The sequence below is a fragment of the Lasioglossum baleicum genome, chromosome 9 (genome assembly GCF_051020765.1).
Source record: "Lasioglossum baleicum chromosome 9, iyLasBale1, whole genome shotgun sequence".
NCBI lineage: Eukaryota > Metazoa > Arthropoda > Insecta > Hymenoptera > Halictidae > Lasioglossum > Lasioglossum baleicum.
Genome location: NC_134937.1, coordinates 870,376 through 1,014,554, shown reverse-complemented (window position 1 = coordinate 1,014,554; position 144,179 = coordinate 870,376). Strand labels below are relative to the sequence as shown.

Here is a 144,179-nt window from a genome sequence, read left to right as displayed (position 1 = left end):
TTTAGCGGGGTTGCCTCAAACTTTTTCTATAATAACTCTATTTCTCTCGATATTGAATAAAATGTATGTCTCTTGACAGTAGCAGCATCATCGCGCAGCCCAATGACGTTCGTCGAAATGTTCGTCGAAATGCGCGGTTCGCAGGAAGGTTCAGGCGCTGTTCGCGGCGCGGTTCGTCGAAATGTTCTAGTCTGTACGAAGCATTAGAGTCGCGTGTTATTAGACCCGCTTCCAGACGTAGAGTGACGAATTTGCTTCGCGCATCGACCTCCTTCGATCTGTATCGAGTGGGGATCGGTGCGCGCGCATCCTAATTAGCGGGGATGATCTGTGATCCTTTAATTCGACAAAGATAACAGATCCTGTCGCGACTCGCCGTGGTAGGGATTCGCGTAGATCTCTGTCTCTCTCACCCTACAGTTACATAAGAGAACAGAAAAATTTGAATTTTGTCCACCTAGAATCGAGGAATCGATCACTGTATATATGTATGTACAACGAGGGTTTGCTCGTTGGAGCAAAGCCAATGCAACACGTCGGTACGACGTTACAAAGATATATTAAGTGGTGTGATCAGGGCGCCTCGAAGAAGAGAAGCAATTTTCTTAGTGAGAAGTACTATCTCTAAATACTGTACTGTCTACCTTTAAGTATTCGTCCTAATTACAATTCTTGGTAAACTGCATTAATTTTTTCATTTTCGAGGTTGATTGATATTTAGGAAGCAATACAAATTTGTTAGAAATCGATATGAGAAAGTTGACTTTTTACTACTTTTTAGCTAAATGACACCAACTTCTTCGATCAGGACCACTGTGCGGCGCTGTCATGTCGCCGGGACGCGGAGTTTGTTCAACCGTAACCGTTGAAATGTTCTGTTCGACTTTGACGACGTAACGCCAGTAGATCGGGTAGGCGATATTCATGTAATCCTGTAGGCCGTCGATGTAAGGCTCTCAGTTGTCACTATCCACTGGCTACAGACTTTCTGTGACTCTTGATTCGTATTCTTTGTATCGCCCGTGTCTCTCACCAGACGATGGGCGTGAAATGTTAATGCGCCGATGAAAATCGAAACGAAAAAGTTCGGTAAGTTTCCGAGGTTGTTTCAATCCGCTGAATTGGCTACGACTCTCCGGCACGAAATGATAGTATGTACTCTTTGTTTCGGGATAACCCTGTCGAAACAGAATACATACGTAAATGCACCGCTATAACCAGAACCTGCTATCGTCTTCAAACAGTTTAAAACAGCAGTGAATGCAGCCATATATTGTCCTCGTTGTTTAGATTTAGATTAATACTTAAACAAAAGACAATCGTCGAACTCACGTGCTTTTTCAGTGTTCGCCAGTATTTTCAAAACAATAAGATAAATCATTATACATTTTTTCGGATTGGACAGCAGAATAGGAAAACCAAAGACCCAGATAGCACACTACGTCTTAAAGACGCCCATTTACGTCTATTTCAGGTCTGAAAGTCTTACGTCCCAAAAAGACGTCTTTAAGACCATAAACAGTGTGGTTTTTATATTGTAGCACTGTTTCAGGATTAAAAAATGGGATTAGAGAGGCGTGGTCTGAAATTAAATTAGAAACGTTACAAAAATTAATTGCATCACTTCCACGCAGAATATTTGAAGTTGTAAAACACAAAGGAGTTAGTACTTAGTTCAACGAAGTACTGAATTATTATTTAAAAAATTTTTTTATGTAAGAATACACAGTGAATCTATGTTTATTTCACAACTAAATTTCAAGTGTTGTAATAGATAATTTGTAATTGACATTAATTAACATTGTGTTATTCAATTGAGCTGTGTATTTTGTTAATTATATTAGAATCAATAAATAATAATAAGTAAAATCAAAAATACTGCATTAAACACAACATTATGCCAACAAAGGAGGGATTTTTTATCGATCGCAATTTTTGTTTGAAACAAACTTGGAATAGTAATATTTTTTGGCGCAACGGTTCGATCAAATTCTACACTAAATATAACTATGTTGTAGGGCATAAAACGTTTCGATTCGGATAAGGGGGCCGGCGCGGCCGTGCAAGAGTGTGTGGGCACACGCACACATCGCTAAATTCGCATATACATATATGCAATTACAAGGTTTACGACTTTTCGAAATTACGCTTCAGCATTGCAAGGAGTAGTTCAGAATTGGTCAATTATGATTCCTAAAAGTCAGATACAGGTCGGTACAGTGCCCAAAATGCATATTTTTACGTTATAGAGGAATAATTTGTAATATTCGGCGGAGACAAATAACAATTCGGCCTGTCACAAACGACAATACAGCACCTCGAGGTTCCGAAATTTTGCACTAGTAGCATGAAAATCTGGTTCCGAAATTTGACGGCTGGACGTTACAAATGTTCCAATAGAATACGGTTGATAATGCAGGTCGATATTATATTGTCCATCGATAATACAGTGTCCATCGTCCATGCAAACACTAAATTTATTGAACAAAAACACTGGTACGCGAAGCGGCTATCTTCTGACGTCTTGCTTACTTCGGTTGCCTCGTGATAGGTCAATACCAGTGGTGTTGCAGCCATATTCTATTGGAACATTTGTAACGTCCAGCCGTCAAATTTCGGAACCAGATTGTCGTGCTACTAGTGCAAAATTTCGGAACCTCGAGGTGCTGTATTGTCGTTTGTGACAGGCCGTATTGTTATTTGTCTCCGCCGAATATTACAAATTATTCCTCTATAACGTAAAAATATGCATTTTGGGCACCGTACCGACCTGTATCTGACTTTTAGGAATCATAATTGACAAATTCTGAACTACTCCTTGCAATGCTGAAGCGTAATTTCGAAAAGTCGTAAACCTTGTAATTGCATATACGTATATGCGAATTTAGCGATGTGTGCGTGTGCCCACACACTCTTGCACGGCCGCGCCGGCCCCCTTAACGTTTTTCGATTCGGATTTGAATCAGTCAAATGCCAAGTGCTATTCTATTGGAGGAAAACAAAGGTGGTTATTATGCCAACAAATTGAAATGAACCTATCATTATTTCGGCCAGTGTTAGTACTAAGACGTTAGTGTTTATTGCTGAGAGCTGACAAGAAGATCCCTGGCAGGAATGTGGTGACGTAGGCAAGAATGCGCGCCCGATTGGTTGGCTTGGAGGGGGGCGCCTAGGCTCACACGCAGCTTCGACTAGAGCGTTTTATTGGCCGACGCAGTCACCCCCACTACTCGAGTCGTGTGATGAAGAGAGGGAATCAGACGTACCCTAGGGTACTCAGTGAGGGTACTCAACGGCGTAGGCACAAAATTCAGAATACTGCTGAAAAATTGTCATGACGTAAAACTTTCTTATTTTCCTATTCTTATTATAAAATGTTCAAATCAGTATTGACATTAACATTCTACAGCACATATTAATAATCGTATATATATTATAATCCTATCTGTAATAAACACCATAAATTAATATCTTTCTATTATATTTATACATATTTTTCTATAATATTATATAAAATAGTTTTTGAGAGAGAGAGCGGGAGAGAGAGAGAGCGGGATAGAGAGAGAGCGGGAGAGAGAGAGAGAGAGAGCGGGAGAGACTTTTCGTAAGTTTATTCCAGAATTCATAATTCTCTCTCTCTCTCTCTCTCTCTCCCGCTCTCTCGCTCTCTGTCTCTAATGTAAAAAGCTAAAAAAAAAATATAAAAAAAGTTACTACGACGGGACTCGAACCCGAGCCCACGGCATAGCAGTTCAGCTCGCTGCCGCTACGCCACACTATTACTTAGTAAAAGAGTGAACTATGTAAACTGACATGTTGCGTCCACAAAACTTTAATTTGCAAATATCTCGAAAATTACTGAATAGTTGCCCCTATAATGGAGTATATTCGTAATCAGGGGAACGAGATCTGTAACTCTGTAAAGTCTCAACTAAATCTGTGACGCGAAGGCTTTGCATTCTCCTTGTGTAAATTGTCACTTTTCATGACTGCAATAGGATCCTGAATATTGTCCAGCTGCATCGATTGATGTATTAAAAAATACCTCATTCCATTAAAAACCGTAGGAGCAGAGATTTCGTTGCCTGGCCCAAGTGGTTTATGACACCCCCACTTAAGAAAAAGGGACCAAAGGTTTTTCCAGGGACGAACCAGTCAGTCGTCGCTCTTATACAGTACAGTACACATCACAGCATCTTTTACGCTACAGCATTAGCTGTACCTTGTTTCAATACAGTTTATGTCTTTTTTCCATTCACACTACGATCACTGTTTAATCCACTGTGTAACTTTATTTGCATTGAATAAATAAAGTCATCTTATTTAATCAAATAAAGTTTTCCAACAGGTTATGGGCCCAGACCCTAGTGTGAAGTACTAAAGTTAAAGTTACAGTTCAACAAAGACATATAAAGTAAAGTGAAATAAGGACACGTAAAGTTAAAGTGAAATAAGGACACGTAAAGTTAAAGTGCAAAAGGACACGTTAAGTTAAAGTGTAACAAGGACACATAAAGTAAAGTGCAATAAGGACACGTGAAAGACAGTGCTGATAGTGTTAAGTAAAAATGGCAGATTTCTTGCGACTAACCGTTCAGAAGTTGAATGGTGAAAACTATTCAACATGGTGTCAAAAGGTTGAATTACTGCTAATATGGGAAGAGCTGTGGGATGTGGTAAAGACACCAGGGCCAGCAACTGTGGACGCAGCGTGGTTAAGGAAAGACGACCGAGCTCGTGCTACCATTGGTCTTCTGATTGAAGACAACCAGTTGGTGCACATTCAGGGTACAAGAAGTGCACGAGAAGCTTGGGAGAAACTAAAGAATCACCACCAAAAGGCAACGCTATCAAGCGTGATATTCTTATACAAAAGAATATTTAAATTGCGTTTGCCGGAAGGTGGGAATATGGAGGACCACGTGTCGGAAATGTTGACACTCATGAATAAGTTGGCGGCATTCGGTGAGGAGCTAAAGGATAAGTTAAAGGCCTCGCTACTTCTAAGTCGTATTCCAGACTCATACAATTCATTGATTATAAGTCTGGAGAGCAGAAGCGAAGCAGATTTTACTCTGGATTTCGTCAAAGGAAGATTAATAGACGAATATAAAAGGCGTAAGGAAAACCAATGTACAGTGAACGACCATCAATCGGCTTTAAAGAAAATCAAGAAACAGGAAAGAAAATGTGTTTTTTCTGCAAAAAGTCAGGCCATTTCAAAAAGAACTGTTTCAAATATAAGAATTGGAAAGCGAAACAGGAAACAGCTAATAAAGTAGCAGAACAACCCAAGGCTGTGAACGAAGTATGTTTCGCAGCAAAGCAATTTGAAGGGTCCAAGACATCTGGAAACGCACTTGAGAAAGCGTATTTAAGCAATATGTCAGAACAGAATAAAGCAAATACCTGGTTCGTCGACTCAGGCGCTACGAGCCATATGACCGCGGCGAGGGATTCTTCACGGCGTTCAACCCTAGTGAACAAGGCTACGTCCAACTAGCCGAAAGGAACAAAAGAAGTGAAGTGTGCGGGAGAGGTTCTGGGGTCATAAATTGTGTCGTCGATGATCAGGTAAATGCAGTGAAAGTGGAAAATGTTCTTTACATTTCGTCTTTCGGTTCAAATTTATTGTCCGTAAAGAAACTGGCTAAGGATGGGTACAGAGTAAATTTTCGGGACAAATTTTGTGAAATTGTGAAAGACAATACAGTTCAAGCCATCGCGCGGATTGGAAGTGATGTTCGGGATTTATACAAATTAGACATAAGTGGAGAAAAGGCTTGTGCGGTAATGAACATTGATCACAGTGACAATTGTCAACATGTATGGCACAGGCGCTTCGGCCATCGAGACCCGAACGCAATACAGGACCTGGTCAGAAAGGGATTAGCTACAGGTATAGTCATAAAGGATTGCGACAGGCGTGAGGTGTGCGAGTGCTGCATAAAGGGGAAAATGGCAAGGCAACCTTTTCCAAAGAAATCGCTAAACAGGATGCATGCAACCCTAGATTTAATATATACAGATGTTTGCGGCCCAATGCAAACTGTTACACCAGCAAAAAAGAGGTATGTTATGACCATCATAGATGATTTCTCGCGATATACAACTGTCTATCTCATGGAAATCAAGGATCAAGCTACAGTTTTCATAAAGCAATATATAGAAATGGCGAAAACACAATTCAAGAAAACTCCAAAATGCATAAGATCGGATCGAGGAAGGGAGTATGTGAATGCGGAATTGCAAAATTATCTAAAGAATCAAGGGATTAGGATACAATATACAGCCGCATACTCACCGCAGCAAAATGGAGTTGCCGAGCGGAAAAACAAATCATTATTACAGATGGCACGATGCATGCTATTGGATGCCAATATGGATAAAATATACTGGGGAGAAGCTGTAAATACAGCAAATTTCCTGCAAAACAGATTACCTACCAGGACAACCGGAAAGACACCTTACAAATTATGGTTCTCAAGAAAACCGGACGTCAGTAATTTGCATGTTTTCGGGTGCGACGCTTACGTGCAGATTCCGAAGGAACTACGTAGGAAGCTGGACGATAAAGCGGAAAAACTAACTTTCGTAGGTTACTCAGAAGAGTCGAAGACTTTTCGACTAATAGATAAAGGTTCGAATCGATTGAAGGTTAGTCGAGATGTCATTTTTCTTGATAAGAAACAGTCGGGAGAGGTTCTGATTGATATGGCGCATGACGAAACAATTCAAATCCAGGAGATAAATAATGAAGAAAGGCAAGACATTAACAGCGAAGAGGTAACATCTGAAGAATCAAGTACAGAAGAAAGCGGTCCAATTAACGAAACAAGTACTACAGAAGACGAATCGTTTTATGAAGCGGATGGTAATGATAACAATGAAGTACAGAATGAATCAGAACCCAGAAGATCTGAACGATTAAATAAAGGAGTACCGCCCGATAGATATATGGCAATTTCAGGACTAGCAACAGCTTCACAGGAAGATCCAAGGACCAGGAAGGAAGCATTATCAGGAGACAACAAGGAAGATTGGATAACAGCGATGAACGATGAAATAGATTCCCTAACAAAGAATAATACATGGGACATCGTACCAGCGCCAAAAGGGAGAGAGATAGTTACCTGCAAATGGGTCTTTAAAACCAAGAAAAGTGCGCAAGGAAAGGTCGACAGGTACAAGGCGAGACTAGTAGCCCGAGGATTCTCGCAGAAATTTGGAGTCGACTATAACGAGGTCTTCGCACCTGTGATCAGGCAAGCAACCTTTAAAATGCTCCTAACAATTGCAGGTCAGCAGGGTCTCATTGTCAAACATTTTGACGTAAATACAGCGTTCTTAAACGGTGATTTAAAGGAAACCATTTACATGATGCAGCCGGAAGGATACGAGACACCAGAAACAAAAGGTATGGTTTGCAAATTAAGGAAAGGATTATACGGATTAAGACAAGCTGTGTGGCAACGTGTGTGGCCCTATCATCGACGGAAGTCGAGTATATTGCATTGGCAGAAGCATGCCAGGAGGGTTTATGGCTACGTCGTTTAGTTGAAGATTTTACGTGCAAAATACCAGAAGTCACGGTCATCTTTGAAGATAATCAAAGCTGCCTAAAGATGATCACCAATAAGAAATTTAGTTATCGGACAAAGCACATAGACACCAAATTTCATTTTGTAAAAGATTTAAAGGAGAAAGGAGTGATGGATTTCAAGTACTGTCCAACGGAACACATGCTTGCGGATATGATGACAAAACCATTGCACGGAGTGAGGTTGAAGACAATTGCACAGAATTGCGGTTTAATAGCACAATAGGGAATATTATCGTTGAGGAAGGGTGTTGGAATCCAACGATAATATTATACAGGCAGGCTATGGTGCGACTTCGACCGTAGGAGCAGAGATTTCGTTCCCTGGCCCAAGTGGTTTATGACACCCCCACTTAAGAAAAAGGGACCAAAGGTTTTTCCAGGGACGAACCAGTCAGTCGTCGCTCTTATACAGTACAGTACACATCACAGCATCTTTTACGCTACAGCATTAGCTTTACCTTGTTTCAATACAGTTTATGTCTTTTTTCCATTCACACTACGATCACTGTTTAATCCACTGTGTAACTTTATTTGCATTGAATAAATAAAGTCATCTTATTTAAACAAATAAAGTTTTCCAACAATACCTCTACAAAAAATTACATAAAAACAAAAATTTTTTGGTATCATATAAGCCCCGTTTTACCATTCAACTTTGTCCTTCAGACATTTGACGTATCTTTAAAAACAACAAAGATATTTGAGCTGGCAAAATGTAGCGCCCTACCCTGTATACAGGGTGTTCCAAAATTCGTGTACTTCCTTGAAATGGGAGGTTCCTGAGACCATTCTAAGAGACATTTTCCTTTGCACCAATGTCAACTGCGGCTTTGTTTAGGAGTTATTAACGAAAAACACGGACCAATCAGAGCGCGCCCTGGGCCGCCGCGCCGCACAGTGGGCCAGAATGGCTCGGTAGCTGTTCACGCCTATTTCACCATTATTTCAAAACTTAAAGACCACATTAAATAGGTCGTTGAATTCGTCTTGACGTCAGCTATAATGTTATCAAATAAAAAATATATAGTTATAAATAAATATTGAAAGTGACCACAATTTTTTATTTAAAAAAAGAAATTATTCAAATTTTTTGTATTGAGATTTGTTGGATTATTGGCAATAATAAGACAACTGCCAAAAGAACAAAAATGAATTTCGTTGTTCATGAGAAACACTGCAGTTTCTCTATCTTAGAATAACAGACCAGATGTCATCGGACCCATAGGCCTGGTATTTGCCGTACCCGAGGGCCAGGGCAATAAACGATGCAGCCTTGGGTTTTTCTTTATTTCAAGTGGACGAAAGATTTTCTCTTTCGCTCCTGCTACATTCTTTTCCTCACTTCGAGTCCGCTAGTCGAACTGTCTAGATCGTCCTTCCGCGCTGTTGAATAAAACAGTTTTGAAAAGAATTCTCTAGCTTATTCAATCATTTAGATACCAATTCCTAACAAGATTTGTAGAAGACTGAGTACTGATTACTTTTTGTACGAAACATTTTTTTGTCATACCACCGGAAATGTCTGAAAACTCGTGTGAATAATGAATAATATTTGAGAACTGGCTGTTCACCATTACAGTAAATGCTTGTTCGTTGCGAAGAATCTACTATGCGCTAGTTGCGACGTGCCTACCCACTCCACTGCCTGTCAATGCCGAGTCGGCCGAGTCGCTCCGCACGGCGACGACGACTGTCCGCGCGTCTCTTTCTTTCCTATACGCTCTTTTTCGTTGCGTTCGAAACTTTCATCGTCGATTAAACCACTAAATATTGGCCAAATTATATCGTGTTTGATATCATTTTAAACAGAAAAATGCCAGAAATGAGTTAGTGAAAGTCCCATAAAAGCCTAATGGAAAATGAACAATTCCATCATTGCCATTACATACATTGTAAGAACTCGTGGGCCTTTAAATTGTGCCGGCGACGGCGACACGCTTCGGTCACGCGATCCGTATTTCGCTCTGTCCTTCTCTATGTTCGGCTCTCTATTGAAGTCTCACTCGGCGCGGTCGGCGTGTATCTAGACGCAGTCATAAATCAAAAAGGCTTCCCTATTCGCTCGTTGCGAACTCAAACCCCAGGCAGTTTCGCAACGGACGAGCATTTACTGTATTTCAAAACGTAAAGACCACATTAAATATATCGTTGGATTAGTCTTGGCGTCAGCTATAATATTATTGAATAAAAAATATATAGTTATAAATAAATAATCAAGGTGAACACAATTTTTTATTAAAAAAATTTTGTTTTTAAATTTTTTGTACTGAGATTTGTAAAAGAGGGTGTACTGATTACTTTTTGTAGGAAACATTTGTTTGTCACAGCACCGGAAATGTCTGAAAAATCGTGTGAATAATAAATAATAATTGGAAACTGGCAATTCAGGCATTCAAACAAGAGTAATCCATAATTTTTGAATGAATGAAGTTTATTACATTTAATGAAATAACAAAAATGTGTTATTACTGTCTTATATTTAAAGAACTACAAAAATTCAAACAAAATTAAGTATTATATTTTACAAAGTCACTGACTATATTCAATTGATCATACGAATTTTCCGTTTATAACTCTATTTATCTATGAATAAACAAAAATCTATACTATAATTCCTCTTAACAAAGGTAAAATACAGATCTTCAATATGAAAAAACTGCTGTGATGCTATACTACGATGCTGTTACTATAGTCTATCAAATACAAATGCTTCAACTAAGCTAGCAACAAGTTCGAATGTTTATCAATGGCCGCATAATAAAAAAAATTCATAAGATAGGTCTGGGTTAGGTCTTTAGACTTGTAAGAGACGCTGAGTGGTCGTCAGTGGACGTCAATGCGTCTCGTGCAACGCGACTCGCCGCGGAATTGCGTGTCACGCGACGCTTTAAACCATCATAATTTTTACGGTGGTCTGAGGGGGGCCGCGAACTTTGCAGGATCATTTAGAGGAGATGTTGCTGAAAATGTTCCACGTTGTTAGAGCCATCACTTTTGATCACTTTTTAACTTATTCCTTGTCAAAGGTGAAAAACTTTGACGATTTTCCTTAGTCGACTCAGTATTTTTTTTATAACAAATTATGAACAATAATGTTTAGTTCCTGGTGCGTTCTCAACATAGATCTACATTCTTCGTATAAAAAAAATATTGGGCACTTAATCTTCAGTAGGTTTTTCAGAACACCGTTATGAAGAAAAGGAATTTTTCGGCGATAAATCGTATCTGAAAAAGTTTGATCTTTGAACGCTTATTGTAACAAGAGTTATTAATAACTTTAATTAATATTATCGTTTTCGAATGTAATGGACATATAAGAATCACTGTGCATTGGTTAAAAATCGATATGAGGACTTTGATTTTTTGGCCCATGAACAGCTAGCGCGTCGATCTGGCCCACTGTGCGCCGCGCCGCGCCGGCAAGCGAGTGTCGGTGGTACGCCGTGACATCGCAACGAACAAGTTTCTCGATTATGTGAATGCTCTCCGATTTCAATGAGCTTTGGATATGTGGTCAAGACCATTATTCTGAACAACATTTCTCTTTAGACTATTTGGCGGTTGGCTTTGGTTTACGAGATAATCGTAAAAAAAGAGAAGAAGCAGGAACTGATTGTATTAAAAACTCACGTATTCAGCCGTAAATCCATTTGCTGCTTCGAAATGTGTGTCTTGAAATTTCTCCACACTCACAATCACTGTTCACATTTGTCAACACATAGTTATGCACTAATAATAATTGCTATATCCCTTGTACTGCTGCACAAATCACAACAATCAGGTAATGCAATCACTAGACTGCGGATTTCATGCATTTGTAGCAAACATGAGTAGGTGCATTTTAAGACAGTAGAGAGATTAAAATAATTTCAAAACACCAATGTATTATTTTCAACTTCTTAAAATGATCACAGTGAGAATCAAATATCTGTCTGGCTCCTGTCCCTTGTAATAGCGGCAGCCAACTTTCATTTTACATAAAGATCCGCAGTCTAGTGATTAGTTTAAATATCACTATCAAAAACACAGCTAATAGCAACCGTCGGCTTTGAATTGACAAGTCTTTGGAGATGTTCTCTCTACCGCGGCTCGAACGACACTGATTTTCCGCAAGATTTTTCTAAAGAATTTAGGAAGGGCATTTAGAGTGTCGAAATTCGAAATGCACGCTGTAGCACGTTTACGAAAACGACGGGACGGTTAGACGAAAAACAGAACGCGAGAAGGATCGCTGTAAGATTTACGGCAAACACATGTTTAGTTTTTCCTGCAGATTGGTACGCAGAGTCGATGGGTAACCGCGCGTTCGAAAACGTCATCCGTCCTTTTACCCAGCAAGGGGTAAAAATGTCAGGTCAGCGTACCATCCCTATTGTCCTATACCTTCCTTAATAAACTTTCTAAAAGAAGGACAGACGACGTTTTCGAACGGTTACCCATCGACTCTGCGTACCAATCTGCAGGAAAAACTGAACATGTGATTGCCATAAATCTTTAAGCGGTCCTTCTCGTATCCTATTTTTCGTCTAACCGTCCCTTCGTTTTCGTAAACGTGCTACAGCGTGCATTTCGAATTTCGACACTCTAAATGCCCTTCCTAAATTCTTTAGAAAAATCTTGCGGAAAATCATTGTCGTTCGAGCCGCGGTAGAGAGAACATCTCCAAAGACTTGTCAATTCAAAGCTAACGGTTGGTATTAGCTGTGTTTTTGATATTGATATTTAAACTAATCAGTAGACTGCGGATCTTTATGCAAAATTAATGTTGGCTGCCGCTATTACAAGGGACAGGAGCCAGACAGATATTTATTGATTCTCACTGTGATCATTTTAAGAAGTTGAAAATAATACTATGGTGTTTTGAAATTATTTTAATCTCTCTACTGTATTAAAATGCACCTACTCATGTTTGCTACAAATGCATGAAATCCGCAGTCTAGTGATTGCATTACCTGATTGTTGTGATTTGTGCAGCAGTACAAGGGATATGGCAATTATTATTAGTGCATAACTATGTGTTGACAAATGTGAACAGTGATTGTGAGTGTGGAGAAATTTCAAGGCATCTGTGTGAAATAAACATACGAATTATTTATCGATTCGAAAGTGAAAGTTAAATTCTGGATCGTCGACTTGACCGCGCATCCCTTAGGCCTTCTACCACCGGCAGTGTAGTTCGTCGACCTGGCCGTACGTCCCTTGGCTTTCGGTACTGCCGTATACCTGAAGACATCTGTGCAGTTCGTCACCGAGTGACCCAGTGACACACATTTCGAAGCAGCAAATGGTTTTACGGCTGAATACGTGAGTTTTTAATACAATCAGTTTCTGCTTCGTCTCTTTTTTTACGATTATCTCGTAAACCAAAGCCAACCGCCAAATAGTCTAAAGAGAAATGTTGTTCAAAATAATGGTCTTGACCACATATCCAAAGCTCATTGAAATCGGAGAGCATTCACATAATCGAGAAACTCTTGTTCGTTGCGATGTCACGGCGTACCACCGACACTCGCTTGCCGGCGCGGCACGGCGCGGCGCGGCGGCCCAGGGCGCGCTCTGATTGGTCCGTGTTTTTCGTTAATAACTCTTAAAAAAGCCGCAGTTGACATTGGTGCAAAGGAAAATGTCTCTTAGAATGGTCTCAGGAACCTCCCATTTCAAGGAAGTACACGAATTTTGGGACACCCTGTATGTATGGTCAGAGGAGACCGTGTTTTCTCTCTCATCTCCGCAGCGTGTTTACAAGCAAAACGTAAACACACGCCGCGCCGGGACAGGCTTACGTTGCTGCAGGGCGTGCAGGAATACGAAAAATTCAATACAGTATTAGCGATAGTTTTTTGCGAATATCTCGAAAACTAAAATCGAGCGGGGGTAACATGTATAGGAAAAAGTTGTTCAGAATGATGACCTTGACAACATATTTCAAGATGATGAAAATCTGAGATGAGACTCTCTTTCTAAACAATTACCAATATTTCTATTTGAACAATCTAAACCTCGAAACTAGAGGGTTATTGTTGCTCGCTCGCTTCGCTCGCTCGCGAGTAGGGTTGCTTTTGCTCGCTCGCTTTGCGAGCTCGCGGATAGGACTGCTCTTGCGAAAGGGTTAGTGGTACGCATGGCTAGTAGTACCTGTAGCTATTAATGTCTTTTTTTTATTTGGTGTGTGACTCTCCACGAGCCACACAAAGAACTTCCCGATTCGTTAGTTGCAGTATATTATTATCATTATTAAGTGTACGTTTTAAGAAGATTATACGTTTTCAGGGAAATTCAATAGTTTTCTACTTATCAAAATGTTTGCTATATGGCGTCGCATTAAACCAACATCGTATGCTCGTTGCTCGCTTGGTTCCTTGTTATAGCATACTAATGTTGCAAAATAAATTGTCTTAATTAGTTTTTCGCAAACGATACAACTCCTCATTATCCGGGTTTGCAGTATTGATCTTGGTTTTCTTCGATACTGTTAATTTAAATTGTCCCAAAATATATAAACCGCGCTCAATTTTGAAACTCTGCTCAGTGCTACATACAACATTTGTAAAGTTCGCCTTTCTGATTTTTTAAAATCCAAACATACTTTCTCGTATGTTTGTCCCTGACTTTTATGAATTGTAATCGCTTCAGCAGGAACCACTGGAAATTGACTACGTGTGATTTGATATTTTTCCTCACTCGACATATTTACTTGATTCGATATTTTTATTATTGGTGTAAAATTTTGACAATATTTGCATTTTTCATATAATCACGATAACGAGTTCTTACTTTCACTCCTACTCTGGCCAATTGAAAATCTAACCACAATATAGACGGAATTTTAGTATTTTCTTGAAAAGTAATAAATTTTAATATTCCGCATGTGTGCTCCATTAACCAATCCGTTTTCAACATCAATGTTATTAATAATTATCATATAGTTTATATTAATTTTCAATTTAATCTCAGTTAATAATTCGTTTTGAACTGATTGTTTTTTCAAAGATAGTAATATACATTTTTTTTTGTACTTTCATCGATATTCTTTGAAACTGTATTCTCGGGAGTAGAGATGATTAACTCACTCTTGCATTAGGATAATTTTCGATTATTGTAAGCGGAAACATTAGCGTAAGGTACAAGAAAAAAATTTTTTTTTTTAATTAAAAAAATTTTTTTAAATTTAAAAAAAATGAAAAAAAATTTTTTTGTGTAATTACGTTTGTTTCTTCGATGGAAACTTTCCGTTCTCTCGTATAAACTGCATTGTAGAATCAACTCCTTTCGAAAAAAACTAAAAATCTAAAAAACTACTTGACCAATATGGACCAAAATCTAATCAGCTGTAAGGTACGACGGGGCACATCGATTGCATCATTCATCATTCTGATCGCGTTGTTACTTTTTTAGAAAACGTTAACGAAAAATTTGATACCATAGAAAAAGACATACGCGCGCACACACACACACACACACACACACACACACACACACAGACACACACATGAACGAACATTTTGATAAAAATAGTCTAAAATGACTCCAATGACGGGAAGTTAAAAAAGTTATTTATAAAAATCTATTATTATTATTTATTAAAATCTGCAATTTTTACCATCTTTAAACGTAGCTCATTGCAACGTCAACCGATTTTGACGAAATTTTCAGAATATGTTTAATTCACACAGATCTACAAAACGTATTTTTAAAATTTTCAATATAAGCCCACATAAAAAAGTTGTACCATGAAATGCAACTTTTAGTATTTTTTCTACAATTCCGATCAATTGCAATTTTTTAAAAAATTTCTTTTCACATCCTGTAGTAAACTAATTGCTCTAGCTTCCCCAAAAAGTTCGAATCGTATAGTACTATATTAAAAAAGTTATCGTCTTTTATCCGAATATTAATTCGAGTAACTGTATGTACTTTAATTTCTAAAATTTATTAATCAGAAAATGGCTACAGTGAATATACATATCTACACACAGTTTTCGCACATTACAAAATTAATGAATTGGTAATTACTTTTAAATAAGTATTCAATGTACATTTTTGCAATAAACAAAATTTTGAATTAACAATTAATTTACATTTGATTTGATTTTTTTTTACAAAAACTTACTTAAAAATACTTTATTTGTACATGTTTGAGTTTGATTTGCAAAAGGGTGAAATTAATTTGCAGAAGGGTGAAATTGATTTGCAAAAGGGCGAAATTGATTTACAGAAAGGTGAAATTTACTTGCAGAAGGGTGAATTTGGAGTGCAAAACCTGTATATGTATCTGGAATTAATCGAAGTGCAGTGTGATTCCGTATTGAAACAGAAATGTATGTCGACCGATTTCCCGATGTTATGTGCAATTAGACGTATTTCAGTCATGTCACTATCCTCAACGTTAAAAAATAATAAAACTGTGGGAAGGTCAAAATGAGCAGACCAGCGTGTGTACAATCAATTTCAAAAATAATTACAGTTCAACAAATTCAACCAAATTTTGAAAATTTCGTTACTGAAAAACATTCCCAAGTTTCTTCGAAACAAAAATGAAATAGTTTTATTCAAATAAAGTAAACTTTAAAAAACACAACTTTTCTGTACGTATGTAATTTTGTATGTGTAATAGTCCAGTCGCCAGGTACTTTTAATAGGAAAGTATTCCGAACTTAATGAAATTTTGACACGTCATTTAGGGGTACTCTGGGGTGTCGAATCTCAGTTTTCGACCTCGAGGACCCAGTGCTAACTTGGGGAGGGGGAAAACCACGATTTTTATTACCTCGTTTTGGTTTTTCGCCTATTACTCAAAAACTGTGGGTCCTATGAACTTTTGTTTTCCATTTTTGGAAAGAGCGTTGAATTTCCTTCAAATTTCACTATTCAAACGTATTTTTTGATGCAATAGGTACCGAGAAACAGGCGTTCAAAATTAGGAAATGTTTCTCAAAATGTCATTTTGAGCCACACCTTGTGACATTTAGCAGGAAATTGCAGGTTTTTGGCTCACAAATTTAGTTTTTCAACATATCTACATATAGTCTACATACTGTGTATACCCCTTACATTTTCACACCCCCCTTCGGACACCCCCCCTCCCACCCCCGGAAGACGAATTTGAGAAATACGTAAAAAAAGTCTGTCTTTCTCCAAACACGCTAACATTGTACTCTTATCAATCTGACTTCACATGGTTTAGAAGGGGGGGGGGGTGTCCGCTGACAAGTGCCTAATGTTATAATTGCAGTTTATTCCCTATTTAGGTACCTGGTCATCACTTTATGACTTTATATTTTCTCATTAATCCGTAATCTCAAAGAGTAGTAAATGTAGATTGGGTAGGTGAAGAGTAAGAATCCATGTCTGATGCTTACAAAATAGAAAATAAAATAAAATGGATTTTTCTTTTTATTTCGAAAAAAACGTTGACGTTGGAAAGTTGAAAGAGTGGTTTCTCAAGATAAACGTCTTCTCTATCGCGTGGTGCAATTCGATTTTCCGCTGGACCCTTAGACCCTTATTTTCTTTTTTTAAATTGAAAAATATCCTCAAAAATGTGTACAAAAGTGATGCCTCTCCGTCTTTAATGATTGTTTAAACATGTTTAAACAATCATAATGTATTACTATTGCACATCACTGGATTCGGGAAAGTTTAGAGAATCTTTTGCTGTAAAGAATAATACAATATCTTTTATAATAACATCATAATATCTGTTCAAAGTCGAAAAACGTGTTTTTTTTTCAAACTCAAATTTCTCAAAAACTGTGCGTGTAGGAGAAAAATTAAGGCCAGATTCGGAATCAGCGCTAAAAACTGTATAAGATACACCCAACAGTTATATGGAAACATTTTTGTTGTTGGACAGTGTAATTTTCTCTGTCTTTCCCTATATTCGTCAGTTGCCACTTAATTTCCTAATTTTGAACGCCTGTCTCTCGGTGCCTATTTGGTCAAAAAAAAAGATTGACCAGTGAAATTTGAAGGAAATTTAATGCTCTTTCCAAAAATGGAAGACAAAAGTTCATAGGACCCACAGTTTTTGAGTAATAGGTGAAAAACCAAAACAAGGTAATAAAAATCGTGGTTTTTCCCCCTCCCCAAGTTAGCACAGGGTCCTCGAGGTCGAAAACTGAGATTCGACACCCCAGAGTACCCCTAAATGACGTGTCAAAATTTCATTAAGTTCGGAATACTTTCCGAATAGACGCCTTTTTTCGACCTGCCGACTGGACTATAACAGCAACGTTAAGAAAAAAAATGTGTTTCCTTTTTATTTCGATCTGCTTTTTTCTATTACGGCCTTCGAATTAATTTATAATACTTAACGAGGCCCTTGGTGGTAAAAGAGTTTGACATAACTGTCCTAAGTGATCGAAATGTAACAGTGTGCGTACACAGTCCAGTCAATGAATGTTCGTAAGGGGGGTGTAGAGAGAAATGGAAGGAACACGATTTTTTACTTTGAGACTTTGTTTGAACTAGTTAGGAAGTAAACATACTAAACGTCCCTACTCCTAGGAGGTGAGCGGGGTGTAGGCGGCACGTAGAAGGTCCCCTTTTTCGGTTTTCCGCTTATATCTCGGAAACTATGTGTCCTAGCGATAAGACGATTCTATACAAAATTAAAGCTGACGAAATGTGCCATAAGATTGACTCCATTCAGTTTTTCGCTATCTCGTCTAGTTTCCAAGATATCCGCGCTCAAAGTTCACTAATTGTGAAAAAGAAATTTTTGGCTTACGCGTTTTTTTGCCTTATTTGACTAGCTAACTCTTCAGCACAATTAGTGAACTTGGAGCCCGGATATCTCGGAAACTATGCGAGATAGCGAAAAACTAAATCGAATCAATCTTGTGGCACATTTTATCAGCTTTAATTTTGTGTAGAATGGTCTTATCGCTAGTACGCATAATTTCCGAGATATAAGCGGAAAACCGAAAAAGGGGACCTTCTACGTGCCCCCCTGCACTCCGCTCACCTCCTAGGAGTGGGGACTTTTAATATGTTTACCTCCTAACTAGTCCAAACAAAGACCCAAGGTTAAAAATTGTGTTCCTTCCATTCCCCTCTACAACTTTTGGTTGACTGGACTAAGATGGGAATGCGCCGTTTCCTAGCAAACCTCGAGGACGCACTGTGATCTAAAAGTCAGTTCTAGCGCGAATAAATTAAAAATACCAATTAACGTAAATCTGATAAAATTTATACTTGTATGATATTTTGATATGCATACTACAATAACAAAAGCAAAATTACTAAATCACATCACCGTATTATTGTTGGTACGACTGTCAACATTCCAGTAACCACATTTCGTTTTTCTGCGTTAGTCAATTGCTACAAATTATAACCCCAAAATGTCGAGTTCTTTCTTGAAGTGTGCATAAATTGTGTTAGTATCTTGTTATATATGATATTATCGGTATGGCTGTAACTGGAAATGGTAGGTTTACCTTTCCCTTCACACGCTTTATGATATATTTTATGAACTGATACTGTTTAAGAAAAATTATTAGAATGTCGTAAGTTTTACAAAATTTGCACGCGTTGCGAAGTATTTCATTTGAAAGCTTACTTCATCCCCATAAACGGCAAAGAAAAAACGCGATCCCCCGCAGTCCCATTATCATTTTATTTTAATATTTTAGTAAACGTATCTACGATCACCCGCTTAGAGTTGTTCGAAGAATGGTTCAAATTGAAGAATTTGAAACGAAAGGATTGCGTTAGTGGGTTACTAGAGGCGATTTTTACGGGAAGGAATGTGAGCGGACACAATATTGAAGGAATTTTAGAGAACTTTATGAAAAATATTGAGAAACGTTGGAAAATAGGCAATAATTATAAAGATCGATTTCTGTCAAAAAATAAGACTTAGTTAGAATCGACCATAGTATTCCCCTTTAATGAGATTGACATTCACGAACGTGAACCCGCAAGAGTTGGGAGGCCATTAAAAAATTTTAATGAATCTAGTATCAGATTAATAATTATTATATTAATAAACAAGTAGTCAGTATTGTAAATTATGTTTTATTTACTTTACTCGAATATTTAAAAGTAATATTTACAGAAAATGTCAATTTTTTCCTTGCACAATAATTAATTCGCACTAGAACTGACTTCTAGACCACTGTGGGGCGTGGGCAAAGTGAGGCGTGGGTACATTTGCTGAAACGTACCTTGTTGACAGCCGACCACAAGAAAACAGCAGAAAAGAACCAGACAGGATAGGATCGCTCTGTCGGACCCGCTGTAAGTCCCTTTGCGCCTCGACATTTTCCTTACGGCACTGTCCGAAGCCAGCACGCGCGCACTATCGGTGAAACGACACTTCTTGCAAACGACGAGATCTCTCGAGGCAGTTCGCCCGGGCTGTCAGAACAACATTGTCATCGTTCACCGTCGTTGATTTTCGGCGGGTACTTTTTATGTCCCGACTTGATATCACCGTGTCTTCGCGTCGATGGCTATTGATGAACGACGCGCGGAAACATCGTCGCCGCAGAAGAAACAAAACGAAACGAAACTAAACGAACAGAATGGAAAGGATGCGAAACGCTAGCGAGGACGGCGCGTTTGTCACTGGCCACAGCTAGAAAGCAAAATCCCACTTTCACTTGGTGGAGCGCTCCTCGCCGAGGCAGAGCTGGCACGTCGAGGCCATCGAGATCTTTCCCTTCCCCCACCCCCCTCTCTCTCTGTCTCTCTTTCCCTCTCTTTCCTGCGGCCCCAACGTTACCTCTCGCCAACTAGATACATACGTACTCACACATGCTACGTTCATATGTCTCTTTGCGACACTCAAATTTGAGGGACTTGAAATGTTCGGAAAACCTCCAAGGTCCGGGGTCGCCGATGATTTTACGTCAGCGCGCCCCACAGCGTTTCGCGTGGGGGAAAGGCGGCTAGCCCTGAACAGTTAAATAAAATATAACAAAAATGTAGATTCCATTAAACCCGGGCCATATCATTTTATTTATAGTTAAAGTGATTGTGTGAAATAATGTCTTTATTCAGAAAAATGTCACAGAAGAAATAAGAAAATTTACGTTTTTTGTACGGCTACATTTGTTTGAATGCTTAAATATTGATTACTAGACTGCGGATTTTATGCATTTATAACAAAAATGGGCACGTGCAATTTAAAATTTAAAGCAGTGGTTGAAATACGAAGATTTAAGGACATCAGTGTATTAATTTTAGCTTAATAAAAAGACAATTAAAAGAAAAAAGAATTTTCTATTCGGCTCCTGTGTCTTGCAATCAATGCAAACATTTTTTATTTTGCATATAGATCCGCAGTCTATTGATTACAAACGAATCAAATTTTATTTCATTTAAAAAGAAAGGATTTTATGCATATACGACAAAAACAGGTACGTACAATTTCAAGCAGTGATCATATTAAAAAGATTTAAGGACGTCACTGTATTAGTTTCAACTGTATAAGGTAATTAGAAGAAGAAAAAATGTTCTAGGTAGCCCCTGTTTTTTGCAATTGATGTAGAATTTTTCTGTTACGTTTACATCCTTTTCTTCAGGATTTAAACACAGAAACTTCGTGATTGGTTATACATTATCTATCATTAGACAGCGGATCTTTATGCGAAATAAAAGTTTTCTAACCAAATACCAACAACCTGCAGTGAAATAGTACATTATGTACATTATACCATTATAATGACGTAATTTAATTTGATTTTCAATATTTAACTATGTTCCACCAATCGGACCATCTTGAAACATTTTTATATGTTAGATGAGCAACAGAAAATTGTTTTTGAATTTTTTGGAAGTGGTCACTCGAAGGGTTGCTTGCAATGCCCACCCCTAAAAAATTAAATGATTCTTTTCTACCCTTAATAATTTGATCACAATGGTGAAAAAAATGTATGATATGAAGGAGGTAAGTTCGAGTATTTTCGTTTTTTTTAATCCGAATATCTTAATTAACAAACGAGAAAAAAAAATGATACAGTTAAGGGTACTTACCATCATATCATCCTTAAAAAATAAAAAAGAATAAAATACTGCAGCCACTGTTTTCTTCTACACAAAAACAAGCATGTAGTCTTGGACAGAATTTTATTTAGTTCTTTACCTTACAAATATCACGATATTAGCGTATAAACATAAAGGATCAATGTCTGAACATATTGTTTGTGTGCCTAATTTTTGCATTTATTGCAATTTAAATTCAATTCTCTTCGAAGGTTTCTCCACAAAGAATGCATTTGGTTTCTTGATCGAACAGATTCATTATTTTTTTGTTTACCTTGGACTATTTATTTTTAGCTGCACTTTTTACAAGTTCTTTCTCCGACTTGTCCGTGAAAGAGATGGAATGCATTTTTTAGAAACGTCGGGCAATAGTGATAGAAAAGAAAATTGGAATCATCGTTTTAACTCAAATATAAACTAATGAAGAAATACAATAATAAATTGTACTTACTGTAGTACACTGTTTCAAAACATAAAGTTAATAAAAGTACCCGGGAATTTAACAAATTTCACAAAGGACGTTCATTTTCTTTTTAAATTCGTGAATTATATTGAATTGTTGATACTGAAATGATGAAAGTATAAATAATTATTTAAATAAAAATAAATTTTTTTAAAATACCACGTTTTTAAAACGGACTAAAAAGTATAAAATAATTTTTTCTAGCCCCATACAGATTCCTAAGCCCGTACAGATAGTCCTGAAAATTTGTGATTGTGAATTTTGAGTAGCTATGAAAATACTTGTAAGATTTAAAACGGAAAACGTGGGGCGCATGCAATAGATCAGGCGTGGGCAATTTTGCCTCAATTGAGGCAAAACTGTCCCCACCGTAGCGCCCACTGTCCCCCGCCAAGACCCGTCGTTACTATGTAAGAAGGACGCGTTTCGCTTGTCGCAAGCAGTGCGCAGGCCTCGTGCATCGGAGCCACGAGGAGCGCCTCCGAAAGAAAGCTTGGTGAGGGAAGCAGGCGTTTGAGGGGCTCCACCCGTGCCCATGTCTGCAATAGATAATTGATGCATGAACCCCTAAATCACTAACAATTTTATTGCACTGCAATTATATGAACTGTTGTGCGAGTTTTCTCAACGGCAGCTACTCTCTACATTGCTTACTATGTATGTATTATCTTGCGCCCCACGTTTTCCGTTTTAAATCTTACAAGTATTTTCATAGCCATTCAAAAGACAATCACAAATTTTGAGGACTATCTGTACGGGGTTAGGAATCTGTATGGGGCCAGGATAAATTATTTTGTACATTTTAGTCCGTTTTTTAAACGTGGTGTTTTTTAAAAATTTATTTTATACTTTTTAGTCCGTTTTAAAAACGTGGTATATTTTTAAAAAATTTATTTTTATTTAAATAATTATTTTCTGCTTTTTAGTCTTGTATGTGTGAAATTTTACAATCGATTTTGAACATTCTGATGAGATTATAACAGAGATATGTAGTAAATTTCAGACGGTATTGCGACGCGTCATATCGAAAACAAACGCCGCGGTAAAATGTCAAAAATAAAGGTTTGACGGAGAATCTCAGTGTAACAGTTCTTTCGCTTGATAAACAAACATTATAGTATAATAATACGTAGTAACTTTGCAAACACCGCACGGAACTCGAACGCATACTGAACTCCTTCGGTGCGAACCGGGTCAGTGGAGTGGGGATGAGTCAGAGTGGGAACACGTAGTAGAGTGGGGACGCTGAACGCGATGACGTACTACGTCACGCGGCGGGCTAGGGGGGTATAACGGTTAAAATTATTAATAATTTATATCTCCTAAACGCATAGGCTTTTAAAAATTTTTTTTTAAATATTGCATTGTCATCCAGTTCTGAGCTATGTTTAAAATTTCAAGTCTCTAGCTCATCGGGAAGTTAGTTTAAAATCAATTGCAAAATTTGTATCGAACAAACAAATAAACAAACAAACAGACAGACAGGAAAGCTAGCTAATAAAAACGTGGTAAAATGGACCGTATAAAGTAGAGTTTGCACAGTCCCGCAATCCCGCAGAATCCCGAGGCAATTTTTGGTCCCGCATTTCTTAAATAGAGTAACTGTACCAATTACTGCGGTATCATGCTTCGATCGTACTGTATTTTTACATTATTCCTAATTTATCATGAAATAATAATATGTGTAAACATTTTATGGAAGAATGTGTTCTCTGAATACAAAAAAAATTGGTGGCCTCCAAAATTTAATACACCATAAGAAAATATTAAAAAATGAAATCGATAACATTTTGTACGTATTACTGCGGACAACAAAGAGCCATGTACCAATTACTGCGTACCCATTACTGCGGATTAGAATTCGAAATACAGGGTGGTCCTTTTAAGGAAGGCCTCCTAAATATCTCTGCAGGTTATTGTGATGCCAAAAATATTTGTTACATGTGCATCGTGTCAATGGTTCAAATATCTGGCAAGAATAGTTTTTTCCGAAGGTCATTTTTTCGGAGTTATCAAGGACATCGGTGTTACATATCTACATTTTTTTTATTGCATCGTGTAACTGATCTAAAAATACATATTTATATATGTATAATAACATGACCTTGAAATGACCTTGATTTTCGAAAATTAAAGTTTAAATTAACCTTAAACAATGATCAGCTTTACCGTAAATGAATACCATGCCAATTTTCTCTTGCATTGAGTAATTCACTTCAAACAGTATGTCGATAAACTGATAGATAAATTAAATTAAAACTGATCGGGATTTCAAACCGTTAGGTATCATTAGTTTTGCGATAGTAAACATGTTTATTTACATTCACGCTCTTCAAAGCCTACGATTTCGATAGACATCAGTTTTAGGCAGGTACCAAAAATAACAGTTATTCTTGTTAAGGAAGGTAACTGCTAAAATTTGTAAACACTTTGTAAACACTTACCTCATGTTTCACTAGTCAGTAGCAATTTAGTACGCATTGAGACGAGGTCATAACAGTCCGAAAGCAATACGATTTATACAAGTGATTTATTCAATAAATAGTTATAAAGTAAAGATGATTAAAAATAAACAAAGTAAAAGTAAAAACAAAAACAATAAGTGAAACGAGAAGATTGAACGGATTCCGTACGAAGTAAAAAACGTGGTTTCAGATACAGAACAAAATGACCGTAAGACAGTTTGAAGAACTGATCCAAATTGAAAAACTCATAGACGAGACAAACTTTCAAATATGGAAGTTTCAAGCAACTATAATTCTCAAATCCATGGAGGTCTATGAGGTGGTGACAGAAGAAATGAAAATTTCAGAAAAGACAACGGACAAAGACCGAACAGAATGGACGTTAAAGGACGCAAAGGCGCAAAAACTGATAATCACATCCGTGGACAAAAAGCCGCTTTCACATCTACTAATATGTAAGTCCTCAAAAGAAATGTTCGATAAATTAGTCGCAATATATGAAAGAGATACTGAACAACAGAAATGCTCTCTATTACAACAATTTTTCAATTATACTTTCAAAAAGGAAACTGATGTAGCTACTCACATTAGTAAATTAGAAAATCTTGCATACTAACTAAATGTACTAAATCAGCCAGTAAATGATACAATGTTAATCACTAAAATTATAGCCACGTTACCTGCACAGTACAAACATTTTGTAAGTGCGTAGGAATCGACGTCAAATGAACAAAAGACGTTAACCAATTTAACAGCAAGACTCTTAACAGAAGAATCTAGGTTAAATGTACAGGATGTTCAAGAAGACCAAGTCGCTTTCAAATCGGTAGTAAAAAAATGCTACAAATGCAACGGAACAACTCATATCACAAGGAACTGCAGAACTGGATCGACGGAGCAACGCTGTTTCAACTGTGGACGTAAGGGCCCCATATCTCAAGAAATTGTAAAAATCTCTCACAAAGAGACATGCAAAAATGTGGCATCTGTAAGAAAACGAATCACGCAGAAGAAGACTGTTCCTTCAGAAAAACCCGAAACACCGTAAGTGATAGAAATAGGACAGACAAGGTATGTTTCTTTACAAGTACTACAGGTTCCAACGGTGAATGGGTTATTGATTCGGGCGCCTCAAATCACATGGTAAACGATATTAGTTTCCTAAGTGAAGTAAAACCAATAAATGTTGAAATAGGAACAGCGAAGAAATACGAAACAATGGAAAGCGAAGCACTTGGAGAGGTTGAAATGGAAAACTGTACACTGAAAGAGGTTATGTTAGTTCCAAAATTAACAAGAAATCTTTTATCAGTAAGCGCCATCACACGAAACAATGGCGAAGTAAAATTTACTAAAAACAAGGTTGAAATATTGAAGAACGAGAAGAAGATTCTGGAAGGTACGCAGAACGATCAAGGACTGTACGTAATACAAACAAACAAAACAAACGAGAAGGAAGCGCTCCTAACCTGCAATCAAGAAGCAAAAGAATGGCATCGAAAGCTAGGACATTTAGGATTCACAAATATGAAGAAATTAATCAGTCTGAGTAAAGGTATGAACTTATCAGCTAAAAACCTTAATATTTCAGAAATCTGCGAAGTTTGCGTAAAAGCGAAACAAACGCGAAAACCGTTAATGGGAAAACGAACAAAAGCAACACGTCCATTACAAATAATTCACACGGACGTGTGTGGTCCAATAGAACCAAATACATGGGATGAAATGAAGTACTTCATAACCTTTCTCGATGATTACACACATTTTGCAGCAGTCTTTCCAATAAAAGCCAAACACGAAGTACCAGAAACAGTAAAAATGTACATAAAGCAGTGTGAAACAATGTGGAACTTGAAAGTATCTAAATTAAGATGCGACAATAGAAGAGAGTACGCAAACAAAGAGCTACAGAACTGGTGTCAGGAAAAAGGAATTGTCTTGGATTTCACAATTCCCTATACTCCTCAATTAAATGGAAAGGCGGAAAGACTAAATCGAACAATTTTAGATAAATCAAGAGCACTATTAATAGATTCCGGTCTAAATAAAAATATGTGGGGTGAAGCAGTACGCGCTGCAGTGTATTGCTGAGAGCTGACAAGAAGATCCCTGGCAGAAATGCGGTGATGTAGGCAAGAATGCGCGCCCGATTGGTTGGCTTGGAGGGGGGGCGCCTAGGCTCACACGCAGTTTCGACTAGAGCGTGTTACGGGGAAAACGTACTCACGTACGAACTCAACACCTAACGATCGCGAACCGTAGAACGAGATCGGGTAGGTATTTGAAAGAACTGCGACGAGCGTTACAGTAGACGTACAATCAGGAACTGAACTTTATTGTTAATTTTGTACAGGCTTATATAGCGTTCCTTATTGACCTGGGAAGGTCCCAGGTCCGCTGGGCTTGGCGGAGAGGAGATTACAGTCATCGGGCAAAGGTTTCCAAAGTTGACCCTTAGACGGGAATCGGTGACTAACTGATACATATCGTCTTATCGATATACTGATAGTATTAATACACAGCATCCTACGATACAATGGCAATCAGCCCGTTACACATCCCCCTTCTTAGAGTTGACTTGGTCCTCCAAGTCTTAGGCGTTTTTTAAATATCAACGGACTTGACGGTGTGATGTTAGGGATGTTTACTTCTCGTATGGCTGGTATCTGTATGGGCCTGGTTGTCAATTCCATACCTTCCTCCTGGAATTCTGATGGGTTGCTTCGGGATAACGACATTGACGACGGCTCTCTTGTTGTTGTCGATTGGTTAGTTGTTTGGCAAAATAAGTTAATACATACATTGCTGGGTAAAAGTCTACCGATTCCTGCCTTTTTTAAGAGCCAGAATCCAATGATTGCTATTGCTACGTATCCGATGTACTGAGTGGTCGTTGTGGTTATTTCCTTCCAGGTTTTCGCACGCCTGGAGTTTACAATCTGATCTAATTGTTCGTTCATGTTGTTTAATTGAGTGTTATATTCTTTTATAATCTTGTGATCGATTCGCAATGGTAGTTCCGGTATGACATGTCTAAGTTCATTAAAGTCGTGTGTAAAGTTAGTGTATTCGATATTTTTGTAAATTGATTCGTAAGTTAAATTCTTAGAGTTCCCGACGATTCTGAATAATGTTCTATGTGTAAGGAAAGTGCAGTCGTCGGCGCTTGATACGAGACTTGGTTCGGTGAATTTAATCGTTTTGATATCTTTGCATACGACTTGTACATCAAGTGGGCTTTGTGGGATGACTATATATCTATTACTGGCCGAGACATGTACGAACGTCAATTCGTCAATGTTTACAGGAGTTACTGTACATTTATTCGGATGTGCGTTCGTTTTTCGCAGCAACTGTATTTCGCAATCGATTTTTGATCCTATACTATTGATCGGTAGTGTTTGCTTACAAATGAGTTCGTCGTGAACTTCCTTACATTGCTTGTCTAGATATGTCGAATCTACTGCGATGTAATCCATCTCTGCTCTAATATAGTAATAATGTGGTATGATAACTACTGTATAGCTTTTGGTCTTTTCGTTATAGCGCGGGATTGGATATAATCTAATCAAGTGCCACGTTTTATTGCTTAAAATCGGAGTTTTTATGTAGTAAATGAGCTTGCCATTTTGAGTAAGGATTTTTACGGTGCTTATACTAATAAGTGTTTGAAAATTTTCTTCAATCAGAGCAATGGGAGATTTTTGCAATCCCTGTCGTTCTAAGTCTTTCAAGTGCTGTATGAAGTCACCCGGTTTCAATAAGTGGGAGTGAATTATTCCAGTCTTACCAATATGTACCGCGGTTGTTAACGTGTCTAGATCTATTTCTAACTCGTCCATCAGTGAATTTATTGTGAGAAGATGAGTTTGCAAAGTGATTATACCATTGCTCCGATTATACAGGTCAAGGTTTTCCGCATGTATACGCTGTAATATTTCTATATTTTGGTCGTTCACTACATTTCTAATAATTTTAGTTTGGTTGGCTATGATCGTACTCATTTCGTTTTGAGTTTTGAACAATGTATCGAGGTTTTCATTTATTAGTTTTAAATCGTCTTCATCTAGCGTGCCGAACAGGGATTTCGAAATGCTACCAATTATATTAGCTAGTCCCCTTTTTATTCTAGTTCCTAATATTATGCGCAAATTATCTTTAGATAGTCTTATGTTATTCAAACGCTTACGAAGAATGGAAATTTCATAATTTTTATCGCAAGTGTTTGCACAATGCTGTAGGGTAATGTCGAAAAGGTTCGCTATATCGGTGTATCTTTTCCCGATAAAATCTGTGTTAATATTTATGATTAGCCCCCATTCTTGACTATATAGTTGGACATCCTTTTCTGTTTCCGCAAATACATCTAGCTGTCCCAAACTGACTCTATCTAGTGCTAACGTCGTTTGTAGTGTCATTAATAGTATTATTAGAAGAATCATCTGAAAAACGAAAGATACAGGGTTTTAATCTATTCCCGTGTACTCTAGCTGTATGAATATCATTCATTTTGATTGTGTAAGTCGGAGGAGACGTATTTAGGATGGGATACGGTCCAAGCCACTCCGGTTCTAGCTTATTCTTCCTAACGTTATCATTGTGCAAGAAAACATAATCTCCGATGTTGAAAACCGGTGCGTTCGGATAATATTCTGATTAGTTCGTTGTTGCGTTCTCTCTTTTGTTTTCTCTAAATTGTAGCGAGCTCTATTTATGTAAGTGTTATGTCGATGCTTCCAATTTCTGAATAGTTCTTCTTGTGATAATAACGGTGTACATGCTATAGTTGAAGGAAGATTTGCCTTGTGACCGAAGGTTAATTCAAAAGGGGTATATCCTGTCGATTCGTGTATCGCGGTGTTAAAACCCATACAAACAAGTTGTAAATTTTCATCCCATTCATTATTTTTATCGCGCATGCAAGTTCTGATAAGGTTTAGTATTGTACTGTGCGTCCTTTCTAGACTGCCATTAGATTGTGGGTGAAATGCGGTTGTTTTAATGTGTCTGATCTGAAACTGTGACTCGAATTCTTGCATTAGTTTGCTAACAAAATTTGATCCCTGATCTGTCAGTATGTGCTTCGGTGCCGAAAATATGTAAATGTAGTGTCGTAGGAGTTCGTCGATAATTGTCGTTGTGTTGATTGTCTTTAAAGGAATTAACAATAAATACTTAGTCAGAACGTCTTGTATGGATAGAATATATTTGTTATTTCTATTCGTAGGAGTTAGCGGTCCGAGTATGTCCATCGCTATTTTGTCATTCGGTGCGCATGGCGTCTCAGGTATAACCGCAAGTTCTTTACTACGAATCCTAATTAGTTTTTCCCTTTGACAGGCTTCGCAGCTCTTTACAAAATCTACTACGTCTTTTTCCATATTGACCCAGGTAGCCTTTTCTTGTACCCGTTTTAAAGTTTTATTCTCCCCGAAGTGCTGTGCTGCATTGCTGTTATGACATTCCTTAATTAATTCTGAACGCTCTTCTCTACTTAGTTCCGAGGAGTTTTCCGAAAAGATAATTTCGATCTGATCTGAATATCTGTAACCTAGATAGCTGAGAATTTGTCGTAACTCTAAAAGCTCCGTTAATCCGATTGGTTCGGGTAAGTATACCTTCAGAACAGTGTGACGTTGTTCTATAGTAATCTGTACAATTCTGTCTAACCTTATTAACCATTCTAGAGGGCTATATGGACCTAGCATGTCTTTGTGGAGTGGTTTCCAAACTTTACCGACAGGATTGGGTCGAGTGGGCAGAATATATGTAGGATCGGGGTTTTGTTTCCAGTTTTTATATTCTGTGAAAAGTTGCGTCTGCTCTAATTCGTCTGGGTTAACTTCTACTTCATCGGTTTCTGTTTCTAGCGGGGACAGAGGATACATACGGGATAGGCCATCTGCTGCGGTATTTTCCTTGCCTTTAGTGTACTCGATTTCATAATCGTATTCTTCTAAACGCAACCGCCAACGTAATAATCTAGATGACGGATCTTTTACGCTAAACAACCATTTTAGAGCCTGATGGTCCGTCAGGATTTTAAATTTCTTACCTAGGAGGTATTGCCGCAAACGTTTGACGGCCCAAACGATAGCTAACAATTCTTTTTCAGTAGTAGTATAATTGATTTCTGCTTTGTTCAGAGTTCTGCTAATATAACAACAGGGATGGCCTTCTTGGGATAGGATTGCACCAAGTCCGGTATTCGATGCGTCGGTTATTAAAGTGAAAGGTTTGTCGAAGTCGGGGTACGCGAGTATGGGAGATTCGCAGAGTTTTTGTTTTAATATATCGAAGGATTTCTGTTGCGCGTCTGTCCAATGAAATGGTATGTCTTTTTGAGTCAATTCTGTCAAGGGTTTCGCGAGCTTAGCGAAGTTTCGAATAAACTTCCTGTAATAGCCAGCGATACCTAGAAAGGATTTTACGTGTGTTGCGGATTTCGGTGCGGGAAAATCTCTAATTGCCGCGATTTTGCTCGGATTTGGTTTTACTCCGTCCGCGGTTATAACGTGACCCAGATATTCGAGTTCAGGTCTGAGAAACTCGCACTTTTCGGCCTGAAGCTTGAGTCCTAATTCTCTAAGCCGTTGAAGAACAATTGCGAGATTTTTATTGTGTTCTTCTATAGTCGAGCCGAATACAATAATATCGTCCAGATACACAAAACAGAGTTTACCAACGAGTCCTCGTAAGGCGTTGTCCATCATTCTCTGAAAAGTGGCTGGAGCGTTTTTTAGCCCAAATGGCATCCTGCAATACTGGAAGTGACCTTGATGGGTACTGAACGCGGTGTACTTCTTGGAATTTTCGTCCATGGGTATTTGGTGGAACCCTGAATTAAGATCTAACGCGGAGAAAAATTTCGCTTTGCCTAGATGGTCTAGAATTTCGTCTATCGGTGGTAACGGGTAAGCATCCTGGTCCGTTTCTTGATTTAATCGTCTAAAATCGATAACTAGTCTCCACTTACGGTTCCCTAGTTTGTCAGGCTTCTTGGGCACAATCCAAATTGGCGAGTTGTAAGGTGAATCGGACTCTTCAATAATTCCTCGATCTAACATTTCTTTAACCTGTCGATCTACTTCGGCTTTGTGAACCTCGGGCGGTCTATAAGATTTTACATTGATAGGTCGACGCGTTTTCAATTCAATTACATGCTTAGTCAAATTTGTAGAGGGCAAATCTTCATTTTCGAAAGAGAACACATCGTTATATGAAACTAATATCTTTTCTAAACTCGGTTTTAGCACTGAATCTACATGTTGCAAGCTAATTTTATTCTTTAAATTTTCTATTCGGTCTGGCAAAGCAGGGTTAAGGCTATTAAGAGGGTACATAAGCACTTGATCCGTAGGATTGTAAAGGTGTACTACCTGGATGCGCTCGTTTATAGGGATCTCGGTCGTAAACGTTTCATTGGGCGGGATAAGGATTTCTGTCCTGTGTCTCACAGTATGTCCATCTAAAGTCAGCTCGTCGTTGGTGAGTTTATATTTGTATTGTTCTAAGAATGGTAATCCTATTATACCGTCTTCTAATAACGGAAAATCATCCGGTACTATATAGAAAAAGTGAGTTTTACCAAAGAGATTAAGAGTGATTTTTCTGTTGCTAACGTGCCTATCATTACCCATGAGAAATGTCCGTTCTTCGTTCACAATTTTGCGATTATTACAATGTTTTTCTTTGATTAAATTTAATCCTGCTCCGGTGTCCAAGAGAAATCGTCCGAAATTTCCGTTTTCAAAGCGCGTTCGCACGAATCGTAATCTTCCTGCTCGTTCTCTGACATTCGTGACTCTTGGCTGCAGACGACATTGATTCGCGGAGGTTCGCGTTGAGGCGGAATGTAAAAATTTTGACATTGCTTCGCGTAGTGCCCTACTTTTCCGCAGCGATTACATTTTACCAGGACATTCCGCTTGAAAGAGCTGGTTCCTACTGAGTTTTCGAAATGATTCGTTACCGGTTTTGTGAACTGTCTCGAATTTGTTGGCCGTTCTGAGCGTCCGGTTGAACCCTTATTGGCTACAGAACTGTGGTTCGCGTACTGCTCTGCACGTTCGGTCCAACCCCTATCGGTGGTAGGTCTATAATTCGCGCGCCGTTCTACGCGATCATTCCAAGGTACCGACCTATTAATTGCACGATTGTTTCTACAGTCTCTCTCCCATGTTTCGGCTTCTAAGGCATATCTTTGTGCCTCTGCAATATTGCTTGGTTTGTGTGGGTGTACAACTACGGCGAGTTCATAACGCAAACTCTTAATATACGTCTTAACAACTTCCTTATCTAAAACATCAAGAGCTATTCGCCTCATACTAGGCACCGTATATTCGTTCTGCATCGCGTACCGATATTCATTGAGTCGGTGTTTAAAACGAAGGGTATAATTCGCAACGCTTTCCATTCTCCCTTGAATCACACTAGCTAATCGGTTTCTCGCGACGTCGGGTGAGACAGATGGGAACACGTATGTTCTTAGCGCCTCATACAGATCTTCATAACTATTTATCTCTAAAAACCGTATACTTTTTTTTGCTTGATCGGTAATTTTAGTGGTACGAATTATATCGAGTAGAACATCCGGCTCAAAACAACGATCTTTAGCGCGCTTGACTGAACGTATAAAGTCTTCGATTCCAGAGTCGTCGCGTCCATTAAGACAATCTATCGTGTCTATCAAGTCTTTGGCCTTCCTCAATCTAACTTCCTCGTACCTGAACTCCGTGTTGTAACGTCGGGATGTACTCAGCGGAGGTTGTTGAAAATAGTCTTCGTCCCCGTCACCTGCTTCTTTGTCGTCGGCAGAATACACGGCAGCGTCGCCGTTTGTAGCTGTAGTCCCATCGTCCGTAAGTATTGGTCTCAACATTTTGTGTAAATTTAATGTTTCCTGTTTCCGTTTTTCGTTCTCGCCTATTAGTGTCGCTACACTTTCCGCTATTTTTTCTTGTTGCGCGGTTAGGGCTCGCATCGAATCGGTAAGTTCTCGGAGGGTTTCCTCAAGTTGAGTGGACATCTTGGTAGTAAGTTTGAGAGGGAGTTCTTCGTTGTCGCGTCAGTTACGGGAGGAGAGTCTCGGTAGTCTTTAAAACCAGTGTCTCAGCTTACCCTGATTCCTTCTTGGTCTCCGACTGGTAATGGCAACCTTCAGGACTTGTCCTCAGCTTCCAGCAGGCTCCTTAGATCTGGTGGTCTCTGAGTATTTTATTCGTCCTCTCGTGCAAATCTCTGGTCCGTTGATTCCAACGTGTTGCTTCGGAAGGGTTCTCGTAGTCCGTCTTCGTCGTCAATCGACCGTAGTTTTTGACGTTGAAGATTTTCTTCCAGCACACGAAAAGGAATCCTGGCAGGATCGCCAAAATGTTACGGGGAAAACGTACTCACGTACGAACTCAACACCTAACGATCGCGAACCGTAGAACGAGATCGGGTAGGTATTTGAAAGAACTGCGACGAGCGTTACAGTAGACGTACAATCAGGAACTGAACTTTATTGTTAATTTTGTACAGGCTTATATAGCGTTCCTTATTGACCTGGGAAGGTCCCAGGTCCGCTGGGCTTGGCGGAGAGGAGATTACAGTCATCGGGCAAAGGTTTCCAAAGTTGACCCTTAGACGGGAATCGGTGACTAACTGATACATATCGTCTTATCGATATACTGATAGTATTAATACACAGCATCCTACGATACAATGGCAATCAGCCCGTTACAAGCGTTCTATTGGCCGACGCAGTCACCCCCACTACTCGAGTCGCGTGATGAAGAGAGGGAATCAGACGTACCCCAGTGATGTGATCAGACCCACCGTAACTCGCGCATGCGCGGCCAAGACAGTAGCGTATCTACAATGACGCAGCCGAGCGGCCAGGGCCCTGACGCCTTGAGGCAGTTATTCTGGCGGGAATGTACCAGTGTTATTGGCGGGACGACTGATGGACGAGAGACGATTATGTATTCTTTTGCGTAGTTATTGCAGTGCTCTTTCCCTATCCCATCCTCAAAGTAAAGAATAAGTTTCAATTATAAAAGTCTGCGGGGTCCTCAAGCTACACGATTTCATCGAAATAGTTACGCTACTGAGGCTGAAATTGCCGCGCATGCGGTGAGTTACGGTGGGTCTGATCACATCACTGGACGTACCCTAGGGTACTCAGTGAGGGTACTCAACGGCGTAGGCACAAAATTCAGAATACTGCTGAAAAATTGTCATGACGTAAAACTTTCTTATTTTCCTATTCTTATTATAAAATGTTCAAATCAGTATTGACATTAACATTTTACAGCACATATTAATAATCGTATATATATTATAATCCTATCTGTAATAAACACCATAAATTAATATCTTTCTATTATATTTATACACATTTTTCTATAATATTATATAAAATAGTTTTTGAGAGAGAGAGCGGGATAGAGAGAGAGCGGGAGAGAGAGAGAGAGAGCGGGAGAGACTTTTCGTAAGTTTATTCCAGAATTCATAATTCTCTCTCTCTCTCTCTCTCTCTCTCCCGCTCTCTCGCTCTCTGTGTCTAATGTAAAAAGCTATAAAGAAATATAAAAAAAGTTACTACGACGGGACTCGAACCCGAGCCCACGGCATAGCAGTTCAGCTCGCTGCCGCTACGCCACACCATTACTTAGTAAAAGAGTGAACTATGTAAACTGACATGTTGCGTCCACAAAACTTTAATTTGCAAATATCTCGAAAATTACTGAATAGTTGCCCCTATAATGGAGTATATTCGTAATCATGGGAACGAGATCTGTAACTCTGTAAAGTCTCAACTAAATCTGTGACGCGAAGGCTTTGCATTCTCCTTGTGTAAATTGTCACTTTTCATGACTGCAATAGGATCCTCGTATTCACGGCATTGAATATTGGCTGTAAGTCGTGAAACATCGTAGCCCTCCGTAAATACGGGAATCCTGCTACTATGCGTCGTGTGACGTAGCAGCTGAAAAGGCGTGGTCACGCGGCGAGTACGGGACCGTCAGAGGTGGGGGTAGGCGGCGAGTACGGACCGTCAGAGGTGGGGGTAGGCGGCGCTAGCTGGAGAACCCTCTTGCCTCTGTGCCCCCCGGGGATCTTCTTGTCAGCTCTCAGCAATGCTTACTAAACAGAAGCCCTACTGAAACAAGTAACAAAACCCCAGCAGAAAATTGGTTGAAAAAAATACCAGATCTTACAAATCTGCAAGTGTTCGGATGTGATGCTTATGCAAAGGAACTAAAACAAACGAAGAAATTAGATGAAAGAAGCAAAAAGTACACATTCGTTGGCTATTCAACCTGTGGCTATCGGCTGTGGGACAAACAAAGAAGGAAAATAATAAATGCCAGAGATGTAATATTTGGCAATATAAAGAAAAACGGAAATGAAGAGATAAATGTGGTGAAACTGCCAATCATATCAATTGAAGAAAATGAAGAACAAAATACAGAAGAAACAAAAGAGTTGGAAAACAGAGAAGAAACAAAAGACTTGAAAAATAAAAAAGAAACAAAAGAATTACAAGAAACAGAGGAAGGCATACAAAAGAGTACTGAAAAAACTCCAAGAAGAAGTACACGAAGCATAAAAATTCCAAATAAATACGGAAACTACTATATATGTTCATTTAACATATAAAGAAGCTCTCAGTGGAGAAGATTTACAAAAATGGAATGAAGCAATACAAGAAGAAAAGGATTCATTAGAAGAAAATGAAACATGGATCTTAAAAGACGAAATTGAAGCAAGAAACAAAAAAATCCTAAGTACAAGATGGGCCTTTAGGATAAAAGATGACGGAAGATACAAAGCTCGCCTAGTCGTCAGAGGATGCGAACAAGAAAAAGGAGTAGATTACGAAGAAACCTATATTTTCTTTATATTTTGTGTAGATTATCTTAAATTTCAGTAAAAATCAGCTTTTTAATGATTTTTATCGTAGAAAATTTTAGAATTGATGAATTATTGGAAGCGTTTTAGGTTTTACTTTGTAACTATTTATTGAATAAATCACTTGTATAAATCGTATTGCTTTCGGACTGTTATGACCTTGTCTCAATGCGTACTAAATTGCTACATGAGGTAAGTGTTTACAAAGGTCTAACTGTACAGATATTATCGTTTACATGACACAGATGTCGTTGTTTACCATTTTAGCAGTTACCTTCCTTAACACTTCCTCTTAACTGTTAAAATTATTTAACAAGTTACTTCTTAGTTGTTTGAATTTTTCAGCACATAGAGGTTTGGTTAGTATATCTGCTATTTGTTGATCTGACGGACAATATTCTATTTCTAGCAAACCTTTTGTATATTTTTCACTTATAAAATGAAACCTAACGTCTATATGCTTACTTCTACGATGTACTATTCCATTTTTAATTAAACTCATCGCGCTTTGGTTATCTATTAACAGTTTTGCCTTCGTTTTCTTATTTGTTAGACATTCTAGAATATTCTTCAAATACAATAATTCTTTGCAACATTCCGCTGCTGCTATGTATTCGGCTTCAGTTGTAGAGAGTGAAACTATGGGTTGTTTACGTGAACACCAGCTGATCGGTCCTCCACCATACATTATTGTATAGCCGGTGACCATATACCAGAGAAATTTTTATGAATGTTAATGAAGTGTGCTTTCCAATAGAACTCTTGAAAACGGCGTGCTCCTGTACAAACGCTCCGTTTATAGTGTGTGCTAGATGCCGGAAAAATTATTGTTTCCCATGCTTTTACGATGAGTATCATTCTGGGTCGTGTCATACTAACACGTAATTTTTTTTATTAATAAAGAATGAGCAATAATAAAGTAAATATAACACTGTATTATTTTTATGTTCGATTTTTTTCAATACCCACAAATAAAAAACATGCATTTTCTATTTAAAAAATAATTGTTTAATGGCAGATTTCATAAATTTTAGGATTAAAACTGAAAAAAGATTTTAAAAAAAAATGTCGGCAGCAAGACTCGAACCAGCGACCTACTGATTACCAGTCTTTCTCACAGCGCCCTCGGCCACTGCGCTTCATGTTCATAGCTTAACGCGAACTCCTTATGAACGCGTAAACCGAATTTTCAAATGCCATTTTCTCGGGAAATCTTGAGAAGCGCGCGCTACTGCTTTGCTAAATTAAACTTGGATATGTCATCTTCAAATACTGCAAGGTTCAGGAAAATCCGGATTCCGACTACCCTGGACGCCCCTTGTTAGCGTAACGGCGCGATACTCGCGGCACTGACGAGGTACTATTAAGGGGGCCGGCGCGGCCGTGCAAGAGTGTGTGGGCACACGCACACATCGCTAAATTCGCATATACGTATATGCAATTATAAGGTTTACGACTTTTCGTTTTCACGCTTCAGCGTTGCAAGGAGTAGTTCAGAATTGGTCAATTATGATTCCTAAAAGTCGTGGTACGGTGGGTACGGAGCCCAAAATGCATATTTTTACGTTATAGAGGAATAATTTGTAATATTCGGCGGAGACGAACAACAATTCGGCCTGTCACAAACGACAATACAGCACCTCGAGGTTCCGAAATTTTGCACTAGTAGCATGACAATCTGGTTCCGAAAAGTTTGACGGTTGGACGTTACAAATGTTCCAATAGAATACGGTTGATAATGCAGGTCGATATTATATTGTCCATCGATAATACAGTGTCCATCGTCCATGCAAATACTAAATTTATTGAACAAAAACACTGGTACGCGAAGCGGCTATCTTCTGACGTCTTGCTTACTTCGGTTGCCTCGTGACAGGCCAATACCAGTGGTGTTGGACAGGCAATATCTGCCGAATATTATAAATTACTCTAATAACGGTATAACGGTATAACGTACGACCTGCATTATCAGCCATATTTTATTGGAACATTTGTAACGTCCAACCGTCAAACTTTTCGGAACCAGATTGTCATGCTACTAGTGCAAAATTTCGGAACCTCGAGGTGCTGTATTGTCGTTTGTGACAGGCCGAATTGTTGTTCGTCTCCGCCGAATATTACAAATTATTCCTCTATAACGTAAAAATATGCATTTTGGGCTCCGTACCCACCGTACCACGACTTTTAGGAATCATAATTGACCAATTCTGAACTACTCCTTGCAACGCTGAAGCGTGAAAACGAAAAGTCGTAAACCTTATAATTGCATATACGTATATGCGAATTTAGCGATGTGTGCGTGTGCCCACACACTCTTGCACGGCCGCGCCGGCCCCCTTAAAGACTGCCAGCCCCCAGTGTTGTGAACTGGTACGGGAAAACTCGCGCATGCGCGACGATTCTAGCGTCACTGAAGTACAAATATGACGTTTAACATGCGTATGTTATATTAAAATTTGATGAGTATATGTACATGTAATATATAAATATATTCTAATTGAGATCTAAAATTGAGATATATGTGCGTCGTGCGTCATCCGGTTTCCCGGCAGTAACAGTTCGCCCCAACTTCCCCCACAAGCTACGGACTGTAGAACGCAGATACGTTCCTGGATTCGTCGCGCATGCGCGAGTTTTCCCGTACCAGTTCACAACACTGTCCACTGTTCACAACAGTTCAGGCCCTGTCACCGACGAGATACTATTAAAGACTGCCAGCCCCTGTGTTATTTAGCGGGACCAGTAAGTGGGCGCGGGGATAACGTGAAAGTTACAGTGATCTGATAGACCACATCGTTAAAAGTTCTAAATAGTGCCAAAATAGTGCCAAAACATCGTCTGAAATATGGCGGAGAATGTAACATTTAATAATAATCGATATGGTTTCGTGATAATTCGCATTCTCACCGATACATCGCGACGAGAATCTCCTCAATGGTCTTCTTTACCGACAAAATGCCGTCGATGGCCTTCTGTTTCTATGGATGGAGCCAGAATATATCCAGGAGGGCGTAAGAAACACCGAAATATTCGGGCTCGCCAACTCCCATAAGGCTGGCAGTCTTTAACAGTATCTCGTCGGTACTGCCAGCCTTATGGGAGTTGGCGAGCCTCGAATTTTTCGGTGTTCTCTTACGCCCTCTAGGATATATTCTGACTGGAGTGAGAAACAGGAGGCCACCGACGGCATTTCGTCGATGCAGAAGACACAGCACTGTATGTATCGTGTTAGCAACGCGCCCGCGCGCTACACTCACCAGCGTACTTTTACTATATCCGTGTGCGCTGCTTGTGCGCTTGTGCCAGCCACAATCTATTTTTAGAACTTGCCATGTTGCTATGTTGTATTGCTTTACGGAAACGAATCTGAAATTCGACTGTCGAGCCGTCGAGCGTATGAATCTCAATCTGGAGCTAGCCTTCGTGTCCCCGTGCAGCGAGGATTTTTTTTTTATTTTTATTTTTCATTACTTTTTTAATTACATTTTTTAACCTTCCAAAAAATTAAAAATGTTAGAACTATGTTCAAAATATGTATTCATTTTAAATAGAAACGTTTTGTTACTGTCATAATTGCATTAATAAAAATTGGTATATGAGAACACGTTGATGGTATTTATTTGGACTGATTGGAGAATACGAAAATGCAGGAAGTATTTTTTAGTTTATGAAACAATTTGTAGATTTATTAGTTGTCAAACAAATAATAAAATAAATTGTATAATATATATAAATTGATATTATACACACAATTTGATCTTCTGTCTTCCTATAATAAAAAAATACAGTCATAACTATAATTGTAATAGAATTTCATAAAATATTGAGGTTATTGCAAACTCATCTTTTTTCGCGATGAGAGATGCTCTAATTTTATTGCTTCTCTCGAATGTCCATTTCCTTCCGAGACAGTGGCGTTTCTAGGTGTAAATAAAAAATGTTGATATAAAATGTATCATAATTAAACTACAATTATTCTAATAACGTAGAATGTAGTACATATTAAGTTTTAATTACCAGGATTTTCTTCTTCGACGTCAAGCACCCTTTACTGCTTCTCGTAATTTACGTATATGTACAGGGTGTCATGAAATTATATGTCGTGGACACCATAGCGCGATTCTACACCCCCGATTTAGAAGAAAATGACGTAAGAAATCCCCTGCAAAATTGACCTTAAACGTGAAAAACAAGGTAAAAAGCCAACATTTTTTTAAAGGATTAAGATTTTTTAAATCTTTATACCAAAATTTTCTTTTAAGATTTAAGATTTTAGATTTTAAAAGAAAATTTTTGTATAAAAATTTAAAAAATCTTAATCCTTAAAAAAAATGTTGGCTTTTTTACCTTGTTTTTCACGTTTAAGGTCAATTTTGCGGGGGATTTCTTACGTCATTTTCTACTAAATCGGGGGTGTAGAATCGCGCTATGGTGTCCACGACATATAATCTTCTGACACCCTGTACATTAGGGTGGACCTTATTTTTCGACCATGAAATTTTTTTGGTCCCGTAAACCAGAATTGTAACAAATGTTGAGAAAATTATCTGGAGAAATTTTGGAGCCGATTGGATCATGGGAAAATGAGGCGCACAAATTTGAAAATTTTGAATTTTTTAAATCTTGACATAAATAGACGTTATGATATACAGTATTTTCTCGTTCGTTGCGAAACTGCCGGGGGTTTGAGTTCGCAACGAGCGAATACTGAACTGTTTTGTGATTTATGACTGCGTCCAGATACACGCCGAGCGCGCCGAGCGAGACTTCAATAGGGAGCCGAACATAGAGAAGGACAGAATGAAATACGGATCGGGTGACCGAAGCGTGTCGCCGTCGCCGGCAAAATTTAAAGGCCCGTGAGTTCTTACAATGTATGTAATGGCTGTGATGGAATTGTTAATTTTCCATTAGGCTTTTATGGGACTTTCACTAACTCATTTCTGGCATTTTTCTGATTAAAATGATACCAAACACGATATAATTTGGCCAATATTTAGTGGTTTAATCGACGATGAAAGTTTCGAACGCAACGAAGAAGAGCGTATAGGAAAGAAAGAGACGCGCGGACAGTCGTTGCCGCCGTACGGAGCGACTCGGCCGACTCGGCGTTGACAGGCAGTGGAGTGGGTAGGCACGTCGCAACGAGCGAATACTACATTATTCGCAACGAACGAGAAAATACTGTATAGCTATTTTCATAGCTACATGCTGCCAAATAATGCAAATTACGCCTCGTAAACGAAAAAATAGGACTTTTGAGACAGATAGCGCCCTAGATCGATGTTTTATCTAGCGTTTTTGACTAGTGAAAAACCCCGTGTTTGTATTATCGAGAAATGAGTAAATGAATATCTTGCAATCCTGGAAGTCTCTCTACTTCCTTATATATATATATATATATATATATATATATATATATATATATATAAATTCATTAATACGCTCCAATCTACAATAGAAAAACAGTTATAATATCGGAAAAAGAAGTTATTATGAATAATAAGTAGTCTGACTGAAACATAGACTGAAGGTGGTCAATGATACCGCTGAACGGGGCGTTAAACTAATGGAGGATCATAATAAAATTTTATATAGAAACAAAGAGGAGAAATAATATATACTATACAAACTGTGATGGAATATCGACAGCAGTATCCTGATGCCACAAAACAGATTTGTCAAAGGATTTTTAAATATTTTTTAATATAGAGAGAAACACCTGATCAATCCCTACATGCGATTAATTGCATTTTTAAAAGGCATTGTAGACAGCTTATTAACTGAGAGTTATTAAATTTTTCATTTTCCTCAGAGTCAGTATGTTCTTTATTTTTCTCGGAGTCATTAAGTTTTTCCTTTTTCTTGGAGACATTGAATTATTGCCATACTTCACCATATTGTAACCTTCTAGGTGTATACAGGGTGTCTCAAAATTAGGTCCGGAGCCGAAAATGGGAGGTTCCTGAGATCATTTCAAGCGACATTTTCCTTTGAAAAAATGTCGTCCGCGGCTTCGTTAACGAGTTATTAACGAAAAACACGGACCAATCAGAGCGCGAGCTAGACGCGTGCAGCCCGGCTGAGCCCGGCGCGCCGGCAGCCGAGTGTCGGTGGCACGCCGCGATGTCGCAACGAGCAAAAGTTTTGTGGAAATGAGAGGGTGAAGGGGTCACGAATGTGGAGTGACTGGATCTTCCACCGTCTCTTCGCACGCGGTGTACCGATTATTAACTCAGGGTCACCAGTGTAGGTAACTTGTCCGTGAGCCTACACTCTCACGAAGTATGACACGGTCAACGAGGGAGTTCGTCGAGGAAAATAAATGTTCCAAGATATCACCGTTTACCACGATTTATTTCGCGGTAAAGTCCACACAAGACAGAAATACAGAAACCAGACTGTTTGCACAATGTCGAACGAAACCACAACGTGGTGAGCAAGAAAGTGTTTTAATGTATTGCAGGAGCGCAGATCTACACGTGTTCTCTCCAAGAGATCGAGAAACGAACAGATCGAGCCAACGGCTCACGAGAGCGTTTCGCTCTCTAGACGCTTGTGCGCAGGCGCGGAGCCTCGTGATTGGACGAGTGCAGCGCCGAGCCCACAGTTTCTCGATGATGTGAATCCTCGCCAATTTCGATAAGCTTTGGATATGTTGTCAATACCATGATTCTGAACAACATTTCCCTTTACAGTTTCTGTCGATCGGCTTTAGTTTACGATATTATTGTAAAAATTTGTAATTGTAAATCGATCGATGTACTATTTCCCATCCGATTTCGATAAGCTTTGGATATGTTGTCAATATCATGATTCTGAACAACATTTCCCTTTACAGTTTCTGTCGATCGGCTTTAGTTTACGATATTATTATAAAAATTTGTAATTGTAAATCGATCGATGTACTATCTCTTCGCCAATCGCGATAAGCTTTGGATATGTTGCCAAGACCATGATTCTGAACAATATTTCCCTTTACGGTTTCTGTCGATCGCTTTAGTTTACGATATTATTGTAAAAATTTGTAATTGTAAATCGATCGATGTACATACTATCTCCTCGCCGATTTCGATGAGCTTTATTTCAAAGGAAAAAGATATTTAAAACATCGAATTTATAACATATTTCAAAGTCATCGAAATCGGTGAGGAGTCACATCATCGGCAACTTTACCCGAACGATAGAAGAAGCACAAACTTATTGAATTAAAAACTCACTTATTCAGCCGTAAATCCATTTGACTACCACATACAACCACCACACTTTCACATAATTGTTGAACTCGTAGCACACTTTTATAACTCGTATCGATATCGAACGAAATTACTTACTCCGACGCGGAAAGAGATCGATGCTCTTCGCGATGCCGCGCGAAACTGTGTTCTCCCAGCGTACAATATATTCGATGAAGGCGTCGTTTAAAACAAATGAAATCGTTCCCAAGGAGATATTGATTTTTCGAGAATCATATGATTCTGGAAAACACCGATTCTTGACGAACGAACGATGCCATGGACGAGATATCTCGTGTATCCTTATTACACAGCATCGTTTCTTCGACATCGCGGAAACGAGATATCTCGTCGATTGTAGTTCCTGTGCGGCCGTGAAAAGGACTGATTAAAAATTTTATAAAAAAAAATTAAACCAGCTTCGAAAAAATTAGAAAGTATGAAATAATTTCCATTTAATTTATGTGAATACACACGAACTTAAATACAATACAATCTTTTCGGAGGCGGCGCAAAATTGAAAATTTTCCAAATGACAGATGTTGCTGATTATGAATTCATTGGAATATGGTGGACTTGGAAATCAGTGGGTGGGAAGAGAAGATACATTAATATGTAAAAGCATGTAGAAGAATTTAAGGGAGTCGTCTAGTCCAGTAGGAAACGTATGAGTGCACACGCTGCTAGACACATATACGTGTACGCGAGGATTGCAAGGGTCCGGGATTAGTCATCTGATTTCTCGATAATGCAAAGACAGGTTTTTTTAATAGTCAAAATCGCTAGATGAAAGATCAATCTAGGGTGTGATCATTCAATGGTTTTGCAATATTCGGCTGCATGTTGTCCGTCGAAGAGGCTTGAACGCTGTACAGTGGGACCTTTCGTCCAAATCGGAGACAAAATCAAAGAACTTTCGATAGAAATGAGGTAGAGCGATGAAATTTTTTAAAAATTAAAGCTGAAACTTTGCAGAACACGGGAAAAATAGGAAGATTATGGTACGAACGTTTTTTAACCTTGAGAAAATTCATTAAGCATGTAGAATTTCAAGAAATCAATTTTGCAATATCCTGAGGTCTCGTAGGAAAATTTTGATACCAGATTTGAAATCAGCGTGAAAAAATCTACGGGAAATGAGGTACACCATGTTCAGAAAAAATTTTTTCCGCGCGTGGTAGTGGAAAAACCACAATTTTCTCGAAATTGTGCAAGTTTAACGCCTCCGAAAAGATTGTATTGTATTTAAGTTCGTGTGTATTCACATAAATTAAATGGAAATTATTTCATACTTTCTAATTTTTTCGAAGCTGGTTTAATTTTTTTTATAAAATTTTTAATCAGTCCTTTTCACGGTCGCACAGGAACTACAATCGACGAGATATCTCGTTTTCGCGATGTCGAAGAAACGATGCTGTGTAATAAGGATACACGAGATTTCTCGTCCATGGCATCGTTCGTTCGTCAAGAATCGGTGTTTTCCAGAATCATATGATTCTCGAAAAATCAATATCTCCTTGGGAACGATTTCATTTGTTTTAAACGACGCCTTCATCGAATACATTGTACGCTGGGAGAGCACAGTTTCGCGCGGCATCGCGAAGAGCATCGATCTCTTTCCGCGTCGGAGTAAGTAATTTCGTTCGATATCGATACGAGTTATAAAAGTGTGCTACGAGTTCAACAATTATGTGAAAGTGTGGTGGTTGTATGTGGCAGTCAAATGGATTTACGGCTGAATAAGTGAGTTTTTAATTCAATAAGTTTGTGCTTCTTCTATCGTTCGGGTAAAGTTACCGATGATGTGACTCCTCACCGATTTCGATGACTTTGAAATATGTTATAAATTCGATGTTTTAAATATCTTTTTCCTTTGAAATAAAGCTCATCGAAATCGGCGAGGAGATAGTATGTACATCGATCGATTTACAATTACAAATTTTTACAATAATATCGTAAACTAAAGCCGATCGACAGAAACTGTAAAGGGAAATGTTGTTCAGAATCATGGTCTTGACAACATATCCAAAGCTTATCTCGATTGGCGAAGAGATAGTACATCGATCGATTTACAATTACAAATTTTTATAATAATATCGTAAACTAAAGCCGGTCGACAGAAACTGTAAAGGGAAATGTTGTTCAGAATCATGGTATTGACAACATATCCAAAGCTTATCGAAATCGGATAGGAAATAGTACATCGATCGAATTACAATTACAAATTTTTACAATAATATCGTAAACTAAAGCCGATCGACAGAAACTGCAAAGGGAAATGTTGTTCAGAATCATGGTATTGACAACATATCCAACGCTTACCGAAATCGGATAGGAAATAGTACATCGATCGATTTACAATTACAAATTTTTACAATAATATCGCAAACTAAAGCCGATCGACAGAAACTGTAAAGGGAAATGTTGTTCAGAATCATGGTATTGACAACATATCCAAGGCTTATCGAAATTGGCGAAGATTTACATCATCGAGAAACTTTTGTTCGTTGCGACATCGCGGCGTGCCACCGACACTCGGCTGCCGGCGCGCCGGGCTGCACGCGTCTAGCTCGCGCTCTGATTGGTCCGTGTTTTTCGTTAATAACTTGTTAACGAAGCCGCGGACGACATTTTTTCAAAGGAAAATGTCGCTTGAAATGATCTCAGGAACCTCCCATTTTCGGCTCCGGACCTAATTTTGAGACACCCTGTATTACTTCCGTAAGGATATTTTAATGATATACAGGGTGTCCCAAAATTCGTGAAAATCCCGAAAGGGGGTGGTTCCTGAGACCATTTCCAGCGACATTTTCCTTTGCGAAAATGTTATCTGCGGCTTTGTTTAGAAGTTATTAACTAAAAACACGGACCAATCAGAGCGCGACCTAGACGCGAGTTGCCACAGTCGGTCAGGCGCGCTAAATGTCTATTGGCCGATTGTGGTAACTCCCGTCTAGGTCGCGCACTGATTGGTCCGTGTTTTTCGTTAATAACTCCTAAACAAAGCCGCGGATAACATTTTTGCAAAGGAAAATGTCGCTTGAAATGCTCTCAGGAAACACCCCCTTTCGGGATTTACACGAATTTTGGGACACCCTGTATGATCGATACATAGCTAACAAGGAGACCCCGCGTATCGAGACACCCAGATTTGAACGAAATTTTGTGTGAACATAGCTTAGACATCCTCATGAACTATCCCATTGGCTTTCTCTTGAATGGGCACCCGTTTCCGAGATAATCGATATTGAAATGCGACATGTATGTTATATTCAATGAGTGAAAGCCTCTTGTCACAGCGGTCTGTGGCCGAGTGGGTTGAGCGAATGTCTACCACGAGGTTGGTCGGGGTTCGCGTCCCGTGTCGGCATTTTTTTAAAAGTATTTTTTTCACTTTTTTTAAATTTTTCTACGTTCTACACATTATTTTTAATATAATAAATAACAAGTAATCTAGTTTTACGATAGACAAGATACATGTTTGATAAAAATCTAACATATTCGTTGTGGTAAGTATTATAACGCAAATTATATTTGCTGTGTTGAGGTCTTTAGCCAAAATACGAAGACTCTAGTAAATTATCATAAAACAGTATCTTTTCAACTTCAGTATTTTTAAGTAATCGCCCTGTAGCGGCCATCGGCACGCACAATAAAACATTTGGCGTGCAAATGGTCGGGACGGTTTGCGAGGCAAGCAGCAATAAAGCTATTTTTGAGCCGTTTTTAATGCGTACAATTTATTGTTAGATGTTGTAGACCAGACCTGGGCGACAATGGCTCGAAAAACACATGTTGCTCTACTACTTTGGGACTGTCTTACCGAGCAAGAGAAGGAGAGAAACAGCAACATGTGTTTTTCAGGCCACCGACGGCCAGGTGAAGGGATAAAAGAAAGGAAAAGAAATGAAAAAAATATAAAAGATAAAAAAAAATATTATAATTATATAATATTATATTTATTTACGCCAACGTGAACGAGGTAGCGTTTCCGGAAGATTTAAAAAAAGAAAAGTGCAACTGCAACGAAAGTGCAACAGTATTTGTACGGTGTTCGTGGTGCAGAATATACTTATGTTTCGGGTGCTTTTTCGACGCCTATCACCCCACTACGTGCTGGCGGGAAGTGGTGTTAATATATTTAATTTCTTGCTTATTTGTTGTAAACTTATTTTACATTATCGAAAAAACTTCGAGAAAGAAACAAAAAAATTTCCCCGCGCGGAAACATACAGGGTGTCCCAAAACCCCTTCGACTCCGGGAAATGGGAGGTTCCTTAGGTCATTTGAAGCAACATTTTCCTTTGCACCAATGTCAGCCGGGGCTTTGTTTAGGAGTTATTAACGAAAAACACGGACCAATCAGAGCGCGACCTAGATGCGCGATGGCACGTTCAGCCAGGCGCTCCGGGAGACGAGCGTGGTGTAACGCCGCGATGCCGCAACGAACAAGAGTTTCTCGAGATTATGTGAATCTTCCCCGATTTGGATGAGCTTTGGATATGTTGTCAAGACCATGATTCTGAACAACATTACCTTTTACAGTTTTTGTCGGTCGGAAGAACTTCACTTGTCAATTCATATGGGTGGATCTCTTTACCCGACTTACGGCAACGTTACCCGAACGAGGGAAGAAGCAGAAACTGATTGTATTAAAAACTCTCTTATTCAGCCGTAAATCCATTTGCTGCTTCGAAATGTGTGTCGCTGGGTCACTCGGTGACGAACTGCACAGATGTCTTCAGGTATACGACAGTACCGAAAGCTAAGGGACGTACGGCCAGGTCGACGAACTGCACAGCCGGTGGTAGAAGGCCTAAGGCCTAAGGCAGCGATGCACAGCTCTTTGCTCTTAGAGCAGCTCCCGTGCTCCCAAGTTGCTCCCCGTATGCTCTCAGAGCAGATCGGACGTATGGAAGGGGAACCCACTAAGCGTGACTTGTAAACAAAGCACGAGAGAAGACGAGTGGGAGGGGCGTGGGGAAGTGGAGAGCGCGCCGGAGTTGTCAGACTACAACAACGTAGACGCCGCCCCAACTCTCATACGCTCTTCTTCTCGTCTTCTCTCGTGCTCCGTTTACAATTGGTGGGTTCCCCTTCCATACGTCCGAGCAAGGTCACTGCTCCGACCCTGCTCAGGAGCAGGATCGATTGCTCCTGCTCCCAAATCGTCCACCTGTGCATGCCTGGCCTAAGGGATGCGCGGTCAAGTCGACGATCCAGAATTTCACTTTCACTTTCGAATCGATAAATAATTCGTATGTTTATTTCACACAGATGCCTTGAAATTTTTCCACACTCACAATCACTGTTCACATTTGTCAACACATAGTTATGCACTAATAATAATTGCCATATCCCTTGTCCTGCTGCACAAATCACAACAATCAGGTAATGCAATCACTAGACTGCGGATTTCATGCATTTGTAGCAAACATGAGTAGGTGCATTTTAAGACACTAGAGACATTAAAATAATTTCAAAACACCAATGTATTATTTTCAACTTCTTAAAATGATCACAGTAAGAATCAAATATCTGTCTGGCTCCTGTCCCTTGTAATAGCGGCAGCCAACTTTCATTTTACATAAAGATCCGCAGTCTAGTGATTAGATTAAATAATCGTTTAATTAGTTTAAGCAATTATTATTAGTGCATAACTATGTGTTGACAAATGTGAACAGTGATTGTGAGTGTGGAAAAATTTCAAGGCATCTGTGTGAAATAAACATACGAATGATTTATCGATTCGAAAATGAAAGTGAAATTCTGGATCGTCGACTTGACCGCGCATCCCTTAGGCCTTCTACCACCGGCTGTGCAGTTCGTCGACCTGGCCGTACGTCCCTTAGCTTGCGGTACTGTCGTATACCTGAAGACATCTGTGCAGTTCGTCACCGAGTGACCCAGCGACACACATTTCGAAGCAGCAAATGGATTTACGGCTGAATAAGAGAGTTTTTAATACAATCAGTTTCTGCTTCTTCCCTCGTTCGGGTAACGTTGCCGTAAGTCGGGTAAAGAGATCCACCCATATGAATTGACAAGTGAAGTTCTTCCGACCGACAAAAACTGTAAAAGGTAATGTTATTCAGAATCATGGTCTTGACAACATATCCAAAGCTCATCCAAATCGGGGAGGATTCACATAATCTCGAGAAACTCTTATTCGTTACGGCATCGCGGCGTTACACCACGCTCGTCTCCCGGCGCGCCGGGCTGAACGTGCCGTGGCGCGTCTAGGTCGCGCTCTGATTGGTCCGTGTTTTTCGTTAATAACTCCTAAACAAAGCCCCGGCTAACATTGGTGCAAAGGAAAATGTTGCTTCAAATGACCTAAGGAACCTCCCATTTCCCGGAGTCGAAGGGGTTTTGGGACACCCTCTATAACTCAGTGTAAGCATTTTATTAGCTTCCACCAAAATATCTCGGAAAGTATGAATGATACTAAAAAATGTTTCAAATAAAAATTTTACGATTTGAAGGAACACATTTGACGATGGTATGCGTTTGACTTATTAGTGACCTTGAAACGTCCTGCGAAGGTCACGGGTCAATTTTTGAAAAAAATGTTATTTTTTTCATATATTCTTATAGCTGACATTCAGACAATTTCAAAACAATATAATAACATTATTTTGCGTTAATTTGTTACCGAGATATAAACGTTTTAATAAGAGAGCTAGAGAGGAAGCGACCTTTAAGGGACAGACAGGTCTAAGTAAATTAATTTATAGAAGTAATTAATTAACTTTTTAATTAATTCTTAGACAAAATGTTTCAAATATTGATTTCTATTATTTACTTTCAGGGTCTCGTGATAGCGAAATCCGATTGACGAGAAAACAGATTTTTCAAATAATTAAGTGTTATTTGAATAGTGATATTACTATAATTTCTGAACACCTTCAGAATCAGATATGCGAACAGCACGGGAAATTAATTGATGTAAATCATGAAACAAAGACCGCATTAGGGATTTTAATTTCTAAAATTAAGACAAAATGGCAAAGTGTAAAGAGAACGGAAGATTTCTTTTTTAGAAAGTTTGCTACGTGGCTTAATGTATCTGTTGCATTCCGTATACCTGCAGACAGCGACAATCATGCGAATATCATTGGCCGTCCTTCTTTAGAATTTGAAACCTCCAGCGAAAGATCAAAGCGAAGAAAGACAGCAGATATTCGGGCAAATTTTTCAGATGATGCATTATCGTATGCAACTCAAATGAGTTTCCGAGCATCTTCTTGTGCTTTGTGGTCGCAATACGTACGATACACCTCGGAATGCCAATTTTTGAACAGAAGTAACAATTTTTTAACGTATGCGTTCGCCATATTGGATCCGCCATTTTGTTTTTTCGAATTTTGAGTCCAGATTTGTAATCAGCGGACCCGAAAACCATAGTATACTAATTTTTGAACAGAAGTAACAATTTTTTAACGTATGCGTTCGCCATATTGGATCCGCCATTTTGTTTTTTCGAATTTTGAGCCCAGATTTGTAATCAGCGGACCCGAAAACCATAGTATAATAATTTTTGAACAGAACCAACAATTTTTTAACGTATGCGTTCGCCATATTGGATCCGCCATTTTGTTTTTTCGAATTTTGAGTTCAGATTTGTAATCAGCGGACCCGAAAACCATGGGATACCAATTTTTTGAGAAATTGAAGTACGTTTAGGGGTTTTGGCCAGCTTTTGGGGATTTGGGACCACTGTGTGTTGGTCGCGCTGTGATTGGTCCGTGTTTTTCGTTAGTAACTCCTAAACAAAGCCCCGGCTGACATTGGTGCAAAGGAAAATGTTACTTCAAATGACCTAAGGAACCTCCCATTTCCCGGACTTGAAGGGGTTTTGGGCAGTGTGAGGGTGGGCACCCTCTCTCTGATGACCAGAGTACATGCGCGTGCGCGACGGAGATTTAGTGGGGCGAATGGAAGACACGTTGCGCGTGCGCGATGGGGACGCAACAATGACATGACATTTCGCAGGTTTTAGGTTATTGCCGCGTAAAATTCACCCATTTACTTATTTCACATACTATGTAATTATTGATCCCTTTATGTTTATGTTGTGAGTTGTATTTCTTTAAAATGTAACGTTACAAATAAAACATAATTTGTCAATTTATCATGTAGAAGAAAAATGAGTGAATTTATTATCCCAGTCTCTTTTATGCAACTATTTTTGAGGTGCGTATGAGGGTTAACAGTGTTAAAATATATTATGATTTATTGATTTTACTGGAATGTAACTCAGTACTACATACATACAGATTTCAAGATTTTTTAAATTGTACATATAAATAGTAAGCATTCATACTTCGCTTCACGACTGAGACTCCCACATGTTACAATTAATTTTATTTATAATAAAGAATGTTTACAGTCTCTATTTAGAACGACCCACATGATTCATTTCATTAAGTAGGTACATGTACATAACAGGTACGATACGATACGCGGCAATAACCTAAAACCTGCGAAATGTCAGTCGTTGTTGCGTCTCCATGGTCTCCATCGCGCACGCGCAACGTGTCACATATTACTCTGGTCATCAGAGAGGGGGTACCTTGTATTCCCCTCGAGTGACGGTTCGGTCACTTTCTGGCGACACTGGTTTTGGGACACCCTGATACATGCACATATGATTTAATTAACGATACATTTATTTTATTTATTTTATTCAAGTATACATTACATTTATAAAATACGTATTAATATTTGGCTGTTTGCAACATTTCGAATTTTGCAGTTAAACATATATATTCTTTATTGTACGTACAGTAATCATTCGTTTATTATTTATTCCCAATACAGAGAGGAAATTAACTAATCAAAACAATATTCTATGTATTCGCGAGACTGCAGTGACTACAGCTATTTTTTTATTTTAATTCCTACCACCATCAACGAGATGTAAACTCGTCTGTGCTACCACTAAGAAAGCTGTCAGCACAAACGAGATATAGTAATCATATTCCTATATCCCATTTGTGCTGTCAGTCTATTTTAGCATTTCCTCTCTGCTGTCAGCAGCCCCGACGAAATCCTGCCTGGGGCCTGGGGCTCCAAAACCGAGTTGGTAATACAGGAAATTACAAGAAAAAGAGGCCATGTGGCCTCAGCAAAGATGGCCGCCGAAATACATTGCATGATAGGTCTATTCTTATATCTCGTCGGTGCTAAACATTATTATCATTTACTTCAATACATGTGATATAGATATTTCTTTTATGTACAATTATATGTTACAGTAATATATAAAGTATAAATACGTACAATTAAACAGAATGAATTCAATTTTATTATTTTATGTCCAATCATGAACCATGATCTTTGTCATCCAAGCAATTGTAAGTCAGTAGGGAGGCAGAATTCAGTGCCATTCATCCACACTGTTATTATTGGTGAAGACGGGATGTAAACTAGAAATCTAGTACATAAAGAGGACTCTTAATTTCTGTTAAACTTTTCACGTTTATTATTTCTTACCACATAGAGAAAAGTAAATTGGACATCTTCAAAGCTAAGCAAAATCTCAAAATAGCAAAAATATAAGAAAAATCATGTTATACATATGCATGTGCAATACAAACAAGTAAGCATGCATACATAGCAGCAATACAACACATAGCAATATTTTCACAAACAGTAGGGCTGCTGATCTAGAAGACGAAATGTTATTTACAATAAAGCGTTACTGGTGGGCCCAAACTATAGAATGCGTTAAGAAATGTCGCATATTTGTTCCTGTTACAGCTAAATCATACTTTTTTGTTTCCGCGTACATGCGTAGCTCTATGTAGCATGCAGCTATGGTTTTTATCTGTTTATTCGAATGGCTAACGAATTCTTCGGCGCTTAACATTTCTATATTGTGCTGTTCTAATTCTTGAAAAATGTTATTATTTTCGGCTATCACTTGGAAAGCTTTAGCGGCTAAAACAGCAGGGAAATTCTGCTCTACGGGTGGTTTCCCGGAATTGAGATTGCATGCCCTTCGAAGAAGGGATTCTGTGCTTAGACAAATTTGCACAACACTCGGCGATGGTATAATTAAATAATTACGCGTAATTGCTTTTATATACGATTTTGGATCTTGCCTGTGTACAGAAATGTTACTTTTATCTATTTCCTCACACGCAAGTAAACATTCAATACAATTAATTTTTTTGTGTTTTTTAAAGATAAAATTACCCAGCAGCAATATATCCAATTGCTTGCTGGGAAAATTCACTTATATTTGGAGACTTTGCCCATGTGAAATTTAAAAATTCAGTAATTTCGGGGAAGTAATCGATTGAGTATGTTCTACATGCTCACTAAGCCCGTACTTTTCTTGTATTTTTAAATTATGTGCTTGGTCGTAAACATTGATATCGTACCTATCTATTCCTGCACGTCTTTTCTTTGGTTCGCTTGACACATTTAATATTCTAGTGTTGTCCAATGCCCTCACGTTTCCTGTACTAATTGAAAAATCATGTCGTACAAGCAGTCGCTTGTACGCGGAAACAAACTGCGAAACTGTCGGATTTGGGCATCACCCACTTCTGCCTCTAACAGCGCAAAACAAGAGTTCTAAATGATCTTGGCTCGTCTTATATGATAATAAATATTTTATTTGCGATCCATCGGGTTTGACATACGAGTCGTATATATTAAAAATAGATAGTACTGCGGTAAAAAGCCCAATGAATCTCACTTTTCGCCTGGAGAGGAATATGGAAGTTCCATTTTTATCTTTGTTTTTTGATAAATATTCAATTTCTACGATTAAACGTGGACGCCAAATATCCTCGTTCTCGCGTTTTATAGGACATTTGAGGTGCCTCCCCCATGGATTCCCCACGTTCAAAAAATCGAATATTGTATCGACGCAGCGTAAAAAACGTGCTGTTGCTGCACCACCTTCAAACTCCGGAATTTTAAGCACGTCCAACAAAATTCTATACTATCGGCCACGCTTGAGCTCAGTGTTTGTGCAGCTAAGGCTACCTTCATTATCATTTTCCTGTATTCAATATGTTTCGTACGAAGACGATTACCCAATCGTAGACCTTCCTTCTGTTGCAGTAAAGCAAGTTCTTGAATATATCGCCACTCGATTTTGTTTCCTTCTCCATCAAAGAGGACTAAATATTCGCCTAAACAAAATTTCTTATGTTCTTTTGTAACAGACCTGTACCGTACAGGCCTGTTACTATACACAACATAAACCGGATCAATCCGGATAGAACCAAACCGAGATCAACCGTCGATCATTTCTCGGAACGAACCGCCGTATCCCCGTCGTCGCGCCACCCCCGCGCCTAGAAACAATCCGCGAATCACCGCACCGCGCTACCACTCCCACCACTAATCGCGAGCTATAAAAGCCGCTACGGCCAGAGCTCGAGACATCATTCATGGCACAGACGCGAACCAGTACGAAGCACGTAAGGAACGCTCCTGTCATCGTCTCCAGCGTAAGTATCTGCATTAACATGCTTAGGTTTCCCACGCTGTCGACGACGAGCTAACTTCGCCTAGCGAACACCTCGAAGCCGGTCGTGAGAACCAAAAACTCGTAGAGCACGGCGAGTCGCCACTCTTCTGCAGATATGGTATGTCATCCGCTGAATCCCTCATCCTGAATCCGAGAGCACGGCGTGTCGCCACTCTCTTCCGCGGCCACGGTGTGTCACCAGCCGAATCCTGACTCCGAGAGCACGGCGCGCCGCCACTCTCTTCCGCAGCCACGGTGTGTCACCAGCTGAATCCTGTTGACTTTCATACACCACACTATTCCACGGTCACGGTGTATCACCTGCTGAACCCTGTTCACCCGCACTATCATTGCACCACGCTCATGTATACCGAAACATTCACACCGTCGAAGATCCCGTTCACGATCGACTCCGCGACATATTCGATTTCTTACACCGCGATCTACCTGTACGAAGGCAACCCGCGAACATCGTAATCATATTTCGCGTTCAGCACTCTCGCGACCGCGACATAATAATACTCGTTGGCAGCGAGCGCACGTTAACTTCAATTCCACGTGTCTTTATTTATATGCACCCCGTACTTCCTTATCCCGATTATTCTCTCCGCCGTATACGAATCCTGGCGCGGCGAGCTAACCAACAACGGTGGGAATCCAGAGCGAAATCAACCGAGACCGGGAACAAGACCCGTTACACTTTAACATATGACAAGCATCAAATATTACATTAATGTCTGGCTCGCCAGGCACAGGATGTGTGAAATGAACTCTAAATATGTTATAAATATTTTTATGCCCTGTCTTTCTCGGATCTACATGCATTCAAGCACCTAATTTTTCTATTGCGGCAAAATGATCACATGGGCCGTCTAACGTTAAAAAAAAGTTTAAACTGCACACAGTCACGCCCGCTTTCTGTAGACGAATGAATGCCTCTCGCAATAAGTTGGCTTTAGTTTCGGCGTTCAACGTTGTAATTAAAAAATAGCCGATTGGAAGTTTCCAATTACTGTCTAGCTCCACAACCATTATTACAAGGGCATTTTTGGCCTCTAGAAGGTCATCCCCACCACTGATACCGTTACCTAAATCAACATGACCCCGCATTATTCCATCGCGACCCCTCTGACATCCTTTTTATATATGTAAGCCTGTGCGTAATCAAGCTTGGCTTCATCGCTTGTCGACACGCGCGTGAGAGTCAGTATGTAACAAGACTCCGAGCTGTTAGCATCGATGTTATTGTATCGATGTATACAAAGGTTTGCTATCGGCAATTGTATTGATTCAGGTTAGTTTTAAGCTTACTCGTTTACTGTAATATTTCTGGACTCCGCTAATTTGTACATATTATTAATATTACAGTTGTTTACTGCATCATATATGTGTTGAATCTTACCCAAAACTTCGCTCCATTTGAACTCTCTAAATTGTAACTCACAAATCAATACAATGGAGTTTAAGGCAAAGTTTTATTTTGTCTCGGAGGCCGGTGCAGATACGAAAAGCACCGTAGTTAAAGTGAAAAGAATTCAGCTGCTTGGTCGAGAGGAAAGTTTTTTGTTTCCAGCAGATAAGCAGACGAGTGTTCAGCATGGAAGGCTTTTTGAAAATCCTATCGTTAAAAACGTAGTTAAAAGTTTGAAGGTTCGCAATAAATTTCGCAATGTGGTGTTGACTTTATCTGAAGACCTTCAGAAAATTTACTTGGATACAGAAGGCAACGTTGTGTTGTATGACGAATATCTGGAAGAGGCTAATATCGAGCAAGAGTCAAGGCCAAACGAACAGTCAACAATCACAAGTGAAAGAAAAACAAGTGCCTTGGTAAAGGATATAGTGATTGAAAAGTTCGATAGTGAATGTTGGTGTGCAACGATTGCCACTTCTATAACTGTAGGTTTAAGGGGCGGTTTACAGTCCTTAGGTATAAGCGACCCTTGCAGAAAGGAAAAGGCGAGGACCGAAGTCAGTCGCAAGGAAACCGTCGAAGGTAGCACGTCGTCACATTTTCGTAAAGAACCATTTGCTGTATTTTAGTCATAAAGTTATATGTACTTAACTTCACGTATCTTTAACACTGTACACGCGATAGTGTGGGATTCTACTACTCTAATAAAGTCTAACAGGTTATGGGCCCAGGATCCAGTGTTTTAAGGTGTGTAAACTAGTTGTGTGCAGACTAAATACAATTAAGGACATTGACATTTCTGTTGGAGAAACATAAAGTGAAATTATGGCAGACAGTGCGGGATTTCGTTTCGCTATACAGAAATTGAATGGTGAAAACTACCCAGTATGGAGCTACAGAGTGGAACTCCTACTGATCAAGGACAATTTGTGGGACGTGATTAAGGCAACGCCGGCTACAGTGGATGCTGGATGGTCAAAAAAGGATGACCAAGCACGTGCTACCATTGGATTGTTGGTAGAAGACAACCAATTGCAGCATATAAGGACCGCTAAGACAGCACGAGGCGCATGGAATGCATTGAAGGAATATCACCAGAAAGCTACTTTAACAAGTAAGGTATTTTTGTTAAAACGAGCATGCAGGATGGTGCTCAAGGAAGGAGGTGATATGGAAGAGCATATTACGACATTTTCAAGCTATGTCGATCGACTGGCAGCTCTCGGACAAGAGTTACCTGACAATCTCGTAGCAGCACTCCTATTAGCGAGCCTACCAGAATCATACGAAACTCTAGTAACGGCATTGGAAAGCAGATCGGAATGCGAACTCAGTACTCAGTTTGTGAAAAGCAAACTAATAGATGAGTATAAAAGACGTAAGAGCTCAAGGGACACACAAGAAAATGCTGAAGAATCAGCTATGAAGACCGCATTCATGGGCAACAGCGGTGCGCAACCGAAGAAAAATTGTTTCTTCTGCAAGAAGCCTGGACATTTTAAAAGTGAATGCACAAAGTATAAGGTTTGGAAGACTAAACAAGAAAAGGCCAATAAAGCGTCCGATGAAAAGCCTTCTACAGATTACTGCTTTTACATGAAGGACAGAACATCGAAAGAAGCATGCTTCGGGGCGAAGACAATAAAAAGAAAAATGAATTCTTGGATTGTCGACTCCGGCGCAACGAGCCACATGGCAACATCGAGGGACTTCTTCAAGGATTTCGATTCTGGCAGGAAGGGACACGTTTGTCTCGCGGACGAAGAAAAAACAGCTAAAGTGGAAGGCATCGGTTCAGGTATAATTCGGTACGCTGCGGACTCGGAGAAAGTTGGGGAAATCCCAATACAGGATGTGCTTTACGTTCCGACCCTAGGCTGTAATCTATTGTCTGTGAAAAGATTAACTAGAGACGGGTATAAACTCGACTTCGAGAGGGAACAGTGCCGAATCCTCAAGGACGAGAAACTACAGGCAACGGCAAGACTGTCTCCAGACCTGTACAAATTAGAAACGGTCGAAAGGGTCTACGCGGTCAATGAGGCCATAAATTCGGGACATACAGATAACTGTCAACATTCATGGCATCGGCGCTTTGGACACCGTGATCCGGTCGCTATCAAGGAGATGGCTGAAAAAGGTCTAGCGACAGGTATCAAGGTAAAGGACTGTAAAACGCGCGAGACCTGCGAGTGTTGTATAAAGGGCAAAATGGCACGGATACCGTTTCCCAAGGAATCAATCAACAGGAGTGAATCATTTCTGGACCTGATTCACACAGACGTTTGCGGACCAATGCAAACCGTAACTCCAGGTAACAGGAAATATATTTTATCAATCATTGATGATTTCTCAAGATATTCTCATATTTATCTGATGAGTTACAAAAGTGAAGCTGCAAGATTTATCAAGGAATTTGTAGAAATGGTAAAAACTAAATTCAACAAAAAACCTAAAGTTATAAGGTCAGATCGAGGAAGGGAGTACATAAACGACGATCTGCAGTCATATTTAAGGAAGGAAGGTATTCGATCTCAATTTACGGCTGCATACTCACCACAACAAAACGGAGTTGCAGAGAGAAAAAATAGGTCATTGCTGGAAATGGCAAGATGTTTGCTGCTGGATGCACATATGGAAAAGAAGTATTGGGGTGAAGCGGTATGTACCGCAAACTATTTACAAAATAGGTTGCCCACAAAAGCAACAGGGAGAACTCCATACGAACTATGGTTTCGTACAAAACCAGATGTGAGCAATTTACACATTTTTGGCTGCGAGGCATATGTACACATCCATAAGGAACAGCGGAGAAAATTAGACGACAAGGCAGAAAAGTTTATTTTCGTAGGATACTCGGAAGAATCGAAGGCGTATCGACTGTTGGACATCCAAACTAACCGGATCAAAATTAGTCGAGATACGATTTTTCTTGACAGAATTCGCGAAAAGGGAGTAAATAGCAATAAGCCACCGCACGATGAAGTTATTTTCCAGAGGACTAATCAGGAGTCATCAACAGAAGATGTCATCGAGGAGGAGTCATCAACAGAAGATGTCATCGAGGAGGAGTCGTCAACAGAAGACAACACGGAGGATACTTTCTACTCTGAAGATGAAACAGAAGATAGCAATTTTGACGTCAATATACCTAATACAGGGGAAAATCAGACGCAGCGCAGACATTCTGAAAGGACAAACAGAGGTGTGCCACCAGACAGGTACATGGCCGCATCACTAAAGGTAATGTCAAATGAAGGCAGTGAACCCCGAAATTTCAAAGAGGCTTTATCGGGATCACATAAAGACAAATGGAAGAATGCCATTGAAGAGGAAATGAAATCATTAGAAGACAACGAGACGTGGGACATTGTGCCCAAACCGAAGGATCGAGAAGTCGTCACTTGTAAATGGGTTTTCAAGTTAAAACGGAACGCCGAAGGGAACATTGAAAAGTACAAGGCCCGACTGGTTGCACGTGGGTTTTCACAGAAATATGGAACAGATTACGACGAAGTCTTTGCGCCCGTAGTAAGGCAAACTACCCTAAGGACACTTTTAGCCATCGCAGGTAAGAAGGGTATGACAATAAAACACTTCGACGCGAAGACAGCATTCCTGAATGGAAATTTGACGGAGACCATCTACATGAATCAACCCGAAGGTCATGCCATACCTGGCAAAGAGGATTATGTCTGCAAATTGAAGAAAAGCATCTATGGATTAAAACAGGCAGCAAAAGTGTGGAACGATAAACTAAGTGACTTGCTAAAGAAACACGGGTTTAAACAAAGCAAGGCAGATGCATGTCTATACATAAAGTGTAGTGAAGGTGAAGTGATTTATGTGATAGTTTACGTAGATGACATTTTAATAGCGGCAAGAGATGTGAACAATATAGATAAGGTAGCATATTGTTTGAAAAGGTACTTTCATCTTAGCGATTTAGGTCTATTGAAGCACTACTTAAGTATAGAAATTAGAAAAGATAAGGACGGTTTTTACTGCATGAAACAGACCGAATATATTAAGAAAATTTTAAATCGATTTGGCTTGCAGGATGCGAAAAGTTCTAGTATACCATTGGATTTAGGCTATATGAAGAGCAGGGATGGTTTATTGCCAATGCCAGATAGTAATAAGTATCAACAATTAATCGGTGCGTTATTATATTTAGCGGTTAATACTAGACCAGACATTTCAGCGAGCGTTGCGATCCTAAGTCAGCATAACAAAAATCCTACTGCGGCTGATTGGACAGAGGCGAAAAGAATTGTTCGTTATTTAAAGGGAACTACAAATTACGAACTAAGACTTGGTAAACGGGACGATAAGAGTGGTTTAGTGGGTTTCGCAGATGCAGATTGGGCTCAGGATAAGACAGACCGAAAATCAAATAGTGGTTATTTATTTCAATACTTTGGAGCACCAATAAGCTGGGCCTGTCGGAAACAACCATGTGTAGCCTTATCGTCTACCGAGGCGGAATATATTGCACTTGCCGACGCATCACAGGAAGGTGTCTGGATACGGAATCTGCTGGAAGATTTTCATAGGAAAACAGAAGAAAGGACAACAATTTACGAGGACAATCAAAGTTGTCTTAAACTCATTGAGAACAAGAAGTTTAGTAACAGAACAAAACATATAGACACTAAGTTCCATTTTGTTAAAGAATTAAAGGAGCGAGGAATTGTTGATTATAAGTATTGTCCAACTGATGACATGCCAGCGGACATGTTAACGAAACCGTTAGGAAAGGTAAAATTAAAGTATATGGCGGAGCGTTGCGGATTAATAGGCTAACAATTGAATGCGGATAAGTGACCATCGTTGAGGAAGGGTGTTGGTGTGCAACGATTGCCACTTCTATAACTGTAGGTTTAAGGGGCGGTTTACAGTCCTTAGGTATAAGCGACCCTTGCAGAAAGGAAAAGGCGAGGACCGAAGTCAGTCGCAAGGAAACCGTCGAAGGTAGCACGTCGTCACATTTTCGTAAAGAACCATTTGCTGTATTTTAGTCATAAAGTTATATGTACTTAACTTCACGTATCTTTAACACTGTACACGCGATAGTGTGGGATTCTACTACTCTAATAAAGTCTAACAGTGAAAATATAAATGCGAACGCTTGGATTAATTTATTTGTGCAGGAGTGTGACAGAGTGGGGATTGCCCAAAATAAATACGCTGAAGTATTACGATTGTTTCTAGAGAAATCCGCATTAGATTGGTATAATGTTTTTGTAAAGCAGAACTCTTTGTTAAATTGGGAGGCATGGAATAACGCCTTTATTGACATCTTCTCTGCACAGTCCTGGACAGATATAGCGTATGCTTATAATTTTAAATTCTATAACGGCTCGCTACTAGAATACGCGTTAAAGAAAAGAAGATTATTGATAGAAGCGGATGATAGCTTGTCTACAAACACACAAATTAACATGATTGTAATTAGTTTACCAAAATTTATTCAAAATAAGTTAGATAGAAAATCCATCATAAATATAGAAAATTTAATGTCAAAATTAAAACAACTCGGTAAAATTAACGATTCGAAAAATGACAATGTAAATAAGAGAATGCTAAGTGAAAAAAGACCATGTAGCATCTGTGATAAGTTAGGTTTCAAAAATAGATTGCATTCAGAAAGTATATGCCGTAATAAAGATAGGCAAATTAAAAATTTTAAAAATGAAAATATCAAGGTTACAAATAATAACGAATTGCAGGAAGTAGTAGCAAGTTATGAGGAGGCAAAAAACGAATAGTTCTCCCACTTATAAAAATTAAGCTTTTTGCAAATGGTTGTCCAGCAATTGGTTTATATGATTCGGGATCCAACATCTCCATGGTTAATAGCACCTTTATGAACGATAATAAAAATATTAAACAAATAATAGGTGGGAGAGATACTATTAAATGCGTAGCTGGAACGGCGAAAACGGAGGGGATTGCAATAATACGTACTAAAATTGGTAACTTAGAAGAGGATTTTCCGTTTTTCATAGTTAAGGAAAGTATTGATTGTGAATTTCTATTAGGACTAGATTCAATAACAAAATTCAAGCTCTGCCAGGATGAAAATTTGAAGATATCACAGAAACAACAGAAAAATAAAAATTTAGATAAGCAAAGTAACATTAGTGAAACAAGCACTAATAGTATAGAAGATATTATAAAAAAAAATGAAATAATTTTTGCCAAATCAAAGTTTGATATAGGAACAGTAAAGGATTATGAAGCCACAGTGAAACTGACAGAAAATAGATATATTTCAAAGAAACCTTATAGATGCTCTTTTCAAGATAAATTAGAAATTGAGAAACAAGTGGAGGATTTGTTGAATGCAGGTTTAATAGAAGAGTCAAGCAGTCCTTATGCAGCTCCTGTAACCATGGTTTTTAAGAGAGAAGAAGGGAAAAGATCACGCTTGTGTATCGATTTTAAAGAGCTCAACAAAATAGTAGTGCCAGAAAGTCAGCCTTTCCCAAGGATAGATGATCTTACGGTACGCGCCAGAAATAGTAAGTTTTTTTCAAAATTCGATGTGAACTCGGCGTTTTGGTCGATTCCGGTGCGTGCAAAAGACAGATATAAGCTGGCCTTTGTAACCCATCATGGCCACTGGCAGTGGAGATGTTTACCTTTTGGTTTGAAATCTGCTCCCGCTATCTTTCAAAGAGTCTTAGCAAGCGTGATAAGAAAAAATAAATTGGATTCTTTCACAGTAAATTATATAGATGATATATTGGTGTTCTCTAAAACTTACGAAGAACATTTATATCATGTAGAGCGGGTTCTGCAAGCATTATATGAACAAGGTTTCAAACTGAATAAAAAAAAAATGTCAGTTCGTCCAAGAAAAGATAACATATTTGGGACACGAAATTGGAAACAATATGATTAAACCAATAAACGATAATTTAATGGCTATTAAGAAGTTTCCAATACCTACAACAAAAACACAAATCAGACAGTTTTTAGGCAAGATTAATTTTTATTTGGAGTTTATACCAAATCACGTAGCCTTACTGGATCCTCTAAGAAATTTGTTAAGGAAAAATGTATCCTTCGATTGGTCTGAAGAGTGTATGAATAGTTTTAATTTAACAAAAGAATATTTGTGCACAGTTCCTGCCTTGGCAATTTTTGATCCAGAGGCCCCAATATTTATTTTCACTGACGCAAGTATCGAAGGAGTGGGAGCAATATTGAAACAGCCACAGGAAGATAACTCCTTGAAGTCGGTGTTTTTCTTTTCTAGAAAGTTGACAGACGCTCAGAAAAAGAAGAAAGCTATTTTTATAGAATGTTTAGCCATTAAAGAAGCCATTTTATACTGGCAATTTTATTTGATAGGAAAGAAATTCGTAGTATTCACGGATCATAGACCATTGGAAAATTTCAATATAAAAAAAAGTAATGATATGGAACTGGTTCAGATTTTGAATTATATTTCACATTTTGATTTTGAAATGGTATATAATCCGGGTAAAGAAAATACTGAAGCTGATTGTTTGTCTAGAAATCCGGTTTTGGATTCACATGAGGATACAAACAGTGATTCTGTGATTAAAACCTCAAATTTACTGAAATTGAACGATATCAAAGAAAATCAGAAATTGTTAAAAGTTGATGATAAATGCATTATTAAAGATGATATAATTTATAAAATTCTAAATAATAGAGAGAAAATATGGATTACTGAAGAATTCGGAAAGTTTCTTATCACCGAGGTACACGCTGATCAGGGTCATATAGGCACAAAACAGTTAATTTTAACCTTTGGCCAAAAATTCTATTTCAAAAATATATATAAGCACATAAGATTGATTTGTAGATCTTGTGAAACTTGCATTAAAAATAAATCGAGAATAGGTATCTTTAAAGCCCCTTTATCTCAACTTGGTCCAGCAAAGGAACCTTTCGAAATAGTGTCGATTGACACAATAGGAGGTTTCAAAGGTAATAAAAGTACAAAAAAATATTTACATTTGGCGGTGGATCATTTTACAAGATTCGCATACATAATAACCTCAAAGACTCAAGTTGCAAAAGATTTTATAAATCTAATCAAGAAAGTAGAAAAAAATGGAAGTATTAAATTGGTTTTCGCAGATCAATATCCTGGTATAAATTCAGCACAGTTTAAGCAATATCTAAATAAACAGAAAGTAGCATTGGTTTTTACAGCAGTGGATTGTGCGTTTTCTAACGGATTGAACGAGAGGACAAATCAGACTTTGGTAAACAGAATACGATGTAAAATTTATGAAAATAAAAATAAATCATGGCCTCAGGTAGCAGAGGAATGTGTAAAGGATTACAACAACACAATTCATAGCTCGACCGGATTTACTCCTAATTATCTGCTGACAGGATTAAACCACTCATTTTTACCTGATGAAGTGAACGACAATAATTTGACAAATTTAGTCAACAATAGAGAAATAGCTTTTAAGAAATCAAAAGAAATTCACAATCAGAATAAAGAATATTATGATAAGAATGTAAAACAGATAAATTATAAGGTAGGAGATTTAGTTTATGTACAAAACGCTAATAAATTGAATAAAAATAAAATAGATCCAATTAGAGTAGGTCCTTTTAAAATTAAAGAGAAAATTTCTGATGTAATGTTCTTGTTAGATAGTAGATTAAGGAAAAATGAGTCAAATATTTTTCATGCTAGTAAGATTGTTCCTTTCACCGATGGAAGGGACCCTCGGTCTTAAAAAGGGGGGATGTAAGCCTGTGCGTAATCAAGCTTGGCTTCATCGCTTGTCGACACGCGCGTGAGAGTCAGTATGTAACAAGACTCCGAGCTGTTAGCATCGATGTTATTGTATCGATGTATACAAAGGTTTGCTATCGGCAATTGTATTGATTCAGGTTAGTTTTAAGCTTACTCGTTTACTGTAATATTTCTGGACTCCGCTAATTTGTACATATTATTAATATTACAGTTGTTTACTGCATCATATATGTGTTGAATCTTACCCAAAACTTCGCTCCATTTGAACTCTCTAAATTGTAACTCACATATATATATATATATATATATATATATATATATATATATATATATATATATATATATGGTATACTTATACATGCTTATACCTCCTTCGTAAAATCCAAACCGAAATCGCGTTTAAATCCGTACACAGCGATATGTATATATATCTTACGCGTATTTATATATATATATATATATATATATATATATATATATATATATACATATCCCCGTGATCGTGGACATAGGGAATCGGGAAAGAAGCGATAGTCACCGGTACAAGCGGACGCCAGCATGGCAACCGCGAGTACAGGTGTACGTACATCTAAACCGTCGTTTCGTTCGAACTGCGAAAAGTATACATTGACGACAACATATTCGTCCGTGCCTCGTACGATTTAGACAAAAGGACTTCACGGTTCACCGAATCCCTATGGTCCGCGCTCTTATTATAAATAAGACGAAATCGCGCGAATCGCTCTCTTCTAGTTCAGACTCTCTTCTAGTTCAGACTCTCTTCTAGTTCAGACGCTCTTCTAGTTCAGACGCTCTTCTAGTTCAGACGCTCTTCTAGTTCCGAATTTCATACAGTTCAGACGCTCTTCCAGTTTCGGAATTTATACAGTTCAGTTCTCTAGCGTCGTCAGTCGAGTTTAAATCGCGTTTTCGGACTTTAATCTAGTTTAGTCCATTTTCTCGCGTTTCCGGACTCTGTTCCAAATCGCTCACGATATTCAGGTCGTATTGCACCTTACCATTTCTACCATTTCCATTTCAATTATATTTCAATTGTTTCTAAATTATCTGTCGAGGTTGCTCGTGGATTCTTATACCATACTTACAGACATTATTTCTGCGCTATTTTGTTCACACGAGCTCGCTCGCTTTATAATTCTTATCACAATTGCTATTTCTGCGCTATTTTGTTCACACGAGCTCGCTCGCTTTATAATTCTTATCACAATTGCTATTTCTGCGCTACCTTGTTCACACGAGCTCGCTCGCTTTATAATTCTTATTGCAATTGCTATTTCTGCGCTATTTTGTTGCACGAGTTCTGCTCGCAAATCATTACTTTGTATCTATTCTGGTTCATTATACTTTGTTTGTTTAAACCTATTATTTCGCAGCTTTAATTCAGCAACACCTTGCTCCTCGATATCTTCCACTTCTAAAGTGTCGTTCCCAGTGACCGGTTAAAGTGATCGCGAAAGTGAGTGTGCGCGTGGTGTTTCATCGGGTTGTTCGACTCCGACCTGGTTCCGCAAATTTCTTAGACTTCCTACGTCCGTTCTTCTAACCCTAAAATTGGTGTATCAATCGTGTACGTCTGAGCCCAGAGGGTGCTCGGTACCGAGAGAACACTAATTCCCTTCGATCGAAATCTCCTGTCACAAATCGAGCAAACCCACGCGTTCGGACGAGTTGCACACACCCGCATAGTGACACTTCGACCACTGGGAACCATCTCTACTACCGCGATACGTGTTAGTTCTACGCGGTGTTCACGACGGACGACGTCCGTCTCGGTTCGCATTTTATTCCCCTCTTCGCCTTTTCAACAACGACGAACACCGGTATCGGGTCCCTGATCAGACGTGGACGTTACGCGCCACGTGGATCTAAGATCGTCTTAAATAAATTGGTCGGTTACGTCCCCGCCCCGTCTGGGCTCGTTTCGTCGGATCATATCCAACGCGGGACGTAACAAATGCAAAGGATTCCTCAGTAAAACCTGGTTCTACATTTACACTACTATACTACGTTCTGAGGACATCTGCGTGCGGAAGCGCTAAATTAAAGGTTTTTCTAATATATGAATACGCTTTCGGTGAATAAAAGTGTACCGTTAAAGCAAACGCGCGCAGTGCTGGGGTGTAAAGGAATAGTGGAAGGATTTAATTGAATTAATGGCACTAGCACTTTGTATTTAATTGTCAACAGCAACAGTCAAAAAATCCACTTTATTAAAACAGAATTAAATTTACTGAGAACAAAAATTAACCCGACACCAATTATAACTAAATGAAGCAAATAGAGAATATAGTAGTAAACCAGAGAGAGAGACAAAGTAAGCGCAATGGCTCTTCTCTTAACCGTATTGGTTTCTGTAGCGGTAACAGCTCAAGCAAGGCTGGAGTTTGAACAGCAACTGATTTTTCGGTAAACAGCGGGGAACGACGAGTCAGGACGGTCGAGAGGAGAGGTAACGAGGGCCGGTATTGTCTCGAGACATTGTTGTCATTTCGGCAAACCCGTCTCGCCCTTCTTTCCCCTGTCCCATGCTAACTCGCGTGCTGCCGCTGAGCTCGCACGATCCGCAACATGGGGGTATTTGTCTCGCGTGAGTTTGCCTACGTTTTTTCTGTTTTTCAATATGCGGTTGAACAATTCTAATGAAGCATCCGCATTAGCAGAAAGGCCATAATATGCACTATCAGGCAGAAGTCTGTTTTCCTTTAACCCTTGTATCACATTTTGTAAAGAGTGTACCTTTTTTCTCAGTCGTGTGACCTGCTGCTTCAGTAATCTATTCTCCTGCATCGTGGACTGCAATCTTTTTCGCATATTATCTAATTTCTTCATCGTACTTCGTGGTGTATTGTAGTAACAATGATCATGCAGTACTTTTTCATACAGCGTTATGTGTTGACGCTTCTCCCTTACATCTGCAGTTTTTGATGTGCATGGTGAAGAGAAATCTTTACTAACTGCAATGGGAAATATTGTTCAGTACTGTAGACAGATTTTAATCTACAAATAGTAACATTATATGCCACTTTTAATATGTTAAAGTAAGCTTTTGCTTTATGAATAAGAAAAATTGGAAGAGCTAATTTCATTTATAGATTAAAATGGGATACTCTGTATATTTAACTACCCGATTTTATAGGGAAGTTATTGTAATGACCCCGAAAATCGAAAATCGATTTTTTAGCAGATCTTCACGTTTCATGGTCATTGCAGTCATTTTAGACTATTTTCAGCAAAATGTTCGTATGTGTGTGTGTGTGTGTGTGTGTGCGCGCGCGCGCGCGCGCGCGTATGGCCGTTTCTCTGTAATCAAATTTTTCGTTAACGTTTTCAGAAAAAGTAACAACGCGATCAGGATGATGAATGATGCAATAGATGTGCCCCGCTGTAACTTAGAGCTGATCAGATTTTGGTCCATTTTGGTCAAGTAGTTTTTTAGTTTTTTTAGTTTTTTCGAAAGAAGTTCATTCAACAATGCAATTTATACGAGAGAACGGAAAGTTTCCACCGAAGAAACAAACGTAATTACACAAAAAAATTTTTTTCGATTTTTTTAAAATTAAAAAAAAAAAATTTTTTTACGATGATGTTTCCGCTTACAATAATCGAAAATTATCCCAATGCAAGAGTGAGTTAATCATCTCTACTCCCGAGAAAACATTTTCAAAGAATATCGATGAAAGTACAAAAAAAAATTTATATTACAATCTTTGAAAAAACAATCAGTTCAAAACGAATTATTAACTGAGATTAAATTGAAAATTAATATAAGCTATATGATAATTATTGTGATGTATCGGCGCCATCTAGTGGAAACGCCAAGCAGGTGCAGCGCGCGTCCGCAAGTAGTCAGTAACATTCTGCCATTAGAATTTCAAATAAGTACACTAAAGTAATCCGATGTAGGAATTGTAATCCAGTTTAATAAATAATGTTTAATACACCACAATTATTAATAACATTGATGTTGAAAACGGATTGGTTAATGGAGCACACATGGGGAATATTAAAATTTATTACTTTTCAAGAAAATACTAAAATTCCGTCTATATTGTGGTTAGATTTTCAATTGGCCAGAGTAGGAGTGAAAGTAAGAACTCGTTATCGTGATTATATGAAAAATGTAAATATTGTCAAAATTTTACACCAATAATAAAAATATCGAATCAAGTAAATATGTCGAGTGAGGAAAAATATCAAATCACACGTAGTCAATTTCCAGTGGTTCCTGCTGAAGCGATTACGATTCATAAAAGTCAGGGACAAACATACGAGAAAGTATGTTTGGATTTTAAAAAATCAGTAAGGCGAACTTTACAAATGTTGTATGTAGCACTGAGCAGAGTTTCAAAATTGAGCGCGGTTTATATATTTTGGGACAATTTAAATTAACACTATCGAAGAAAACCAAGATCAATACTGCAAACCCGGATAATGAGGAGTTGTATCGTTTGCGAAAAACTAATTAAGACAATTTATTTTGCAACATTAGTATGCTATAACAAGGAACCAAGCGAGCAACGAGCATACGATGTTGGTTTAATGCGACGCCATATAGCAAACATTTTGATAAGTAGAAAACTATTGAATTTCCCTGAAAACGTATAATCTTCTTAAAACGTACACTTAATAATGATAATAATATACTGCAACTAACGAATCGGGAAGTTCTTTGTGTGGCTCGTGGAGAGTCACACACCAAATAAAAAAAAAAACATTAATAGCTATAGGTACTACTAGCCATGCGTACCACTAACCATTTCGCAAGAGCAGTCCTATCCGTGAGCTCGCAAAGCGAGCGAGCAAAAACAACCCTACTCGCGACCGAGCGAAGCGAGCGAGCAACAATAACCCTCTAGTTGAAACTTATTTCAACTTACGTGTCTGGTTTCTGGTTATAGGTGAATGATTGCTGGATATAGTAGGTGAAACACACGGCATTCTACAACAATCATCGGTTCTGGGACTTCTTCTATTGTTGCAAAAGTTGCCAGAACATCATTATTATCTGAAAAGAAACAAGTATATATTATATACTTTGCAACCCTTTATTAACAAAGACAAAGTGTCTTACCTCTAGCATTACTTTCCCTTAAGATATTCCTCTGTGGTTCACATCTTGACTTTTTCGGTAAAATCGTGGGCACACTCCCAGGCTTTAAACGTTTTCTATTATAGTATAGCACGCCATGCTGTCTTCAGGAAAATGATCAGAACAGATGAAACTACTGTCTGTAGGCATCCATCCTTCCCGACCTATTTCTTTGACCCACTGTTTACACAATGCTTCATTTCGAGGAAACCTATGCAAAATCATATGAGAATTAAAAAAAAACAGTAAACAAAAAGAATTGAGTAATAAAATAAATGAGTAAAAAATTAATTTAACTACTAAATTGGAAAGATTCCGTTTCCGGTTGTGTGAGAGATTGTGGTAGGTAATTAGCTGTGCGTGATTTTGGTGTGCTAGAGTGGAGTGGAAAGAAGTGCGAGTGCTGAAAACTGCTGAGAGGGGTTAGGAGATCTAGGGATAGGTGGGAGAGAAAGGGTTAAGGGTGTGGGAGTGAGAGAAAAAGCAATAGGAAAGGGATAAGTGAACGGAGAGAATAGGTTAGGTTGGCGTGGAGATAGACAGGTGGGCGCGGGAAAAGAGAGTAGGAGGAAGGTAGCGCGATCTGGAGAGAGAAAAGTAAAATAGGTGACAGGTAGAGTAAGAAGCGGGAACTTTTGAAAAGAAGTAAGAGGGAAAAAGTTGAAAGTGTAGGAAAATGGGCGAGAGAAGAGGGGTAGAAAAGGGGATAGAGAGGGAGGAAGCGAAGGGTAGATTGGGGATGATCATGAGGGATGGTAATATAGAGCGGTGGTTCAGCTCTGAAAGTGTGGACTCCGTGGGGAGGAAAAGGGGGTTTGAGAACGTAGAGGAAGGGGAGGAGGATGTTAACGCAATTTTTAAAAAAAGCGATAATACGAGGAGGTCTCCGCAAAAAGATAACAGGGGCGAGGGAGGAAATTATAAAGAAATGGAAGAAATGTTTAGAGGGCTAATGGGGGAGGTGAGGAGGATGAGGGATGAGATGAGGGGGGAAAGGGAGGAAGGGAAATTGTTAATAGATGAATGGAGGAGGGAAAGGGAAAAATGGAGGGAAGAGAGGAGGGAGGAAGAACTAAATAGGGAAAGGATGAGGAATTGGTTAGAAGGCTTAGACGAAAGGGTAGTAAAGGTAGAGGGGAGAATAGAGGAGCTAGTGAGGGAGGAGGGGGAAGGGGGTAGGAGGGAAAAAGCAGATATGAGAATAGATCGTATAGAGGGAAAATTGGGAAAAGTGGAGGAATGGATAGGGGAAAAGGAAAGGGGGGGAAAAGAGGCGGGGGAGTATGGGGCAAGGGGAGAAATAAGTATAGATGAGAATAGGAAAAGATTAAGGTTATTAGAAATTAAGCAGGACAAGAGGGATAGAGAGGAGAAGAAGAATAATATAGTAATAAGGAGGATAAAGGTGGAGGGTAGGGATATAAAAGTAGAGGTTAAAAGACTGTGGGAAAAGATGGAGTTGAAAGAAGAGGGTATTAATGAAATTAGGAAGATAGGGAAAGTAGGTAAAGACGGGAGGGGAATGGTTCTGGTGAAGCTGTCAAGTAGGGAAACTAAAAGAAGGGTAATGGAGGGGAAGAAAAAGCTTAGGGGGCAAGAGGAAAGGGTAGAGGACGATTTAACAGAAGAGGAGAGGAGGGCAAGGTGGAAGATTGAAAGGGCAGCTGAGAAAGAAAGGAGGGAGGGAAAAAATGTTCAGATAGGATACATGAAGTTATGGGTAAATGGGAAGGTGAAAAGGTGGGATGAGCTTGAGGAAAAATTGATAGAGGGGCAGGGAAACGAATAGGGAAGGAATCAGGGGAGGGTGGGGATAAGAAGAAGAGGGAAGGGTATAAGATTAGTTTCTGGAATGTGGCAGGGCTGTTAAATAAAAATAAGGAGTTTTGGAAAGGGATTGAAGATTGGGATGTAGTAGTTTTGATGGAGACGTGGCTGGAAGAGAAGGGATGGGATAAAATCAGGGATAGGCTCACAAAAGGGTATGTGTGGGAGGTTCAATGGGCAAAAAGGGAGGAAAAGAAGGGAAGGGCAAAAGGGGGTATGGTAGTAGGTGTGAGGAAGGAATTAGAAATAGAAGGGGGGGACAAAAAAGGAAGTGAGGGGATTATGTCGGTGAAGGTGAGGTTAGAGGGGTGTTGGTGGAGGGTGGTGGGGGTATATGTAAATGGGGATTTAGACAAGAAGCTAGATGAGATGGGGGAATGGGTAGAGGCTAGAGAAAAAGGGGTAAGGGTGATTGTAGGGGGGGATTTCAATGCAAGAACGGGAAGGGAAGGGGGAGAGGTCATAGAAGAAGGAGGGGGGAGAGGGTTAAGAAGTTCTAAGGACCTAATAGTTAATGGGGATGGGAGGAGATTGTGTAACTACATAGGAGAAAGGGGGTGGGGAATTATGAACGGGAATATAAAGGGGGATGAGGAAGGGGAGTGGGCGTACGTAGGGGCGAGAGGGAACTCGGTGATTGATTACGTGCTGGGGAATGAGGATACAAGGGAAGGTGTGGGAAAGGTAGAGATTGGGGATAAGATAGACTCAGACCATATGCCCGTAATAGTATGGGTAAAGGGGGAGATGGGAGGGAAAAAAGGGAGGAAGGGAGGAGGGAAAAGAAGAATGGTGGGGAGGTGGTCGGAAGAAGCAGGGGAGGAATTTAGGGAAAAATTTGCAGCTAGAGCAAGTGGAGGGGATGGCTTGCAGGAAGACTGGGAAGGGCTGAAAGGGAAAATAAAGGAAGTAATAGGGGAAATGGGGAAAAATGAAAAAATAAAGAGAAAAGGATGGTGGGATGAGGAATGTAGAGTAGGAAAACAGTTAGCGAGGGAGGAGTTAAGAAAGTGGAGAAAGGAAGGAGGGGATGGATTAGCCTTTAGGGAGAAGAAAAGGGAATACCAGAAATTGTGCGAGGAGAGGAAGAAAAAAGAGAGGGAAAAATGGGAAAAAGAAGTAGAGGGGATAAAAACGGAGAGTCAGGTGTGGAAGGTTGTAAGTAGGGAAAGAAAAAGAAGATCGAGGATAGACGAAAGAATAAGGATGGAAGAGTGGGAACAATATTTTAGGGATTTGCTGGGAGGGGTAGAAGGGAGGGTGGGAAAGTTAGGAAAAAGTAGAAGAGAGGGGGATGGAGAGAAAGATTTAGAAATAGGGGAAATCATAAGGGTGGTAAAAGGGCTGAAGGATGGGAAAGCGGCGGGTGGAGACGGGATTCCAAATGAGATATGGAAGCATGGGGGATCCGAAGTGCAGGAGGAGCTATGGAGGATCTGCAATAGGGTGTGGAGGGGAGGGGGTTGGCCGGAGGATTGGGCGGAGGGGGTGGTGGTACCAATCGCAAAAAAAGGGGATAGTAGAAAGGTGGGGAACTATAGAGGAGTAACATTGACGCAGACAGCATATAAGATTTACGCGGCAGTATTAGCGGAGAGGGTGAGGGAGGAAGTGGAGAGAAAGGGGCTGTTGCCGGCAAGCCAAACAGGGTTTAGAAAAGGCCTAGGGTGTATAGATAACATCTATGTGTTAAACTATCTTATAAACAGGCAGGTGAGGAGGAAAGAAAGGAGGCTAGTAATTATGTTTGTAGATCTGAAGGCGGCGTTTGACTCGGTAGACAGGGAAGTATTAGTAGAAGCGATGAGGAAAAGGGGAGTGAGGGAAGGGCTAGTGGAAAGATGTGAGGAGGTTCTGAGAGAAACAAAAAGTAAAATAAGAGTGGGGGAAGAAGAAGGGGAATGTTTCTGGACAGAAAGAGGGGTTAGGCAGGGCTGCCCACTAAGCCCCTTGTTATTCACATTAATGCTGGCGGATATAGATGAGGAGCTTGAGAGGGGAGGTTGGGGAGGGGTCAAAGTGGGGGGAAGAAAGATTCGTACGCTATCATATGCAGACGATATAGCCATGTTAGCAGAGGAGGAGGACGGGATGAGGGGAATGATGGGGGTATTAGAAAGGTACCTAGAGGGGAAAAAGCTACAACTTAACGCGGAAAAGTCAAAGGTGATGAGGTGTAGGGTGGGAGGGGGGAGATGGAAGAAGGTTTCATGGAGGTGGAAAGGGAAGGTAATTGAGGAAGTAGGGGAGTACAATTATTTAGGGTACACGATCACGAGGGATGGGGGGCAGAAGGCGCATGTACAGGTTAGATTAAGAAAGGGGGCGGCGGTTATGGGACAGGTCTGGGGGATAGGGAAGAGGAAGTTTGGTAAAGATTGGGGTAGAAGAGTGTGGCTGTTTGACACACTGGTATGGTCGGTAGTTAGCTACGGAGTAGAAATATGGGGTTGGAAAGAGAGAGAAGGAATAGAGAAGCTACAGGAAAGGTATTTGAAATGGGTTTTAGGGGTAGGTAGGTTTACACCAGGATATATGGTTAGGGAAGAGTTACAAAGGGAATTGTTGAGGGGGAGGGCTGGGTTAAGGGCATGGGGGTATGAGAAGAAGTTAGGGGAGGGTAAAGGGGGGGAGTTAGCACGGTTATGTTGGGAAGAGATAAGGAGGAGGGATGGGAGGGGAGGGATAAGGACTGGGTGGGAAAGGGAGAGAGAGGAATTTATAAGGGGGCAAGGGTGGTCGTTGGAGGAATGGAATGAAATAGTAGAGGGGAGGAATGAGTCAGTTAGTGGTGAGATAATAAAAAGAGAGGGGAAAAGGCAAAGAAAGGATAGGTGGGAGAAAATAGAAAACTCGAAGTCAAACAAGTGGTATGGGAGGGTAAAGGGGGAGGGGCTGCCGGGGTATTTAAAGAAAGGGTGGGGTGAGAGTAGGTGGCAGAGGGTGGCAAGGTACAGGTTAGGGAATGAGATGATGGGTGAGAGATATTGGATGGATGAAGACAGGAGAAAATGTAGAGTGTGTGGATGGGAAAACGAAACGTGGGAGCATGTGTGGGAAGTATGTATGAGGATGGATGACAGCAAAGGATGGCAGGAGAGTATGTGGGAAATGTTGGAAGATGAAGGAGGAGGGGAGGAATGGATGAGGATGATAGATGATTGGAGAATGGGAATGAATGAGAAGAGTGGGAGTGGAAGTGAGCAACCGGGAAAGGGAGTCCACGGCTAGGGAAGGGGGGTTGAGAAGGGCTACGGGAATCGAGGTGCTGGGGGAAAAAGGGGTGAGTTAGCAAATATGCTAGCTCAATGTAAGCGTGTCTCTCTCTCTCTCTCTCTAGAGTAATTTAGGTTAAGATTAGTTGATAAGTTAGATTTAAGTAATTAGTAATTAAGTATTAAGTTTGTATGAGAGTTGTGATAAAGGAGGCAGTATGTTAATTTGTAACCCCAAGGGGATCAAATAAAGTTATTATACTAAATTGGAAAGAGCTTAGGTTATCTTTACATACCTGTGTAATATCGTTTTTGTTTTATTGTTGCTTAACTTTCCGCAAACTAAGCATTTATCCATGGTCCCTAACTGCAATAAAATATAGCATGATCATCTGATCACATACAGCTACTAACAATAAGCTGGCCATAATAGCTTCCTCGCAATTTATCATACGTTTATTTGTAATATTCAATTTAAATGATGTTAACATCCTACTAACTCCGAAAGTTCACTAAATATCAAATATGCACGACAAAACACGATAAACAGTACATACACACCTGCTCCAAACCACGCTATAAACCAAAATGGTTGAAAATGGTCGCACTGATGGTACGTAAGGCACTTCTTCCGCGCATGCGCGAGTTTCGTCAGGAACGTATCTACGTGCGAAGTTTGTGGGGAACTGTGGCGGCCTTGGCGCTGTCCTGCGATAGGGACCAAAAATTAGCGGGGCGGCCAAGGTACCCGATTTTCGTATTTGACTAAGGCCGTCTGAGGCTAGAATCGTCGCGCATGCGCGAAAAAAGCGCCTTACGTACCATCACTGAATGGTCGTTCTCCCTAACGCGCAACTACATTGTGAACAATGCCACCTGAAGAGTGGCAAAGTGTAGAGCACCGGGGCACCGACGAGATACTATTAAAGACTGCCAGCCTTATGGGAGTTGGCGAGCCTCGAATTTTTCGGTGTTCTCTTACTCCCTCTAGGATATATTCTGACTGGAGTGAGAAACAGGAGGCCACCGACGGCATTTCGTCGGTGCAGAAGACACTGTGGCTGCATTCCGATTCACGCATTAGGCGCATGGGTCGCATTCAATGCGATGCACGAGTTGATATCGTTCCGATTCGTTAATGCGCATGATGCGCACTTGGAAACGGAACGTTTTTCCATGCATTTGATACGAATGAATCAAACATGGCTGCCTCCATGAGTGAATATGTTTTTTTCAAAGCCATGTTTCTCAAAAACTGTGCGTATAGGAGAAAAATTAAGGACAGATTCGGAATCAGCGCAAGAAACTCTATAAGAAGGGCCCAATAGTATATTGAAAACAAATAATTATATGATTTGGTATGATTTGAGCCTATAAGAATAAAAAGTAATGAAACTAACACTAAAGGTTCGCATGGCTCAGCGAGGAAGCCATCATGAAGTTATACGGTAAGTCCAGAGTTCGAATCCCGCACAACTGCATAAAAATTTCTAAATTTGTAATAAGGTTTTTTCGAAGACAAAGTGGTATATTCTCTCAAGCAGTGTATGAAAGTAGTAATATACATTGTTGCGTCGCTGCACCCCCATAACATCTTTCCTCGGGACCCGTACCGTATTTTATTGTGTATACCGAACACTCGAAGCAAGCGTCTTCTGGCCACCACGTGATCCGCAGGCCAGGTTCTTTACCTGCTATTTTTGTACTAAAGTCCGTTAGGAACCCCGAATCTCATCAACGCATTTACCATTATTTATGACATAGCGACAATAGCTTCTCGAAGCCATGGGACACAGTTATTCACTTTTCCATATTTTGCTCACTTCGGGATTAGCCCAGGTGTTTGCCAGCCTTCACCCTCTTAATCGTTATGTTCCGTATATTTTGCCAGGTATGTTTTACCAGGTCCCAAGCGCTTCCCCAGTTTATTGCCCGCTATGGCCATCGTCCAGAGAACCGTTTAAAACGGGCATACTCGAGTCACCCCCACAGCCTTCGACTTCTAATTACCTGAAGGTGAACATTGACAAGGGCGTCACCTTTGTACCCACCAATCGCACCATACATATTGATTCTAATTTTTTTAATAACTTTTTCGTAAATTTGAAGATTTTTTGTGCGTCTGAAAAAGACGCATAAAAGATGCCTGAAAAACTCTTTACAAGACATCTTTAAGATGTCAGAAAGCCCTGTGAGAGATATCTGTAAGCATCCCAGTACTTACATTGTAACAGACTTGTACGGTGCAGGCCTGTCACTACGAGACACACGCCGAACACAGCCGACCGACGCCGAAGATGACCGAGCGCGTCGTCCGCGTACGACGCGTCGCTACGTACGATCCCGCGCTCCGAGCCACTTTCGGCGGGAAACGGACGTCGAGGTTCCGCCATCTTAACGGATACGGAAACTCGACGTCACACATCCGTGCTCCCCGCACCATTTCCCTCACCACCAACCTCCGCCTATAAAAGGCGATGCAAGCGAGGCACGGGCCTCTTTTTCAGCCTGGGCAGCATCCTGGGCACATCCCAAGTATTGGTACGTATTACTGGTACTCTCCTATTTTCCCACGCTCTCGACGTCGAGTTGTCCGCAGCATCGGCCTCCTCGACATCGGCAGTTCCCACCGGCGCGGCGTGACAGCGAACACGCCAAACAGAGAGGGCAGCATCCTTCTCTGCCGTTCGGGCAGCATCCCGAACACACTTCTCGGGCAGCATCCCGAGAACTCCGACAGCTACCGGAGACGATTAAATGAAGGGGCAGCATCCTCTTCATTTACCGGATCGGTAATACGGTTTACAAGGTACACGAGTCCGCGAATATACGAGTAGCGAGCCCGAAAATACGTAAACCCGTTGTCGTTATTTCACGCCCCGCGCACTTCGTCCATTTTCAGCTTCCGTCGATTCTCTCGCCGATTCACGAACCTGGCACGACGAGCTATTACAGCACGAGAGGGTACGACGCCGCGACGACATCTCCGCCGGAAGCAGAACCGTTACAACATCTTGCGACAGATATCTGTTTGTGCTATCTGGGGCAAGAGGCCAATTATCCAGTTAGTGGGGTACAATGTTCTACAAAACTAGCTGGATTACGCAGAACATATAAGAACATATACGATCAAAATAAAAAAAGTGGCAATTCGCACAGCAGCTGGGCATTTTACTCTGTAAGTATATGCTTATGTGTATAATACGTAAAAATGTAAATACAATACTACATACTATATGTATAGATTTATAAAATTTATTTTGTGGTTGTAGACGATGGATTTATTAATGGGTGAAAATACATGCAGCCTCCAGCTGTAGCCTCAAGTGATGGACCAGCACCATCAACACCATCAACAAGCAGCTCTTCGTCTCCATTGGTTGGATTGGAAAATTTCCAGAGTAATAAAATATAACTAATATTATAAAGTATGATTAGAGTAAAAGTTGCTTTCATTGTGTTATGCATATAATAAATTTATATTATTTATATTAATATGTATTACAGGTCAGCCTAAAAAGAGACTAGTGGAAGTAATTTTAGAAAATCACATTGCTGGCATGAGGCAGGAAAGGAAGATTAGAAAACAAGAGAGAGACGAAGAAAGAAGAATTGCAGAACAAAAAAGAGATGCCCAATACCGTGAAAGAAAGATAGAGCGTAGAGAAATGCATAAAGAAAATATGGAAATCCAAAAATCTCTGCTCTCTGTACTACAGGCATTAGCCAACAGAAAATAAAATATAGCGTGCAATTTATTCTCTATTGTGTATATATTACTTCACATATTATATTGTGTATATATTAATAACATTCTTTATTAAAGTTCAAATAATTACTATTCAATTCAGTTATTATTACAATTCAAATAAATACAGTGATTTTACAATTGATGTACATGATTTTGACTTTGGGAAATGGACAAAGTATTAATTTTAACACGGTTTTTTTTAAATTACCTCTTCTCATTCGTAGCGCATTCATAATTGTTATTAGTTTCTCTTTTCCTAATTCTACTGCAGTACTGTGTACAAGGCTGACTTCCTCGTCACATCTGACTTGTAGACCTAAGGGCATTTCATCATTCTGAAGCAGGCAAATATTGTGTAATACACAGCATGCTACAATGAATTCTGGAATTTTTTTGATGTCTGTTAATGGCAAACAATCCAAAAGTATCCTAAAACGGATTTTCAGGGACCCTATAGCACGTTCAACTGCCATCCTCGTGAATGATAAACAATAATTAAAATTGATTTGCCGGTTTGTCAGATGTCCATTGTTCCGAAAAGGCACTATTACGTGAGGATGAATGGGATATGCATCTCCGATGATATGCGAATTGAAAAAGTCCTTTGTTTCACACAATTGCTTTGCTTGAACCTTTCGAAAGTGCCGCTGAGTATACCCCCACCACTGCCCCTACTGCATCGACTTCGCACGAAACACTTCCATTCTGACTTATGTGGCTGATACACGGTTCATACGGGAGAAGTGGTGGGAATCTGGAGAATTCTGGTGCTCTGACATGCGCATTGAATGACATGGAACCATCGACTTCGTACGAAACACTTCAAATTCTAGTGAATTCTAGCTGATGCACGGTTCATGCGGGAGAAGTGGTGGGGATCTGGGGAATTCTGTGTGCTCTGATGCGTGCACATGCGCGCATTGAATGAAATGGAACGGTTTTCTATGCAGTGTATGCGCATCATGCGTGAATCGGAATGCACCCTGTATGTATCGTGTTAGCAACGCGCCCGCGCGCTACACTCACCAGCGTACCTTTACTATATCCGTGTGCGCTGCTTGTGCGCTTGTGCCAGCCACAATCTATTTTTAGAACATGCCATGTTGCCATGTTGTATTGCTTTACGGAAACGAAACTGCAATTCGACTGTCGAGCCGTCGAGCGTATGAATCGCAATCTGGAGCTAGCCTTCGTGTCCCCGTGCAGCGAGGATTTTTTTTTATTTTTATTTTTCATTACTTTTTTAATTACATTTTTTAACCTTCCAAAAAATTAAAAATGTTAAAACTATGTTCAAAATATGTATTCATTTTAAATAGAAACGTTTTGTTACTGTCATAATTGCATTAATAAAAATTGGTATATGAGAACACGTTGATGGTATTTATTTGAACTGATTGGAGAATACGAAAATGCAGGAAGTAATTTTTAGTTTATGAAACTGTAACAGACCTACATAACGTAGGCCTGTTACGAACAAACCCCTGTCACACCTCCACCGGTTATACATGACGACGCGAATCTAGTAACGTACCACCGGCCTCCTGTCATAACAACAACACCGCCTGTACCGCACGTACCCCGCACCCAGGCCCGTATTCCAATGGGAATCCAAATCAAACTTCCAAAATACTGTTCAGAAGAAGGTATACGTCACCATCAAAATACCGCACCGCACCACCGTCCCTTACCACCGAACCGTTCCGATAAAAGCCGTCGCGAACAGACTAAAATCACCTGAGTCTACCAGTAGCCATCCGGGAATCACCCCGTGCGATATTCCAGTGCTCTGAGTATTCTACCTGTAACCGTTGTCCACGTCTCCGCCGTTATCGGCATCCTGGTTCCGCTGGTACGAGCCTCTACCTCGAACACCCGGTGCGTCACCGGTCTCTTTTGTTAGGCGCGTCGCCTCCGAGAGCCAGCGAACAAGAAGTGGTGCGTCACCCCTTTGACTTCGTTGGAGAACCTCCTGTCCAGTTATCCTGTACCTCCGCTGGTGCGAGCTGTGCTCCACCTCGAACACCCGGTGCGTCACCGGTCACTTTCGCCAGGCGCGTCGCCTTCGAGAGCCGACGAACAAGAAGCGGTGCGTCACCCTTTGACTTCGTCGGAGAACCTCCGGTCCAGTTATCCTGTCGCTCCGCTGGTGCGAGTTGTACTCCACCTCGAACATCCCCGGTGCGTCACCGGTATATTTCGTGAGACGCGTCGTCCACGAAATCGGCCGAACTAGAAGTGGTGCGTCACCCTTCGACGTCGCCTAAGAACCGCCTAGAAAGTCACCCTCGTGAGGCGAGTCGCCCACGAGGCCAGTCGAGCCAGACAAGGTGCGTCACCTTGACCGAACTCCCTGAACGACTGTCCGGAGGAACTTCGATGACCCGTGCGTCACGGACATCGAAGGACCACTACAACCCGGCCTAGGTAGGGAGATCACGACGACAGTCGCGATCTAACCCTACGCCTGTCCATCCTGCCTGCACCCTACGCCTCTTACAGGTAGTACTCTCACGGTCACACGTTTTAAACTCACGGGCACCGTAGCACTATCACCGTGCACTATATCCTGAGGAACCGTATCCTGAGGCACCGTAGCTTACGCGTCCGAAAGGCAGCGAGTATAATTTATTTACCCGCAACCGACTCATCTCAGTTATTTCACCCGTACCGACTCCGTTCCTCGCGTCGTCACTCCACTTGTCGTTTAGAACCCTGGGTCGGCGAGCTGTTCAACACCAAGGAGCCCGAACGCGAGGAAGCCGAACGACGACGAAACACACCTGTTTCATGGCGCCCGAACAGGGACAGAAGGAAAGGCATCCGCGTCGCGATTAGCGACAATTAGCTTTTCAAAATAAACGATCACCGGTTCAACACGGTAACGCGCGCGTAACCAGAGGACCAGTACGCCGCGTTATATTCCTGAGCCGCGTTGAACCGTGACCGCGCCGGCACACACCCGTGTTTCGTACCCCAGACGCCATCTCTGGATGCGCACCGGTATTACCTGCCCCGAGAGTCGAAATTGCGAACACACCGTTGCAAACCCCCGCCGAGGAAATCGGTCAACCACCGGGACTACGGACGAACACCGTCAACAGTGGGCCGATCTGATTAACCTGCAGATCACCGACCTCTTCGACATGACCGAACCGAAGACCCCGCAATTTTTAAACACCATGCAACCAGGCACGTCCCGACAAGCCGACCCAATGGCCGGCACCAGTAGAGCGGCCGCAGAAGAGCAAGAAGACACCGGAAAGAGAATGGACCGGATGCGCAAATGGGGATGCACGACGGACGGCAAGGACCCTTTCCGGTTCCTCGAACGGATAGGGGAACTGGCCCATTCATACCACATCTCCGACGCAGAATTGCTAGAAGGGGTGCCGGAACTTTTGCGAGGAGATGCCCAAGACTGGTACCGGGACAACCGCTACCAGATCAGCACATGGGAGGAATTCACCGCAGACTTCCTGATGATCTACGCCGGTCACAAGACCCCGGTGCAACGAGCACGCGAAGCACGAGCACGCGTACAGAAACCCGGAGAACCGTTCCATGAGTACATGAACGCGCTCACCACTCTCATGAGACGAGCGCTCATCCCGACAGACGAATATTTGGAAACCATATATGAGAACATGTTGCCAGATTACACGGCCATCATCGATCCAGAATCGATTTCCAGCATCCGAGACCTGCTCCGACACGTGCAACGCATCGAGAGAGCCATGGAGCGGAAAAACCAAATGCAACGGACGGCCAGCCGGCCCCTCGCCGCCGCCACCAACGAAAACCGGGACCACACACCAAGCCAGCACCGCACCGAACCAATCGAGGCACGACCAGCCCAAACGAACAACACACCCCGCGGGGAAGGGGACGCCAGCGCAATCCAAGGTGACAACGGCAGCAATTACAGCCGAATGACACACTGCTGGCGGTGTAAACAACGGGGCCACACCCGTTTCGAGTGTAGAAACGCCTACCGGAAATTTTGCTCGCGATGTGGTCGAGACGGAATACTCACGAAGGAGTGTCATCCACCGGGAAACGACGCACGGGGCTCGTCGCGAACGGGCGAACGCCGGCCCCAGACATAAAGTATACGCCCCGCCCCTTCCTACCGATTCGAATATTAGGAAGGGAAATCGACGCCTTGCTCGACACCGGTGCCCAATTGTCTTGTATCAACGCCGAAGCGTACGAATGGGCACTCGAACAAGGCATGCAAGCATCCGAACCAAGCACGCTAATCAGCCTAGCAGACGGCACGAGCATGCAACCCGCCGGCCGCATACGACTATCATTCACCGCACTAGGCACCGAAAACCAGCAGGACTTTACCATACTGCCGAATATGGGTCCGCCAGTATTACTGGGCATTCAAGCTATCGCGGCACTCCGAATGAACCTGAAGCCGCCATACGACATAGCAACCTGGCCCACCGCCTGCCTGTCCGAACCATGCCAGCAAATGGGCCTCCGTGTACCAGATGAAGGTGCCCGCCGACAGTTCGACGACTTCCTACAAGAGGAAATGAAACTGTTTGAAACGGTACCGGGACGAACAAACCTCATCGAGCACCGTATCAAATTACTCGATGAAACACCGCTCAAACAGCGCTACCAACCCAGAAATCCGGCAATGCAAGCGATAATAAACGAGGAAGTTGAGAAAATGCTCAATGACCGAGTAATAGAGCCGTCCAGCAGCCCGTGGAGCTCACCGGTGGTAGCTGTGAAGAAAAAAGACGGAAACCCCAGGTTCTGCGTCGACTTTCGTCGACTAAACGACCGATCCGAGAAGGACGCGTACCCATTGCCACATATCCAGGCAACTCTCGACAAATTACGAGGGGCGAGGTATTTGACTACCCTCGATCTAAAAAATGGGTATTGGCAGGTCCCACTCGAAGATGCCAGCCGACCGCTCACCGCCTTCACGGTACCGGGAAAGGGTTTATTCCAGTTTCGAGTCATGCCGTTCGGTCTACATTCGGCACCCGCCACATTTCAACGGCTGCTCGACCGAATAATCGGTCCTGAACTCGAACCATACGCGTTCGCATACCTGGATGACATAATCATCGCCAGTAAGACCCTCGAGGAACACCAGCGACATTTACGAGAAGTCTTTCGACGCCTCCGCGCAGCCGGACTCCGCCTGAATCCCGATAAATGTCGATTCTGCGTTAGCAGCCTCCGCTACCTCGGACACATTGTCGACCAGCAGGGGATACGGACCGACCCAGAGAAAACGAGCGCGATCGCAAAGATAACTGCACCAAAAAACATACGGGAAGTTCGACGTTTTCACGGCATGGCCTCATGGTACCGGCGGTTCGTACCAAACTTTGCGGAAATAGCAGCGCCGCTCACGCAGCTTACAGGGAAAAACGCAAAGTGGAAATGGACCGAGGCCGAGGAGAATGCATTCCAGACACTGAAGGAGAAACTGGTCACCGCACCAGTACTCGCCTGCCCGGACTTCGAACAGCCGTTCACCCTCCAGACCGACGCCAGTGACCACGACCTGGGAGTCGTGCTCACACAGGGTCCCGCCAACGAGGAAAGAGTTATCGCATATGCCAGCCACACGCTGAGCACCACAGAGCGAAACTACACCGCAACGGAGAAGGAGTGTCTGGCCGTCGTCTGGGGAATTCGAAAAATGAAACCTTACCTAGAAGGTTACCATATCACGGTTCTCACAGACCACCAGGCACTTCGTTGGTTGCAACAAATCGACAGTCCAACCGGACGACTGGCGAGATGGGCCCTCGAACTACAACAGTACGACTTCGACATCCAGTATCGGCCAGGAAAGCTGAACCATGTAGCAGACGCATTATCCCGCATCGACCCTGTACCAGGCGTCAGTCTCCTCCGCACCAAACCGCGTAACGACACCTGGTACGAGAAGAAGATGGAAGCCGTGCAACACGATCCCGCCTCAGTTCCCGATTTCCGGATTTACGAGGGAAAACTGCAACGACGAATACCGCATCAGCTCGATTTCAACGAGCCAGATTCCGGAAACGCATGGAAAATATGCATACCGGCGACCGACCGAGAGGCAGTGCTACGGCAATTTCACGATGACCCCACCGCGGGACACCTAGGAATCGCCAAAACGAGCGTCCGCATTGCCCAGAGGTACCACTGGCCAGGGATGTTCCGAGACATCTCACGACACGTTCGCAGCTGAGTCAGCTGCCAACAATACAAGTCACCGCCTGTACCGCCACCAGGACGCCTCGACGCTAATCCAGGGACACAACCGTGGCACACCGTGTCCGTAGATCTGGTTGGGCCACTGCCGCGATCACGCCGCGGACACATCTGGCTACCCATCACACTCGATCGCTTTTCGAAGTGGGTCGAACTCACGCCCCTTCGAAAAGCCACCAGCACTGCTTTCGCCGCGGCGATCCAGAAGGATATTATCCTACGTCACGGAGCGCCACAGATCATTATATCCGACAACGGACGCCAATTCATTGGAGAGGCGTTTACCAGTCTACTACAGGCAGCCGGCATCACGCACCGCCGTACACCTCCGTATGCACCACAGTGCAACCCGGTCGAGAGAGCAAACAAAGTCGTGAAAACAATGCTAGCTCAGCACGTCGGGAAAAACCACGACCGCTGGGACGAAAAATTAGACGAGGCAAGGTTTGCCATCAACACCGCATGGCATGAGGCGACCGGATACACGCCGGCATACCTGAATCAAGGCCGAGAGTTAAGAGTACCAGGACAGCAAGCAGCAGACGAGCCAACTGCCACCCCGCACCAACGCTGGAAAAATCTACGAGAAGCCCAGGAACTGGCCAAACTTCACTTAGCGCAGGCCTTCGGCAGACAAGAGAAATATTACAACCTGCGACGCCGCGAGTGGAGACCAGCCATAGGGGATCGCGTTTGGAAAAAGGAACACACCCTGTCCGACAAGGGAGCGGGCATAGCTGCTAAGCTAGCCCCAAAATATAGCGGTCGCTATACGGTGCAACGCATAATATCGCCAGTTATCGTTGACCTCCAGGACGGAAGGAGAAAATGGATTCGACACATCCATACCAAGGATCTCAAACCGGAACACAGCCCCGAAAACGACGCTCGCCCAGAGAGCACCGAACCGGACGCGCAACCAGATACCCCCGCGGAACAAACCAGGGTACCCGCACCCGCCCCTGCCCCGACGGCTACTCCGGCCCCACGCGGCCGAGGCCGACCCCGGAAAATAATCCAGAGCATTTTTCCAGTTCACAGAACCAGTTCAGTTCACCAGCAGCCAGGCACACACAGCCCAAAGGAGCCGCGAAGCAAGGAACCAGGGAACGAAGGTTTCCCCACACCCGCAGGCCACCGCGACACACTGACGCCAATACGGTACCAAGGGAAAAACGCGACGGGCCCAACAACGTGGTACCTACTACCAAATGGCCGACGCATTGAGGTACCACTACGGCTGACCACCTCCAAACGCTTCCTGGCGTCTATAGGGGACGAGAGGTGGGTCCTAAAATTCGATCGAGCCGGACGATTGAGGCGATGCCGACAACGAGAGGGGAACAACAACGACGCAGCACGACACTGACATTACATACACACACACACACCTTTTGTTTCTCTGACACCAGCCAGTATTACGAGTTTCTTTTGTAACAATGTATACCAAACCTGTTTCTTCTGAATAAATCAGTCTCGCCGCCTTTCGCTCGTCACCCCGAAGAAGGAGGGGGGTGTAACAGACCTACATAACGTAGGCCTGTTACGAACAAACCCCTGTCACACCTCCACCGGTTATACACGACGACGCGAATCTAGTAACGTACCACCGGCCTCCTGTCATAACAACAACACCGCCTGTACCGCACGTACCCCGCACCCAGGCCCGTATTCCAATGGGAATCCAAATCAAACTTCCAAAATACTGTTCAGAAGAAGGTATACGTCACCATCAAAATACCGCACCGCACCACCATCCCTTACCACCAAACCATCCCTATAAAAGCCGTCGCGAACAGACTAGAATCACCAGTAGCCATCCGGGAATCACCTCGTGCGATATTCCAGTGCTCTGAGTATTCTACCTGTAACCGTTGTCCACGTCTCCGCCGTTATCGGCATCCTGGTTCCGCTGGTACGAGCCGTGCTCTACCTCGAACACCCGGTGCGTCACCGGTCTCTTTCGCTAGGCGCGTCGCCTCCGAGAGTCGACGAACAAGAAGTGGTGTGTCACCCCTTCGGCCTCGTCGAAAAAACCCTGTTGTCCTGTCCGTCCACTGGTGCGAGCCGTGCTCCACCTCGAACACCCGGTGCGTCACCGGTCACTTTCGCCAGGCGCGTCACCTCCGAGAGCCGACGAACAAGGAGTGGTGCATCACCCTTTAACTTCGTCGGAGAACCACCTGTCCAGTTATCCTGTCGCTCCGCTGGTGCGAGTTGTACTCCACCTCGAACATACCCGGTGCGTCACCGGTACATTTCGTGAGACGCGTCGTCCACGAAATCGGCCGAACTAGAAGTGGTGCGTCACCCTTCGACGTCGCCTAAGAACCGCCTAGAAAGTCACCCTCGTGAGGCGAGTCGCCCACGAGGCCAGTCGAGCCAGACAAGGTGCGTCACCTTGACCGAACTCCCTGAACGACTGTCCGGAGGAACTTCGATGACCCGTGCGTCACGGACATCGAAGGACCACGACAACCCGGCCTAGGTAGGGAGATCACGACGACAGTCGTGATCTAACTCTACTCCCGTCCATCCTGCCTGCGTCCTACGCCACTTACATGTTCAGGTAGCACTCTCACGGTCACACGTTCTAAATTTACGGGCACCGTAGCATTACCATCGCGCACTGTATCGCAACCGACTCGTCTCAGTTATTTCACCCGTACCGATTCCGTTCCTCGCGCCGTTTATTCCTTTCGTCGTTTAGGACCCGAGATCGGCGAGCCGTTCAGCACCAAGGAGCACGGACGCGAGGAAACCGAACTACGACGAAACACACCTATTTCAGAACAATGCAAATTTCTCCTCTGACATTTTTTCGTACAATCACAAATAACAGAGATATTTAAACATTTCCATGTATTACATTTTATTTATACCTGTACTGAAACAAGAATTTAAGAAGCCTAAAGTGACAGTTTAGCTACATTGGCGTTGAACAATAAACAAAATCAACTTGTACTTTGTATTGCGAAGTACTTTTGTCAACTGTTAAGTAAAGTTATTAAGTAAAACTATTTCTGCTACCACAATTTTTTGTCAACTGGCTTTGGTTTGCAAAATATGAGCTGCAAACGACTTTCGTAAGGCAGAAACCAGGTACAGTTCCGTACCTGGGTACCCTCTATGCCGTCCATTAACATAAAACGCTATAAAACATTTCACCGGGATTAGGACCCCTTAAATGAGGGTTGCGAGGGGCAGCGGACCCGTTTACAACTCTCCGTACTGAACACTGGACCCACGACGGTCAGGTACGAGGGACGTTTAGTACACGTGCACTGAACACTTACTTGGAGTTCCAATAATCCCGACTTCTACTGGAAGAGATCAAGCTCTTGCTGTCCATGATCTACTCAAGGAGTGGGACATATGCGACAAAGTGCAAGCACTTTCATGTGATACGACAGCATCTAATATGGGTCACTTTCAAGGTGCGTGTGTAATTTTAGAGCACGTAATCGGACGGTACTTGCTATATCTTCCGTGCAGACACCATATGTACGAAATAGTTTTAAGAGCGGTTTTTGAGAAGAAGATGTCCCAGTCTACGGGTCCAAACGTGCCAATTTTTAAACGCTTCCAGCAAGCATGGCCCAATATAAATAAATTAAACTTCCACTGTGGGGTAGAAGATCGATTTGTCAATCAAAAATTAGAAAATATACCACAGCTAATAAATTTTGCGAAACAGACTCTGGAAATGCATCATCCACGGGAAGACTATCGCGAATTTATTGAAGTTGTGCTAGTATTTTTAGGTAATACTTCAGAGTACCGTTTTCGAGCTCCCGGAGCTTTCCATCATGCTCGGTGGATGGCGAAGGGCATTTATTGTATAAAAATATTTTTGTTTCGCGAAGAATTCGAATTAAGCGAAGAGGAGACAAATGGAATTCGCGATATATGTTTATTTATTGCAAATTTATATTTAAAAGAATGGGTAGAAGCTCTTCTCCCGACGAAGGCTCCGCAGCAGGACTTTACTTTTATTAAATCCTTATATAAATATAAGAAAATAGATAAAGACATTAGTCATGTAGCGTTAGAACAATTTTTGAGACACTTGTGGTATTTGACACCAGAAAATGCTGCGTTATCGTTCTTCGATAATGACATTTCCATAGAAACAAAGAAACGAATGGTGGAGGCGTTAAATACCACTAATAGTGGCGGCGGTGATTATTATAAAAATTTTGTCCTCCTACCAAGTAATGTAACCGACCATATGGAGAAGGCTATTTCATATTTTATAACAGACGAAAGTCGGAAGTTTTTTAGTAGATTCGGCATATCGGCAGAATTTTTAGAAAAAGATCCTATAGTTTGGCAAGATGAACCATCTTATAAAATAGGTTTAGATATCGTTAAAGCTTTACCAGTGGTTAACGATAAAGCAGAAAGAGCTGTTAAGTTAAAGCAGGACTATAACCAAATTTTAGCGCGTAGTGAGGAAGAAAAACAGATGATACTACAAATTGTAAAAGATTACCGTCAGCAATATTCTGATATAAATAAAACTACCTTGGCGAAAAATATGTAAATATTACATATAACTTACATTTATATACTTACATTACATATAACACCATCGGTCAAAATATGCTACATTTTGATGTAGATATTTAAATATCTCTGTTACTTGTGATTGTACGAAAAAATGTCAGAGGAGAAATTTGCATTGTTCAATAAGGTAAATATAAGGGCAAAATAAAAAAATTTTTTGGAAATCATATTTTTGAAATTTCAAGGTCATTGTTATTATTATTTAAAGGAAGTCATATAATTTTTCCATATTCCTATTCAGAAAAAAAGACAAATCCAACGATGTGCCATGTTCCATAGTTGAGGTGAATTTCACAATTTTCAAAATTTTCAGTCGCTTTGCGGCACGTGATCCTTTTTTTCGATCGATCTCAAACTTTGCACAAATATTTTTCTCACCTGAAGGAACAATTCTGGGGGGTGCGGTGCTTTGTATCTCGATAAAAAATTTTCACAGGTATAGCTTTGGACCACCCTAATGTCCACAGTGGAATGATCGGGTGGGAGGTTCAAGACCATTTTGATAGCTCTGTTCTGGATTCGTTGTAAGCTAATGAGGTGAGTTTTAGCTGCAGTGTGCCATAAGTGGGCACCATATGTTGTAACGGTCCTTATGCAAGTTTTATACAGGGTGTCCCAAAATTCGTGAAAATCCCGAAAGGGGGTGGTTCCTGAGACCATTCTAAGAGACATTTTCCTTTGCACCAATGTCAACTGCGGCTTTGTTTAGGAGTTATTAACGAAAAACACGGACCAATCAGAGGTACGCCGCGACATCGCAACGAACAAGAGTTTCTCGATAATGTGAACCCTCTCCGATTTTGATGAGCTTTGGATATGTTGTCAAGACCATGATTCTGAACAACATTTCTCTTTAGACTTTTTGGCGATCGGCTTTAGTTTACGAGATAAGTAACTTGTAATTGTAAATCGATCGATGTACTATCTGAACTATCTCCTCTCCGATTTCGATGCGCTTTGGATACGTTGTCAAGACCATGATTCTGAACAACATTTCTCTTTAGACTTTTTGGCGATCGGCTTTAGTTTACGAGATAATCGTAAAAAAAGAGAAGAAGCAGAAACTGATTGAATTAAAAACTCACGTATTCAGCCGTAAATCCATTTGCTGCTTCGAAATGTGTGTCACTGGGTCACTCGGTGACGAACTGCACAGATGTCTTCAGGTACACGGCAGTACCGAAAGCCAAGGGACGTACGGCCAGGTCGACAAGCTGCACAGCCGGTGGTAGAAGGCCTAAGGGATGCGCGGTCAAGTCGACGATCCAGAATTTAACTTTCACTTTCGAATCGATAAATAATTCGTATGTTTATTTTACACAGATGCCTTGAAATTTTTCCACACTCACAATCACTGTTCACATTTGTCAACACATAGTTATGCACTAATAATAATTGCCATATCCCTTGTACTGCTGCACAAATCACAACAATCAGGTAATGCAATCACTAGACTGCGGATTTCATGCATTTGTAGCAAATATGAGTAGGTGCATTTTAATACAGTAGAGAGATTAAAATAATTTCAAAGCACCATAGTATTATTTTCAACTTCTTAAAATGATCACAGTAAGAATCAAATATCTGTCTGGCTCCCCTGTCCCTTGTAATAGCGGCAGCCAACATTCATTTTGCATAAAGATCCGCAGTCTAGTGATTAGTTTAAATATCACTATCAAAAACACAGCTAATAGCAACCGTTAGCTTTGAATTGACAAGTCTTTGGAGATGTTCTCTCTACCGCGGCTCGAACGACACTGATTTTCCTCAAGATTTTTCTAAAGAATTTAGGAAGGGCATTTAGAGTGTCGAAATTCGAAATGCACGCTGTAGCACGTTTACGAAAACGACGGGACGGTTAGACGAAAAACAGAACGCGAGAAGGATCGCTGTAAGATTTACGGCAAACACATGTTTAGTTTTTCCTGCAGGTTGGTACGTAGAGTCGATGGGTAACTGTTCGAAAACGTCATCCGTCCTTTTACCCAGCAAGGGGTAAAAATGTCAGGTCAGCGTAGCATCCCTATTGTCCTATACCTTCCTTAAGAAACTTTCTAAAAGAAGGACAGACGACGTTTTCGAACGGTTACCCATCGACTCTGCGTACCAATCTACAGGAAAACCTAAACATGTGATTGCCATAAGTCTTAAAGCGGTCCTTCTCGTATCCTGTTTTTCGTCCAACCGTCCCGTCGTTCTCGTGCTACAGCGTGCATTTCGAATTTCGACACTCTAAATGCCCTCCCTAAATTCTTTAGAAAAATCTTGCGGAAAATCAGAGTCGTTCGAGCCGCGGTAGAGAGAACATCTCAAAGACTTGTCAATTCAAAGCTAACGGTTGCTATTAGCTGTGTTTTTGATAGTAATATTTAAACTAATCACTAGACTACGGATCTTTATGCAACATTAATGTTGGCTGCCGCTATTACAAGGGACAGGAGCCAGACAGATATTTGATTCTCACTGTGATCATTTTAAGAAGTTGAAAATAATACTATGGTGTTTTGAAATTATTTTAATCTCTCTACTGTATTAAAATGCACCTACTCATGTTTGCTACAAATGCATGAAATCCGCAGTCTAGTGATTGCATTACCTGATTGTTGTGATTTGTGCAGCAGTACAAGGGATATGGCAATTATTATTAGTGCATAACTATGTGTTGACAAATGTGAACAGTGATTGTGAGTGTGGAAAAATTTCAAGGCATCTGTGTAAAATAAACATACGAATTATTTATCGATTCGAAAGTGAAAGTTAAATTCTGGATCGTCGACTTGACCGCGCATCCCTTAGGCCTTCTACCACCGGCTGTGCAGCTCGTCGACCTGGCCGTACGTCCCTTGGCTTTCGGTACTGCCGTGTACCTGAAGACATCTGTGCAGTTCGTCACCGAGTGACCCAGTGACACACATTTCGAAGCAGCAAATGGATTTACGGCTGAATACGTGAGTTTTTAATTCAATCAGTTTCTGCTTCTTCTCTTTTTTTACGATTATCTCGTAAACTAAAGCCGATCGCCAAAAAGTCTAAAGAGAAATGTTGTTCAGAATCATGGTCTGGACAACGTATCCAAAGCTCATCGAAATCGGAGAGGATTCACATTATCGAGAAACTCTTGTTCGTTGCGATGTTACGGCGTACCACCGACACTCGCTTGCCGGCGCGGTGCGGCGCGGCGGGCCAGGACGCGCTCTGATTGGTCCGTGTTTTTCGTTAATAACTCCTAAACAAAGCCGCAGTTGACATTGGTGCAAAGGAAAATGTCTCTTAGAATGGTCTCAGGGACCACCCCCTTTCGGGATTTTCACGAATTTTGGGACACCCTGTATACCAATAATTTCAGGTTCGTTTTTAATTTGGACTTGTGGCCAATGAGAGAAGATGCAGTTGCCAATGCTGCAATTGCTTTCTTCCTGCGGTTCGGTATGGCCGGTCCCCATCTGATTTTAGCGTCGAAGATTACTCCAAGGTATTTAACCGTTTGGCTCCAGTTGATTTCTTAGTTGTTAATCTTCAGCAGTGGTAGTCCTTTCTTTAGATGTTTGTATTTTCTAGTAAAAAGAATAGATTGCGTCTTAGAGCTATTCATCTTCATTTTCCAGTCAGAGAAAAATTTAGAGATGTCGTCCAGATGCGTTTGTAGGAAGTCAATCAACCTCAAGTGACTAAATGAAGCACCTAATATAGCTGTATCGTCTGTGAATAGGGCTAGCGAGGTATCTTTGGATTGAGGGATATCGTTTATATAAATGAGGAAGAATAGGGGAGCTAGTACGGAGCTTTGAGAACACCGGTTTTGATAATTATTAAGTCAAATTTTTTGTCGCCAACTTGGACGAAGAATAATCTATTGATCAGGTAGAAATGAATGAGCTTGATTAGTCTTGGATGGAATTTTAATTTAATCAGCTTGAAGATAAGCCCATTCTGCCACACAGAGTCGAAAGCTTCATTCAGGTCGAGCAATACCATCCCAGAAAATCTGTTAGTGTTAACATGGTGTATGTGAAATTGTGCTGTTCGTATTAGTTGTTGTGAAGTGGAGTGAGCAGAGCGGAATCCGAATTGGGAGTCAATAAGGATATTGTTGTCATCTAAGTGGGATTTGCTCGAATAGTTTAGCCAAGATGGGCAATAGGCTGATGGGGCGATAACTTTCGGGAAGCTTTTGATTTTTGCCGGGTTTGTGAATTGGAACCACTTTCCCATGCTAAAGGGAAGTAGGACTGTTGGATGCAGGCTCGAATAGTTGTACAAAGACCTTCTTTGGGGCTTTCTTAATAAAGTTTCGGTAAAATTTATTCCAACCACAGGCTTTATTTGGTTGGAACTTATCTGCAGCTTTTCTGATGTCGATTGGTGACATTCGGTCGATTAGGTCGTCACAGGGGGATGGAGTGAAATGTTCCCTCAGATGGAAGTCTTTTAGCATTTGGTTTACTGTGTTTTGAAGCTGGGAGTTGGCATTATATGCTTCATAGAACACTTTTCTGAATTGATTTGCTACTAGTTGGGCTTTTTCTACGTTTAGATCATGGAAGTTTCCTGACTCGTCTACCAATGAAGGAATTGTTTTGGGTTTATTGGTGATTTTCCTGAAGACCGGCCAGAATGTGTGGGTATTTGCTTTGGTGACTTGGTCTTTTATGAAGTTGTGTTTGAGAAATGCGACTCGTTTTTGGATACTGTTCCGGCAAACCGTCACTCGATCTATCCGCTTGCCGGGATCGGGACTCGCGATTGACGTCACGACGTCTAGGCTCCCCCCACTTGTGCTAGCCCAAGGCACCAACGACCACAGCTGATTTCGCACCGGTTCGTAGCACCGAGAATCAGCTGAGTCTGTTGACACCGCGCGATAAACACACATCGGACTCGCTTACTCTGTCGTCGCTACCGCGCCTTTGCTAACCACGCCGCGTTTCTCACTCTAGTGGTTCAAAGCCCTGTTCGCGTTACGTGCATCCAATATATGTACCCAGCGTTATTGTTTAGTGTATTAAAGTGTTTGTTCATACAAGTCTCGTTATACTCGAATTCACCCACGCCGATTTCCTAATTCCCATCCGATCCGCGAACATTTTGGTCCTTCGAGCCGGATAGATCGGCGGCTCTTAACGGCGGAATTTGAATCCGAAATCAGTCGTGGGTGAAGACTCTTGTGCTTCCAGCAGCAATACCCGCGTGTGAGATTACACTGCAAATCGTTTACAACATTCAAACGCGTCAGTGATGGTTAACGTTAGTTCGCACTCTGTGTTATCGTCGCGGTCGTGTGTCGCGTGACCTCGTGTTCGTTGCCAACCGTCGCATTTGAACCTGAGTACGTGCAAAATGTCAACGGCCACAACCCTGCTCGCCATGCAATTTGAATTGCATCGGAATATCAGTCGCATTATCACCAACACCAAAAAAAAGGGATGGCCAACCTCACGGAAGAGTTTATACAAGCCAGGTTGGATGCGCTCTTGCGGAATTGGGATGAATTCCGGGCTAACCATCGACAACTCCACGAGTTATGTACAGCCGAAATTCTGATGCATGAATACTACGCTCGCGACCTGCATTACGAGTGTGAGGAGTTGGTTATTGAATCCCAATCAACACTCTGCCGTTTTCTCAAAGAGATTTCGCCTCAGGTCTCCGCCCCGAACAGTGAAACCAGAGCACGCGGTACCGAGAGGCACGCGCCGGCAATTTCATCAGCAAAGCTGCGCCGAATTGACGTTCCGACATTCTCCGGGGGACTTCAAAGAGTGGCCGCCATTCAAGGCGTTATTTACTTCGCTAGTTTTAAACCATGCGAGTCTCGATGATACCGAAAGATTTCATTATCTGCTCCAGAGCCTCCAGGGTGACGCTCTCGACCTCGTTCGTAATCTACCGGTCGGCGGAGAACATTTTAACGGTGCGTGGCAACTCGTCGACGGGCAATTTAATAACACACGCGTCCTTGTTGACAATCTCCTCGAGACATTGTTTTCGTTGCCCATGGCTAAGTCCGAATCAGCCGCGGAGTTAAAAAAAATTCGCGGCACCGTGAAACAAGTACTGAACGCGCTCACGGTGGTCAAATGTCAAGTTCATCATTGGGGGCCGTTTATAATATTCTGGGTAACTCGACGCCTGGACGCAGAGTCGCTCAAAGCGTGGGAGCTTCTAATAGCCAAACAAAAGGAGTATCCAGAGTTCTCTGTCCTGGACGATTTTCTACAAGAGCGCATACTCGCACTGACGTCGTACAAAAAAGCAAAAGCGGCCTCGACGACAACGAAACCGCGATCGTTCAGCGCGCTATCACACGCCACCGTCAACTCTCGAGCCCAGTGCACGTTAGGCTCTGCGGATCATTATATCGGAATCTGTGCTCAATATCTTGCAATGACGCCTGAGCAACGGATGCAGTACATCACGCAAAATCGGCGCTGTTTCAACTGCTTGGGCTTCCACTCCCGAAATGTCTGCCGCAATCGGGGTAAATGCATGAAATGCGCTTCTCGTCACCACACGTCGTTGCACGACGCCCCCACGTCCTCGTCGTCTGTGGACTCGACACCGACAACCGCACCCCCGGTGGAGTCTTCATCTGCCGCTGCCCTCCACGTCGTCCCAGTCGCGTCTTCGGTATCGCTTCGATGTCCGATCATCCTAGCCACCGCCCTCGTTAAGGTGCTGTCCAACGACGGGAGCAGCATCACGGCTCGCGTCTTGCTGGACCAAGGCTCCGAAGTCTCATTCGTCAGGGAATCCATATGCCAGCAGCTGCATCTTCCTCGGCAACATGCGTGCTTTCCGATCTACGGCATCGGAGCGGGTCATAATGTGACGACACGGGGCGTTTCTACTTTCGTCATCTCCTCGATGACAGAGCCGTTCACCTGTAAAATCAACGCGTTCATTTTACCCACTCTCACGCATTACACGCCTACCGTGGCCACTCCACATGCAAGTTGGTCGCACATACAAGGACTCACGTTGGTTGACCCATCCTACTTGGAGTCGCAGCCTATCGACATCGTCATCGGCGTCGATGTCTACAGCCGCATCATACGACCCGACATTCGGCGAGGAGCCGACAACACGCCTGTCGCCCAGCTCACGAAGCTAGGCTGGGTCATCTCCGGTCCAGCCGCATCCGGATGTTCCCACTCTGCATCAGTCGGAGTTTCCAGCTTTCAGTGTGGCGTCGACCGGGAACTCTATGAACTAGTCCAAAGATTCTGGGTCCAGGAGGAACCAAACACTCAGCACGACACGATGCTGACCGAGTCCGAGCGTAACTGTGAGGAACACTTTTCTCTTACTCATTCACGTGATCAAACCGGGCGGTACGTCGTTCGATTACCATTCGTGAAAAACCCTCGCGAACTCGGGGACTCTAGATCGGCAGCGCTGCGTATATTGTTGCGAAACGAAAAAGCACTCGCGTCGCGTCCTCAAGTCCGGGAGAAATATATTGAATTCCTCGAGGAATACGAAAGTCTCGGCCACATGCGCGTCACAACCGATCGCGAGAACGAAGCAAACACCGCGTCCTATGTATTACCGCATCACGGCGTCTTCCGCGAAGCAGGCGAGTCATCAAAGATCCGCGTCGTATTCAACGGGTCACATCGCACGACGTCCGGAACGCCGCTCAACGAATGCTTACACACTGGTCCAAAGTTACAAGTGGACTTATCTGACGTCATCTTACGGTGGCGCAGATTTCGGTTCGCGTTCTCCGCCGATGTGGAGAAAATGTACCGGCAAATTCGCGTACATGAAGATGATCAACGCTTCCAACGAATCCTGTGGCGCCGCGAGTCGTCGGTACCGGTTCAGTAATACGCGCTCACTACCGTCACTTACGGCCTCGCCTGCGCCCCGTTTCTCGCGTTAAGATGCATGCGTCAATTGGTCAGCGACGAGGGCAACGATTTTCCGCGCGCGAGGGACATTTTACTACGCGAGACATACGTCGATGACGTACTATCGGGAGCAAACGATCAGCGAACAGCTCACGAGAAAATCCGTCAGTTGCAAAGTATCCTGAGAGCAGGGGGATTTACGCTGAAAAAATGGGTAGCAAACTGTAGTGAGTTAATCCCCGCGGACCAACGAAGTCCCGAATCGGCGAACGAGCGTACGCTGACCATTGATGCACCGCATCGCGCGCTCGGCCTCGCGTGGAAAACCGAATCCGACGCGTTCGTGTTTTCCTTCCAGAAGCGAGAAGTACTGTCGACAATTTCGCAGCTCTTCGACCCATTAGGATGGCTCGCGCCCGTCACCGTACAGGGAAAGCTGCTTATGCAGGAATTATGGATGCAGAAAACGAGTTGGGACGATGAGCTTCCGCCTGAGTTCACGCAAAGATGGGAGCGATTCTGCACGGACTTGGCGGAGATTCGGGAGCTCACGTTAGATAGATGGGTCGGACAACTAGACCCCGATCGCGAAGTCGAAATCGACGGATTCTCCGACGCATCCACGCGCGCGATGGGCATCGCAATATACATCCGCGTCCGAGACGATGACGAGTCGTTCCGCGTAACCTCGCTCTCCGCAAAGTCCCGAGTCGCTCCCATCAAACCAATGACCGTCCCGCGGCTGGAATTGTCGGCCGCACTTCTCCTCGCGAAACAAGTAGCCCACATCCGCACCGCGTTAGGACTCGAGCGCATACCCGCGCATTTGTGGACAGATTCGGCCGTAGCGCTCGCGTGGATTCGCAGCCCTCCCTCCAAATGGAAGGATTTCGTACGAAACCGCGTCGCTGAGATTCATCAGCTCACACCGCACGCCTATTGGCACCACGTTCCAGGGACTTGCAACCCTGCGGATTTAGCTTGCCGCGGTGTTTCTCCGCGAACACTACTCGATTCCATTTGGTGGCGAGGGCCGGCCTGGCTGCGAGAGGGCTCTCCAGCTTGGCCCACGGAAACACTCTATCCCGACTCCCGCATCGACGCCGAGAAACGGCCTGAAAAAAACGCCCATGGCATACGCCGCGACCATACCTTCGTGGGACTTAATCCATCGGTTCTCGTCTCTCACGCGTTTGCTACGAATAACCGCACTATGTTTCAGAGCTGTGCGCCGCATGAGACAAAAAAGAGCAGATCGCGGTCCTGCAGATTCCTTAACAGTCTCGGAACTAGAGGAGGCTCGTAAGTTCTGGATTCGCAAGACACAGACAAATCATTTCATGCCAGAGATTCAGGCGATCACTCTCGGAGTCGCATTACCGAAATCCAGCTCGCTTGTACACGTAATGCCCTTTACTGACGCGACCGGCATCTTGCGCGTGGGAGGACGCCTTCAGCACTCTCTTCTCGACGCAGATCAAAAGCACCCGATGATCTTACCGCGATCTTCAGCGCTTACCTCTCTCGTCATCGCCCAAGCGCATTTAAGGAACCTGCACGCCGGACCACAGCTCACACTCGCGACCTTACGACAATCTTACTGGATTGTCGGCAGACGACAACCGATCCGCGCATTTATAAGCAAATGTGTAACGTGCGCACGTCATAGAGCTCGGCAGTGTGCGCAAATTATGGGACAACTTCCGTCGCGCCGCATCACACCAGCACGTGCGTTCTTACATTCCGGGGTAGACTACGCGGGACCCTTCCTCTGGCGAACCAACCGAAGCCGCGGAGGCAAGGTCCTCAAAGGATACCTCGCGGTATTCATATGTATGGCTACCGGCGCGGTACACCTCGAATTCGTATCCGACTACACGGCAGACGCGTTTATCGCGGCTTATAAGCGGTTCACGGGACGTCGAGGCATTTGCAGCACATTGTCGAGCGATTGTGGCACGAACTTCGTCGGGGCGGACATCGAATTGCGTCGTATGTTTACACGCGCTTCGCAAGAATCGCAAGCGATCGCATACAGTCTCGCCAACCTCGGAACTCAGTGGCGATTCAATCCTCCTTCCGCCCCCCACTTCGGTGGCAAGTGGGAAGCCGCAGTCAAATCGACCAAATTTCATATGCGCCGCGTCATCGGCGAATCCCCACTGACGTTCGAGGAGTATGCGACACTGTTGGCGCAGATTGAAGCCTCGTTAAACTCGCGGCCGATCTGTCCACTCACTGACGATGCGTCGGATCTCGCTACGCTCACTCCGGGTCACTTCCTCGTAGGCGACGTGCTCAACGTAATTCCTGAACCGGACCTCGCAGACACTCCACGCACACGGTTGTCCCGATGGCAACTATTGCGGCAGATCCTGGATCACTTTTGGCCGCGCTGGTCGCGAGAGTACATTCAGCAATTTCACTCGGCATCCAAGTGGCGAACGACGTCTCCACCGTTCCGCGTAGGAGACCTTGTCCTCGTGGGAGACGAGCGGACACCACCGGCCAAATGGCCTCTCGCGCGTGTGACCGAACTCCACCCCGGAAAGGACGACATTACACGTGTGTGCACTGTGCGAACCGCGACTACAATACAAAAACGGCCGATAGTCAAGCTGTGTAGACTGCCGGTCGAAACTACACCCCCGGTGCCATAAAATAATAAAACCGCCTAGCCTCATTGCCGAAACTGCGTCTCGGCAAGGGGGGGAGTAATGTTCCGGCAAACCGTCACTCGATCTATCCGCTTGCCGAGATCGGGACTCGCGATTGACGTCACGACGTCTAGGCTCCCCCCACTTGTGCTAGCCCAAGGCACCAATGACCACAGCTGATTTCGCACCGGTTCGTAGCACCGAGAATCAGCTGAGTCTGTTGACACCGCGCGATAAACACACATCGGACTCGCTTACTCTGTCGTCGCTACCGCGCCTTTGCTAACCACGCCGCGTTTCTCACTCTAGTGGTTCAAAGCCCTGTTCGCGTTACGTGCATCCAATATATGTACCCAGCGTTATTGTTTAGTGTACTAAAGTGTTTGTTCATACAAGTCTCGTTATACTCGAATTCACCCACGCCGATTTCCTAATTCCCATCCGATCCGCGAACAGATACTATGTGAAAGATATTCATAGTATTCCAGGGCGATGAAAATGCCCGTACGTTGCCACCTTCTTCCGGCCGTATTTCTTAGTCGTATCATTGATTTGAGTTTCTCATCGGGAGTGATAAATTTATTAGAAGTGTTGACGAAAGATGTTGCTTTGTAGAAGCAACTTTTGAGATAGCGTTGCGTCTGGGCGATTTTGGAGTCAATTTGTTTGGTGGATGAGAAGTTAGGGGTGATCACAATATCACTAGCGCGTTTCTGGAATGTTTGCCAGTCGGTTATGGGAGAGGAGGTTGCGAAAGAGTGCTTTAAGATTGGCAAGAGCAAGACGGGGCGGTGGTAGGGTAGCTGGAAGTCTATTAGGTCTGAAATAAGTGTGGGAGTGGAGGTAAATCATAGAGTAATGATTACTAGTCATATGGTCATCTAAGATTTTACCATTTTTATTACTATAGGTATTGTTCCACAAGGAGTGTTTCGCATTTAGATCGGCTCCGACAAGGAAAGGGGTATTGAATTTCGTGATTACATAGATGGCAGAACTGTCAAAGTTTTGATTTGGACAGTAGGCTGCTATGACTAATAAATTGGGGTTAGTTATTTTGATGGCTACGGTTTCTAGGTTATCGGCCGTGTCTAGATGAAATGGATGGTATCTGAGATTGTTGTGGGCTAGTATAGCAACTCCTCTTCCCGTTCTGCCATCATTACGGTCCTTTCTAATAATATTGTCATTTGGGAGAGAGCAGCTGATGACAGGTGTGAGTCAAGTTTCTTGAATCATAGCGATTAATACGTTATCCGTAAGCATGAAAAGGCAAAAGTAAATGTTCTGCGATAGTCCACCGGTATTTATACCAATCGTTGCTAACCCTAACAAGGCGTTGTTAAGGGTTTTAGAAGTTTCTCGATCATGCGGCCGTCTAGAACATTCGGTCCCGGCGCGATCCTTTTCTTAATCTCAGGATAGTGCCGAGGCGGATTGGCGCCCCTGGGGTTGTCTCGTTCCTCGTCGCGTTACACCGATATTTATACTAATTCGTTGCTAACCTTATCAACAACACTCTATTAGGGGTCGAGAAGATTAACGACGGTTAGCGACAGAACTGTCCCGGCGCAATTCTTCTGTTGCACAGGGTGGTGTCGACGCGCCCTAACGTTATCATGTTCCTCGTAGCGCTACAAATTATTGATTATAAAAATACAATTATGCAACTGACCATCGACGGATTTGAGGCAAAATCCAACCGAATATCATGCAATTTTAACAAACTGTACGAAAATGTATCCTGTCTTGTTATGTACATAAATTTTTCTTCGCAATTAAAGCTTTTCCCAAAAATGCCCTGAAAATAGAATCTTTTTAAATAATTTGAGACTTTTCTTTTAATCCTGCACTATTTCGTACATGTGTGGCGGCGACAAGCTGACGCCACGTCTCCGCCATGTGTTTACTCTCCGGCGAAAGTATGTTTGAATGAATGGATCGGGTTGCATTGCTGTGCGATAGCGTCGAGAGGATGTTTGGACGATTGGTTCGAGTGTCGCGTAGGGTGAGAATGATTTTGTTGAGTTTAGAGTGAAAGTGAGTGAGTGAGAAAGAATTATTTTCGTGGGAATGCGTCAGCGAGCAAACTGCTAGTTTGTAAGTTAGTTCTGCTAGAGGATTCATCGAGAGCGGTCACGCGAGCGACGCGGGTTGTACTGGCTGTCAATATCGAATTTTGCGGCCGCATATCATTCGTTTGTTTGGCGGTAGTACATCGCGTGTATTCGTACGAGGACACGATTTCGCTTAGTGACACTTGGACAACGTGCGTAGTGCGAAGAGTGCCGGCGTGTATTTTTTTTTTGTATTGTGACTTTGCAAGCCTGCGACGTCACTTCTCCGTTTGAGAAACGGTCAAATAACCGTATCGGGAGTGGACCGGACCGACCATTAGTGATTACGAAAACCACCCGCAATATTGAGCGCTCCTTAAGGAAGAGATTCAAATCGAAGATCGCTCCTAATGCCATCTGTTGCACGCGCCGAGAGTGGCTACTTTCAGGAACGAGCCTAGGGAGCGACAAATACCGACAATGCGCCCCCCATCGTAGGATCAGCCGACGACGAATTATTGGCCGCCAACAAAAATCATTCCGGATCTGGAGAAGTGGCAAAGGGCACCGCCGCACAGAGCAAAGAAACTCGGAGGCGACGACGTGGGACGAAGGGGTCACAATTGCAGAACATCGGCCATTTTGGTGGTCCTGCCGTCGTCTCATCCCGCCTACATTTGACCCCGGCAAGGGTGGTGCGGAGGAGCGCCTGGGAGGATTAATCCTCCCCGGTCGTCATAAGACGATCGGTATTTGGATCGTCGTTGGAGGAGGAGGATCGGTGTTGGAAAGGTCGGGGCCCGACGACCTGTTCTGATAGTGATAGGGAGACCAAGAATCGATGCTATCCATCGATGCGAATCCGCGGATCACTGTCGCGCTGGTTGCCGAAGACGTTAGTTGTACTTCCGAATTCTCGCCTCAATTCCGAATTCCGCTGATCTAACAGTTGTACGCGGCGCGGGTGGTTTTTCGCGAATAATTCCGTGCACGCGAAAAATCCGGCCTTCTAGCGGAAATCCGGCGAGCTGAAATCTACAACGGTAAGTCGACAAGTGATCCTCGGTCGTTATTTTCGTGTTGGCTCGATATTTAGTGCGAGGACGAGGCGAGTGCGTATCGTCCTCGAACAATTGGTGATAGCCGAGGCATTTGCCCAGGTAGCACAGTACGTCGTAAAGATGCCGTTTTCTCGTCATTTTTTACGTCTTCATGTCTTACGTCTTGAAAAGATGCCTTTTTCACGTCCAAAAAGGCGTACTTTTTGGATACGTCGTTTTTACGTCAGAAATGAGATGCATAAAAGGCACCTGCCTTCAAACGTGAAAACGTCGTGCCAGCAGAGATGCCTTTATGGACGTGTAAAAGGCACCTCTTTTGACACGCCGTTTTCACGTCAGAATGAGATGCATAAAACGCACCTGCCTTCAAACGTGAAAACATCGTGTCAAAAGAGGTGCCTTTATGGACGTGTGAAAGGCACCTTTTTTGACACGCCGTTTTCACGTCAGAATGAGATGCATAAAAGGCACCTGCCTTCAAACGTGAAAACGTCGTCCCAGCAGAGATGCCTTTTTGGACGTATAAAAGGTATCTCTACTTGAAGTGTAACAAATCTGAAGTGAAATAGAAATTTTTTTCTTATAATTTATATGTTTAATAGGTCAAAAATAATATAACAGTACATAGTATTTTAAAATTTTTACAATTTTTTTTTATTTACTGATTTATGTTACCCTACTTATTCTTTCCATAAATGCAGCACATCCGTTGTCCAGTAATAGTAATATAAATAATGACAATATCAATAACAATAGTAAAAATATAATCGATTAATAAATATAATAAATTAAAAATAAATGCATCAGTAGCGGGATTTGATCAAGATGAACAGTCCAGCGTGTGTATACAATCAATTTCAAAAATAGTTACAGTTTAACGAATACAACCAAATTTTGAAAATTTGATTACTGAAAATCATTGTCAAGTTTTTTCGAAACAGAAATGAAATAGTGTTACGTCCCGGGTCGGAAATGATCCGACGAAACGAGCCCAGACGGGGCGGGGACGTAACCGACCAATTTATTTAAGACGATCTTAGATCCACGTGGCGCGTAACGTCCACGTCTGATCAGGGACCCGATACCGGTGTTCGTCGTTGTTGAAAAGGCGAAGAGGGAAATGAATGGACGTCGTCCGGCGGGGATGTCGCGACGGAGCGACGAACTGCGCGATGACGGTGACAGCTCCCTGCGATCAGAGTGTCACTATGTGGGCGTGTGTGTTACTCGTCCGAACGCGTGGGTTGTTCGATTCGTGACAGGATTCTCGACCGAAGGGAAATTAGTGTTCTCTCGGTACCGAGCACCCTCTGGGCTCAGACGTACACGATTGATACACCAATTTTAGGGGTTATAGGAACGAATGTGAGGAATGTGAGGGATGTGAGGAATCGATCGACGGACCGATCGGGATTGAACAACCCGGAGACGCACACGCACACACGCACACACTCGCTTTCGCGATCACTTTAACCGGTCACTGGGAACGACACTTTAGAAGTGGAAGATATCGAGGAGCAGGATGTTGCTGAATAAAAGCTGCGAAGTAATAGGTTTAAACAAGCAATGTATAATGAACCAAAATGGGTACAAGGTGATGATTTGCGAGCAGAACTCGTGAAACAAAGTATAATGACGGCGTGCGAGCAAGTTCGAACGAAATATATGGCACAGAATAGCAATGGTAATATGAAAGATGGTGCGAGCGAACTCGTACAAACAAAATAACACGGAAATAGCAATTGTAATATGAATTATAAAGCGAGCGAGCTCGTGTGAACAAAATAGCGCAGAAATAGCAATTGTAATAAGAATTATAAAGCGAGCAAGCTCGTATAAACAAAATAGCATAGAGAAGGCAATTATAATATGAAAGATAACGCGAGCAAGCTCGTATAAACAAAATAGCACAGAGAAATCAATTATAATACGAAAAGTAATGCGAGCGAGCTCGTGTGAACAAAAATAGCGCAGAAAAGCAATTATAACGTGAAAGATAATGCGAGCAAGCTCGTATAAACAAAAATAGCGCAGAAAAGCAATTATAATGTGAAAGATAATGCGAGCAAGCTCGTATAACAAAATGGCACAGAGAAATATCTGTAAATTTGGTATAAATGTCTACGAGCAAACTCGACAGATAATTTAGAAACAATTGAAATATAATTGAAATGGAAATGGTAGAAATGGTAAGGTGCAATACGACCTGAATATCGTGAGCGATTTAGAACAAAGTCCGAAAACGCGATTAAACTGAACTCGACTGAAGACGCTAGAGAACTGAACTGTATAAATTCCGAAACTGGAAGAGAGTCTGAACTGTATGAAATTCGGAACTAGAAGAGCGTCTGAACTAGAAGAGTGCCTGAACTAGAAGAGAGCGATTCGCGCGATTTCGTCTTATTTATAATAAGAGCGCGGACCATAGGGATTCGGTGAACCGTGAAGTCCTTTTGTCTAAATCGTACGAGGCACGGACGAATATGTTGTCGTCAATGTATACTTTTCGCTGTTTGAACGAGACGACGGTTTAGATGTACGTATACTTGTACTCGCGGTTGTCATGCTGGCGTCCGCTTGTACCGGTGACTATCGCGTCTTTTCGGATTCCCTATGTTCACGCTCACGGGGATATGTATATATATATAAATACGCGTAAGATATATATACATATCGCTGTGTACGGATTTAAACGCGATTTCGGTTTGGATTTTACGAAGGAAGTATACGTATAACATATATATGTATATATATATATATGTATGTACAGCGAGAATTTGCTCATGCGAACAAAACCGACGCAACACGTCGGTACGACGTTACACCTTACCCCTTGGGGGCGCGAACTTTTCCGGCGGCAACGCAGTGAAACGCGGATGCTGCTGACGACGTGTTGGATATGGGGGGGGGGGGTGGGGTCCGCTGAGGAAGCTCCAGAACTAACGTCGGACGACGTCACACCTTCCTCCTCGGGGCGGCGGCCCAACGGGTGGCCCCCCGGTAGTGGTGCCCCACCAGCTGCAGAAGCGGCATTAGGGCGCCGGGTTGTTGGCTCTCAGCGGAAGCTGATATCGCCGGAGTTCCTCGACGTATGGGCTGCACCTGAATATCGTTTTGGCCATAACGATGTTGAGCCGCGTCCCGCATTTGTTACAGTCCAACGGGGGTTGCGTGCGAAACAGAGGCCCTTTGCAGTTCGCACAGGTGTTCCTCATCCACCTGATCCACTGAATGGAGTGGACGTGGAACGCCTCTCCGGTCCCTTGCACGTGCTGGTTGCAACGCTGGCAGATGTCTCGGCCTTTGGTGTCGGAGTAGGCAGTTCCCTGGTAGCACTGGTGCCAGTCAAAGGGAGAGCTGAACCTGGCTGCCTTCTCTCTGGCAGTGGCGCGCGGTTTGGCGAAGAGGCACATGGTGGCTGGGTGACGGATCCTCGTCGTATGTCAGGGTGTCGTCGTGCAGCGCGAGACGACGGCCGATCGGGGGGGGGGGGGGATAATACACGGGAAGGTGGGGGGGTTTTTGCCTTCTTCAGTTTGTCGGCGTGAACGATTTTGAAGCCTCTTCTGGTGTTGATCTTGATGTTATTGTTTGGCAGGATTTCGGCGACCTCGTAGGAACCAGTGTATTGCGCATCGAATTTACCTTTCCTTGGTTCGTTCAAGAGGTAAACTTTGTCGCCTACGGCGATTGCTTGCAGACGCACTTGTCTGTCGTAGTACTGCTTGGACCTCTCCTTGGCCGCGACGAGATTTGCTCTTGCTTGGTTCAGGGTTTCCGTAATCTTCCTCTGCAGCCCCTGGTAATAGTCGTCATATGACTCGTTATCCAGGTGCGGAGCTGCCGTGTCGGAAACCGGGACACGCGCCAGCGATCCGAACACCAGCTCGTGGGGGGTGAATTTTGTACCCTCGTGTACGCTCGTATTGTAGCTGAACATGGCTAAATTGAGCCATGTATTCCAGTTGCCGTGTGTGACGAATTGCTTGAGGTACTCCGTCAGGACGTGGTGCGATCTCTCTATCGATCCATTGCTTTGAGGGTGGTACGCAGTCGTTTGGACTCGTGCGATTTTGAATCTTTTGGCTACGGCTTTCATCAGGGAGCTGATGAAATTCCTCCCTTGGTCCGTCAGGATTGCCTTTGGTGCCCCGAATCTGCAGATGAGATGTTCAACGAAGGCGTCGGCGGTTTCGACGGCGCCGATGCCCTTTAGTGGGATCGCCAAGGAGTACTTTGTCAGTAGATCCTGCATCGTGAGGATGTACTGGTGGCCTTCGGGTGTCGGCGAGAGCGGGCCTACAACGTCCAATGACACCTTGTCGAACGCCCTTCCTGGCGTGTCCGTCAGAGTCATCGGAAGACGGGGTTTCACCCTTGTGAGCTTGTGCAGCTGGCAGCTGGGGCAATTGTTGACGAAAGTGGTGACGTCAGCCTTCAGGGTCTGCCAGTAGTACTTCTCTCTGATCCTCTTGTACGTCTTCGTGATTCCTTTGTGGCCGCCGTAGGCGGAGGCGTGATTATCCGTGAGGATATCTTGCCGCCTATCTTCCGCAGGGATTTGTACGTCGTGGGAACAGAGAAAAATTCGTAGGGGAACTTGGGAGAAGGTTTCGACGATGGACGCCTGGATATGGTGCCATGGGATGTTGTCGAGGGTGGATCTGGAGAATGAGAATGTGGGGAGTTGTAGCTCGGTGACCACATTGTATAGGGAACGGAGACATTCGTGGACGTCGTCTAGGGTAGCCTCATGGAACGACGTCTGTTTGACCGGCAGCTGGATCAGTTTAAACGATCCGAAGTCGTCTACCTTGGCCCTATGGAGGACGAGTTCAGCGCTGTTCGTCAGCCTCCCTTGTTTAAAAAGGTCAGCTGCTCCTGGGTCCGCCGGTCTGCCGTCCCGCGTTATGAAGCAGACCAAATTGTCCTTCCGCATGATGAGTCTATCGCGGAGGTGGACGATGATGCGACCATGCGCGGGGGCCTGCGGGCTCTCGGACCCGAAGGTCGCGTCTCCCGGGCTCGAGTCGTCCGTGGGGGCGTCGGCGAGCCGCTGGTCCACGGTGGCCGAGGGGGGAAATGACCCCGGGCTGGCGGGACTGTAGGAACTGTGGGGGAGGGATGACGTCATAGGCCTAGAGTCTGATGGGTGGGCGATTGGGGAGGGAGGCTCCGGAAAATATGGAGTCGTGTTGAGAAAGCCGGGAAGGGGGGTATGCGGAGCGGGGGTGGAGGTTGCTACGGGATCGTCTCCCTCTATGATAGTTTCAGGTGTACTATCCTCTGGTGATTCTGACGACGTGTCGTGTAACCACCACTGGGAACGCGGACTTCGAGGGGTCGGTATCGGTCGGCGACTCCTTGTTTGAGGGGGCGTGAAGTATTCGTAGCTCCCTAGCGTGACGTCGAAGGTGGGGTCGTCTGCTGCTCGTGATGCTGGGGAGGGGATTGTTTCTTCCGATGTGTCCTCGTAGATGGGGAGGGCTACCGGGTTGCGGGACAATGCATCCGCGTTTGAATTCGCCCTGCCTGGCTTGTACAAGATTTTGTAATCGAATTCCGCAAGTTTTAGCCTCCATCGGAGCAGACGTGAGGTTGGGTCCTTTACTGAATTCATCCAGACCAGGGGGCGGTGGTCTGTGATTAGTACAAATTGTCGGCCGTAGATGTACGGTCGGAAATACTGGACAGCAAAAACTATGGCCAAACACTCCTTTTCGATCGTGGAGTAATTTAATTCCGCTCCGTGCAGGATTCGCGAAGCGTAGGCGACCGGGCGGTCTTTACCTACTTCCCCCTGGCTCAGGACTGCTCCGATGGCATGGCCCGAGGCATCGCATGTTACATTGAATGGCTTATCGAAGTCGGGGTATTGGAGGACCGGTTCGCAGCACAAGGCTGAGCGGAGCGCGTCGAATGCTCTTTCCTGGTCCGGTCCCCACGCAAATTTCGTGTCCTTGGTTAGGAGCTTGGTTAAGGGTTTGGAGATCTGCGCGAACTTGTCTATAAATCGTCGGTAGTATCCTGCGAGTCCCAGGAATTCGCGTACATTTTTCGCGGATTTCGGTCGCGGATAGTTTTGAACGGCGCTTATTTTTTTTGGGCAGGGCTTGACTCCTTGCTCGCTAATTTGGTGGCCGAGGTAAGCCACTTCCTTGAAAAGAAAGCCGCACTTTGACGGTTGAAGCTTCAAATTCGCGTTCCTGAGGCGGTTAGCTAATTTATTGAACTTTGCGCGGTGTTCCTCCAGGGTACGGGCGTATATTACAATATCGTCCAAGTAGACGAATAGCTCGTTTCCCTGGAGTCCGCTTAGAATGTTGTCCATTAGGCGTTGGAAGGTAGCGGGGGCGTTTTTCAGCCCAAACGGCATACGATTGTACTGGTAATGGCCGAATGGGGTGGAAAACGCGGTTTTCGCAGCGTCCGCTGGGTCCATGGCGATTTGGTGGAAGCCGCTAGCCAAGTCAAATACGCTAAAATATTTAGCGCTACCCAGCTGGTCAAGAATTTCGTTTATGCTGGGTAGCGGGTATGCATCGGCTATCGACTTTTCATTCAACGCACGGTAATCTATCACCATACGCCATTTCTTGGTACCGTCGGCGTCCGGTTTCTTGGGCACGATCCACAAGGGGGAGTTGTATGGTGAATTGGACGGAACTACTATGTCATTGGCTAGGAGGTCGCGCATTTGTCTATCTATCTCTTCCTTGTGGATCGGCGGGTAGCGATACTGCTTCGTATGCACAGGGACGTCGTCTGTCGTCGGAATTTTGTGGGTCACGGCGTTAGTTTTGCCTAAACGGCTCCCTTGGAGGTGGAAGAGATCATGGTTTTCGTATAATAGGGTTTTGACGTGGGACGCCTCGTCCGAGTTGAGGTGGTTCAGTGGGATTGTTTCGCAGAGTTCTTTCATACGCAGAGTGATATCCTGCGGGGAGAAGTGGACTCCTTTTGTTTCTATCTCTGGAATCGGCGCGAAGTGATCATTTTTGATCGACTCGTACGGGCGAGTCGTACGAGGTGTAGCGAGATAGTTTGAAACAGTTCCGGATTTGAGATATGAATTAGGATTAGAATAATCCGAAGCGGATTCGGAGGTTGAATTTAAATTAGAATAAGAATGATCCGAAGCGGATTCGGATTTTGAATTTGACGCGAGGTGATCATTATTGATCGACTCGTACGGTCGAGTCGTACGAGATGCAAAATTAGTAGGACGTTCCGAAACTGACCCGGAATCAGGAATGGGGTTGGGTTTGGGAGGGGAATATAGCGGAGGATCTTCGATTTCTTCTACCTCCAATGTGGGTAGACGGAAGGATGCTGCCTCGGCCGATGTGTTAAAGCACCGTAGGCATGCCCTTCCGTTCGAATTGGTGACGAGACAGTCGCCTAGAAATACGCCCTGTTTAATTTCTATACGGCGGATGTAACCGACGGTCGGTCCGGTTACGTTAACGGCGATGCAGGCGGCGGTACGGGCTTCGATTGCGAACTCGCACGTGTTCGAAAACGGTACGCTGAGGTGATCTTTGGAGATTTCTCTTTTCGTAAAGGAGATCTCTCCATTTTCGTGGAAAAAGGGGGCACCAAGAATGCCGTCGATATTAGAAGGGAGGACATCGGGGAAAACCTGGAAGGAGACAGGGATGGCGTCGTTGAGCTCCGCGTCGATCCGGCCTAAGGTACTGGTGACACCTTCGGTGATACCATGGACTTGGACAACGTCTCCCGAGTCGACCGGGACACCGGGCTTTACGCTAGACGATTTGATGATGTTTAATTCAGATCCCGTGTCGACGAGGAACTCACACGGCGTTGTGAATTGTGGCGCGGTAACGGTCACGCGGGGTATCGGCGAATCAGCCGCGAGAGTTATCGCGGAGACGAGACGGGGGGCATTTCGCGGTGTCCCACCGGTCGTGGGACGTTTCTCGAAGTTGGGGCCTCCCGACCAGACGCTGGTTCGGACGGGAGGCTGGTCCCGTTTCCCTGTCTCAAATTGTTATTATATTCCCGCTTGCGACATTCGTGAATGTCATGGCCCGGGTTTTTGCAATACCTGCAAAATTTCGCCGATTCGGAGGGGAAACGGTCGCGGGGTTCTTGAGATGGGGGCGTTGGGGCCCGTGCAATGAGAGGAGTCGGGGGTGCGGGGCGTCGGACACCCTCGTGCGGGCTTCTGAAACTCGGGTCACGCCAAGCTGAAGGCTCGGCGTAGGGACGGCGGTCGGGTGTGCGGCTTCGAGTTTCGTGATAACCGCGAAGCTCGTGAGGGGGAAGGTCGTACCGGTCGCGAGTCTCAGGGGCGCGACGTCGAGGCTCCGGTGAATAATGGTCGCGGCGATCTGGCGTAGTGGACCTTGCCTCCGAGAAGTGTACGTGGCGATAGTCGTCGCGAAGGGGTTCTCGGTAACGTAGCTTATCAAGCTCGTATTGTTTGTAGGCAGAGATGGCCTCGTTGAAAACTACACGCAGCGGCTCGTTTCGGAGCGGGCGGACCTCGGCGCGTAACGTGGGGATAAGGCCGCGAATGAAACTGTCTATAGTAAGGGTGTCGATATCGTCGACGTTGGTCCCGTCGCGGTGGCAATCGAGGATCGCGGTGCGTAAGTCTTTTACGCGACTGATAAAGTCGAGCACGTGTTCGGTGGGCCGCTGCGAGATGCTTGCCAGTTCGCCTCGGTACTGGTCAACGAAGCGATGGGGACCCAGCACGTCTTTAAGACGGCTGCAGAGGTCTGAAATAGTGGAGCAATCTTCGTCCTCCACGGCCGCGTAGGCGCGACCGCGGAGCTTGTTGCAGACGAGTTTGGTCAGCGTGTGTTCTGCGTACGCGGGTATGACCTCGCGTGCGCGTTTGCACGCTCGGATGAATTGTAGGACGGTCATATTACTGCCATCGAAGGTGGGTATGAATTCTACTGCTTGCTTAACAGTGAAATTCACAGGGTCTGGGCGAGGAGCTTCGGTAAAGGGGGTTGAATCGTAGCGGGGGCGGAAGCGTGCAGCGTTCGAGTCAAGGTGGTTCAAACGCATCTCATGAAGGTCGCGACGCATTGCTAGGAGTTCATTTTCACGCGCGCGTTGTTCTGACTCGCGTAGGCTCGCCGCGGTTTCAAGGGCGGCGGCGCGCTCTTGGAGGGCGGCTTCCTTCTTGGCGAGTTCTAATTGGAACGCGAATAGGTCCTCCTCGGAGAGAGGTGAGGGCACGTTAGAATTCAATTTTGATGCAGCGGAATCCATCGTGAAGAGAGAGGGTTAGGCGATACAGGGCCGCCAAAGAGCGGGAAAGAAAAGGAATTTCGATTAGATTTCCAGCAACGAACAACCGGCTTTATTCGGCGATCGTCGTGTCCTACCGACTGCGCCAAAAATATCTCCGGTTACGTCCCGGGTCGGAAATGATCCGACGAAACGAGCCCAGACGGGGCGGGGACGTAACCGACCAATTTATTTAAGACGATCTTAGATCCACGTGGCGCGTAACGTCCACGTCTGATCAGGGACCCGATACCGGTGTTCGTCGTTGTTGAAAAGGCGAAGAGGGAAATGAATGGACGTCGTCCGGCGGGGATGTCGCGACGGAGCGACGAACTGCGCGATGACGGTGACAGCTCCCTGCGATCAGAGTGTCACTATGTGGGCGTGTGTGTTACTCGTCCGAACGCGTGGGTTGTTCGATTCGTGACAGGATTCTCGACCGAAGGGAAATTAGTGTTCTCTCGGTACCGAGCACCCTCTGGGCTCAGACGTACACGATTGATACACCAATTTTAGGGGTTATAGGAACGAATGTGAGGAATGTGAGGGATGTGAGGAATCGATCGACGGACCGATCGGGATTGAACAACCCGGAGACGCACACGCACACACGCACACACTCGCTTTCGCGATCACTTTAACCGGTCACTGGGAACGACACTTTAGAAGTGGAAGATATCGAGGAGCAGGATGTTGCTGAATAAAAGCTGCGAAGTAATAGGTTTAAACAAGCAATGTATAATGAACCAAAATGGGTACAAGGTGATGATTTGCGAGCAGAACTCGTGAAACAAAGTATAATGACGGCGTGCGAGCAAGTTCGAACGAAATATATGGCACAGAATAGCAATGGTAATATGAAAGATGGTGCGAGCGAACTCGTACAAACAAAATAACACGGAAATAGCAATTGTAATATGAATTATAAAGCGAGCGAGCTCGTGTGAACAAAATAGCGCAGAAATAGCAATTGTAATAAGAATTATAAAGCGAGCAAGCTCGTATAAACAAAATAGCATAGAGAAGGCAATTATAATATGAAAGATAACGCGAGCAAGCTCGTATAAACAAAATAGCACAGAGAAATCAATTATAATACGAAAAGTAATGCGAGCGAGCTCGTGTGAACAAAAATAGCGCAGAAAAGCAATTATAACGTGAAAGATAATGCGAGCAAGCTCGTATAAACAAAAATAGCGCAGAAAAGCAATTATAATGTGAAAGATAATGCGAGCAAGCTCGTATAACAAAATGGCACAGAGAAATATCTGTAAATTTGGTATAAATGTCTACGAGCAAACTCGACAGATAATTTAGAAACAATTGAAATATAATTGAAATGGAAATGGTAGAAATGGTAAGGTGCAATACGACCTGAATATCGTGAGCGATTTAGAACAAAGTCCGAAAACGCGATTAAACTGAACTCGACTGAAGACGCTAGAGAACTGAACTGTATAAATTCCGAAACTGGAAGAGAGTCTGAACTGTACGAAATTCGGAACTAGAAGAGCGTCTGAACTAGAAGAGTGCCTGAACTAGAAGAGAGCGATTCGCGCGATTTCGTCTTATTTATAATAAGAGCGCGGACCATAGGGATTCGGTGAACCGTGAAGTCCTTTTGTCTAAATCGTACGAGGCACGGACGAATATGTTGTCGTCAATGTATACTTTTCGCTGTTTGAACGAGACGACGGTTTAGATGTACGTATACTTGTACTCGCGGTTGTCATGCTGGCGTCCGCTTGTACCGGTGACTATCGCGTCTTTTCCGATTCCCTATGTTCACGCTCACGGGGATATGTATATATATATAAATACGCGTAAGATATATATACATATCGCTGTGTACGGATTTAAACGCGATTTCGGTTTGGATTTTACGAAGGAAGTATACGTATAACATATATATATATATGTATATATGTATATATATATGTATGTACAGTGAGAATTTGCTCATGCGAACAAAACCGATGCAACACGTCGGTACGACGTTACAATAGTTTTATTCCAATAAAGTAAACTTGCGCGCGCGCGTGTGTGAATACAACTTCTGTACGTATGTTATTTTGTATATGTAACAGCAATGTTAATAAAAAGAAATGTGTTATACATGCCTGCCTTACATTATTAAAAAACTTTTGATATAAATTGAGTTCTTTCCGCAACCCTCCTGCTGCTAAGCCACGTCTGTATGACAACTTCTGATTCTTTTTGATGAATAGATATTTTTTGATATCTTTGCTGCATCTAAAAATTATAATTTGAATTCATTAATATACTCAATTGTATACAACTAAATGTCAAAAATAATAAATTAAATGAGAATTCATTACCTATTATTATTAATTATTGGCGAGATCGTACGTCAGACGAGCCATCTCGCGAGAGATATAAACAACATCGTCACTATGACGAGAACCGAGCAGCGATCGTCAGTTAGTCTTAAGAAAGCCATTGTAAGAGACAGACAGACTGAGGTTATAATAAAGAGATATATTATACAGGGTGTCTCAAAATTAGGTCCGGAGCCGAAAATGGGAGGTTCCTGAGGTCATTTCAAGCGACATTTTCCTTTGAAAAAATGTCGTCCGCGGCTTCGTTAACGAGTTATTAACGAAAAACACGGACCAATCAGAGCGCGAGCTAGACGCGTGCTGCCCGGCTGAGCCCGGCGCGCCGGCAGCCGAGTGTCGGTGGCACGCCGCGATGTCGCAACGAACAAAAGTTTCTCGATGATGTGAATCCTCGCCAATTTCGATAAGCTTTGGATATGTTGTCAATACCATGATTCTGAACAACATTTCCCTTTACAGTTTCTGTCGATCGGCTTTAGTTTACGATATTATTGTAAAAATTTGTAATTGTAAATCGATCGATGTACTATTTTCTATCCGATTGCGATAAGCTTTGGATATGTTGTCAATACCATGATTCTGAACAACATTCCCCTTTACAGTTTCTGTCGATCGGCTTTAGTTTACGATATTATTGTAAAAATTTGTAATTGTAAATCGATCGATGTACTATTTTCTATCCGATTTCGATAAGCTTTGGATATGTTGTCAATACCATGATTCTGAACAACATTTCCCTTTACGGTTTTTGTCGGTCGGCTTTAGTTTACGATATTATTGTAAAAATGTGTAATTGTAAATCGATCGATGTACACACTATCTCCTCGCCGATTTCGATGAGCTTTATTTCAAAGGAAAAAGATATTTAAAACATCGAATTTATAACATATTTCAAAGTCATCGAAATCGGTGAGGACCCACATCATCGGCAACTTTACCCGAACGATAGAAGAAGCACAAACTTATTGAATTAATAACTCACTTATTCAGCCGTAAATCCATTTGACTACCACATACAACCACCATACTTTCACATAATTGTTGAACTCGTAGCACACTTTTATAACTCGTATCGATATCGAACGAAATTACTTACTCCGACGCGGAAAGAGTTCGATGCTCTTCGCGATGCCGCGCGAAACTGTGATCTCCCAGCGCACAATGTATTCGATGAAGGCGTCGTTTAAAACAAATGAAATCGTTTTCAAGGAGATATTGATTTTTCGAGAACCATATGGTACTGATTCTTCGAGAATCATATGATTCTCGAAAACACCGATTCTTGACGAACGAACGATGCCATCGACGAGATATCTCGTGTATCCTTATGCACACACCGCTAGATCACGTATACGTACGTGAGGACTGCAAGGGTCCGGGATTAGACTTCTGATTTCTCAATAATGCAAAGACGGGGTTTTTTAGTAGTCAAAATCGCTAGACGAAAGATCAATCTAGGATGCGATCATTCTCAAAAGTCCTATTTTTACGATTACGAGCATTGGTTTTGCAATATTCGGCTGCATGTTGTCCGTCGAAGAGGCTAGAACGCCGCACAGTGGGACCTTTCGTCCAAATCGGAGACAAAATCAAAGAACTTTCGATAGAAATGAGGTAGAGCGATGAAATTTTTTTAAAATTAAAGCTGAAACTTTGCAGAATATGTGAAAAATAGGGAGATTATGGTAAGAACGTTTTTTAACGTTGAGAAAATTCGTTAAACTTGCACAATTTCGAGAAAATTGTGGTTTTTCCAATACCACGCGCGGAAAAAATTTTTTCTGAACATGCTGTACTTCATTTCCGCGTCGGAGTAAGTAATTTCGTTCGATATCGATACGAGTTATAAAAGTGTGCTACGAGTTCAACAATTATGTGAAAGTATGGTGGTTGTATGTGGTAGTCAAATGGATTTACGGCTGAATAAGTGAGTTTTTAATTCAATAAGTTTGTGCTTCTTCTATCGTTCGGGTAAAGTTGCCGATGATGTGGGTCCTCACCGATTTCGATGACTTTGAAATATGTTATAAATTCGATGTTTTAAATATCTTTTTCCTTTGAAATAAAGCTCATCGAAATCGGCGAGGAGATAGTGTGTACATCGATCGATTTACAATTACACATTTTTACAATAATATCGTAAACTAAAGCCGACCGACAAAAACCGTAAAGGGAAATGTTGTTCAGAATCATGGTATTGACAACATATCCAAAGCTTATCGAAATCGGATAGAAAATAGTACATCGATCGATTTACAATTACAAATTTTTACAATAATATCGTAAACTAAAGCCGATCGACAGAAACTGTAAAGGGGAATGTTGTTCAGAATCATGGTATTGACAACATATCCAAAGTTTATCGCAATCGGATAGAAAATAGTACATCGATCGATTTACAATTACAAATTTTTACAATAATATCGTAAACTAAAGCCGATCGACAGAAACTGTAAAGGGAAATGTTGTTCAGAATCATGGTATTGAGAACATATCCAAAGTTTATCGAAATCGGATAGAAAATAGTACATCGATCGATTTACAATTACAAATTTTTACAATAATATCGTAAACTAAAGCCGATCGACAGAAACTGTAAAGGGAAATGTTGTTCAGAATCATGGTATTGACAACATATCCAAAGTTTATCGAAATCGGATAGAAAATAGTACATCGATCGATTTACAATTACAAATTTTTACAATAATATCGTAAACTAAAGCCGATCGACAGAAACTGTAAAGGGAAATGTTGTTCAGAATCATGGTATTGACAACATATCCAAAGCTTATCGAAATTGGCGAGGATTCACATCATCGAGAAACTTTTGTTCGTTGCGACATCGCGGCGTGCCACCGACAGTCGGCTGCCGGCGCGCCGGGCTCAGCCGGGCAGCACGCGTCTAGCTCGCGCTCTGATTGGTCCGTGTTTTTCGTTAATAACTCGTTAAGGGGGCCGTCTCCTAGCAGATGACGGTCGCGCGTGAACACTCACACACCGCTAGAGTACACTCACACACCGCTAGACCACGTATACGTACGCGAGAATTGCTAGGATCAGGGAAATGCGTTCTGATTTCTCGATAATGCAAAGACGGGGGTTTTTATTAGTCAAAATCGCTAGATAAAAGATCAATCTAGTGCGCTGTTTGCTTCAAAAGTCGTTCTTTTACGTTTCCGAGCAATGATTTTGCAATATTCGGCTGCATGTTGCCCGTCGGAGAGGCTAGTACGCCGGCGTGACTGCAGCGCCATCTAACGGGCAACATGCGACGGGCAACATGCAGCCGAATATTGCAAAATCATTGCTCGGAAACGTAAAAGAACGACATTTGAAGCAAACAGCGCACTAGATTGATCTTTTATCTAGCGATTTTGACTAATAAAAACCCCCGTCTTTGCATTATCGAGAAATCAGAACGCATTTCCCTGATCCTAGCAATTCTCGCGTACGTATACGTGGTCTAGCGGTGTGTGAGTGTACTCTAGCGGTGTGTGAGTGTTCACGCGCGACCGTCATCTGCTAGGAGACGGCCCCCTTAACGAAGCCGCGGACGACATTTTTTCAAAGGAAAATGTCGCTTGAAATGACCTCAGGAACCTCCCATTTTCGGCTCCGGACCTAATTTTGAGACACCCTGTATACTTCTATCTATATTATATACTTCTATCCCGCAATAACGCCAATATTAATTATGGCGAATTTCATAGTATCGAATCTTCTCTTTTCCTTTCTACCAGTTGTACTGCAAGGCGAATACGTGGATTTAATGCCGGAGGCAATACCGAATCGGATTCATCATCGCTGTCACTACCCCTCATCTTTATAGATTTTATAAAAAGATGCTTAAAAGATGCTTGAAATACCCCTAAACTGACGTATAAAAGATGCATAAAAGTAGCCTAAAAAGTCGCTGAAAAGACGCCAAAAAGATGCACAAAAAGATGCCAAAAAAGTTTTAAAGATACGTCTTTTAGGCGATTTTTTAGACCTCTTTACAAGACATCTTTAAGATTTCAGAAAGATCTGTGAGAGATATCTTTAAGTCTACCAGTTTAGTAACAAAGATGTGTTAAAACCTTATAAAGATGTAATAGCGACGTGACAACGACGTGTTGAAGACGTAAAAGACATCTGCCAGACGTACTTACATTCTGCGGCAGGCATCTTGCAGATATCTTTAAGATGTGTTTGTGCTACCTGGGTGGCCTCGTGCTTGGTGCTCGCGTTCTCTCGGAGAACGCTGTGAGCTTTTTCGGGCAGCCTCCCCTTCGATTCGTCGGAAGTCTTCCTTAAGGAGCCGCGTCGGAAAAGGATAAGTTCGGTAATTAGCGAATTCGGTAAAGTAACGTCGATCGCGCTCGGCAAACTCGCGACGGTCCGTCGAAACTGTGCCGTACATCTGCGTTCCGCGAATTCTCGTCTCTCGCGAGACTTGCATTGTACCGTCGCACAGTGTTTCGATCAATGATAACTACATGGACAAAACTCATAACTTAATTCCGTAAAAAATAGATGTTCTTCGTATGAACTAATGCACCGACTAGATACTATTAAAGACTGCCAGCCCCTGTGCTATTCAGCGAGCCCGGTAACCGGGCGCCATGGGCGCGGGGATAACGTGAAAGTTACAGTGATCTGATATACCACATCGCTAAAAGTTCTAAATAGTGCCACAATAATGCCAAAACATCGTCTGAAATATGGCGGAGAATATAACATTTAATAATAATCGATATAGTTTCGTGATAATTCGCATTCTCACCGATGCATCGCGACGAGAATCTCCTCAGTGGTCTTCTTCACCGACAAAATGCCGTCGTTGGCCTTCTGTTTCTCTGGATGGAGCCAGAATATATCCTAGAGGGCGTAAGAAATACCGAAATATTCGGGCTCGCCAACTCCCATAAGGCTGGCAGTCTTTAATAGTATCTCGTCGGTGACTAATGTCTATACAATAAGAATATTTATATTTCGCTGTCGGTATAACGTCCGATATCTGTTTTACCGACAGAAATATATTAGCATTCTAATTTCAAACTCTACTACATTTCTTATGGCAGTTATTATATGTTCTTATTCAAAAGCAATGTCAACTGATATTATCAAAATGAGTTTTATATATAATATTTTACATATCTAAAACTAAATGTTTATGATGGAAACTAACGGTGAAGGTGCCTTTGTTTGTTTTAATAAATTCCGCCAATTATTTTTATTTTTGAGGTTATACTTGTAATACATAAACACTTGAAAGTAGATAATCCACGCCAATACACGCAATAAATTTTGTTGCGAGCATTAGAGCAGCCTTCAGGCTTTCTTTCTATGTAAATTTTAAAGTGCGGAAATGTGCGGAAATGAACAATATTAATGTTTTTAGGAACAGTAATCGCTATTTCACGAAGGGAATTTTTCGACGTGTGGAATGATTTTGAGTAAAACAATCGTCTCAATGATATAATTATTAAATAACACGTGTTTATATGATGAGACATATAACTGAACTGAACTTTATTTTACTAAACACGAAACACATAGATCTAACATAGATTGTTCGCATCGCCCGATGTACGCGCCATCTGTACATTTTGATATATTTTAACACCCCCACTAAATCAAAATGGACTGATCATTTTTTTATTGCAATGCCCAGCTTTTCAATGAAGAGATTATGCTTATCCGCAGTCAATCCCTTAGTTAACAAATCAGCTGGCATCTCAGCCGTCGGCAAATAATCAATTCTTATTATTTCATTTGATATAGCCTCGCGTATGAAATGATAACGTGTGTCGATGTGTTTCGATCTGTTATGGAATTGATGATTTGTCGCTAACTTCTGTGCACTCTGGTTATCATTGTACATTACAACCATACGCAAGCTTCCTGTAATTTCCGATTGCAAATTTCTCAAATATATAGCCTCCTTACATGCTTCTGCAGACGCCATGTATTCTGCTTCGGTGCTAGATAGCGCGACAGTTTTTTGTTTTCTGCTACCCCATGATACAGGAGAACCCGACATTGTGAAACAATAACCTGTATAAGATCTCCTATCCATTTTGTCACTTGCCCAGTCTGCGTCAACAAATCCTTCTAATTCTGCTTTCTCATCCCTATAGTTCAAACAGAGTCTTTTTGTTTTCTTTAAATATTTTAAGATCCTTTTCGCATGGATCCAGTGTGTATCACCATAGCACTTATTAAACTGGCTTAAGTAGCTTACTGAATATGCTATATCTGGTCTTGTCAGCATAGCTAAATATGTTAGACTACCGATCAGCTGTTGAAAGGGAATATTAGACTTACAGTTTTCTTCTTTAACTAAATTCAACCCACTCTCCATTGGAGTGTCTGCCGGATTACTTTCCGATACATTAAATGTATTCAAAAGCTGATCAATATATTGCTCCTGATCTAAGGTTATTATATTTGACTTTTTATCTATTTTAACACGCATACCTAAACATTGTGTGAGCTGACCCAAGTCCTTAATTTTAAAGTTGGAGCTTAACACTTGTTTAAGTTTTTTTGTTTCTTCTGTACTGTTTGAGAATACAAAGAAGTCATCTACATACAATGCTACAATGACTTTTACAGGTCCATTCATTCTTGTAAATAAACATGGTTCTATTTCAGACCTTTTGAAACCTAAGTTACATAAGCAATCTTCTACTCTCTTGTACCATGCTCTCGATGACTGTTTCAGCCCATAGATGGCCTTTTTTAATTTTAAAACTTTGTTTTTATGAACTGTCTCAAGACCTTCAGGTACTGTCATGAATATTGTTTCTTCTAAAGGACCGTTAAGAAAGGCCGTTGTAACATCTAAGTGAGTTATATCTAATTTTAATTTTACACTTAAAGCGAATAACAATCTTAAAGTTGAATGTCTAACTACCGGTGAAAAAGTCTCATTAAAGTCTACTCCTGGTATTTGGTTAAAACCCTTTGCCACGAGTCTTGCTCTATAACGCACTTTTCTTTCACTATCATATTTCTTTTTAAACACCCACTTACACTGAACTATGGTCCCTTCTTCTGGAGCATCAGCAGGTTCCCAAGCGTTGTTTTCCTCAAATGACTCCAATTCTTCTTTCATCGCCTGCTTCCATTTTTCCTTGTCCGGACCCATCATAGCTTCGTGAAATGTTATTGGCTCGTCCACTGGATCTGGAGTTTCAGCAATGCATAGATTTGTAGATTCATATCTCGCTGGTTCCTTCCTGACTCTTTTGGACCTTCTCAACGCTTCTTCTTCCTCCGGTTTGAGTTCTTCCTTTGGTTTGTCTTCTTCATTTGGTTTGATTTCTTCCTTTGGTTTAATTTCTTCTTTGTCCCCCACTGAATCTATAACTTCTTCCGTTTTTAATTCTATCAAGACTTCTGTTGTGTCTTTTTCTTCTGTTTTTTCAATCACAATGACATCTCTGCTTGTTGACACTGTTCCTTTACTTGGATCATATATTCTGTATCCTTTGACGTTTTCTGGATAACCTAGAAGAATATGTTTCTTGGATTTCTTATCCCACTTCAGTCTCTTTTCCTTCGGTACATGGACCATTACTTCACTTCCAAATATTCGGACATTACTCAAGTCTGGTTTGTTTCCTGTCCACACTTCAAAAGGAGTTTTTTCTTTTTCTCTTGATGTGATGGATCTGTTTCTCAGATATACTGCTGTGTTTACAGCTTCTGCCCAAAATTTCTTGTGTAGTTTTGCGTCGAAGAGCATGCATTTAGCCTTTTCTATCACGGTACGATTCATTCTCTCACACAAACCGTTTTGTTCTGGTGTGTATGGGTTTGTTTTTTGATGCACTATACCCATATTTTTCAAGAACAATTCAAATTCATTACTGCAAAACTCAAGTCCGTTATCTGTTCGGAATTATTATCTCGGTGACCAATGGTTTATACGAAGCCTTTTGAATCATATTTTTATCCACCGTCATATGTGTACTTGCACCTGAGTCAATGTACCAGTCACTTTTCTCAAAATTTCCACTTAGAAATATTGCACTGAATGCGTTAGAGTTCTTTTTGTAGTTTCCCGAAGCGTTAAGGTAGCGACACTGATTTCTATAATGTCCTGTGCGTTTACATCCATAGCACGTGACGTTGGTAGACTGCGATCTAGGATCTGAAGTCGATCGATAATCGCTGTAAATCCTAGTGCTGCCATCTTTGTTCTTCGATTGCCAACCTTTGCTAGCGAACGCGCTGCCGGTCTCGATTTCACTAGGTTCCGTCTGAATATCTAGTAACTTCGTTTTTATAACATCCGCTGTAATAGGTATTCCAGAATGTTCGATCGCCATTATCATGGGCGAATATTTTTCAGGTAGACCAGCCAACAATAGCGATCCTATCCACTCGTCGTTGATCTTGAATCCCGTTCCGATTAATCTCTGCCCTGTTTCTACTATCTTCGTTACGTAGGAAGTCATGGATTCACAATTTTCTAGTCTGATAGATATCAGAGTACGTAGCAAGCTGATTCTTCTTGAAAAACCCGAATCATCGAACAAATTTCTTAGCTTGTTCCATAGTCCCTTTGCGGTTCGTTCCCCTTTGATATGCACAAAAATCGATGGATCGATTGTTAATATTAATCTGGCTCTGGCTTTTTCATCCTCCGCGGCTACTGCGTCTTCCCGGATGCACTTCACCATGCCTTCCAAGACTAGTAAATTCTCCGCAGCAAAAGCCCACTCATCATAATTTTCGCGACCTTTTAATTTCGGCACACTGGCTAAATAGTGAGAGTTTGAAGCCATTCTTAACTAACTTTGTTAAACAATTCACTTCTGAGAACTAATTTACCCTGGATCTGATATCCTATTCTGGGCCCATAACCTATTAAATAACACGTGTTTATATGATGAGACATATAACTGAACTGAACTTTATTTTACTAAACACGAAACACATAGATCTAACATAGATTGTTCGCATCGCCCGATGTACGCGCCATCTGTACATTTTGATATATTTTAACAATAATATATAATTCTATTTTAAACAAATTATGTATAGAAATAAAATCTACAGAAGCTGAGAGATCTATACGGACTAACATTTCTAAAATTTGCAGTCGCATAAATGAAAAATGGAATAAAAGCGGACGAAAACTTGAAGCGTTTCGAAAGAAATTTACACATAAAAAAATGGCAAGAGATGCAAAAGATAAATTTGATTTAAAGGTGAGAAAGAGTGAAATTCAACGTAAAAAGGACAAATTGGGACTTAGAATAGATATGCCAAAGCAGGGATATGGCTCCACAAATGACGGAAACACGGCTCGACGATTTTTTAAAAATTCTGCTGCGAGTTCACAAATTACAGGAATTGATCAGAACTTAATAGAGAACTTGGGAGTCATTTTACAAGCAATATCTTCCAGCCAATAGATTGATATAAAGAAATTCAATGCTTTCTGTTTAGAAACGAAGGATATATATTTAAATTCATATTCTTGGTATTTTATGCCTGTAACTTTGCATAAATTGTTCTATCACAGCTCTGACATAATTCGCAATTGCATTGTACCTATTGGTCAGCTTTCGGAAGAAGCTCAGGAGGCTCGAAATAAGGACTGCAGAAGATTCCGAGAACATCATACACGAAAAATATCACGCGTTGCCACAAATAAAGTGTTCCGTCGCAACGGATCGTAGTCCTACACAAAGAAATGTTTTTCCTCGCAAGAAATTCGTTAACGGAAATTCTCCTTTAAACATAAAGAACCATGGCATCTGCAGTGAACCGTACTGCCGCGCGAAATAAAGAGCTTAAGGGTCGACTTCGTATTTTATTTACGATATAGCCGTTACCAACCGTTTTTCGGATTAGAAGATTATTTATGCTACGGTCACTCAGGTACGGCCAAATGTTATTTTGTACATCCGGCAATTCTCGGAATACTTACTTCGTCCCGGGTTAAGAATATTCACGGTCACTCAAGATACAACTCTAAAGAATCCTCGCCGTCATAAATTACAACCCCAGATGTGTAACCCCAGATGTGTACGCCCGCGTTCGCTAAGCTCGGTCCAAGGTTAAACATTCAATTCTTTAAGGACACGGTCAAGGGGCGACAGTCAACCGTCGAGCGACGTCAATTACCGCTCTTGCCTTCATACCAGGTAGCACCCCACTCTTCCTTCCGACTAGACCAGCCTCTCAGTCACCATGGAAGGAAGTTTGAACAATTAAGGGTGTCCTGATTGGTAAACGACGAGTTGACTGAACCAACCCGGACAGTTCTTTCCCTCATTACAATAGATTCTACTTCCCTTTCCTTGTCTAAGGTCAACCTCTCCACCCACGAGGAGCCTAACCGACCTCTCGCTAAGACCAACGTCCAGTACTTTCAGCAGTTCGCTTCCGAATCTCTCAACGAGTAACACTGACCAGTCTTGCTTGAGCGTCTCACGTGATTGCTGCATACACGATCAGCACATTTCACTACAATACAGATCAACACGGTTTGATCTGCGCGCGTCTAAGGCAGGATCTGTTGGATTAGCCTTACTGACGAGTTCACCAACAGATCTAGAACGAAACGCGATTCCTCCAGTCAATTCCTTATCCACACGATCCGTTATTTAAATTGAAACAGTTGTCTAAGATTAGTTTGGCGGGCAACATTCGAACAATCGCGAACCCATTTCTCTACAATCGAACATTTTGAAATCGGCAGTTCCGCGATCGAACATTTGGTCCTTCGAGCCGGATCCGGTGGCCTAGTGGCAATACAGTGCAGTGCAAGTACGAACAATCCAGTGAGAACAACAACAACGAGATTGGAGGAATCAACGAGCCTTAGCCGTCATCAACAATCAACATCGTCCATCCAAGGCAGCAGACGTTCAGATCAGCTCAAGGTAGGCACGTTACATTGAATTAACCGATCAGGAACCACACGTGACAAATACCAGTCAGAACTCTTCGAAATGGCTAATTCAGCCAAATCAACCGTACGCATTCGCGCTCTCAAACACAAACAACGTGTTTTCAAATCCAACTTGACCAACTTCACTAACGAGCTAACAGAATATCAAGATTCCGCGACCGCGCGTACAAAATTACGCGAACGAATAGATCGTCTAAGAAAGCAATTCAACGGTTTCAACGACGCCCAAGATGAGATAGGGCATCATGAAGATTTCGATCAGACCGAGACTGAACGCAAGGATGTAACCACGGTGTACGATGACGCGTTAGCTAACGCGATACAGTTGTTAGAAGGTTTCGAACCGACCATTAGCCAATCGACAAGAACCGTGACAGATTCACCGGCACCGTCCACGTCGACTAGCATAAGCGGGGTGCATCTGCCAAAAATGAATCTTCCAATATTCGACGGTCGCCTTGAAAAATGGCTACCCTTTAAAGACGCGTTCTTAAGTCTAATACAAAAACACACAGGACTAACAGACATACAACGGTTCAACTATTTGAGACTATCGGTATCGGGACAAGCACAAGCCGCCATCGAATCATTCACAATGAGCGAGGTAAACTACCAAGCAGCATGGGCCCAATTAATGGAAACTTACGATAATCAACGCGCACTCGTTCTCCGACACACCGCACTACTGCTCGAAACGCCGGCAATGCCAAACAGTACGCCCGACGCGATCAACAATCTAGTAAACCACCTTCAATCGCACATCCGTTCGCTGCAAACCCTTGGCCGATCATGGGAGGACATCGCGAATGACTTTATTATCAGCATCGCGATCGATCGTATGGATTCTGAGACGCGCCGAACTTGGGAACAAACATTTTTGGATACGCAGATGCCAACAGCGATGTTTAAACACCTTCGTAACGCATCGCATCAAGGCAGCTCTCGCGCGTCAGCAGTAAACCAACTCAGAACCGCGTTGCCAGAAACCCACCGTCCGTCGACAAGCACGCGATCACGACCCTCGAAAAAATCCTGGACATCCGCGACGAGATCGAAAGAGATCTCATCATCACCTGTACCTCGAAAACGAACATTCGTGACAACGACTTCTGAACAAGCATGCAAGTTCTGCAACTCGCGAACGCACAAATCCTACGCGTGTCCTAAATTCATGAATATGACAATCGACGATCGCTGGGCAGCCGTGCGAACCGCGAGATTGTGCCAAAACTGCCTGCAATCAAATCACAAGTTCGAGAACTGCGTCAGAGGTCAATGTCGTATGTGCGGACAGAGACATAACACTCGACTTCACACTGACCAGAAATCTACAATTCCAACTGCAGAGGCCTGACTAGCATCGGGAATCGCCAGACAGTTATCGCTTCCTACTCGTACTTTCTTGTCAAACGGAATAACGAACGGTCTGTTAACCACCGCACGAATTTATATACTAGATCGCGATCGCAATCCGATATTGTGCCGTACGCTGATCGACACGTGTTCCAATGCAAACCTCATCACGGACGAACTCGCGAAACGATCGGGCTTACCGACGACCCGTCAGACAGCAGTCATTGAAGCTTTAAATCAATTGAATACCACATCAAGCAGCCTCGTGACCGCCACAGTCAAATCACGATTAACAAATTATCAACGAACACTAACGTTTTGCACAATCCCGCGGATCGCAGGGACAGCACCAGATAATCAAATCGATCGAGCCGACCTTCGTATACCAGCAAATTTGCCTCTGGCCGATCCAGACTTTCATCACCCGGGAAAGATTGATATGTTGCTCGGGACCGGACCTGTGTTGTCATGCCTCAGCATAGGGCAAATCAACCTATCAAAACAAACCAACGTTGATCTTATATTACAAAAGACCCAATTCGGATGGATCTTAGGAGGTGATTTCGTCACGACACCACGAATGAATCATCGAACCCTTTCTACCAACGTAAATTTCGAACTACAAAGATTCTGGGAAATCGAGGAAGGAGCCGTTAAACAATTCCGATCACTTGAAGATCAAGCTTGTGAAAGTCATTTTACCGCAACCGTGAAACGCAACGAGTCCGGTCGATACATTGTAGCATTACCCTTCAATGAAAAACGGGAACAACTCGGAGAGTCATATTCGCGCGCCTTGAACCGTTTTCGAACGCTTGAACGAAAGTTAGAACGTGATCCGGAATTAAGAGATCAATACACAAAGGTGATAGACGAATATCGCTCACTCGGACACATGACACGCGTGACGAACACGCACGCACCAGGGTTTTATTTACCACATCACGCAGTCATAAAACCAACGAGTTCAACAACCAAACTCCGGGTCGTGTTCGACGGGTCAGCCAAAACAAGCACGAATCTCTCGTTGAACGACACCCTTCGAATCGGTCCCACGTTGCAAGACGACCTTCTGTCGCTACTATTAAGATTCCGAATGCATGCCTACGTTATTACCGGAGATATCGAAAAAATGTATCGTCAATTCCTCGTTCAACCCGAAGATCGCGTTTACCAGAGAATATTATGGCGAGACGCACACCAAGAAATCAATACATACGAATTAAACACTGTTACGTTCGGGCTCGCGCCAGCTCCCTATTTAGCCATACGATGCTTACACCAATTGGCAGACGACGAAGCACGCGATTTTCCGGAAGCAGCGGCTCGAATTAAGAAAGACCTGTACGTCGATGATTTATTGACCGGTACAGATTCGCTAGCGGAGGCGAAGAAGTTGCAACATCAAATAATCACCCTATTGAAAAGAGGCGGTCTCAATATTCGACAGTGGGCGTCAAACGAACCGAGGTTGTTATCAAACTTAAGTAAGGAATTAATCCATCCAAGGATTCTCGGTGATGAATCCACCATGAAAACATTAGGAGTATCATGGGACGCCAGACACGACGCGATTCGATATTCAGTTCAACCTTCCGCAACCACGGAAATCACCAAACGAACCATATTATCGACCATAGCAAAGATCTATGATCCACTCGGGTTACTCGGACCCATTACAATTGTTGCCAAAATATTGATGCAACAACTATGGACCTTAAAAATCACTTGGGACGAATCTGTCCCAGTCAACATCCATACAGAATGGATGAACTTCAAGGGTGACATACAACAACTCAACAATATCGAATTTAATCGTTTGGTGAAACTGAACAACGCGAGACAAACAGAAATACACGGGTTTTGCGACGCAAGCGAAAGAGCCTACGGCGCCTGTATATATATACGAACAATTGATAAATTCGGGTCCATTCACGCTCATCTACTCTGTGCCAAATCACGAGTCGCACCACTTAGCCAAATCACATTGGCTCGACTGGAACTGTGCGGTGCAGTATTATTAGCTACCTTGTTCCAAACCACGCGGAATGCATTGACGTACAATATCGACAAGACCACTTTCTGGACAGATTCAACCATCGTCTTGGGTTGGTTGCTCAAGCAACCGTCAATTTTAAAGACGTTCGTCGCGAACCGAGTAGCCGATATCCAACGGAAAACAGATATTCAATCATGGCGGTATGTTCGGTCAGCAGACAATCCAGCCGACCTTATTTCTCGCGGAATCACCGCAGCCGAGTTCAACAACAATGCGCTTTGGCGTAACGGACCTGAGTGGCTCTCAAAAGAGCAAACGGAATGGCCACCCGCAAGATTCACTAAATGTGAAGAATTACCGGAATTGCGTTCAGTAACCTGTCTAGTCAGTTCGACCATCCTAACTGATGAGATCTTGATGCGGTACTCGTGCATACACAAACTCCGACGAATCGTAGCCTATTGTTTACGCTTTCGAGTCAAGGATCAAAACACAGGGCCTTTATCTCTTAAGGAAATAAAGGATTCTAATAAACGAATAGTAAAGCTATTGCAAGCCGTCACCTTTGCTCAGGATATTCACGATTTAAAAGTAGGAAAATTGTCAAACACCAGTAAATTACAACCGTTGTGTCCATTTCTCGACGACGAAGGAATCCTGCGCGTTGGTGGACGACTACAGAATTCCTCGTTGTCCTTCGAACAAAAACATCCGATATTATTGCCTCGGGGACATCACATTACTAGACTTATAATACGAGATTCGCATCAGAAAAACCATCATTCAGGGATTACAGCCACACTCTACGACGTACGACAGTTATATTGGCCAATCGACGGAAAAAATACAACACGCCAAATCATTCGGGGCTGCATCAAGTGTTTCCGGATGAACCCCAATCCCGTCGATTATGTTATGGACAACCTACCTGCCGCGCGCGTCACCGAAGGTCGCCCGTTCCTGACCAGCGGCATAGACTATTGCGGTCCTTTTTTCATAAAAGAGCGGCAATTCAGAAATCGAGTCCGAGTCAAGGTATACGTGGCCGTTTTTGTTTGCTTTGCAACTAAAGCCGTCCATTTAGAGGTCGTCAGCGATTTGACAACAGAAGCATTCATTGCCGCTCTCAAACGATTTATAGCGCGACGAGGAATTTGCAAGAACATTTACTCAGATAATGGTACAAATTTCGTTGGCGCGAACAATGAGTTAATCGCACTTCAACAAACATTATCCAAGGCTGAGAAATTTCATCATTTTATAACTGCCAAGGAAATTTCGTGGCATTTCATGCCAGCGTTATCACCTCATTTCGGTGGATTGTGGGAGGCCGCCGTCAAATCATTTAAACACCACATGAAACGAGTCGTCGGCATAGAACTGTTCACACATGAACAATTTACTACATTCGTTATCGAGGTCGAAGCCATTCTCAATTCGCGTCCTCTGACACCTCTCTCGTCGGATCCGAACGACATGTCCGCTCTTACTCCGGGCCATTTCCTGATCGGTGGTTCTTTGACGTGCATTACCGAGACTGATTTCAGCCAAACGCCATCCAATCGCCTGTCTACTTGGCAACATATCCAGAAGGTCAAACAAGATTTCTGGAAACGATGGCACAAGGAATATGTTCATCAGCGTAATATTCGTCCCAAGTGGACCAGGGGAGGTCACGAGATCAACATCGGAACTGTTGTACTTCTGAAGGACGATTCTCTGCCACCATTGTGTTGGCATCTAGGTCGAATACAACAAATTCATCCAGGGCCAGACGGGATCATAAGGGCAGTAACCGTTCGTACCATCAACGGCACGTACACGCGAAACGTGAAGAGGCTAGCGCCTCTTCCTAATTCAAACAGCGCACAATCATCCAGTGCTGCTGTCTCAACATAAACCAAGTGAGTCAATGTCTTATAATGTATTGATCGATCGAACCGATCAACGAGGGGGAGCATGTTCCGTCGCAACGGATCGTAGTCCTACACAAAGAAATGTTTTTCCTCGCAAGAAATTCGTTAACGGAAATTCTCCTTTAAACATAAAGAACCATGGCATCTGCAGTGAACCGTACTGCCGCGCGAAATAAAGAGCTTAAGGGTCGACTTCGTATTTTATTTATGATATAGCCGTTACCAACCGTTTTTCGGATTAGAAGATAATTTATGCTACGGTCACTCAGGTACGGCCAAATGTTATTTTGTACATCCGGCAATTCTCGGAATACTTACTTCGTCCCGGGCTAAGAATATTCACGGTCACTCAAGATACAACTCTAAAGAACCCTCGCCGTCATAAATTACAACCCCAGATGTGTAACCCCAGATGTGTACGCCCGCGTTCGCTAAGCTCAGTCCAAGGTTAAACATTCAATTCTTTAAGGATACGGTCAAGGGGCGACAGTCAACCGTCGAGCGACGTCAATTACCGCTCTTGCCTTCATACCAGGTAGCACCCCACTCTTCCTTCCGACTAGACCAGCCTCTCAGTCACCATGGAAGGAAGTTTGAACAATTAAGGGTGTCCTGATTGGTAAACGACGAGTTGACTGAACCAACCCGGACAGTTCTTTCCCTCATTACAATAGATTCTACTTCCCTTTCCTCGTCTAAGGTCAACCTCTCCACCCACGAGGAGCCTAACCGACCTCTCGCTAAGACCAACGTCCAGTACTTTCAGCAGTTCGTTTCCGAATCTCTGAACGAGTAACACTGACCAGTCTTGCTTGAGCGTCTCACGTGATTGCTGCATACACGATCAGCACATTTCACTACAATACAGATCAACACGGTTTGATCTGCGCGCGTCTAAGGCAGGATCTGTTGGATTAGCCTTACTGACGAGTTCACCAACAGATCTCGAACGAAACGCGATTCCTCCAGTCAATTCCTTGTCCACACGATCCGTTATTTAATTTGAAATAGTTGTCTAAGATTAGTTTGGGGGGCAACATTCGAACAATCGCGAACCCATTTCTCTACAATCGAACATTTTGAAATCGGCAGTTCCGCGATCGAACAGGTTAGGTTACGTCGTCATTGACAGTTCGCGCGTGTTGCGCGATCACACAGTTCGCGTATTTCTTTCTTCAAATTAGATAATTTCGCTATCGCGATTTCTTACACTCTCGCGTGATACCTCGAGCGTTGCGAACATTTTCAGATTGCTCCGAGATTCCGCGATCGTTATTTTTCGATTAATATTGCGAGTAACAAGTACAAGTGTCGCATGTGACAACTACTTGTTTTCTCATTCGCAAAGCATTAGGAGTGACATTGTAACACGCCTGTGCGTGACATCAGGGTATTGTATGTGCTACGCATTTGCGTAAGGGTAGAAATAGCTTGATAGAACCGGTATTAGGGTAGTAGCCCGTATTTCGCATTACCTATCTTACATTTTGCATTTTTAGGCTGCGACATGTCTAGTTCAGACCGGAATACAGACTCTAATGCTGCGTTGGCGGCACAGCTCGAAGAGACGCGCCGCGAACTCGCGATTATTAGAGCTTCTATGGCTAATTTAGCTTCTACTAGTAGTAGTTCCGAAGGGGTGACCCAGGTCGCAGTAGCAAAAATACCAAAAATTCCCACCTTCTCTAGAAAGAATCCGGTACTCTGGTTCCACCAGATCGAGGCGTCTTTGCGCCGTGCAAATGTCTCTTCTGAGACAGCCAAATTTGACTATCTCGCCACTTCTCTTGATGACGATGCCATGGCTAACATTAGCGATATTGTGGTTAAAGAGCCTCCATACCCTGATATGTTCACTAGAGCTAAGGCTAGACTCATCAAAGTCTATGCCTCAACTGATGAGGAGAATCTTCGTAAACTCTTAAGAGGACAGGTCAATGTTGACTGTCGCCCATCTCAAATTTTACGGCAATTGCGTGATTTAAACGCTGCCTGTAGATGCACGGATACAGTGCTTAGACAAATATTTCTGGAACAGCTTTCCGAGCATCAGCGTGAGGTGTTAATAGCCACAGAGTTTAACGATTTAGACAAGGTTGCAGAAATTGCAGACAAACTTGGGCAATTTCTAGCAGTCCTTCTAGGGTGTGCGCTGCTTCCAGCGATTCTCCCACACCTAAATCTTCTTCTGGTTCCTCCAACCCTATTGACAATAGGTTTCAAAGAATAGAATCACTATTGAAGGCAATTGCCTCAAGGTTAAATGCCCATTCCGGGCAGGGTAGGGGAACGCGTCGTGCTCCTTCAGCAGCACGATCGCCGTCGCATTCGCGACAAAACAGGAGCAATTCTCCTGCTCCTTCATCCTCTAACTCTTTTCAAAGGAGGTCGAGTTTATGCTATGCTTATTCTCGTTACCCCCTCAACCCTACGTCTTGTAAACCGAGTTGTCCGAAATTTGCGGAATTCTCCGCTGCAAAAAACTAGAAGCTCCCTCCCGCACGGAGACGGTGGGTAGTGGAGCACTTCATTCTAGACGTCTTCATTTAAAGGACAGAATCTCGGGTCAGAGTTTTCTGGTCGATACTGGCGCGGATATTTCCCTGCTTCCGGCGGATCCTAAGATACGCCGCAAGCCGTCAGAATTTAAATTATTAGCGGCCAATGACTCGAAAATTGATACCTTTGGCGAATCATTTCGCATCCTAGATTTAGGATTGAGACGCGAGATAAAATGGAACTTTGTGATTGCAAATGTTCCCTCTGCGATTATAGGAGCGGATCTCTTATACCATTATGGTCTCGCTGTTGATCTCAAGAGACATTGTCTTCTTGATAAAGCAACCAAGGTAGTCTCGGTAGGAGAAATTAGCCATTCTACTGTTCACTCTGTTCATTCGAGTGCTTTGAGATCCTCTTGCCCGGCAATTTTGTCTGAATTTCCAGAAATCACGGGAAGCTCCATTCCGGTGCCACCCTCTTCATCAGAAGTGTTTCACCACATCTTGACGAAGGGACCACCGATTTCTTCGCGTCCACGCCGTTCGGCGCCGGACAAACTCAAGGCTGCTAAAGCCGAGTTCAAAGCCTGGGCTGAGGCCGGCATTTGCCGCCCCTCAAGTAGCCCTTGGGCTAGTCCCATGCACATGGTGCAAAAGAAGGACGGCTCCTGGAGAGTCTGTGGAGACTACAGACTGTTAAATTCGGTAACGATTCCCGATAAATATCCCACGCCGTACCTTCATGACTATAGCAACAATTTGGCAGGGAAAACTATATTCTCTTCGTTAGACCTGCACAAGGCGTTCAACCAAATTCCGGTTGCGCCGGAAGATGTGCAGAAAACTGCTCTAACCACGCCTTTTGGCGTTTTCGAATTCATGTTTATGACGTTCGGATTGAGAAATGCAAGTCAATCTTTCCAGCGCTACATTAATCGAGCGCTGGGGGATCTCGACTTTGTTTTCATCTACATTGACGACATTCTTGTCGCATCGTCGTCGGAGGAGGAGCATTCGGCTCGCCTCCGCATGGTATTTGACCGTCTAAGAAAGTTTCATCTTAGACTAAATGTCGATAAATGCGTGTTCGCAGTTCGCGAACTGGAATTCCTGGGTTATACGGTCAATTCTAAAGGCATACGCCCCACGGCCTCCAAAGTTGAAGCTATACTTAGCTTCTCGAAGCCCAAGACAATCGTCGAATTACGACGCTTCTTAGGAATGGTAAATTTCTACCATCGGAACATTCAGGCACCGCTGAATTCATATTTTATTGAATCTAAAAAGAATGATAAAAGAGAGATCAATTGGTCCAGCGAGGCAGAAGCGGCTTTTGACAAAATCAAAAAAGATTTTGCACAAGCCACTCTATTAGTGCATCCGCGTGCCGGGGCAGATCTTCGGTTAGTTACCGATGCTTCCGACTTTGCCATTGGGGCGGTTTTGGAACAAAAAAATTCCTCTTTTGTTATTAACTGCTCGGCCTGGGAGCCCCTCGCCTTCTTTTCTAAGAAACTCACTCCAGCGCAACGTAATTATAGCGCATACGACGGTGAGCTGACGGCGATTTATGAGGCAATTAAATACTTTTCATATTTACTAGAAGCGCGTCAATTTAAAATTGTCACAGATCATAAGCCGTTAATCTTTGCGTTTTCTCAGCGTCCTGAAAAGGCCTCTCCACGTCAGCTACGTCAGCTTTCTTATATCGCGTAATTCACGACGCTCATAGAGCATGTCAAGGGTCCTGACAACATTGTCGCCGATGCGCTATCACGGGTGGAGTCACTCAGACTTCCCTGTGAAATTAATTTGAAACAATTAGCTAAAGTTCAAAAGGAGGACGATCAATTGGCGAAATTACGCAAGTCGACCGATCATTCCTTGGTGCTCAAGGATATTTCCTGGGGCCCAGAGCACCACACCGTCAGCTGCGAAATTTCGGCAGAGGCCATTCGGCCATATATTCCACCGACGCTGCGTCGTACGGTGTTTAATATCTTTCACATGCCGGCGCATCCAGGTCCTCAAGTGACCGACAAATTGATCAGACACAGATATGTGTGGCCTGATATGCACCGCGACATTCAGCGCTGGTGTAAGGAATGTGTTGACTGTCAACAATCCAAAACAGCATGTAAACGGCATGTAAAGATGTTGCCGGAAAAGATCATTGCGCCTGATGGTCGATTCGACCATGTCCATGTGGACATAGTCGGTCCGCTCCCTTTGAGGAACGGTATGCAGTACCTTCTAACGATGATTGATCGTTTTTCGCGTTGGGTCGAGGCTGTTCCTCTGTCTGAGACGTCAGCCCAAACAGTTGCCCGCGCATTTTTTGACACTTGGATATCTCGTTATGGCGCGCCGAAAGCCATAACGACAGACCAAGGCGCCCAATTTGAATCGCGACTCTTTACAGCGTTGCTGTCTTTAATAGTTTGCGATAGAATCAGAACTACTGCATACCATCCCTCCTCAAACGGTTTAATCGAACGCTGGCATCGGCCCTTAAAAGCGGCATTAATGTGCCATCGCGACAAAGATTGGACGCGCTCGCTCTCTACGGTCCTGTTAGGCTTGCGATCGCACGTCCGTTCGGACACTAACGCGTCCCCCGCGGAATTTGTATTCGGAACGACGTTAAGACTACCCGGAGAATTCTCTCTTCCGGACGACTTTACGCCGGACCCGAATATATTTATTGAAGAGCATCGCGAGCACATGCGACAGGTACGTCCTGTTCCGGCGGCGCACCATAATAAATCTCGCGCGTTCGTTTATAAAACGTTATATGAATGTACGCATGTATTTATGCGAAACATGGCCAAGAAGGCCCTGGAGAGACCTTATACGGGACCTCATCGGGTTCTTTCTCGTCCTTCCGACCGTGTTTTCACAATCGACGTGAATGGCACGTCGAAAAATGTGTCAATTGAACTCTTAAAACCAGTGTTACGTCCCGGGTCGGAAATGATCCGACGGAATGGAGCGGGCAGACGGGGACGTAACCGAGTAGTTTATTAAGACGATCTTAGATCCACGTGGCGCGTAACGTCCACGTCTGATCAGGGACCCGATACCGGTGTTCGTCGTTGTTGAAAAGGCGAAGAGGGAAATGAATGTAAACGGGACGGACGTCGTCCGGCGTGAATGCCGCGAAGGAGCGACGAACTGCGCGATGACAGTAACAGCTCCCTGCGATCGGGGTGTCACTATGTGGGCGTGTGTGTTACTCGTCCGAACGCGTGGGTTGTTCGATTCGTGACAGGATTTTCGTTCGAAGGGAATAGATGTTCTCTCGGTACCGAGCACCGTCTGGGCTCAGACGTACACGATTGAAACACCGATTCAGGGTTAGAGGAACGAATGTACGGAATATGAGGAATGTGAGGAATCGATCGGCGGACCGATCGGGATTGAACAACCCGAAGACGCACACGCACACACGCACACACTCGCGATCACTCCACTCAGTCACTGGGAACGACACTTTAGAAGTGGAAGATATCGGGGAGCAGGATGTTGCTGAATAAAGCTGCGAAATAATAGGTTTAAACAAACAAGGTATAATTAACCCGAATAGATACAGAGTAGTGGTTTGCGAGCGAACTCGTACAAACAAAATAGCACAAAAATAGCAATTGTAATATAAAAGATAATGCGAGCGAGCTCGTATGAACACAATAGCGCAGAAATAGCAATTGTAATATGAAAGATAATGTGAGCGAGCTCGTATGAACAAAATAGCACAAAAATAAGAATTATAAACTAAAGGATAATGCGAGCAAGCTCGTATGAACAAAATAGCACAAAAATAGCAATTGTAATATAAAAGATAATGCGAGCAAGCTCGTATGAACGAAATAGCGCAGAAATAGCAATTGTAATATGAAAGATAATGCGAGCGAGCTCGTATGAACACAATAGCGCAGAAATAGCAATTGTAATATGAAAGATAATGCGAGCGAGCTCGTATGAACAAAATAGCACAAAAATAAGAATTATAAACTAAAGGATAATGCGAGCAAGCTCGTATGAACAAAATAGCACAAAAATAGCAATTGTAATATAAAAGATAATGCGAGCAAGCTCGTATGAACGAAATAGCGCAGAAATAGCAATTGTAATATGAAAGATAATGCGAGCGAGCTCGTATGAACACAATAGCGCAGAAATAGCAATTGTAATATGAAAGATAATGCGAGCGAGCTCGTATGAACAAAATAGCACAAAAATAAGAATTATAAACTGAAGGATAATGCGAGCAAGCTCGTATGAACAAAATAGCACAAAAATAGCAATTGTAATATAAAAGATAATGCGAGCAAGCTCGTATGAACGAAATAGCGCAGAAATAGCAATTGTAATATGAAAGATAATGCGAGCGAGCTCGTATGAACACAATAGCGCAGAAATAGCAATTGTAATATGAAAGATAATGCGAGCGAGCTCGTATGAACAAAATAGCACAAAAATAAGAATTATAAACTGAAGGATAATGCGAGCAAGCTCGTATGAACAAAATAATCGTAATGGTTTAAGAGTAACCTCGTGCAACAGAATAGCCACGAATAATATCTGTAAATATGTGATAATAATCTACGAGCAAGCTGGATTAACAATTTGGGACCAAATAATATGTGAATATGATGAAATAGTAGAAATGGTAAGGTGCAATACGACCTGTATCCCGTGAATAATCCCTAAATGTAACAGAGTCCGAAAACGCGAGAAAATGATTGAACTGAACTCGATTGAAGACGCAATAGAACTGAATGGTAGGAATTCCGAAACTGGAAGAGAGTCTGAACTGTGTGAAATTCGGAACTAGAAGAGAGTCTGAACTAGAAGAGAGTCTGAACTAGAAGGGGGTCTGAACTACAAGAGGGTCTGAACTAGAAGAGGGCGATTCGCGCGATTTCGTCTTATTTATAATAAGAGCGCGGACCATAGGGATTCGGTGAACCGTGAAGTCCTTTGTCTAAATCGTACGAGGTACGGACGAATATGTTATTGCCGAATGTATACTTTTCGCTGTTTGAACAGGACAACGGTTTAGATGTACGTACACCTGTACTCGCGGTTGCCATGCTGGCGTTCGCTTGTACTGGTGGCTACCACGTCTTTTCCGATTCCCTACGTTCGCGCTCGCGGGGACATGTATATATATATATATATATATATGCACGTAAGATATATTATGTATACATATCATCGTATACAGATTTTAAACGCGATTTTCGGTTTGAACTTTATGAAGGCGATATATATACAGTTACATATATGTATATACGGCGAGAATTTGCTCGTTCGAGCAAAGCCTACGCAACACGTCGGTACGACGTTACACCAGCATATCTGGTTAATCAAGATCTTGACGACACGGTCGTGAACGATAACCTTGCTGGCGCACAGTGTGTCGAGTATATGGGAATTCGGGAAAAAAGTCATAACTCTTAAACTATGCAATTTTCGAGTAAGGTACCTTAATACTTTTTGAAATAAAATGCAAAGACGAATCGATTGGTATATAAAAAAATTTTTTTCCAATTTTTAAAAAAAAATTTTTTTTTTCAAATGCGATAACTTTGTTTTTTATGTTTTTTTTTTATTGAGTTATTTTCGATGAACTTGTTGAAGTCGTCATTGTTCCTCGACGGAACATATTATATAAATAATACGCATAAACTAAATGATATACATGTAATACAACACACAATAACAAAAATACTATTACAGAATATTATAAATATAATATGTAAAATAAAAATAAATACTGTAGTAAATGAATTTATACATTATTAATACCTTGGACGCGTTTGCGATTGACTATGTTCGGCTTCAGTTTCACGTCTGATACTTTTGACCTCGACGGCTATCGTATAAACAATTGAAAATAATGGACTGTATATTTAGAATAACATAATGAGTAAACATATTGTCTTATCGTTTCGCGCGGACTGAAGTAGGAACTCGATAGACTGCAATAATTGCAACAAATTTCTTCGAAAGACTACGCAGAAAGCCGCCGAGCGCGAGCGTCTTAATATGGTTTTTTATTATTTTCTTCGCTTGAGCAAATGTGAGCAGATTTAAACCAACGCGAAATTAAAGTTTAATATGCCACCAATTACTGTAAAAAAATTCACGGGTGTACTTTGATGTACTTTTTTAAAACTCTAATCAAAGATGATAAATGTTAAACATAAAAAATTTATTATTTACGACACACTGTGTGGCGGCTCGGCCCCCGCCACGCTAAAAACATACTCGCGGAAAACAATCTCGTTCAAGAAATGAACAAGATCGTTTTCAGCAGTTGTTTTCATTGCCTGAGCGTAGGAACTGTTTAAAATTGTCATTGTAAATGCAATAATTGCATCTTTTACCCCTGTTAATCGTGCCATTGCACTAGCGTGGGGGGGAGTGTGTGGGCTCGGCGCTGCACTCGTCCAATCACGAGGCTCCGCGCCTGCGCACAAGCATCTAGAGAGCGAAACGCTCTCGTGAGCCATTGTGCTCGACCTGTTCGTTTCACGATCTCACTGTGGCAACACGTATTGTTTCAACCATTGTGTAATCATTCGGGTTATAGTATCTTTGTGTTGGGTGTACTTCACCACGAATAAATCGAGGTGATCGGTGATAACCTGGAACATTTATTTTCCTCGACGAAATCCCTCGTTGACCGAGTCATAATACGTGAGAGTGTAGGCTTACGAACAAGTTTACCTACACTGGTGACCCTCAATAAATTACCGGTACACCACGTGCAAAGAGATGGTGGAAGATCCAGTCACTCCACATTGGTGACCCCTTCACCCTCTCATTTCCACATAACTCTTACTTTTTACTTATTTTGTACACATTCAAGGCGGGAAAATTAAATTATAGGTTTTATTTATTGTAGTATTCCTAAACTGCTTGTGTGTATTAGACTTCCTATACTTTATGCAACATAAAAATTGTCTGCATCAATTGCAAGAGATAGAAACTAAATTGAATGTTACTTCTTCCCTCTTAACGGGTCTTTATGCAAAAAAATTCTCGTCGTATAAGGGAAAAGAAAATTTATATTTTTTTATTTTTTAATACGCCGCAGGGGGAGTTGGTGAAGACATAGGGACTGTGATAGGGACAATGACACAAGGAATAATAAATATTATTATTTTTTATTATTACTATGCTTTATTATTGGAAATTACAAAAATTTACAATCTTTACATGGACCTAAATCTACAGAGTGAGTCACCTAACGTTTGCACCTCAAATATCTTTGTTGTTTTGAAAGATACGTAAAATATGGTAAAGACAAAGTTGAAGGGTACAATGGGGCTGACACGATGCTAAAAAAATTTTGTTTTTATGTCATTTTTTTAGAGATATCAAGGTCATCTTGACTTTCTTAAATGGAATGAGGTATTTTTTAATACATCAATCGATGCAGCTGGACATTCGTTATAAAAGAGTACTAACCGATGTACAGTCAGCGGCAATAATAAGTGGACACCCTTAAAAATCGCACAACTTTTTAGAAATTGGTCCAAAGGACTTGAATTCTTTTAAGATGTTAGACCGGCTAGTTCGCTAGAGAATAAGTAAACAAAAATTTATTACGATTGCAATTGGTAGTAATTATACAAAATATTAAAAAATGATGTTTTGACAACTTTTTTATCTGGGCCTGTAACGATAATTCAAAAAATGCGTTTTATAGATTTCGGTAACTTATATGCATACTGAAAATTTCATCGAAATCGGTCAACATTGCAATGAGCTACATACGTTTAAAGATGAGAGCTTAAGGGTGAAAGTCGCAGATTTTCAGCCTTGCCAGGCATTTCGCCCTTACGTGATCATCTTTAAACGTTTGTAGCTCATTGCAATGTTGACCGATTTCGATGAAATTTTCAGTATGCATATAAGTTACCGAAATCTATAAAACGCATTTTTAAATTATCGTTACATGCCCAGATAAAAAAGTTGACAAAACATCATTTTTTAATATTTTGTAAACGTTACACAAGTATGTAAACGCCAACGTCTTAGTACGACAGTAATGGTGTTTTAGAGTTACTTAAATTGAAATATCTCGTGAACTACTAACTTTCTACATACATAGGTTAGTACTTTTTTTTCAACAAATGTCCAGCTGGATCGATTGATGTATTAAAAAATACCTCATACCATTTAAAAAAGTCAAGATGACCTTGATATCTCTAAAAAAAATGACATAAAACAAAATTTTTTTGGCATCGTGTCAGCCCCATTGTACCATTCAACTTTGTCCTTACCATATTTTACGTATCTTTAGAAACAACAAAGATATTTGAGGTACAAACGTTAGGTGACTCACCCTGTATACAGGGTGTCCCAAAATTCGAGAAAATCCCGAAAGGGGGTGGTTCCTGAGACCATTCTAAGAGACATTTTCCTTTGCACCAATGTCAACTGCGGCTTTGTTTAGGAGTTATTAACGAAAAACACGGACCAATCAGAGCGCGCCCTGGCCCGGTGCGCCACGCCGCGCCGGCAAGCGAGTGTCGGTGGTACGCCGCGACATCGCAACGAACAAGAGTTTCTCGATAATGTGAACCCTCTCCGATTTTGATGAGCTTTGGATATGTTGTCAAGACCATGATTCTGAACAACATTTCTCTTTAGACTTTTTGGCGATCGGCTTTAGTTTACGAGATAAGTAACTTGTAATTGTAAATCGATCGATGTACTATCTGAACTATCTCCTCTCCGATTTCGATGCGCTTTGGATACGTTGTCAAGACCATGATTCTGAACAACATTTCTCTTTAGACTTTTTGGCAATCGGCTTTAGTTTACGAGATAATCGTAAAAAAAGAGAAGAAGCAGAAACTGATTGAATTAAAAACTCACGTATTCAGCCGTAAATCCATTTGCTGCTTCGAAATGTGTGTCATTGGATCACTCGGTGACGAACTGCACAGATGTCTTCAGGTACACGGCAGTACCGAAAGCCAAGGGACGTACGGCCAGGTCGACGAGCTGCACAGCCGGTGGTAGAAGGCCTAAGGGATGCGCGGTCAAGTCGACGATCCAGAATTTAACTTTCACTTTCGAATCGATAAATAATTCGTATGTTTATTTTACACAGATGCCTTGAAATTTTTCCACACTCACAATCACTGTTTACATTTGTCAACACATAGCTATGCACTAATAATAATTGCCATATCCCTTGTACTGCTGCACAAATCACAACAATCAGGTAATGCAATCACTAGACTGCGGATTTCATGCATTTGTAGCAAATATGAGTAGGTGCATATTAATACAGTAGAGAGATTAAAATAATTTCAAAACACCATAGTATTATTTTGAACTTCTTAAAATGATCACAGTAAGAATCAAATATCTGTCTGGCTCCCCTGTCCCTTGTAATAGCGGCAGCCAACATTCATTTTGCATAAAGATCCGCAGTCTAGTGATTAGTTTAAATATCACTATCAAAAACACAGCTAATAGCAACCGTTAGCTTTGAATTGACAAGTCTTTGGAGATGTTCTCTCTACCGCGGCTCGAACGACACTGATTTTCCTCAAGATTTTTCTAAAGAATTTAGGAAGGGCATTTAGAGTGTCGAAATTCGAAATGCACGCTGTAGCACGTTTACGAAAACGACGGGACGGTTAGACGAAAAACAGAACGCGAGAAGGATCGCTGTAAGATTTACGGCAAACACATGTTTAGTTTTTCCTGCAGGTTGGTACGTAGAGTCGATGGGTAACTGTTCGAAAACGTCATCCGTCCTTTTACCCAGCAAGGGGTAAAAATGTCAGGTCAGCGTAGCATCCCTATTGTCCTATACCTTCCTTAAGAAACTTTCTAAAAGAAGGACAGACGACGTTTTCGAACGGTTACCCATCGACTCTGCGTACCAATCTACAGGAAAACCTAAACATGTGATTGCCATAAGTCTTAAAGCGGTCCTTCTCGTATCCTGTTTTTCGTCCAACCGTTCCGTCGTTCTCGTGCTACAGCGTGCATTTCGAATTTCGACACTCTAAATGCCCTTCCTAAATTCTTTAGAAAAATCTTGCGGAAAATCAGTGTCGTTCGAGCCGCGGTAGAGAGAACATCTCCAAAGACTTGTAAATTCAAAGCTAACGGTTGCTATGTATTAGCTGTTTTTTTGACTGTGATATTTAAACTAATCAC

At 42.4% G+C, this 144,179-nt stretch overlaps 6 protein-coding genes and 1 long non-coding RNA gene across 9 annotated transcripts; 6 read left to right on the top strand and 1 right to left on the bottom strand.

Annotated features, from left to right (window-relative positions):
* Window positions 1-52,337: 52,337 nt before the first annotated feature.
* Window positions 52,338-71,119, bottom strand: LOC143211811 (uncharacterized). 3 transcript variants are annotated; one of them, XM_076429806.1, is made up of 4 exons: window positions 70,415-71,119; window positions 70,221-70,348; window positions 68,080-68,297; window positions 52,338-53,095 (listed from the first exon to the last, which is right to left on the bottom strand). In XM_076429806.1, exons 2-4 carry the CDS (start codon window positions 70,279-70,281, stop codon window positions 53,039-53,041), a joined length of 336 nt encoding a protein of 111 aa, XP_076285921.1. In that variant the 5' UTR covers window positions 70,282-70,348; window positions 70,415-71,119; the 3' UTR covers window positions 52,338-53,038. The 3 variants fall into 3 exon arrangements, with proteins under 3 accessions (XP_076285921.1, XP_076285920.1, XP_076285919.1); XM_076429805.1 differs by lacking the exon at window positions 52,338-53,095 and having other exon boundaries at window positions 67,285-68,297; window positions 70,415-70,643; window positions 70,730-71,119; XM_076429804.1 differs by lacking the exon at window positions 52,338-53,095 and having other exon boundaries at window positions 67,285-68,297; window positions 70,415-70,643; window positions 70,733-71,119.
* A 3,834-nt stretch (window positions 71,120-74,953) lies between these two features.
* LOC143211812 (uncharacterized) lies at window positions 74,954-78,515 on the top strand. The gene is made up of 2 exons (XR_013009546.1): window positions 74,954-78,283; window positions 78,377-78,515. It is a non-coding gene; the product is annotated as an uncharacterized LOC143211812 (long non-coding RNA).
* A 16,942-nt stretch (window positions 78,516-95,457) lies between these two features.
* Window positions 95,458-97,864, top strand: LOC143212470 (uncharacterized). Its single transcript, XM_076431329.1, has 2 exons — window positions 95,458-95,730; window positions 95,882-97,864. Exons 1-2 carry the CDS (start codon window positions 95,458-95,460, stop codon window positions 97,862-97,864), a joined length of 2,256 nt encoding a protein of 751 aa, XP_076287444.1.
* Window positions 97,865-97,924: 60 nt separating this feature from the next.
* On the top strand, window positions 97,925-99,126 carry LOC143212469 (uncharacterized). The gene is made up of 2 exons (XM_076431328.1): window positions 97,925-99,020; window positions 99,110-99,126. Exons 1-2 carry the CDS (start codon window positions 97,925-97,927, stop codon window positions 99,124-99,126), a joined length of 1,113 nt encoding a protein of 370 aa, XP_076287443.1.
* On the top strand, window positions 99,123-100,547 carry LOC143212468 (uncharacterized). Its single transcript, XM_076431327.1, has one exon. It carries the CDS (start codon window positions 99,123-99,125, stop codon window positions 100,545-100,547), a length of 1,425 nt encoding a protein of 474 aa, XP_076287442.1.
* Window positions 100,548-124,830: 24,283 nt separating this feature from the next.
* Window positions 124,831-127,581, top strand: LOC143211890 (uncharacterized). The gene has a single exon (XM_076429987.1). It carries the CDS (start codon window positions 126,254-126,256, stop codon window positions 127,565-127,567), a length of 1,314 nt encoding a protein of 437 aa, XP_076286102.1. The 5' UTR covers window positions 124,831-126,253; the 3' UTR covers window positions 127,568-127,581.
* A 424-nt stretch (window positions 127,582-128,005) lies between these two features.
* On the top strand, window positions 128,006-131,464 carry LOC143212467 (uncharacterized). The gene has a single exon (XM_076431326.1). It carries the CDS (start codon window positions 128,006-128,008, stop codon window positions 131,462-131,464), a length of 3,459 nt encoding a protein of 1,152 aa, XP_076287441.1.
* The last annotated feature ends 12,715 nt before the right edge of the window (window positions 131,465-144,179 follow it).

Coding starts and splice junctions, on each gene's coding strand:
- LOC143211811 (XM_076429805.1), bottom strand. CDS start 70,281: ATGCCGTGTGTTTCACCTACTATATCCAGCAATCATTCACCTATAACC. Junction 68,298..70,220: donor TATAACCAGAAACCAGACAC/GTAAGTTGAAAT, acceptor TTCCCATTGCAG/TTAGTAAAGATTTCTCTTCA.
- LOC143211890 (XM_076429987.1), top strand. CDS start 126,254: ATGGCTAATTCAGCCAAATCAACCGTACGCATTCGCGCTCTCAAACAC.
- LOC143212468 (XM_076431327.1), top strand. CDS start 99,123: ATGAGACAAAAAAGAGCAGATCGCGGTCCTGCAGATTCCTTAACAGTC.
- LOC143212470 (XM_076431329.1), top strand. CDS start 95,458: ATGGCCAACCTCACGGAAGAGTTTATACAAGCCAGGTTGGATGCGCTC. Junction 95,731..95,881: donor GTACCGAGAGGCACGCGCCG/GCAATTTCATCA, acceptor TATCTGCTCCAG/AGCCTCCAGGGTGACGCTCT.
- LOC143212467 (XM_076431326.1), top strand. CDS start 128,006: ATGTTGCTCGGGACCGGACCTGTGTTGTCATGCCTCAGCATAGGGCAA.
- LOC143212469 (XM_076431328.1), top strand. CDS start 97,925: ATGCGTCAATTGGTCAGCGACGAGGGCAACGATTTTCCGCGCGCGAGG.